The 131,722-nt window shown below is 58.0% G+C and overlaps 12 protein-coding genes across 32 annotated transcripts in view; 4 read left to right on the forward strand and 8 right to left on the reverse strand.

Annotated features, from left to right (window-relative positions):
* Positions 1-12,796: 12,796 nt before the first annotated feature.
* On the reverse strand, positions 12,797-15,921 carry MRPS24 (mitochondrial ribosomal protein S24). The gene is made up of 4 exons (XM_084896315.1): positions 15,769-15,921; positions 15,625-15,693; positions 15,310-15,421; positions 12,797-13,223 (listed from the first exon to the last, which is right to left on the reverse strand). Exons 1-4 carry the CDS (start codon positions 15,805-15,807, stop codon positions 12,940-12,942), a joined length of 504 nt encoding a protein of 167 aa, XP_084752441.1. The 5' UTR covers positions 15,808-15,921; the 3' UTR covers positions 12,797-12,939.
* A 3,449-nt stretch (positions 15,922-19,370) lies between these two features.
* Positions 19,371-38,268, reverse strand: URGCP (upregulator of cell proliferation). 6 transcript variants are annotated; one of them, XM_084896310.1, is made up of 6 exons: positions 38,226-38,268; positions 27,621-27,647; positions 27,274-27,344; positions 24,294-24,344; positions 24,053-24,091; positions 19,371-22,507 (listed from the first exon to the last, which is right to left on the reverse strand). In XM_084896310.1, exons 4-6 carry the CDS (start codon positions 24,325-24,327, stop codon positions 19,920-19,922), a joined length of 2,661 nt encoding a protein of 886 aa, XP_084752436.1. In that variant the 5' UTR covers positions 24,328-24,344; positions 27,274-27,344; positions 27,621-27,647; positions 38,226-38,268; the 3' UTR covers positions 19,371-19,919. The 6 variants fall into 6 exon arrangements, with proteins under 6 accessions (XP_084752436.1, XP_084752438.1, XP_084752434.1 ...); XM_084896312.1 differs by lacking the exon at positions 38,226-38,268 and adding an exon at positions 35,640-35,786 and having other exon boundaries at positions 27,274-27,340; XM_084896308.1 differs by lacking the exon at positions 38,226-38,268 and adding an exon at positions 35,640-35,783.
* A 131-nt stretch (positions 38,269-38,399) lies between these two features.
* On the forward strand, positions 38,400-47,404 carry UBE2D4 (ubiquitin conjugating enzyme E2 D4). 3 transcript variants are annotated; one of them, XM_084896316.1, is made up of 7 exons: positions 38,401-38,554; positions 40,521-40,584; positions 40,780-40,811; positions 40,900-40,977; positions 42,313-42,418; positions 43,164-43,257; positions 46,642-47,404. In XM_084896316.1, the coding sequence occupies exons 1-7, from the start codon at positions 38,531-38,533 to the stop codon at positions 46,685-46,687; spliced, it is 444 nt and encodes a 147-aa protein (XP_084752442.1). In that variant the 5' UTR covers positions 38,401-38,530; the 3' UTR covers positions 46,688-47,404. The 3 variants fall into 3 exon arrangements, with proteins under 3 accessions (XP_084752443.1, XP_084752444.1, XP_084752442.1); XM_084896317.1 differs by lacking the exon at positions 43,164-43,257 and having other exon boundaries at positions 38,400-38,554; XM_084896318.1 differs by lacking the exon at positions 40,900-40,977 and having other exon boundaries at positions 38,400-38,554.
* Positions 47,405-50,344: 2,940 nt separating this feature from the next.
* Positions 50,345-60,051, forward strand: DBNL (drebrin like). Of its 2 annotated transcripts, none has more exons than XM_084896457.1 (13): positions 50,345-50,495; positions 53,737-53,792; positions 55,042-55,154; positions 55,503-55,577; positions 56,393-56,539; positions 57,024-57,101; positions 57,422-57,570; positions 57,642-57,690; positions 57,882-57,966; positions 58,358-58,453; positions 58,549-58,661; positions 58,870-58,966; positions 59,288-60,051. In XM_084896457.1, the coding sequence occupies exons 1-13, from the start codon at positions 50,413-50,415 to the stop codon at positions 59,425-59,427; spliced, it is 1,281 nt and encodes a 426-aa protein (XP_084752583.1). In that variant the 5' UTR covers positions 50,345-50,412; the 3' UTR covers positions 59,428-60,051. The 2 variants fall into 2 exon arrangements, with proteins under 2 accessions (XP_084752583.1, XP_084752584.1); XM_084896458.1 differs by having other exon boundaries at positions 57,645-57,690.
* A 581-nt stretch (positions 60,052-60,632) lies between these two features.
* On the reverse strand, positions 60,633-63,078 carry PGAM2 (phosphoglycerate mutase 2). The gene is made up of 3 exons (XM_084897578.1): positions 62,500-63,078; positions 62,211-62,391; positions 60,633-60,832 (listed from the first exon to the last, which is right to left on the reverse strand). Exons 1-3 carry the CDS (start codon positions 62,911-62,913, stop codon positions 60,666-60,668), a joined length of 762 nt encoding a protein of 253 aa, XP_084753704.1. The 5' UTR covers positions 62,914-63,078; the 3' UTR covers positions 60,633-60,665.
* Positions 63,079-64,591: 1,513 nt separating this feature from the next.
* On the reverse strand, positions 64,592-70,132 carry POLM (DNA polymerase mu). 3 transcript variants are annotated; one of them, XM_084896618.1, is made up of 11 exons: positions 69,755-70,128; positions 69,362-69,542; positions 68,986-69,084; positions 68,658-68,828; positions 68,067-68,138; positions 66,761-66,881; positions 65,992-66,124; positions 65,765-65,867; positions 65,440-65,685; positions 65,258-65,341; positions 64,592-65,152 (listed from the first exon to the last, which is right to left on the reverse strand). In XM_084896618.1, exons 1-11 carry the CDS (start codon positions 69,925-69,927, stop codon positions 65,066-65,068), a joined length of 1,470 nt encoding a protein of 489 aa, XP_084752744.1. In that variant the 5' UTR covers positions 69,928-70,128; the 3' UTR covers positions 64,592-65,065. The 3 variants fall into 3 exon arrangements, with proteins under 3 accessions (XP_084752744.1, XP_084752746.1, XP_084752745.1); XM_084896620.1 differs by lacking the exon at positions 65,765-65,867 and having other exon boundaries at positions 65,992-66,116; positions 69,755-70,132; XM_084896619.1 differs by lacking the exon at positions 65,765-65,867 and having other exon boundaries at positions 69,755-70,129.
* Positions 70,133-80,885: 10,753 nt separating this feature from the next.
* AEBP1 (AE binding protein 1) lies at positions 80,886-90,058 on the forward strand. Of its 4 annotated transcripts, none has more exons than XM_084897205.1 (21): positions 80,886-81,407; positions 82,840-83,184; positions 83,582-83,641; positions 83,737-83,832; positions 83,973-84,113; positions 84,184-84,252; positions 84,965-85,042; positions 85,167-85,250; positions 85,352-85,399; positions 85,874-85,983; positions 86,066-86,205; positions 86,448-86,532; positions 86,610-86,754; positions 86,855-86,940; positions 87,205-87,328; positions 87,503-87,699; positions 87,894-88,073; positions 88,215-88,566; positions 88,643-88,782; positions 88,929-89,028; positions 89,203-90,058. In XM_084897205.1, the coding sequence occupies exons 1-21, from the start codon at positions 81,158-81,160 to the stop codon at positions 89,820-89,822; spliced, it is 3,450 nt and encodes a 1,149-aa protein (XP_084753331.1). In that variant the 5' UTR covers positions 80,886-81,157; the 3' UTR covers positions 89,823-90,058. The 4 variants fall into 4 exon arrangements, with proteins under 4 accessions (XP_084753331.1, XP_084753332.1, XP_084753333.1 ...); XM_084897207.1 differs by having other exon boundaries at positions 80,887-81,407; positions 83,582-83,640; positions 83,760-83,832; XM_084897208.1 differs by having other exon boundaries at positions 80,887-81,407; positions 83,582-83,625; positions 83,745-83,832.
* Positions 90,059-90,144: 86 nt separating this feature from the next.
* Positions 90,145-96,546, reverse strand: POLD2 (DNA polymerase delta 2, accessory subunit). Of its 4 annotated transcripts, none has more exons than XM_084897210.1 (11): positions 96,432-96,546; positions 95,229-95,433; positions 92,726-92,847; positions 92,482-92,605; positions 92,183-92,297; positions 91,851-92,049; positions 91,525-91,605; positions 91,229-91,386; positions 90,907-91,034; positions 90,647-90,748; positions 90,145-90,373 (listed from the first exon to the last, which is right to left on the reverse strand). In XM_084897210.1, the coding sequence occupies exons 1-11, from the start codon at positions 96,519-96,521 to the stop codon at positions 90,213-90,215; spliced, it is 1,485 nt and encodes a 494-aa protein (XP_084753336.1). In that variant the 5' UTR covers positions 96,522-96,546; the 3' UTR covers positions 90,145-90,212. The 4 variants fall into 4 exon arrangements, with proteins under 4 accessions (XP_084753336.1, XP_084753335.1, XP_084753337.1 ...); XM_084897209.1 differs by having other exon boundaries at positions 92,726-92,843; positions 95,204-95,433; XM_084897211.1 differs by having other exon boundaries at positions 95,204-95,433; positions 96,432-96,534.
* Positions 96,547-104,108: 7,562 nt separating this feature from the next.
* On the reverse strand, positions 104,109-106,246 carry MYL7 (myosin light chain 7). Its single transcript, XM_084897138.1, has 7 exons — positions 106,026-106,246; positions 105,721-105,834; positions 105,496-105,571; positions 105,208-105,312; positions 104,888-104,966; positions 104,694-104,742; positions 104,109-104,270 (listed from the first exon to the last, which is right to left on the reverse strand). The coding sequence occupies exons 1-7, from the start codon at positions 106,026-106,028 to the stop codon at positions 104,169-104,171; spliced, it is 528 nt and encodes a 175-aa protein (XP_084753264.1). The 5' UTR covers positions 106,029-106,246; the 3' UTR covers positions 104,109-104,168.
* A 1,240-nt stretch (positions 106,247-107,486) lies between these two features.
* Positions 107,487-119,817, reverse strand: GCK (glucokinase). 2 transcript variants are annotated; one of them, XM_084896626.1, is made up of 10 exons: positions 118,574-119,817; positions 112,897-113,059; positions 112,324-112,475; positions 112,010-112,129; positions 111,069-111,164; positions 110,850-110,949; positions 109,834-110,017; positions 109,045-109,200; positions 108,528-108,761; positions 107,487-108,275 (listed from the first exon to the last, which is right to left on the reverse strand). In XM_084896626.1, the coding sequence occupies exons 1-10, from the start codon at positions 118,616-118,618 to the stop codon at positions 108,131-108,133; spliced, it is 1,395 nt and encodes a 464-aa protein (XP_084752752.1). In that variant the 5' UTR covers positions 118,619-119,817; the 3' UTR covers positions 107,487-108,130. The 2 variants fall into 2 exon arrangements, with proteins under 2 accessions (XP_084752752.1, XP_084752751.1); XM_084896625.1 differs by having other exon boundaries at positions 112,324-112,478.
* Positions 119,818-119,931: 114 nt separating this feature from the next.
* On the forward strand, positions 119,932-129,025 carry YKT6 (YKT6 v-SNARE homolog). Its single transcript, XM_084896628.1, has 7 exons — positions 119,932-120,172; positions 122,958-123,040; positions 124,445-124,545; positions 125,632-125,736; positions 125,993-126,058; positions 126,877-126,978; positions 127,608-129,025. The coding sequence occupies exons 1-7, from the start codon at positions 120,069-120,071 to the stop codon at positions 127,641-127,643; spliced, it is 597 nt and encodes a 198-aa protein (XP_084752754.1). The 5' UTR covers positions 119,932-120,068; the 3' UTR covers positions 127,644-129,025.
* A 1,791-nt stretch (positions 129,026-130,816) lies between these two features.
* CAMK2B (calcium/calmodulin dependent protein kinase II beta) overlaps positions 130,817-131,722 on the reverse strand; it is a 38,955-nt gene continuing 38,049 nt past the window's right edge. For all 4 annotated transcript variants that reach the window (XM_084896624.1, XM_084896623.1, XM_084896622.1 and 1 more), the window contains one exon: positions 130,817-131,722. This exon is cut by the window's right edge and continues 616 nt beyond it. The gene's annotated coding sequence lies outside the window, so the exon portion shown is untranslated.

Here is a 131,722-nt window from a genome sequence, read left to right on the forward strand (position 1 = left end):
AAGACAGCCAAATCTATGAGTAAAGGTGCCTGTAAATAAAGGAAAATCGCAGTAGAGAAAACAAAAGGAATCAGCCAAAAGCAAGAAACAGGACAACCCAAAAGGCATGCACATCACCGCATACTTACAAATGACCTCGGCTACCTTAGTGAACAACAGGCCACAGAACTGGCATACACAAAATGAAACACATCAGGCAAAACAGCAGAAACTGTGGCCAAAGGACTCAACATTGTAAATGCCACAGCACAGTAAACCAGCCTCCCCAGGCTCCCGCGCTACTCACCTCAGGAGCCAAGAATGCAAGCGCGATGCTCAAACACTACGTAGGCTTCTGGGAAAGTAACAATCCCATCTTTTCAGGCGCTGCACCAAGAAGGCATGGCAGACACAGGCGGAGCACGACTCCTTGCTCCCCATAAATACACAGAAAGGGATGGAATCGTGCAGTTCGCATGCCTGTAATGAGGACAGGGACCTGCCCTGTAACTATCAGATGTGAACCTCAAGACTGGGCTGAGCAATTGCCTTCTATCGAGAGAGTTCACTGCATTCAAATTTTCTACAGCAAGTGGTGACTTCCCTCCATCACCAAAGTTCATTGAATTCAGAGACCTAAAACAAGGGGTCAATTCCCACTCTCAACAAACATCATTGAATTAAGATATCAGACAAGTGGTGACCTACCTCCTTCAGGAGCCCTGAGGACAGAAAAATGTGCAGAACAAAAGGCGCAGGTGGAATCTCCCTTTGTTACAGCAATCAAGCCAATCTCCTGCCATCAGGTGGGGCAATCACTCAGCACCCCTCCCAGCCAGAGAAAGGAATACCCATCAATCACCTGACCCTGCACCCAATGGCTTCCCTTCCCTACCGGAGACACTGTCCAACCCCTCGAATGCGGCATCCAATGAAAGGCAGGGAAGCCAGTGCCGCCCTTGCCCCTCGAACGGGAGGTATAAGAGAGGGGCGCGAAATCTCCACCCCCTTTCCGCGTGACGCGCTCCTCCTCGTGGGGATTAGCTCCTGATGTGGAAACACCGTCTTACAGAAACTCAGGAAAGTGTGCAAGGACCGTAAAGCACGCCTCCCTCACGTCCCTGCAGTTGAGGGAAAACTCCGAGGCAGCTCACCCAGGATTACCGTGTGGACTGGGACTCGGTGCCAGGATCCAGCATGGAGCCCATTGTGCTCAGCCGACTGCCCTCCACCCCTTGCGGCGAACCTGGGTGAGTTGCCTACTGGAGGAACTGCATTCCTTTTTTCTGTGGAGTGCCAGAATTCACTGTCGCTAGCTTCAGAATTAGATAATCGGGCAGAAACAAAGTAATGGGGAAAAGCAGCCAGACAAATGTGTGGAGGCATGTGCGTAGCTGTGGCTGATGAATGTGAATGAATGTATGAGCCAGGGTGCAGGAAAGCCAGGCACGCGAAATAAGAGCTGAACTAGGCCTGCTCCCAGAAGGAATTCCACATACTCCCTCCTGGGGGACTCCCGGGTGGCCTTAGGGGACCCGGAAAGTCTTGGAGAACAGTGAGGGCATCCCCGAGGCACAGCATGCTCCCCCATGGGGAAATTTGTCACACGGCATAAGTGACGGTCTCGTTCGGAGCGCCCATAAGGCCTCCTAGCAGGCCAGCTCTGCCAGACAAGGCGGCTGTTTCACACGGCTGGGCGAGAAAACACCGCATGTAACAGGGTTAAATCCCTCCCTCCCGGAGCTCGACCCTGAAGCAGCACACTGGGGAAAGCGTGCCACAAGATCCCTAAAAAGTACAGGCAGACTACAGTGACCCACCCCTAAGAAAAACAGTAACAATAATCTGAATACTGACAATGATGACATTATTAATATTGCTAATGAAATAGAGTTAAGATTGACTAAGCCATGATATTTGAATAACAGGATACATAGTGCACCCAAAGTACAGCAGGCAATGTGAAAATGAGGCAGGGCTTGCTTGAGGAACACAAACTCGCACCTTGTACACACCTGAAATGAGGAAGACAATCAAAGAAGTAAAGAAGCGGAACGCTAAGGTGCACGTGAAACAAATGGAGACGCGGGGAAGACAAAGAACTTCCACAGGAGCGCCAACGAAGGAGGACTCCAAAATCGGGTAAGCGAAAAAGGCTCCATTGCCACCCCTCCACCTTGTGCTCCACATCTGCACTCTGCACTGTCTGCATGAAATCCGTTCTGTATTCTCCTACCCCACCTAGTAACTGCATGCTCCCTCTGCTAACATCCCCGACCGGTGTGACGGGACATGGGGGGGGGAATGTGGAAAGTGTTAGTCGTGCCTTTTAGCGGGCGCAGTAAGGAAACAGCACTTCTCAGAAAGGGAATGCAGGACTGGCACATGTTCCGAGCTTGGAAACGCGAGTGCCGATGGCCGGCCAGCCAGCCATCACGGAGCTGTTAGCAGGTGTGACCAAAAAATACTTCACACCACATAGCCATTGATGATGATGCATTTCTTTCCAAAAGGTGGATATTCGAGGAGAAAAAAGCCTTCCCCAGAGTTGACAATGAATGCCTTCCCTGGAAATGCACCAGGAGAGGAGGATGAAGCAAAGCACGCCACTCACTCAGAAAACAAGACCTGCTACCTGCACTAACAGGTGAGTACCAAATTAGAGCACGTGCCTACCTCTCACTGCAGATGGGGGAGGGTACTCAACACTAAGGAGAGCTAAAGCATCCCCTCAGGGCAAGGGACATACAAAGACCTCTGAGATTGGGGGGAGGGCGGTGCTGCAAGTTTCTAGATGGAGTGATGTGATGGGATTGGGGTGCTAGGAGGAGAAAGGAGAGCTGGATGAGGATGCATTCCACCCACCAAGCAGAGAAAACACCTTTTCTCCCTGGGTTCAAACCAAAGAAGCATGCACAGGGGAAGGCAGGGGACAGGGGTCAGGAAAAGGTGAACCATACAGAGGAAACTTGAGTGGCATTAGTGAGGAGTACCTAGAAAGTTGTGATACTTACTCACATAAAGAATACAGTGGAGGAGGGGGAAGAATAAAACCTCCCTGGCAGTTTTCCTGGGAACAGTTAGGCACGTGAAAGACCCCAGTAAATTGGTGACTGTAGGGGGATTGGACTGAAGGACAAGAGGGCTTAAGGACTCAGCCAAAGAGATAGCTTTGGGAAACTATAGGTGGAGGTTGTGCAATGAAGATCTCCCAAACTTGCAACAGACACGTTTCAAAGTTTGAGCACTGTGAGGAACAAAGCAGGCACTTCATGGAAGGCAACCTCTGTAACGCAACACCTAACCAATACACAGAAAAAACAAGTGCAGGAGACTACGTGCTGCCGCTGCCGCTGCTGCTGTTGCTGGGGACTGATGGATAACTGGAGAAAGTTCCATTGAGATGCGTCTTGCTCGGACACCACAGCAATCACTGCTGAACACCCTAGCTGGTGGGTGCCATGGACAAGGAGGGAGGGGTAGTGCTGTACTGCTTTGTAATGCCCATTCCCCAGGAGCTCAGGAAATGAGCCATAGAGCAAAAAACCCAGACACCCTGCACAGCCCCTGAAAGGCTGACCTCACCCCAACCCCTTGTCCTGCATGTACCTCCCGTGACCCCCTCATACCTTGCGCCACAGTTGCCCTTCTGTCCCCCTGCCCCCGACCCCACCACCCTGTGACTGTCATGCTTTCTTCATAGATGAGCGACTCCGAACATGGCACATGGGAGGGTACTACCATGTATGGCAGGGTGGGCACTGGAAGGGAAAGGGGAAGCACCACATTGAATTTCAGACAATGGGGTCCAAGAGAGGTTGCACGGGTGGGTGGGTGGGATGGGTGCGTGCCTGGCTGGTTGGATGGGTGAGTGGGTGGATGGGGCCAAAATATAATGAGCTGGCATACATGCCAGACGGGAGCAGGTCTATATATAATGAGCTGGCACCATGGACAGACACAAACATCTCATCACTGAGGACTTAGCGACATCTGCTGACCAATGCGGGAAACATCTTCACAATATAACGCCTCTCTGCACCATGGACACAGACACGGTGCTTGCACAGAGGTTCCTGGGAGCAACTTGACAACAGGACAGTCTTCTGCTCCTACATTCTTCAATTCCAAAGAACAGAGCTTCAATACCAGAAGATATTGCCTTTGAAATTTCTTTAATAACATTCACGCACGGAGTGCAACAAAATAAAATTACCTTATCACTTCTCTTATAGCACTTCATATCAAACAATTACTGATTTTGGACTTTAAATGTCACACCATTCACAAAATTCACCAGTGATCGCGTTGAAAAATTTAACAGACGAAAAACGACACATCAAGCCCACTTTTCAAAATCAAAATTCAAATGAAAAGACTGGATCACATGAGCTGCAAACACCACAAGCACAACACCTAACTCACACTCAAGGTGCCTGAGAGGCAGGACTTGCAATGGCACATTTCTAACACTCAATAGCACCACCATCTCTCTGTTGCTCACTCATCACACCAACTTACAACTTGCACAGCTTAACACTCTCCACTTCAGAAACGTGGGGGGGGGGGGGGGGGGGGCTCATTCAGGATGCTGCTCAGTCATCTCACAGGGAACTGCCATACAACAACCTACAGATAACCCCTTGATGGCCATCAGAGAGAAGGGGTGCACAACCCACAACACAAATGATCACAAATTCAAATTCTCATCAAGGATTCTATAGCAGCAGCCATGCAGATTTTTCCCTCCTCTCTCTTCCTTTACCAAATAAGAAAACAACTTTCCAATACATATTTTAAAACAATACGTTTCAACAATAAAATGCTCACCACAATTTTTTTTAGCACGTTTGGATGAAAAAAGACATGTGTCTACCATGAACAACAATCACAAATAACACACTTCCCCTATATCGGCTGTCTCCAAGGTACATATGGCCTCATCAGGGACAGCATTGCCTTCCTGAGACAAAATAAATACATACAGAAAAAAGTGCCTCCACAATCACAGCCTCCAGCTCCATGGCTGCCTGCCTGATTTGCTCAAAAACTACAATGGACTGCCTGCCTCAACCACACCGCCCTTCAGGGAAATCCATACCTCCCTCAAAAATCAATGCCTCTCTGGGACCATCTCTGCAACAACATCTCGCAACACCCCTACCGCTCCATCCACTGTCTGCTCCACAATGGAAGCCTCCGGGAGCTCATGGCCTCACTGATGCCCGCCTTTGGAGGAACAGCTCACTTCCTCAACAAAACCAAAAACCATGCTGGTGCACCCATCCAAAAAGCGGCCTTTGCCGGGGCTGGGCCAAAAACAGCTCACAAATACACACCTGCAACTTCAGTCCATTCACCAGATGAATCATTGCACCCCTCCACAGCCCCCACGATTGTCTACCTTCCCCTTTTAGGCCTTTATTTCTACACACACCTTGGTGGTCTTCACGTTTCACCAACAGCCGTTGCACCTTTCCTCAGCCAACTGCATTCTCTTAGCGGTCCAAGCACAACAAAAACTCCCAAATACAAAAACACAAATTATCTGGCGCAATCACGGAAATGAACACATAGGGTGCTCCTCACCCTCACGGCCCTTCCTCACATTCACAAAGCCTGCCTACAACATCCACAGCCTAGAGGCTTCGCAAAAACACTTCTCCAACTCTCAATTCCACAAATTGTCAATTTCACACACCAGACTCTTTTGGCGGTGTCTCTGCTTCATACTCACACACATTTTCATCTCACTCAAACCAGACGGGAGGCATGAGCAAGCAACACACACATACAAACATCCATGGCAGGGACACGCACTCACGATTCCTTGCCTCCCATACCCGCAGGGGATCAAACCCAAAACGAAAAAACATAAGAGCAGTGCAATAAAGATGAAGGACATGTGTGTGGCAGCTCCAGACCTACCTCCATTTCTTTCTCTTCTCTTGGAACAAGTTTCTTTTCTTACTGCATCAAAACAATTTGGACTATGCGACCAAATAGTTTGAATCACAGAAGCTTGGAGCATCAATTAAATTTAATTCCTTCCCCTCTTACCCAAATGGCTCCACTTTTTTTTAGCTCTATTTTTAGCCTAAAATTGCATTGATTCCTAAGCTAGTCAGGGTGTTTCCTAGTCAACATTAGTCTCTTAAGACTCAGGGCACATGCTTGCTGGGACATTAAACAAGCCCACACTTCCAAAACACACTCTCTAGTATCTACTCACTGACCAATTTAAAACCTTCCACAATACAGCCACTGTGCTGCCGTGGCACACACTAGAGGAGGCCAGGGACCATCACATTAAAATGGCTAGGGATTTTCCAGCCAGAGCAAAAAAAAAAAAAAATCCTTGGGGAGAGCCTATTGTGGCAAGTCAGAAACCATACATAGATTCATTCTGCCTCTTTGCCACACTCTACTGTGCACAGCATTCTGGGAGCAAACAGGATGACAATGCTTGGGAAATACAACATTGACTCTTATTTCAGAACATCCACTCAGCAACAATGAATTCAGTCCTGTTCACAAAGCCATGCCACAAATACTGCTAACCTTCAATAATTGACCAACAACATTTTTCTACTAAACATTCGCAACAAGGGTCCTCTCTGGCCCAAGACATAATGGAATCGCCATAACTTATCTCCTTTGCACTTTGGAAATGGTAAATTAAATGTTTACTTAGGGATTTCATTCCTTTGTCAGGAACAAGTTCATAAAAGACCAGCAAACTCCTCATTCAACTGGATAGGCAGTATTTTTACAGACAGGGCTGCACATCTGGGCTTTCTTATATAATAGTTTGGCTTTCTTGCTTAACATCTCAGCTGAAACATTCCATATTCCCCAGCAGTGATGGGGGGGACCCCAAGTTGACAGTTATGCATAAAAATAACACTGATTCGAGCTTTTTTGACTCTTCTGACCCTCACTCCTATTGATTAGGCATCACACTACGCAGTAGATACACTAACAAATGGTGCAATTCCATAAAACCCACACTTTTCTTTTTTCTTTTTTTAAATATATTTTATTGATTTTGTACAGAGAGGAAGGGAGATAGTTAGAGAAATCGATGAGAGAGAGTCATCGATCAGCTGGCTCTGGCACACCCCCCACTGGGGATGTACCCACAACCAAGGTACATGCCCTTGACCGGAATCGAACCCGGGACCTTTCAGTCCACAGGCCAACACTCTATTCACTGAGCTAAACCGGTTTGGCACATGCCCTTCACCCAAATTGAACCTGGAACCCCTTACTCCAAAGGTCAATGCTATAGCCAAAGAACCAAACCAGTTGTAGACCAACATTTTATTTTAATGTTCTACAAACATTGTCTTCAATAACATCAGCAGCGCTCAAGGCTCCGCTCATCATGGTGCCTTTCTTGAGGGGGAGGCTGCTCTTTCAAACCCTACACACCTTTTCCTTCTTTCTACTTTTTTCTTCTGTACATTTTAGTTGATTATGTTTTTACCATGGATTTTTTTTTAGAGAGAGAGAGGGAGAGGAGACAGAGGGAACAAGCAGACAGAAATGTGCCAGAGATGCACAAATTTTTCGATGTCACAGGACACCACACCATGGCTGGCCATGAAACCTGCATCCAGAAGGTGTTCTACACAAGGAATCCCAACAGTGTGCATCCAAAACTCTAAAAAAACTACAACCAGTGAGCAACACCAGCCAGAACCCATTCCTTCCACTTTGTAGGGGGTGTTTTTCTTTTCCTCGTCCATCTCCATCATGAAAAAGGCAAGTCAGTTTCCTGAGTAGAGGAGCTGGGGATTAAAAAATTAAAGAGACCAGAGGCAGCAATAGATTCATAGAGCTGGTAGCTAGGTGGGCGCCATTCTCTCTGATGGAGAGGCAGCGAGCACTGAGACACGCAGCAGGGTTTTTTTTATACCTCAAAATACCAGGCAGTAACAAAACTTGGGATCAAAGGAGCTTATTTGCATTCTTACCTAGGCCCTAGTATTACTGGATTGACATATCTAGATTGGCCCCTACTGACACCCAGACAAAGGTAAGTCAGAAACTGAATAACACCGCAGCCGCCGCCCCGCAGAGGGCGGGCGGGGGGGGGGGGGGGGGGGGGGGGGGGGGGGTGTTAACCAGAGACACTGACTATGACAGTGCCTCAGGCTCAGCTGACAATTTAAAGAATGTCCATATGCCTTCCCAGGAGGTCATCTACACCACTTAGCACATGACTGCAAATATCCCTCTTTCTTCTAACATGGATCTTCCTCTCTCCCTACCTCTTACTTTAGGAAATGATAAGTATCCTATCAAATAAAACAGTAATATGAAAATTCACCATTACTCCAATGTGGGATCCCTTAACACGACCTGCATTATTCAGAGTCCACTCAGGGTCCGGTTTCTGGAGAAGGCCGCACACTAAAATCAAAAGACTGGAAAAGAGTTAATTTGGAAAATGGGGGCCAGGCGGGAAGTCCACCTCTAGTGGGAAGACTAACCCCTGCTCTGGCCTTTTACCATTCCTTTTATTGAGATTCTGAGACAAAGACATCTCTTAGGCGGGAAGTTCCAACAATAGAAAATCAACAAGAATTTACATTTACATATGATTAACAAATTAAAGTTGCCTCAACCACCACTATCTCAACTAGACAATGAGTTAATAGCTCTGAGCCATCAAGGTTGGCCAGCTCTTTTTACATTTTACTACCAAGGACAATGTTAGGTTTCAGTTCCCTGCACTCCAACACACAAGTTGGCCGCCCTCATGGGGTCAAACATGCCTGCCCCCATGTGGACACAACATGTCTGCCACAAGATGGCTAGCAGAGGAGAGAAGTTGTGGCAAGTTAGGGGTGACCCGGCCAGCAAAAGAGGGCAGTTAGGGGTGAACAGGACAGCAGAGGAGGGCAGTTGGGAGAGACCAAGACAACAAGGGAGGGCAGTTCGGCGGACCCAGGCCTGCAAGGCAGGGCACTTGGGTGGGGACCAGACCTGCAGGGAGAGTACTTGGGGGGGAACAGGCCTGCAGGGAAGGGCACTTATGGGCAATTAGGCCAGAAACTAGGACAGCACAGGAGGGCAGTTGCGGGGGACCAGTCCTACAGGGAATGGCAGTTCAGATTGGACCTAAACAGGTGGTCAGATGTCCCACATTGCAAAGGGTACAGGCTGAGCTAAGGGACACCCGCCCTGTGCACAAATTTTGACGTCTAGTATATATTTATTTTTAAAAAATATGTTTCCACACAAAAGGACGGTGAATCTTTTTTTCCTGGTATCAACCCATTCCCATGATAACCCTGCATCTGGACGTACTATCAACAAAGGCAGCCCACACGGTACTGGCGGCATCAGAAAGAACACCTGTCCACAAATGGCTGCCTTGTCAACAGCGGCCTCCCTGGGACACATGGCTTCAACAATGGCAGCCTCTACGGTACAGATTCACAGAGGGAACACACATCTTCACAATGAAAAGGCACCACCCAAGCCACCCTTTGCATAGCTGGCCTGGGAAAGGGTGTCAAATAAACACCAATGACTTCAGTCCACCCAGGGAAGAAATTATTCCCACCATGGATACACTCCATAATTTGGAGGGATTTTCTTTCTTTTGGCTTTTTGTTCATTTCTTTGTTTCTATTTCGGTACAATTATTCCTAATATAAGCTTCAATTTCAGCAACACGGACATAAACACAAGGTGCTATTCTTGGAATAGGCACAACAATAACATGGTAACTAGGAACCAGGAGCCTGGGAATGGAAACGAATGACCTCCTAGTTCATAGGTCCAAGCTCAACCATTGAACAACACCAGCCGAAAGGCATGCGGTGGCTTTAATGGTCTCCTCTGCACTCAAAGCTACAAACAACAAAGACAAAAATGTTTGCTTGAAAGTTGGAAGTGAACTTACCAGGCACTCAAGGCTCCGGGGCCTCCAGGAGGAACTCTGTGCTCGAACCCTCGCCCTCAGCCTGTGACCTTGCAGCCACGATCAGGGGGGCCCAGAACAGGGTCCTCCCAAGACACTAATTCCTCTGCCTCCTGAAGAGTCCCCTCACAGGCCTCCTAACGCTGCCCCTCACCTGACAGGCCATCCCCACCCGCAGCTCTGCAACCTGCCACAGCCACCACTGCATTTCCCTTAACAACAACAACAACAATTTGTTTTTTAAATTAATTTCAGGGCAGGAGAGGAATATAAAGAGAAACATCCAAGATGAGAATAACTAACCAGCTGCCTCCTGCACAACCACTCCGGAGATGGAATTTCAGTATAAGAATAGGACCTGGGACCTCCCGGTTCCTAGGTCAAAGCTCAACCACTGAGCTACACTGCCTGGGTGCACCCACGTGTAATTGTTGTGCACGAGAGAGAAAGACTCCTTGGCGGTGGGCTGTTAACTCTGTTAACTCAGGGTTAACACCACATTAACTTAGGGTTAACCTTGCATTTGCTCTGAGGGTGTCATGGATTCGATCCACCCCTATGGAGGGGTCACCCCAGCTCCCCATTTCTTGCAGTTCTGAGGTCCATGGCATCTTGCCTCCGTCCCCGGTTCTGGTTGCCTTCCGGGGGGCATCTCTAGAGCCTGGAGGGTCCCTGATTCCAGGAACTTGAATCCGCTCATTCAGCAAAGTGTTAAGAGTCTGTAACAGGTTCCAGGAGGAGGACCAGGAGAGGTGAAGATTCAATGCAAAGGGCACCTCTCACATGAAGGAGGTGTCAGCAGAGTCTCTGGCCTCCTGCCAAGGGCATTCCTGGGACAACGGACGACATTGCAATCCTGTCAGAGGACTGAATGGCAGAGATGCATCAGTGTGAACTTCCCCATGCTGATGGTGGTGCAGAAGGCACTGGTTTATGGAAAATTGCCCCTGGTATTTGGAAGGGAAAAAATTATATTTGCGGGATCACAGGGTATCACACGGGTAATTTCAGATTGCTCGTGAAGAGAGGTCTCTGTGCTATACTTGTCACTTACTGTGACAAGTATAGCACAGAGACGTGTCTTCATGAGCAATCTGAAATTGGGATGGCTTAAAAAAAATTTTTAAGCAAACAATGCAATTCCAGAGATGTCCACAAGGCGGCAACAGAAGAACACAAAAGTGGTGTTACCAGGTAAATCAATTAATAATGGGGATTTTTTTCCCCCCCATAGATTGAGTTATTAGTAATGAACTAAAACTTCCCACAAATGCTCTTCCTTTTGGCGTTAAATTCCACATTTTTAAGCATTAAAATATGATGCTAACGCCTTCAGAAAATATGACATGAAGTTTTGAAATTGTTTATTCAAAATAGCATATGTATCAAATCCAATATATATCCACATAGGTGCACTTGCCATTTTGCTTACCGGGCTTTAAGAAAGTTTGTGGTTTTTTTTTTAATATATTATGAATCTCAGAGGGGAAGGGAGAGTAAGAGAAAGAGAAACACCAATGATTAGAGAAAACCTTCCATTGGCTGCCTCCTGCACGCCCCACTTGGGGATGAAGCCCACAACCCAGGCATGTGCCTGACTGGGAATGGAACCACTCTACCTATTGGTTCCTAGATCGAAGCTCAACCACTGAGCCACATTGGTGAGGCGGAGCCAGGTGTAATCGCTGTATCCAGGAGAGAAAGACTCCTTGGCTGTGGGCTGTTAACTCTGTTGACTCAGGGTTAACACTGCATTAACAGGGTTCACATTGCATTTGCATGGGTTTGATCCACCCCTGCGGAGGGGGGTCACCCTAGCTCCCTATCTCTTGCAGTTCAGAGGTCTGGGGGGCCTTGGCTCTGTCCCAGTTCTGGTTGCATGGGGGGGGGGGGCGGGCTCTGGAACCTGCAGGGTCCCTGATTCCTGATATTTGTATCCGCTGGTTTGGCAAAATGTTAAAGCACTCGAGTCTGTAACAGGTTCCAGGAAGAGGACTGGGAGAGGTGAAGACTCAATGCAAAGGGCGCCTCTCACGGGAAGTGGGTGTCAGCGGGATCTCTGGCCACCTGCCAAGGGCATTTCTGGGACAACAAGCAACATTGGAATGTAATCCAGAAATTCCTCTTCTGGGCATTTATCCAAAAGAAGTGAAACGGTACCTCAAACACATACTACTATCTGCACTCTCATGTTCATTGCAGTATTCACAGTAGCCAAGACATGGGAACAACTTAAGTATCTATCTGTGGATAAATAGATGAAGACATGGAATATACATACAATGGAGTATATCCAGGCTCGATAAAGAACATCCTTCCATTTAGGATGTGGATGAACCTAGAAGACATTACAGTAAGTGAAATAAGCCAGACTCAGAATGACAAATACTGTATGATCCCATTTTTTTTTAATACATTTTATTGATTTTTTAGAGAGAAAGGCAAGAGATAGAAACATCGATCAGCTGCCTCCTGCACACCCCCTACTGGGGATGTGCCTGCAACCAAGGTACATGCCCTTGACCCGAATTGAACCTGGGATCCTTCAGTCCGTAGGCCGATACTTATTCACTGAGCCAAACCAGTTTCAGCTGATCCCACTTTTGTATGGAATCAAGAATAGTTGAAATAGGAGCAGAGTAGAATAGTGGTTACTAGGGGCTGGGGGAGGGGGAAATACAGTTAGTTTTAGTTATGCAAGATGGGTAAGTACTGGGGATTTAGAGTACCACCATGTGACTACAATTAACAATACTTTCTCACATGCTTGGAATTTGATGAGCAAACACTACGTGGCAGCCTCCTGGGACCAACGAGCACCTTACAGAACCCCCATCGAGTCATTTCACCTGAAGAGTAAAGACAGAGCAAGAGGCCAGACAACATCGACAGTCCATTTATTCAGCAGCAGCTTTGAAAGTGAGTCTGTGGACTCTGAAGGGATGAGTTTTGCCATTTCTACTTCACCCCTTTCCCACACGTTTCTGTCCTCTACAGGTTGAGCTTGACACCACAGGCATGTCCTAGATGTACTTGTACACCACCTTGGAGGGCACAGTCTGGAGGTGCACCCGCACAGGGCACTTGTAGAAGTGGGACAGCAGGGTCTCACTATAGCCCACAAGGAAGTAGAACTTGTGTGCTGGCAGCTGCCTCAGCACCAGAGCACAGATCTCCACCTGGTTAGCCCGGCGCTTCAGGACAAGCTGGTCAGCCAGGCAGCCGGGAAAGGTACCCTGCATAAACTTGCGAAGAAAAACATCCTCCACTGTTCGCTCTGCGGCGTGGTCCTCCCCATCCAGGTTACCTGAAGAGCAAAGGCACACAGAATCAGCAAAGTTCCAGAGGTAACATCCAAAAGCACAGGGTACCCAATTCTACCAACCCTGCCTCTTCTCTTTTCTTCTGTAAAAGGAATAAGAATAACACTTTAAAGTTCCAAGTATATTCTTTCACTAAACTCCCAAACTAGGTACCACCACTATCCTTATTTTACAAAAGGAAAGAATGAGGCCTTAGCCAAGATATAAAACTCAGATGAATAGGCCATCTACTCCCTTCCCCACTCTTTTTGCCTGCCTTAGAGCATGCATGGTCATCCGACAGGCCAGAGATGAGGCCACCAACTCCTGAGGTTTGGGACATGAGCTTTCTCACAAGCCAGGGCCATGGCCTACACCCAGTGGATTCTCAGTGTGGACCCTGCAACCCTTACGCCTCTCACAGCCACTGAATCTCCACACCCACCTGCAGACTTCAGAACCAGACCTGGAAAGGGTGGAGGATAAGAACCTTTAAATAACTCCTCTAAGTAGATGCATCATAAACATCCAAGCTGAAAACGCTCATACTGAACAAAATACAGTTCATTATCATTAATTTACAGTAGTTCTGTTCTATAAAGTTGCCATGATCTATGAATTACCAAAAACTCAACCATAGCTCCTGGGAAAATGCAGGGCTAGGCTCTGCAAGCGTTTGGCTCAATTATTTCTGTCAACAGAGCAATATAGTATTTTGGGTTATGTGTTTCTACTTAAAGGGACCTTGTTTATTAAGTGGGCTGATTAACAGTGAACTCTCCCAACAGCTCTGCAGCTCAGGCCTGAAGAAAGCTACTGATAGGCACTGCTCTCTGTCAAGTTATCACAGCTCCTTGAGCTCGGCATCAACGACTATTTTAAGGCAGCAGAGTCATCAACAAAAAGCACAAAATTGTGAAAACATGGCAGTAATAAATCTCGAAAAGGACCCATTTAATGTAGGAAAACTGAAACAAGAGGGCAGAGCCAGGAAGGAGACTTGACTTGAGGTGAACAGACAATACAATATACAGATATCTCATAGGATTGTACACCTAAAACTTATACAATTTTATTAACCAATGTCTCCCCAATAAATTCAATTAGATGTTTTAAAAAATAAATAAGTGTGGCCCTATCCGGTTTGGCTCAGTGGATAGAGCATCGGCCTGCGGACTCAAGGGTCCCAAGTTCGATTCCAGTCAAGGGCATGTACCTTGGTTGTGGGCACATCCCCAGTAGGAGGTGTGCAAGAGGCAGCTGCTCGATGTTTCTCTATATCCCTCTCCCTTTCTCTCTGTAAAAAAAATCAATAAAACATATTTAAATAAATAAAAAATGTGAATAATTACATTTTTTTAAAAAGAGAGCAGAGCCCAGCAAACATGGCTCAGTAGTTGAGTGCTGACCTATAAAACAGAAGGTCACAGTTCAATTTCCAGTCAGGGCACATGCCTGGGTTGTGGGCTCAATCACCGGTGCGGGTGTGCAGCAGGCAGCCGACTCATGATTCTCTCTCATCATTGATGTTTCTCTCTCTCTCTTCCTCTTCCTTCCTCTCTGAAATCAATAAAATGTATTTTTTTTAAAAGAGGGCAGAACCCTGTTCAACCTCAGCTGGAAGGTGCCCATGGCTGAGAGTGACCTATAAAGAGTCAAGAATAGGCAAATTCAAACACAAAATGAAGAAAAACCTGTGGGAAATTGCATTATTTACAGCACACTGTCCCACGAGTCCAGGCTGATGCTAAGGGGGTTCACTCCTTTCACTGACTCTGGGCCACTTGGCGTCTCTGTCCATCACAGGTGACTCCATCCCGCTCACACACACAATTCCTGAGGAGGTGCACTGCGGTCCTCGCACCCGCAGAGAGGAAATTCTGTACCCCTTTCAATGCATCTCAACATCCCCGATCCACTCTCGCTGTTTTACTTCTGCTTTGGGCGTGAACTGGTTTCTGACTCCGGCACTGAGCGCTGGTTGGAATAAACCTTGACACGAGCTCATCTCGTGTGTTTGAAGTCACGACTGAACTCCTTCGTGGGGCCCGGGGCCGCATCGCCAGCTTCCGGCGCGTGGTGTCCCCTCACCTGTGTGCAGCGACAGCCAGCCCTTGCGGTGGGCGATGTAGTGAGGCGCGTGCGCCTCCTCGTAGGTCACGGGTTTGTCCCCTTTGCCCACTCGGACCCGGGCCGCCCGATTCTAGGAGCAAAGAGCGGCCTAAGTCCGTGCGCAAGACCCAGGCTGAGAGCGGGCCCCGGCCCTCACCTCTCTCCGCCCCCAACCCCCCGGCCTTTCGTCCTCCCGGCCTCTCGTCCCCCCGGCCCCCGCCCCGGCCCCTCACCGCTCCCCACCCGCCCCAGCGGCCTCCCGGCCCCGCCCCGGCCCCCGCTCCGCCGGCTCACCTTGGCACAGGCCGCGGAGACGTGCAGGGCGCGCCAGGCACCGGGCAGCGCTCGGCTCCAGGACAGCACCTGTGTGCGCGGAGGAAGAGCGTGAGACCCGAACCAGCCACCCCTCCAACCCGGCCCACCTCGTCGCCCACTCACCCGCAGCCCGAGCCCCTTGCCGCACAGGGGCGCCGCCATCTTGGGCTGGCCGCAGGCTGTGACGTAACACCGCGTCGCGGAGCAAAGGTCAGAGCCGGGAGGCAACCGCGGACTGGACCAAGTTGAAGCCCGCGCGGTTGTGGAAGTCTCTCGGCGGGGGCGGGGCCTCTCAGCGGGGGCGGGGCCTCTCGGCCGGGGCGGGGCCTCTAGGCCGGGGGCGGGGCTGCAGGGCGATGTTGGTTTCGGTACCTCTCCCACCACCGCCACCACTGGAGTTTGTGTCCAGGTTCCCATCCGGATGCAGAGCGTAAGGTCCTCCCCACCCCCCACACCCCGCCCAGCGTGCCTGTGTCCTGAGGGAGGACCATAGCGTGGCCTCGCGCCGCCTGGCCCGGACCTCCCCTTGAAGCTCTACAAATTAGGCTACTTGACTTGTTTCCAAATACTTTCTCCCCCACAATCCACAAATGGATTATATTTATAACATTAAAATCCTCACGATACATAAAGATCACAAAAACTGTCTACAAGATGCCATTTGTGTTTTAAAAAAAAATCATAAACCTATGTACACAGTAAGGACATAGAAGCCTATTTCAAATATTAGCAGTACTTTATCTTTGGAAAGTATGATCATGTGTAATTTATTTTGGTCTATATGTATTTTCCATAATGAACATATATTTCTTTTATATTTCTGAAATTTTTTAATTTTTTAATTTTTCAAATAAAGTTTACTTTCAATAATATTTTCAAATAATATTTTTTGGGCTTCTAGAGTCTGCCTTGTGGGATGAGAACCTGGGGGCCTGGGATACTCAGACCAGAGCAGTACTGCTGATTGCTCTCTGGTGGTCAGAGAGAAAAGGAAGGGAAAATATGTGGAAGGGAAAGGGAGGCAAAGGTGGAGGGTAAGTTGCCTAAGATAACATTGGGGAAGAAGAAAAGGGACCAAGTCTGTACATTCTCCATGACCACGATTCTGCTGGCCACTTGAAGCTGGGTCTTCAAAAAAAAATTTTTTTTTTAATAAAAGGACAGTGACTTTCATGCCCAGTTCACTAGAAATGTTTTATTTCTAATTTTTTTAACTGTGGCCTCCAACTATTCTGCATGTTGGATAAGAGGGCAAAACAGGGATGAGATGGCCTCTAAGCACAATACTTCCTGATTGTAAGAACTTTTAATCCTTCCTGAAGGACCCTTTTACACTGATATTTTATTTTCAATAAAATTTGGCCATTTTATAACTTGACTAGTGGCCTGGTGCATGAATTCGTGCACATTTAAAGGAAATTAATTAGAAGAAATATTTTAATATTGCTATTCACCCTTTCTCTATAATTAAAGTATCAACCAAATTCACAATCGACAATGACAGATCAAAACACAAGCATGTGATTGGCACCAGCGAGAACTTTATATGTATCTTGCATGTGTGAGTTAACATAGCCTTTTATAGATATAAACTTGCTTAATTAGACCTGCTTTCTGATGTACCTAAACCTGTTCCAGTCAGTGAAGCACCCCAACTTCTCTTTCAGGTAATTGTCAGCAAAAGTCATTTTCAAGCTCCATTATTTCTTACTTCTTTTCAGTCGAGTCAAATTTCTAAACTTTTTAAAATCTCCATTTCCCAGCTAATGAAAAGAAAATAGGATCCCACCAAGTCTCCTATCTACTTATTCCAGGACTTCTGTGAGGATCAAATGTGATGAAGCATGGGAAAACGCTTCACAGACATTTGGTTCAAGTGTGAAATGTTTGCAACTGCCTATAAAGCTGTCATGTTCCTGGGCTGAAGAAACTGCAAGGAGGCTAGTGGCTAGGGAGAGGAAGCCGGGTGTTGCTACATGGCATCATTACCTGGACACTTAGCATATTAGCATTTTATATATATACTATAGTAGCCCTGTGCATGAATCCTTGTGCCAGTGGCTCTCTGCAGGGCCTGGCCACTCCTCACCTACTGCCCAGAGGCTCTCCGTGGCCCAGAGGCCAATCGCAGCCAGGTGCAGAAGGCTTGCCTCGTCGCCGTGCTTTTCCAGTACACCTCAGGTGACCCAGATTTGTAGCCTTGCTTAAGAACCAGAGCCCTGCTGAAACCAGTTTGGCTCAGTGGATAGAGCGTCAGCCTGCAGACTGAAAGGTCCCAGGTTCGATTCCGGTCAAGGACATGTACCTTGCTTGTGAGCACATCCCCAGTAGGGGATGTGCAAGAGGCAGCTGATAGATGATTCTCATCAATGTTTCTAACTCTCTATCCCTCTCTCTTCCTCTCTGTAAAAAATCAATAAAATATATTTATTAAAAAAAAAGAACCAGAGCCCGGAATGCAGGTTTATGCGGCAGACTCCCAGAACCTATGCAGGGGCACCAGATGCAGGGACGGCTGGTCTAGCTCTTACACCAGCTCACTCAGAGGGGATGGACTTAGTCCACACCTGCCCCTCTTGGACCACAAGGCAGAGGAGAAGCCTGCTGGAGGATCTGGACGTCTTTGAGATGGTCTGTCCAGTGGGTCCAGCACAGTCCAAGGGCTTGTCTGTTAGATAGGGTTCTGGCCAGTGGGTGACACTGTGTGGGGGGGGCTCTGGGCCCCTGGATTTGCAGTCCAGCCAGGAATGTTGTGAGTCATCTCAGGGAGAGATGCCCCAGCCGAGCCCTCTGCCTTCCTGTTGGCTGCAGGCTTAGCCCAGACAATGCCACTCACAACGGTCATCCTGGCAAGACTAACATCCTCAGAGCTGATCACACTTGACATGTGTAAACCTGTACCTCAACATTACTCCTGGTAGCCAGGGGTCAATGGGAGAGCCGAGGGGACATATGTAATCCTTCCAATGACAAGGAATAAAAAATAAACCAATGGCTCCTGGTGATTTGCTTTCTCCTGGTGGCCAGTCCATTCACCAGGAAGAATCCAAGGCTCCAAGCTCTCATCTGGGAACTAAGCCAAAGCACAGCGGAACCCGAGTGCTGGCACCGTCCTCCCCTTTCTTTATGGGGAGCTAAGGGGCTCTGACCATGGTCCTTCTCCAGCACCCTCTCCACTGCTGAGGCACAGAACGGGTTGGTGATACCGACCTCACCTTCATGGTGCTGAAGTAACCATTGTTTCCACGTGCCCTGTTCCTTTGCCCAGTACCCTGGAGCTGACAGCCACACTCCAGGCTTGCAGTGGTGGATGGGAAAATGGGCATCACATGCCATAAACTCAGACCTCACTAGATTTCCAGACCCCAGGACAGATCAGGACTCCAAAGTGGCTGACCATCTTCTGCAGGGAGCAGGGAGCAGGGAGCAGGGTGGGGGTGGGGCGGGGGGCAGAAAAGCAGACAAGAGGGAAGATCAGGACAGTAATAGGCGCACTCACAGGCCTGCTAATGAAAGGGTAGGGTGGAGGTGGGGCTGCACCCCCCTGCAGAAGGGGACAGTGATGGGATTGTGGCAGGAACATTTCCTTTTCCAAGTAACAGTCTAGAAGGGACCTCCTCTCGGGGTCCCCTGCCTACCCTCCCTCAGAAAGACACTGATCCTCTCGGAGGAAGCGAGAGCATTCGGCCCAGAGAGGAACCACCTGCTCCTCTCACTCGAGTGTCTGTTAGTTTCACAAACTTTTATTAATGCACCCGCAGTGTGCCAGGCCCTGGGTGACAAAGCTGGGTAACACAGCCCCTGCCCTCAAAGAGCTCACAGTCTGGGGGCGGGGCTGGCACGTGAGCCCACACGTGTTCCTGCCATGGGAAGTTGTATACCAGGTGCTGCAGGGCGTGGGAGCAGCAGGGTGGGGCTTCAAGTCAGGCAATAAATAGATTTGCCACATGGGCACTCTGTCCGGACAGCGTGGACCCACCAACATGGGGCTGGAGGGAAGCCTGTATGCTTCCTGGGGCCCCTTCCCCACCCCTCCTGGGACTTGCGTGCCGGCTGCGTGATGGAGAGGGAGTGCCTCTCCGCTCCAGGCCGCCCAAGGAGCTGAGACACAGTCCTGTATGCATCCCCCACCCAGAGCCGCTCCATCCCTACAGCCTCTGCGGCTCAATAGGGCAGGAAACTCCAGGCCCATCTTCTGCTTTTCTACCTTCTCCCATGGGCGGGGCACCGGCGCCTCAGGTGCCAGCCCCAATGGACACCCTGAGCAGCCACACTCACAGCAGTCCCACCAGCTCAATGAGCTGCTGGATATTCCTGTGGGGCTCCGACAGGCCGTTCCTGATGTTCTCCAGCAGGCATCTCTTCAGCTCAAACACGGCCTCACTGTACCCCGAGCTCACGGCGGCCATGGGAAGCGCCCCGTGCCACAGGCCGGGCACATGCCAGACGTGCTGTTTCTCGGGGTCACAGAAGGCCAGGTCCGCCAGTGTCCGGAGGCCGCCTCCCTGCTTGTCCATGTGAGTGCAGGCCCTGCTCGAGTCCGAGGGGGACTCCAACAGCGGCCTCCTCTCACGCGGCTTCGGGCCGGGGCCAGACGTGTCGTGAAGGTTCTGGTACACAAACTGGTAGTTGGGCATGTGCCCCATTTTCTCCAGCCTCAGGAAGGCATGCAAGATGGCCGGTGGGATGTCCCTCGTTTCCGCTAAACTGACCACAGTGACGTCGCTCAGCCCCACGATCAAAGTGGCCAGGGAGGCCTCCAGCTCAAAGCGCTCCCCCGCAGTGGCCGGGGTGCCCGCTATCAACCCCCCCGAATCTATGACCAGGATGTGGTCACAGCCCAGGTCCTGGCTGAAGCTCTCAGCCACTGAGACAAGCTGCATGAGGGCCCCTCGAGGACCCCGGCCCCTCCCTGTGGCAAACCGAAGCCCGAACATGGTGTTGAGAAGAGTGGACTTCCCAGTGCCCGGCACGCCCAGCGCTGACAGCACCACCAGCCGTGACCTTCTCTCCAGGCGCGTGTGCAGCTCCTGCAGGAGCCCCGTGACCCAGCGCAGGGGGGTGCTCCGCGTGCTCCCGTCCACCAGCTCCAGGGGCAGCCCCCGCACCAGCAGCTCCACGGCTAAGCCCGGGAAGTGGGTGAATCGCCTCTGCCCTGTGGGCAGCTTCCCCGCATCCACCAGGCAGCTCTCTGCCTCGTAAAACTGTCCCATCTCCCGCAGGAAGTGCTCCACCCCCAGGGGCTCCAGCCAGAGTGGCTCTCGGTCCCCAGCCCCACCCTGCTTTGGTCTCAGGGCTGGAGCAGTCTCTGGGAGCTGCCTTGGCCTTGGGTGGGCCGCCCAGGCCAGGCCCCACTCCATCCACCTCAGGAAATACTGCCTCTCGCCCAGAGAGGGGCAGCTGATGCCTGCGATGAACTCCTGCACGCCTCCCGCAGGGTCGTGGCCACTCTGCTGCGTGCGGAGTTCCAGCAGCCGCTGCCTGAGCTCGGCTAGGCGCTTGTCTGTGGGGTCCCCGGCCCACTGCGCCTGGCACAGCTCCCTCTCCACGCGGGCTGCCTTCCTCCACGGCTCCCCCTGCAGCCTCAGCTCTTCCCTGCGGTAGGCATCGGGGTCCCTGATGCTCCTAGTGATGTGCTCCATCCGCTCCTTCGCCCGCTGGCACTCCTCGCAGTCCTCGTCCACCTTCAGCCCCAACCTGCGGGCGGCCTGGGCCATGTCCTCCACAGACACCCTCCTGCAGGGGGACCGGGCCACACTCGCCACGATGGCGCGGACCCTGCGCGTGAAGCGGGCGCCGTCCGTGCTGCTGACCTTGACCAGCACGTGGGAGTGGTCCATCCTCAGCACGGGGGTCAGCCGGTTCAGGAACCGCAGGTTGGAGTTGCGCTTCCCACGGTAGGGGCTCAGGATGAAGTAGTACTTGGTGGCCGACCCTTTCATGGAGGACAGCAGCTTGTACTCCTTCTTGCTGATGTTGTCGGTCAGGATGAACACAGCCGAGGAGACCTCTGTCAAGAGCTTAAACTGCAGCCAGTGAGACCCAATGTCACCTCTGAGGTTCAGAAAGGCCACGGGTTCCGGGCAAAGGTCCAGGTCCTCCCTGCCGCTGGGAAGGAGCCAGGAGACCTCCACCAGCCCGTCTGAGATCTCCCGGGGGCTGGTGCCCAGGCTCAGGTCTCGGTGCCAGAAGCAGTCTCGCTGCCTGTGGCCCGGGCTGAGCACAGCGTTGAGCAGCTGGGACTTGGAGTTGCTGCTGACCTCCATGCGCACGAAGGCGAAGGCGGGTGTCCGGGCCAGGACCACACTGTCCTCCCTGAGGCTGCCCACGCCCCTCGGGGGCTGAGCCCACCACGTCCGCACGACGCCCCGCATGGCCCAGAGCAGGAAGGTGTGGGACTGGTGCTCCGAGTCAGGCAGAACGAGTGGGAGTGCAAACTGGCAGAGAGACATCCTCAGCACGATCTCCTGCTGCAGGAATCCATCGGAGGCGAGCAGCAAGGCACAGAGCAGGTCCAGGGGGTTCACGGGCGTGTCGGGCGTGGGCAGCTCTGAGAAGGAGTAGATGTCCGCAGAGATGTCATCGGCTGTGTCCCAGTAGATGACCTCCTCCTCCATCTGGCCCTCCTTCTCCGTGGGCCGGGCATCCACAGGCGAGGCCAGCACCGTGGTGCTCCGGGCCTCGGCGCTGCGGGCCTGCAGCCTCCTCAGGAAGGCCCAGGGCAGGTCTCTGGGAGCCTGAGGCGCCCAGTTCCTCACACTGTCACTGCTGATTTGCAGGGCGTCCTGCAGGCTCAGTTTCTGGGCCTGGTGTGCCTCCAGTCCCAATAGCGACAGCATTTCCTGCAGCCGGCTCCTCTCCACTGTGGAGGGAAAGGAAGATGTAAGTGCTCGGCCGAGAGGGTGGCGCCCAGAGCAGAGGCAGGAAGGGGAGCCAGCATGGCGGAGGTGGCTCTGCCAAGAGCAGGACACCCTGGGCCCCTGAGGCGCAGACACACATGCATCATACCACTCAGTCCCAGCACAGGCAGACACGTGGGACTGGAGGGGTGAGGACAGGCCTCCAAGGCCACATGCAGACGTCTACGTAGCTGCTTCTCGGGAACTACAGGCTCAGCAGCACCAAGACCAAAGCAGCCACCTGGGTGAGCGGCTGGATGCCCAGAAGGCAGCTCCCTGCACTCAGCAGCAGTGAAGCCCTCACACTGTTTTTTTGTTTTTGTTTTTTGTTTTTTTAATATATTTTATTGATTTTATACAGAGAGGAAGGGAGAGAGATAGAGAGTTAGAAACATCGATGAGAGAGTCATCGATCAGCTGCCTCTTGCACACCCCCTCCTGGGGTGTGTGCTGACCTTGTTTGGATCATATAATGGTGGGTGCCAGGGTTGGGGGCCAAGAGGGGGAGTTACGGTTTAATAGGTATAGAATTTCTTATTACAGGGTGAGCAAAGTTATGGGATGAATGGTGCTGATAGGCACAGTACAATGTGAACGCATATAATGCCATTGAACTGTACACTTAGAAATGGTTAACACATGTATTTAACAAAAAAGGGAAAACCATTTTATAGTGAATGATTCTGTGGCACTCATCACAGTCACCTCCACTTCTTGTCTACCATCTCCAAACATTCCCATCCCCTGAAAGGAAGGCTCGGTCCCCATGAAGCAGTTTTCCACATCTCCCGCCCAGCCCACAGCCAAGGTACATGCCCTTGACCGGAATCGAACCCGGGACCCTTCAGTCCCCAAGCCGACGCTCTATCCATTGAGCCAAACCGGTACCGGCCCTCACAGTTATTATTTCTTAAGTAGTGAAGTGTAGCAGGGAACAGCCAGCACAAACAAGCCTATTTATACGCCCACTCCTGCCCTGTGTGTGGCCCTCTGCCGTCTGTGACTGAAGCAACAGCCACACGAGTGGTGCACAGACTGGCTGGGCTTTAGAGTCCCTCGGAGAACTCGTTAAAAATAACATCTGAGCCCAAACAGGTTTGGCTCAGTGGATAGAACGTCGGCCTGCAGATTGAAAGGTCCCAGGTTCGATTCCGGTCAAGGGCATGTACCTTGGTTGCGGGCACATCCCCAGTAGGGAGTGTGCAAGAGGCAGCTGATCGATGATTCTCTCTCATCGATGTTTCTAACTCTCTATCCCTTTTTCTTCCTCTCTGTAAAAAGTCAATGAAATATATTTTTTTAAAAAACAAAAACATCCAAAGTGCCAGCTCACTACGTCCCTCTCTACAGGGACAGATCCCAGGGCTTGTTTCCCGCAGAAGCACACGTGAGTTGATATGAAGGGCTCCTGGGTGAGTTTGATGCAGCCAGCAGCAGTAATGCTATTTCCTTCCGCGGAAAAGGACGTGGAGCAGAGAGCAGAAACGCCCGATAAAGAAAGCACATACCTGTTGGAAAGTCACTGTCCTGAGCCTCATTCATACCATCTATAAAAGCCAAGGAAAAGGCGTGTCAATCAAACCAGGTGCCAGGACTCACACCAGTCAGTTTAAGCTGCACTCAGAGCCCTGTGTTTCTAAGACAGCAAGTACTCCCGACTGTTCAACACATAAAATCGCACTTAGGTTACCCTTTGCCCATTCCCTACCCCTGCCCCCAACACCCATCACCAAACCCCAGGGCTTCTACCTCCATACTGAAGCTCGCAGTCATCTCCTTCCATTTCTTTCCATTCCAGATCTGGAAGAAAAACACATACGCGTTGAGTCTAGGCAGCAAGTTAGAGCGGTCACATGTCCAAGCAGTCCCATGCCGGGGACACCTCCAGACACTGACACACTGTGCTCTGATATGGTTATTCACAAGAGCTAAGACATAGGAGCAGCCACATGTCCATCAATGACACACGGATAAACAACATGGGTCTGTATCTACAATGGCAGGTTCTGCAAAATGCTGCAGCATGGAGGAACCTGATGCTGAAGGAAGAAAGCCAGTCAAAACCAGACAAATACTGCTAAGAGTCCCTCACTGGAGGGACCTACAGTACAGACAGAAAGTACTTGGGTCGGCAAGTAAGTAATTGTGGGTTTCACACATATATGGCTTCAGTTGAATTTTTAGGTTTGCAGACGTAGTACAAATGTAAAACACATTTTGTTATTTGATAGTTGGCTATTCAGCTGTTAATCAGTAAAAAAAGTTTTTTGATCTGTTTTGTAGTTTTCGTTTGGCGTTCGTTAAAAAATGGAAAATCAAAAGGAACATTTTCGTCATATTTTGCTTTTTTATTTCCTCAAAGGGAAAAACGCATCGCAAGCTCATAAAAAGTTATATGCTGTTTATGGTGACGAAGCCTTAAAAGAACGGCAGTGTCAAAATTGGTTTGCCAAATTTCGTTCTGGTGATTTTTCACTCAAAGATGAAAAACGCTCTGGTCGTCCAGTTGAAGTTGATGACGCCCGAATCAAAGCAATAATCAATTTGGACTGTCACAGTACAACACGTGAGATTGCAGAGAAGCTTCATGTATCACATACATGCATTGAAAATCACTTAAAACAAGTTGGCTGTGTTTTAAAACTCGATACATGGGTTCCTCACGAAATTAAAGAATCACAGTTAACGCAACGCATTAGCAGCTGCAATTTGCTAAAGAAACGTAATGAAAATGATCCATTTTTAAAACGACTGATAACTGGCGATGAAAAATGGGTTGTTTACAACAATATCAAGTGGAAAAGATCGTGGAGCAGGCCAGGTGAACCAACTCAAACAACATCAAAAGCTGATATTCATCAAAAGAAGGTTTTGTTATCAGTTTGGTGGGATTACAAAGGAATTGTCTACTTTGAACTCTTACCACCCAACCGAACGATCAATTCTGATGTCTACATTGAACAACTAACAAAATTAAACAATGCAGTTGAAGAAAAGCGGCCCGAATTGACAAATCGAAAAGGTGTTGTATTCCATCATGACAATGCAAGGCCACACACATCTTTGGTCACTCGGCAAAAATTAATGGAGCTTGGTTGGGATGTTTTGCCACATCCACCATATAGTCCTGACCTTGCACCATCTGATTACTTTTTGTTTCGATCTTTACAAAACTCCTTGAATGGTAAAAATTTCAATAATGATGATGATGTCAAATCGTACCTGATTCAGTTTTTTGCTAATAAAAACCAGAAGTTTTTTGGACGTGGGATTATGATGCTGCCTGAAAGATGGCAAAAGGTCATTGATCAAAATGGGCAATACATTACAGAATAAAGTTATTTAGTTCCATGAAAAAATTGTCTTTGATTTTCTTTAAAAAATCCGCAATTACTTAGCTGCCGACCCAATATAATGGTGGGTGCCAGGGTTGGGGGCCAAGAGGGGGAGTTACGGTTTAATAGGTATAGAATTTCTTATTACAGGGTGAGCAAAGTTATGGGATGAATGGTGCTGATAGGCACAGTACAATGTGAACGCATATAATGCCATTGAACTGTACACTTAGAAATGGTTAACACATGTATTTAACAAAAAAGGGAAAACCATTTTATAGTGAATGATTCTGTGGCACTCATCACAGTCACCTCCACTTCTTGTCTACCATCTCCAAACATTCCCATCCCCTGAAAGGAAGGCTCGGTCCCCATGAAGCAGTTTTCCACATCTCCCGCCCAGCCCCTTGAGCCTGCTTGTATCCACAGCAGCCACCCCTTTACATTCCCACCACAGGGCACGAGGGTTCCAGTTGCTCCACATCTTGGCCAACAGTGGTTCTTTTCTGTTTGTTTTTTATAGTTGCCACTCAAGTGGGTGTCAGGTGGTATCTCACTGAATAAATATTGGTTTGAATTTATACAATAAAACAATGTGACTGATCCAAACTTGTGTGCATACTTTGTGGAGTCATTTTTGTGTAACACTATTAATATCCAATAAAAAACATTCATTTGGAGACACACTAAATCTATGAAAGATACATCCAAAATGAGTTACTAGGAGAAATGAACATGTCTGGAGTGTGGCCACTCCTTAAAGCTTAAGTCACGAGGGGCAGTTACAGCCCACCAGCCCAGGACAATTCCAAGATATACCTGTGGTCCCAAAAACATACACCTTTCCCCTCATGGACGCCAGCTTAGAGACTGGTCAGTCACTCCAGACGGGTCTCAGGCGGCAGTTATGATGTGGTCACACCGGACTGATGGACAGACACATCCTGCTGAACAGCGTGATATCACCTGTTTAAAACTAAATCCTGCCCTAACTGGTTTAGCTCAGCGGATAGAGCGTTCACCTGTGGACTGAAGAATTGCAGATTCGATTCTGGTCAAGTGCATGTACCTTGGTTGCGGGCACATCCCCAGTAGGGGTGTGCAGGAGACAGCTGATAAATGGTTCTCTCTCATGGATGTTTCTAACTCTCTATCCCTCCCCTTTACTCTCTGTAAAATAAATAAATAAATAAATAAAAATAAAACTGAATCCTAGCTTGAATATAAAAGAGAAGTTCAAAGGATTCCTCGATGAAATATTCAGTGAAAGAAAAAACAAAGCCTATGTTTATTTAATTTTTAGGTGCATGACCCCCGCCAGGGCGGCGCTGGGAGAGCATCCCAAAGGGACAGAGGAACGCGAGTGTCTGCTGCAGGGGGCCGGGCACCCTTACCTGCAATGGCCACGGCTGCTGGTCTCTCAGAGGCTTTTATTTCAGGGGCCACGTCTCCTGAATCTGACTGTCTGAAAGAATTTCAGAAGAGCATCAAAATTAAAGTAGTGAAATATCACATTGGCTGCATATAAAAATCTCTTGGGGAGCCTTTAAAAACAACAAATCTTGATCGCGCCCCAGATCCTCAAAACCAGATTCTCAGAGGCTCTGAGTCTGGGCCAGGCATCGCTGCTTCTGAAAGTGCCCTCGGTGGTTCTGGTGTGTAGCCACACCAAGGGACACGGGCCTGGAAAACCAGCCCTCTCAAAAACCAGGAGCCATACAAGACATGAAATCATACATACCCTCTGACCAGTAACTCCACTTCCACCCTAAGGAGATAATTAAGATTTAGTTACAAAGATGTTGATGCCAGCTTTACATATCACAGCAAACAACTGGACACATTTTAAAAGCAAAGTCCAATAACAGGGAGTTCTGTGTACCTCTTATTCTGCTACCATTACAAAGTATTCTATGGATCTCATTTTGTAGACAAAGCCATGTTGAATAAGATGTTATGGAGCCCAGTTGGTGTGGCTCAGTGGTTGAGTGTGGACCTATGAACCAGGAGGTCACAGTTTGATTCCCGGTCAGGGCACATGCCCGGGATGTGGGCTTGATCCCAAGCGTGGGCATGCAGGAGACAGTTGATCAATGATTCTCTCTCATCACTGATGTTTCTATCGCCCTCTCCCTCTCCCTTCCTCTCTGAAATCAATAAATAAAATATTTTTTTAAAAAAATGTTGTGGAATGGTGTTGGGGGTAACTCAGGCGAGAGTGTGCGCAGAGCGACAACAACTTATCTGCAGTAGACACAGGCGAGCAGAGGTTTGCCCGCAGTGGACAGGGTGGGCAGGGAGGGTGGTCCTAACTCCTGAGAAGGTGTGAGAAGCACAGTCCACTTCAGAATCCCTACTTCAGGTGTGTCATGGGGATGAGTAAACGTGCTGACTTGGTCAGGAGCCAGGGCCCTCAGCTGAAGACAGACACACAGACGAGGAGTGGAAGAAGTCAGACACAGGATTCACGGAGCCTCGATTGCAGGTCCACGAGTGACCTCGTGATCCCTGCCTACATGCTGTGTGCACTTATGTCTGTGTGTGCAAACACACGTGTGGATTTCCTAGCTCTATCCACTGACAGGGCCACACAACAATGAGCACACAAGCACACCTCAGTCGTTCTTCACTAACAGGCACCCACTCTCCGTGAAGAAATGGTTGGTGCCAGACCTGGGGCAGAGGAAGAACCGGATGAGCCTAAGTACCTAATTTCAGAAAACACAAAGTGCTCAAAATAAATAAATTAATTAATTAACTCTAGGGCATATCACAGGACACAGCAGCCAGCCTGAAGGGGTCCCACTGTGACATCTGGGAAAATCTGAGCACGAACAACATTAAATACGGTAATTAATTAAAAGCCACTGAAACACAGGAATCGGTGAGTGCACTCAGACAATGGGCAGAGGAGCCCACGGGGACGAGGACGCGTGTCATGGCAGGATGCCCCCGGGAGCTGTGGCGGCTGGAAGGGCAGCACGTGCAGATCACAAGCCGGGACACCGAGACACCCAGTTCGGGAGGAACGCGGCAGGGAAGAGGTGTCTGCCCAGCCTCGCACCATCTCCTAGATGGCCTGCCAGGTACCAGGGAGAGAACCCCGTCACCCAGAGAAAGGAGGGCTGTGGCGAAGGCTAAACCCCGATGGAATCATGAGGACAAAGCCGAAGTGAAACTTCATGCCAGGTGGGGAGGAAACTGCATTTTCCCAAAGTATGAGAGTCCTGACACGAACAGAAAGTACTGAGGGATGGGCCGGATCAGTGCTGTGGAGGCGGGAAAACAAAACGCACACCTCACCCTCCATTGGATCTTGAAACAGGAGGAGAAGCTTTAGGGTCTACCGGCCAAATTGAAATATGGGAGCTGTCCATGTTAAGTTTATGATGTTGACAACTGTGCTCTGGTTGTGTAAGAAGATCCCTATATTAGAAACACCAATCAGAAAGGATATATGCACCCCTATGTTCATAGCAGCACAATCTACAATAGCTAGGATTTGGAAACAGCCTGTAGGTGCCCGTCAGCAGATGATTGGATAAAAAAACTATGGTACATCTACACAATGGAATACTATGCTGCCATAAAAAAGAAGGAATTCTCATCATTTGCAGCAACCTGGATGGAATTGGAGAACATCATGCTGAGTGAAATAAGCCAGTCAATGAAAGAGAAACACCACATGACCTCACTCATTTATGGATAATAAAGAACATTATAAACTGATGAACCAAAAGATAGATATAGAGACAGTAAAGCAACAAGCAGGCTGTCAAATTACAGCAGGTAGGGTAGGGAGATCTGGGGGAGATAATAGATCAACCGAAGGACTTGTGTACATGCATATAAGTACAACCAATGGACACAAAACTCTGGGGAGGGAGGGTATGTATGGGAGGTGGGGGCAATGTTAAAATATGTACACAGATAATAATTTAATTTTAAAAATGTAAAAAAATAACAACAACAACAAAAAAGAACATCCCTATTCATAGTACATAGACACATAGTACATAGATTCAGGGATAAAGGCTGATGTATGCAAATTACCCTCTTATGCTTTTTAAAAATGGCACACATGTGTAACTTATATGCATACACATAGAGACAGCGAGAGAATGACAAATGACAATGGCAAATGAACTAAAATGTCAAGAATAGGCCACTCTTTTTAAAAATATATATTTTTATTGACTTCAGAGAGGAAGGGAGAAGAAGAGAAATAGAAACATCAATGAGAGAGAATCATTGATTGGTTGCTTCCTGCATGCCCCACAGTAGAGATCGAACCCTCGAGACTACAACCCAGGCATGTTCCTGACCGGGAATCAAACCCTGACCAGGAATCAAATCCTGACCTCCTATTCATAGGTCAATGCTCAACCACTGAGCCATACCAGCTGGGCTAGGACACTCTTGATAAGGGGAATTTTTATTTTTATAATTTCTTTATAAGCAGTAATTACTTCTAAATAAAATGTTTAAAATAGAGGTTAGGTATTTCTGGGTATAGTATGTGTATTCTGTCTTATTTGAAGTCTTTAAATAGAATCATGTACTTATTTAATAAAATTGAAAGGGCTATTAAAAACGATGCTGTGCCAAAACCGGTTTGGCTCAGTGGTAGAGCGTTGGTCTGCGGACTGAAAGGTCCCGGGTTCAATTCCGGTCAAGGGCATGTATGTTTCTGGCTCTCTATCTCTCTCCCTTCCTCTCTGTAAAAAATCAATAAAACATATTTTTTTTAAATTAAAATTAAAAATATTCGCAGTCAAGCTCTGCTTAATCCACCAGCAAAACGACTGCTGTGTGCACCAGTCCCCAATCTCCACCCCCCCCCCCCCCCGAAATTTCAGGACCCGCATTGGTTATGCCAGTACGTTCCGTGGGTCCCCACTGCCCTCTCTGAGGTGTCCCAGTCCCCATACTGGTCACTGTGCACTAAGAACCTGACTTCATCTGGACTACTGCTAGTACACAGGGGAGTCTGCCTTCTCACTCTTCTGCAAAGAACATACACTGCTTTTGTAATAAGGACAGAAAACAACCTTCACAAAGGAAACAGCAGGATGGGTTAAAGAGTTCCCCTGAGGGCAGGTATTTACAGCCAGGGGAGAACAGCAATAAAACCTCACTTTCATCCAGTGCTTTTTGTCAATCCTCACCTGAGGATATTTTCCAAGGATATTCCCCACCCCCACCCCACCCCTGATTATTAGGGAGAATGGAAAAGAGAGAGAAAGACAGAGAGACACATGGATGTGAGAGAAACACATCCATGGGTTGCCTCCTGCACGATCCCTGACCAGGGCCTGGGCTGGGGAGGAACCTGCAACAAAGGTATGTGCCCACCCTAACTGGTTTGCTCAGTGGTTAGAGCGTCGGCCTGCGAAATGAAAGGTCCCAGGTTCAATTCTGATCAAGGGCATGTACCTTGGTTGCAGGCATATCCCCAGTAGTAGATGTGCAGGAGGCGGCTGATTGATGTTTCTAACTCTCTATCCCTCTCTGTAAAAAAAAAAATCAATAAAATATATATATTTTTAAAAAGGTATGTGCTCTTGACTGGAATCAAACCTGGGCCCTTTGGGCTTCAGGCCAACACTCTACTGGGCCAAACCAGCTAGGGCCATCTAGTGCTTTTCACTGACAACTCTGCTTCCAGTGCCTGAGTTGTGTACTGCAAGTCCCCATGCTGGAGCCATAACCCACTGTGACTATCTGGAGAAAGCGGGCATCGCCCAGGATCAAAAGCGGTCATAGGGGCTGCCCTGTCAATGCGAGTGGAGTTCCCTTGGGCCGCTCTCTGCCTGCGGGCTCAGGACAGGCCACAGCAAGAAGGCGGGTGCCTACAAACCAAACCAGCCTGCAGCGTGATCTGCAAGAGATAAAGGTCTGCTGTTCGGCCCCCCAGGCCTGGTACTTGGTTGGTCACAGAAACCTTGAGCAGAGGGCGCTCCTCAGGCCGTTCACAGATGACCAGACCAAAAGCAAACAACAGCCCTTCCAACGGCCTCAGCGTGGGCGAGGGGGCTTTCAGCACAGCAGTGTTTGAAAACCACTAATACTCTCAATATCTGTGCCTGATTCCAAACACACGACTACAGAACACAGACGTACAAAGGCCTTTGCTCTTTGAAAAATACTCAACATATTAACCCATCTTCTTTCAATCTAGTCACGTTGCTGCAGGTCATTCCATGAACTGACAATACTCAGGACTAACTCTACGGCTTGTTTCATTGCTTAGAAAGAACAGGAAGGAAGGAGGACAAACTCTGCAGCGAGCGACATGAGACCCAGGCCCCGGCACTGGAGGTGCAGAGCTGGTCTGCGAGAGTCTGGCCAATGGAGGGTCTGGTCCCAGCACAGCATCTTCTACACACTCTCTCACAACAGCCTGGAGGAATAAAGGGAATCCCTAATGCTGCGTTCACCAAAGTCAATGCCAATGAGTCTAAGAGTCAAATTAGAAAATGAAACAAAAAATGCACTGAAATTAAAGAGTAAAGACTTAAAACCTCAGAGTGTGGTATGCTCAAAAGGCAAATGACAGATGGACAAAAGCATTTGTGACACAAATGACAAAAGGCTCCCATTCTCACTGAAACCGGTTTGGCTCAGTGGATAGAGCATCGGCCTGTGGAGCGAAGGGTCCCGGGTTCGATTCCAGTCAAGGGCATGTACCTTGGTTGTGGGCACATCCCCAGTAGGGGGTGTGCAAGAGGCAGCTGGTCAATGATTCTCTCTCATCGATGTTTCTAACTCTCTATCCCTCTCTCCTTCCTCTCTGTAAAAAATCAATAAAATAAAATAAAAATTTTTTTTAAAAAAGGCTCCCATTCTCGATGTACAAACATCTATAAATCCAGGAGAAGAGGCAGGAACACTCCATACTGCATTCTGGCTTAGACCAAGTCTCAGCAAGGAACAGGTGCAGGGGGCCCTGAATTTTCATCTAATTCCCTTTCATACCTTTTGAATAGTGTTCCAGGCACACGTATTACTTAATTTTAAAAATAAGGCAACTATGCCGAGACTGGTTTGGCTCAATGGATAGAGCATAGGCCTGCAGAGTGAAGGGTCCCAGGTTCGATTCCGGTCAAGGGCATGTACTTTGGTTGTGGGCACATCTCCCAATAGGGGGTGTGCAGGATGCAGCTGATTGATGATTCTCTCTCATCGATGTTTCTAACTATCTATCCCTCTCTCTTCCTCTCTGTTAAAAATCAATAAAATATATTTTTTTTAAATAAAATAAAAATAAGGCAACTAGCCCGGCCGGTGTAGCTCAGCGGCTGAGCATCGACCCAGGAACCAGGAGGCCGTCGGTTCGATTCCTGGTCAGGGCACATACCCAGGTTGCGGGCTCCATCCCCTGTGGGGGCGTGCAGGAGGCAGCCAATAGATGATGTTTCTCTCTCATCAGTGTTTCTCTTAATCCCTCTCCCTTTCTGTCTCAATAAAAACATATTTTAAAAAATAAAATTAGGCAACTAACAATTTTATGAAAAGCTACAATATAGCAATAAAAAGAAAAGCTACAATATAACCCTGTCCCTGGTCTGGGCTAGAGTATCAGCCTCTGCTGCGAAGGCTCTGGGTTCCATTCCCGGTCAAGGGCATGTACCCAGGTTGCAGGTGTCCGATTGTGACCAGTGGGATGTGTGGGGGCAGCAACCAATCTCTGTGTCTCCCTCAATCGATGTTTCTCTCTCTTTCTCCTCTCGCCCCCTTCTACTCTCTCTAAAAATCAATGGGGAAAGAACAAACCAAAAAAGGGCTACAATGTAGAGAATCTACAGAACCACCACATCTGAACCACAACAGGAAAGGCCGTCCTGGGCACGGGCACGGACACTCAAGGTGGGTCTCAGAAAGCTCAGCCTTGGTGGGAATCCTTCTTTAAAGGAAATAGCCACTTCTAAGTTATTGCCTTTCAGCCAACTTTTGTAAAGCCATAACCGATGGGACAAGCGCTTTTCTCATACAGCTTCTGACACCAACGAAGAGCGAGAACACATCCTCACTTCAGCTTCACCCAGAGCACTCTGGTCAAAACAAAATACAGAGTCCGACGTTTTTGTTGGTGCTTCATTAACCAAATATAAACCAACCTTCCTCAATGTGGTTGTTCTACACCAAGTTTTAACTTAAAATGCTTAGTTAGGCCTCAGGTTCCTAACCTGTATAATGGAGATAAAAACAGGATTAAGGATAGGGTTGTGGTGAAGATTCAGTGACTTACTACATGCAAAAGCACCGCGAAGGGCTTGACAGTTCCTCTATGAACAACCAGCAGAAACCACACTGCCCTTCCCATCCGTGCCCTGGGGCCCTGCACTGCTCCCATAGCACCGACTTCAGGAGACAGAGCAGCTGCTGGTCAGCTGGAGGCAACAGGGCAGAGGATCTGAGGAAGCCACGTCTCCCAGGCTGAACTCTGACTGTCAGCGAAGCCTGCAGAACAGACACCTGGAAGGGTGGACTGCCCCAGACCTGTATACAGCATGAGGGCACAGTTCTCTTTACAAAACAGCATAGCGTGCATTGAAGGTTTTGTGACGCAGGTTTGCAATGGGCACTTACAGATTTGTACCAACTTCAGACTGGCGGGCTCATTCACAAGTAGTTGTAATGCAAACATCAAGTCTGCACTAATGCCACTTTCTACACGGACACGGCGCAGGGCCCACGGCACAGGGCCCACGGCCCCACAGAAGGGCACGCCCGCCTGGCCCTTAGTCCCCTCCTGACCATGCCTGCAAGGAGAGGGCCTAGATGCCAGAGGCACCATCCCTTTCTACCAGGCTTCATGGCTTCCCCACCCAGGCTCAGACACCTGCCGCTGCCCTGCCTGAGGGCTGGCCCAGGGGACCTTGACCCTCCGGGGTGAATCAGCACGGCCTTCTGAGGGATGGGCCCTTGTTTATCCATTTATGAGCTCAAAGTACTGGCCCCTCTGACCACTGCTCCCCAGGCCGAGAGGCAGCCGGTACGGCGGGGAGTGCCGGGACAGCTGGTCAGAGCCTGTCACGGGAAGGGGGGGGGGGGCAGCTCCCCCACCGCTCATCCCCCAGGCCTGGCCCCCACCTCCACCCGCGGGGCAGGCTCGCACCCGCAGCCGCACCTGCACAGGCCAGAGGGGTGAGAGATGCACCACTTGTTCCAGGTCACACGCACCAGGTCTGAACCCCTGGGCAGGTGGGTGACGGTCAAAGGACGACTCTGCCCGCTCCAGCCATGACCTTGAGTCTAGTCTCCCCTCCCGGAGCCGGAGGGACGGTACTCCCGGCTCACCGACTGGATTCCCCAAATAAAGTGACCCTAACGCATGCATGAGGCTTCATTTGGCAAGGAGGGTTTCTTAAAATCGGCCAACTCTGTCACCATGGCTTCCAGAGGAAAGAACAGTTTGACGCGGAGTGGCAGAGGGAGGGGAGTCAGACGGGGGCGGCCGCCCACAGGCCTCGGCGCACCGGTTCCGCTCTGCGCGGGGCCAGGCGGGGCCAGGCGGGCCGGCGCGCGGGGTCCCCGCCTGGCCGCTGCCCTGGGGCGTCCGGGCCGCTTCCCCGCCGCCCGGAGCGAACCCACCGAGGCCACAGCGGGGCGCTCCCCTCCCCCTCGCCCGGCCCGCCGCCGCGGCCCCAAGGTCGCCGGGGTCCGCGGGGCCGCGCAGGAGGCCGGGGAGGGAGGCCGCCCCCGCCTCGCCCACCCGCCCGGCGCGGCCCCCGGCCTGGCCCGAGCGCGGACTCACCCCGGTGACGCCATGAGCGCGGCGAGGGCTCCGCCGCCGCCTCCGCTTCCTCCGCGGCGCGGGGAGGGGCCTCGCGGCCACCGGCTGGGCCGTCCGCCGGCGCTCCGGGCGGCGGAGCTGGGGGCGGGAGCCCGGAGCGCGCGGGCCCGGGGGCGGGCGGAGGGGCAGGGCCGGCGGGGGGGGGGGGTGTTGGGGGACGCGGGGGGCAAGGGGGGGAGGATGGGCGGGCGGGGCGGGGTAGGAAGGGTCTGGGGAGGGGCAACGGCTGGAGTGAGGGAGGTCGGGTAATTTTTAAGCTGTTGGCCTTAAGAGATTTCTTAAATAATTAGCACAAGTTAATGGAAATAAGTATGTTTCCCAGCGCGAGTTTCAGTGGGCGCGAGGCGTCTCAGCGCTGGGTGGGCAGGGCCTTCATCACAAACGGGGCGCACGGGGCACTCCCGCACTTCCATGGGGACCAGCTCCCGGAGCCGGCTTCCAGGGGTTGGATTTCTATGTCAGATGATATCAGGGTTTTCAGACTTTCCAGATACCATGTCTCTGTACATACAAACATGAGTACCAGTACACGTATACCTATGTGTAGACGCCACACACATATACATACTATTGTACATGCACACACATACATGCTGCTCCCAGCAGTCACCAACATGGATGACAGGGCGAGTTTCCCAAAACTCTATAAATTTCCCATGTTTGCTGTTTGCTTATCATTGCCAATTTCCTAGGTTAAAACCATCCTCCCCAGAATGGCAGACTGCAAGCTCCAAGCTCTCTTTCTCCACAGAAACATGAGAACTCACCAGGCACTGCCCGTGCTCGCTTGGCAGAGCTGTGGACTAGTGGGAGTTGTGCACAACCCAGCACAGCTCGGGCTAGGAAAAGCATCTTCATAGGACTGGCTCGGTGGCCTTTTCACTTGCTTTGCCCATCCTTCCCCAGGGTCCTGGTGGCCCTGGTCCAGAGACCCTGCTCTCTGCTATCACTAGTTCAAGGGGATTCGGGCTGAAAGGGGGATGGGGAACAGGAATGGGAGCTCCAAAGGGCAAGTTCTAAGCAAAGAGCCTGCCCATTGATGCGGCGAGGGGTCAGCACAGGGCTTCCTGGGCAGCAGACCTCCGCTCGGAAAGGGGGTGATGGCGGAGGTCTCAGTAAGCCCAGGTTCTTTGGTTCCCTGTAGCAGTGTTTCCCAAACTTTTGACATATGTGTACCCCTTCTATAATTTTCGTAACACTGAGTACCCCTCGTACTCATGAGAATGTAGAATTGGCCGCAGCTAAGCACGGTGCAGTGCATATCCCCACCAAACTCCGGTGCAATGCATACCCCCACCAAACTCTTCCCGTACCCCTGGGGGTACGCGTACCACACTTTGGGAAACACTGCCCTCTAGGAAAGCCGGGTCTGCGGGGAGGGAGGGAAGTCAGCGGGGAGGGAGGGACTTTGGTTCTGGTTGTAGGTGGAAGAACTTTTTCTTCTTAATTGATTGCAGAGAGGAAGGGAGAGGGAGAGAATCATCCATGATGAGAGAGAATCATGGATCGGCTGCCTCCTGCACGCCCGCACACTAGGGATCCAGCCGGCAACCCGGCATATGCACTGACCAGGAATCAAGCCATAACGTCCTGGTTCATAGGTTGACATTCAACCTCTGAGTCACATCAGCAGGGCTAGAAGGACATTTTTTTAAAAACAGCAAAATGGCAGTAATTCCTTCTCATCAGTAATTATTTCAATGTAAATGGATTAAACTAATCAAAAGGCAGTGATTGACAGAATGGATTTAAAAAAAATGATTCGAGCCCTAGCTGGTTTGGCTCAATGGGTAGAGCGGCGGCCTGTGGGCTGCAGAGTCCTGGGGTTCAATTCCAGTCCAGGGCACATGCCCAGGTTGTAGGCTTGGTCCCCAGTAGGGGACGTGCAGCAGACAACCGATCAATGATTCTCTCTCATCAATGATGTTTCTATCTCTCGCTCCGTCTCTCGTTCTCTCTGAAATCAATAAAAAATATATTTAAAAATAATTTGAACATATACAGTCTACACTCTAAAGAAACTCACTAAAGATCTAATGATAGAAAAAGGTAGGGAGTAAAAGAATGGAAAAAGAGATCCCATGCAAACATTAACCAAAAGGAAGCTATACGAATATGAAGAATAGAGCCACCCAGCAATTCCTCTTCCGGGGATCTAACCAGAAAACATTGTGAAAACATTTATAAAGATGCATCTCTACGTCCACTGCAGCGTTAGTCACAATGGCCAGGGCCTGGGCAGCACCTAAGTATCCTTCACCTGATGACTGGATGAAGACGTGGTGCCATGGACTACACCCCTTAGCATAAAAAAGATGGGATCCTGCCATTTGTGACAACAGGGCTAGATCGTGAGTATCAAGCTACGTAACTGAAATAAGTCAGACCGATAGGATGATTTCACTCATATGCGGGATATCAAAAACAAACAACCCTGACTGACTGGCTCAGCTGGAGCTCATCTCGGCGCCGCTGCCCCGCTGCCGTGCCAGTGTCCCGGGGAAAAGCGGTGAAGCCCTGACGCCCACACGGAGGTGGAATACTTACGGACACGTTCACAGCGGGGCTGAGAGCCGCTAGCGGCCGCCGGGGAGGCGCCCGGAAGCCGCGCGGGGCCGCCAGCCAGGCTGCGCGCTCGCTGCTGGCCTGGAGCGCCCCCTCCCGGCGACATCCGGGCCTCGGGACCGCGCCGCTCGCTCCCCGCGCCTCCGCACGCCGGCCCACAGTGCCCCGCGGCGCGCACGCGCAGGCGGCCGTTCCCCTAGCGGCGCTGCGCGGCGGCGGAGCCGGCAGCGGGCAGCCTCTGGCCGCCCTGGACCGGCAGCAGCCTGGTCCCCAGCAGCGGGGAGAGGATGGCTCTGAAGCGGATCAAGAAGGTAAGGAGCCCTTTGGTCCTCGGGCTCCTTGCGAGTCCCAAGCGCCCACTCGCCCGCGGGTCGTAGGCCCGAGTGGACGGGTCGGAAGGGCACCGAGCGCGGCGACACCTGCCCGGAGGGAGCGAACCGCCGCCTGGGCGGCGCGCGCAGGCCGGGCCGGTAGCGCCGTTGGTTTGAGGTCCCCGGGCGCCTCGATTGCGGTTGGAGCCGCTCAGGGCACGTACATACCAACCAGCAGCGCACAGACCAGCGGACAACAACCCCACGTTCCCTTCCCTCTCCTCTCTCCTTCTCCATCAATGAATTTTAAAAATAAGGGCGGGCATGGCGCGTGGGGCCGAACCGAACAAGGCCGGCCCGCACCTGTTAGGGAAGCGCGGGAACGTGAGGGCTTGTTTTTCTGAAATCACATTGTTCTTCCTTTAAATGCCAGTTAGCAGCTGACGCTCCTCGATGCTGTTGGACTTCATCAAGACTCGTGGTCTTGCCCTGGCTGGTGTGGCTCCGTGTCTAGAGCCTAGGCCTGCGGGCTAAAGGGTCCCGGGTTGCATACCAAAGGAACATGCTCGGGTTGTGGGCGCGATCCCCAGTAGGGGTCGTGCAGGAGGCAGCCAGTCAACGATTCTCTCATCATTGATGTTTCAATCTCTCCATCTCTCTTCGTCTCTGAAATCAATATATTATAATAAAAAAAAAAAAAAGACGCGGTCTTTAAAGAAGCATTAGGTCCCAGTAACCGTTACCCACACCACCAGAGAGGGTCTGCGTTCTGGGGGGACATGGCGAGGTGGGGGGATAGGAAGCTGGGCCTGCGTTCAGCCCTTCCCTGGTCTCTCCAGGGTTGTCCTGACAGCCAGCTTCTCTCTCCTTGGCGGTGGCGGTGTGGACGCTGAGTGTGCTGTAAGCTTGAGAGCCGGGAGGTGTTTACAACCAACCCTCTGGGATGAAGTGTGGCTGGATGGTGTAGTGCTTGCTGGTCACTGTGGTGTAAACACTCCTGTGTAGTTAGTATAGGAGGGGGCGGAGGAGTAGATACAGGTGGCAGGAGAGCCAGAGTGTGGAGTGGGGGGACTAGAATGGTCAGCATGCCCCAGACATCGGGAGTCAGGAGGGTCTTGGTGTTTGAGCTTATTTTCAGGCTTGTTCAGGTAGGAGTGTCACCAATCAGGTGCGAGCTTTGTGCATGTTCTCCAGACCTGGGGTGTCCCCCTGCAACCTGCTGGACCTGGGTCTCTGCCTTCTTCCTGGGCGTTAGAGCCTACTGGAAACTCCGCGGTTCGCCCAGATCTGGAACCTGGGAGGACGGAGAAGGTTAGGACACGTGCACGGACATGCAAGCTCAGTTTGAGAGTCACTGTCCAGAAGCTTGGGCTTTGATGCTCATGCTAGTCCAGGAAAACGGAATTGTGAATCTAGCTGCCGTGTAACTCCCAATTCTCTGCAGATACACGGGCGGCTGCGTCAGTCAGACTGACTCGTGGCCTTAGTCTCTCACCAGAGCCTTGAGCCTTGCCATACCCCATGGTGGGTCAGGTGGGAGGGGAGCCAGATGGAAGTGCAGGAGCCCAGTCCTTCACTGAGCATCTCCTCTGGGCTGAAGGCTTCTGTGCATTACCTCGGGAGCTCAGAGCTAAAACCCTGCCTTCACCTGCATGTGAGCGAGGGTAGGCTTGAGGGTGAGGCGCACACACAGAGCTCCTTGCGCTGCCCTCTCAGCTCGGTGATCTTGGTAGGCAGCTTAGCTTCTTCATATTTCAGTTTCCAACTTACAAAATGGAAAATGCTGACACACACTTGACCAGTTTCTTCACAACCACAAGCAGACCTTTCGGTCTCTTGTTCTCATTGCCAGGCCAATCGTTCCCGGGGCCTGGACGCCCTTCCCCGGGAGGAGGCACTGCTGGCCCAGGGGTGTGGGTGCAGACAGCCTCCCGCACACAGCTCTGAGCCGCTCCTTGTGTTCTAGGAATTGAGTGACCTGCAGAGGGATCCTCCTGCCCAGTGGTCCGCAAGACCTGTGGGAGATGATTGTGAGTATTCTTTTCCAGCTCTGGGTCACAGGAGCCTTGCCATGTGGGCAGTCCATTTATCAGTCGTGGTCACTGATAAGCTTCCCTGGTGATAACCACTAACTGTGAGCACAGAGCTCCTGGGAATCTGGGGGCCCCTGGGGTCGAGTAGACACTTTGGGGGGGTCTCTGACATCCACTTCTTTTTCTTGGCAGGGTTCTGCTGGCAGGCCACCATCACCGGCCCGGTAGGTAGTTGCTGCTGAGCGCCACCTCTATGCTTCCTCCCTTGCCGCTTGCTTCTGTGCGCACTAACTGCCTGTCTCATCCTTCCAGAATGACAGTCCTTACCAAGGAGGCATTTTCTTCCTGAACATCCACTTTCCCACAGATTATCCGTTCAAACCCCCAAAGGTGAGGCTGGGTCAGAGTGTAATGAAGGGGCCCTTCTGGTCAGTGGTGCAGCAAACTGCACAGTCACAGCCCAAACCTGAGACCCTGCACCATGGGGGCAGTGCTCTGTCTGATTGTAGCTACATCTGGCCCTTCTCTGCAGTCTCTCTCAATCTCAGCCTGGAGTCCTCAGCCCTGTCCCAGGGACGGTGGACACAGACCTGGGATGTTTGGGCTGTGAAAACAGGTCAGGCGGGGAAGGGGGTTGCTACTGGTTTCTGTAGGGGAGCCCAAGAATGCTGCTCATACTCTGTGGGCTCAGACCTGAGTGTCAGTGGGCCAGGCAGTCACCTCCCTGCACACACACCATCCCAGCCATGAGCCTCGGAGGGAGGACCACGCCACCAGCCAGAGGGAGAAGGCGGGAGGGTCCTCTCTACACCCTGGCCCAGCAGGGGAGCCCATTTCTCACCAGGTAGAGCCCAGGGCAGAGCCCAACCCAGAGGAGCCCTGCCTCTTACGGGAACAGTCCTGTCTCGTGGCCAGTGCCAAGAAGCTCGTCCTGAGCAGGTCAGGGGCCACAGGGTGGGGAGGCGGCCAGAAGGGCCCAAGGAGTTGTGCGCTGAGGTGGAGGCTAATGGGGTGAAGGCAACGGCAGTGGGCACATGAATCTGGGGAGAAGAGGTGCGTTTTGGGTGCTCATGGTAGAGCCACCAGGACAGGGGCGGTCACAGCAATGTGTGTGGGTCCACATTATAGATTGTTTATATTTCTGGCTGCACAGCTGGTAGATTGATTATTTTAAAATTAGAACCTTGGTGCCATAGCCGGTTTGGCTCAATGGATAGAGCATCAGTTCGAAGACTGAAGGGTGCCAGCCTTGATTCTGTTCAAGGGCACAAACCTCAGTTGCAGGCTCCATACCCAGTCCTGGTCAGGGTGTGTGCAGGAGGCAACCAGTCGATCTTTCTCACATCAATGCCTCTCTCTTTCTCTCTCTTCCTCCCCTTCCTTTCTAAAAATCAATAAAAGCATATCATCTTGTAAGGATTAAAAGAACTGGTGCCTAAGCCCCTTACCTAGGAAACTTCTAGTGTGGCTCCCATCCTTCTTGTCGCTCCTCAGAGCCCACTCACTGCTTTGGGGGAAGTGGGTCAGTCCCAAAATCAAAATGAATGAGTTAGGACTTCCCTCGGCTGTCCCACCTGAGTCCCGTCAGGGTTCAAGGTGGGGGCCCAGCTCACCCAGGACCGTGTAGCCAGCATCGGCCTCTTCTTCCTGCCTCGGTCCATTTCCAGACAGACGCTGTCTAGAGCATTCCTGTGGCCTGTCTCACTTGAGGTCTTGTCTCTGCAGGTTGCTTTCACGACCAAAATTTACCACCCCAACATCCACAGCAACGGCAGCATCTGTCTCGACGTCCTGCAGTCCCACTGGTCTCCATCACTGACAGTGTCGGAAGGTAACCTCACAGGTCCTGTCCCACGCTTGTGGCTCTCACAGCAGCCCTTCTGCCCCCACATCCCTGGGTTGAGACTGAGGCTCAGAGACAGCAGGCAGCTTCCCACAGCTCCTAGTGGAGGAATTGGGAGATGCAGTTCCCACCCCGACCAAGTCCACAGAGTTCGGTTGCCTACATGAGGTTATAGAGACCAGTCTACAGGGGGCTTCAGAAATGCAGATATTCCTTCGGAACCTGAATATAAATGATATGAGTGTCCTATCAGTGGAGTGGGTGGGATGGTAAAAAAAAAAAAAATCAGACAGAGAGAAGCAGGGTCCCAGAGCCCAAGAAATAAGCAGAGGGGTGTGTGAGGCAAAGAGGGCAGCAGAGCCTGACAGGCAGCTGAGGGGAGGGGAGGGGAGGCACGGGCAGCTGGAGGGCCAGGTTTTCAAGCTGAATGGCGAATACAGAAGGAAATCTGCCACCCCCTCCCATTCCAGAATGTTCCGAGTTCCCATATCCTGATTAGCAAGCAGGCCCCTGGGAATACACACCAAAAATCTGTGGCAACTGGGGCCTGCCTGGAGCAGCTGTGTCTGGGACAGCTCGGTTCAGCTGATAGATGAGCAGAGCAAATCCTTTCATGACTTTTGGGGTGCCAAGCAGAATAATTCAGATGGAAGAGAGCTTGAGTTGTGGGGGCTCACCAGATCCAGGCAACCAGGCAGCCTCAAGGCTGACCCAGCTCCTCTTCTCTTCCCAGTGCTCTTATCCATCTGCTCCCTGCTCTGCGAGCCCAACCCTGACGACCCTCTGGTGCCAGAGATAGCTCACACCTACAAGGCCAACCGAGAGAAGTACGCGTCCTCTTCAGGCTCCTTTGGGCCTCAGCAGTACCCACCATGACCTGGTGCCTCCTAGCAGACCAGGTTCCCTCAGACGTCTTTCTGCCCTGCCCAGGGCATGTGGGGGTGCAGGGGGTGTCCCTTTGCTCAGACTCCTGACTCTCTCATGAACATTACGTTTGGCTCTGAGAAAAGGGAGGAGATACAAGCAGGTCACCCTCTTTGGTAGCTCATCAGCTGCTGCCACAACACCCTAAACTTCTTTTTTTTTTTTTAAAGAGGTTTTAAAGCTAACACTTTAATTTTAATGGAGAAAGGGGAGGACATGCCCTTCCCACCCAGAACAGGTCCACCCTAAACTCTTGATGCCCAGCCTGCCCTTGAGGTCAGCCGAGACATGGTCAGCCAAGAATGGTCTCAGAAGAATCTGACAAGAAAATGCTGGATTGCATTCTAAACTTGATAGCATAGGACAGTGGCTTCTCAGATATGCCAGGGTAAGGCGGAGGCGTCTGATTGAGGCTCAGTAGTCAGCAGTGTGTCACCCTCATGGCCAGCCCTATTTCATTTTATTTTTTTTAGATTCCTCATATAACTGAGATTATATGGTATTTGTCTTTCTCTGACTTATTCACTTAGTGTAATACCCTCCAGGTCCATCCATGTTGTCACAAATGGCAAGATTTCATTATTTTTTATGGATGAGTAATATTTCCTTATACGTACCACACCTTCTTTATCCAGGCATCTATTGATGGATACTTAGGTTGCTTCCATATCTTGCTCTTATAACTAAATAGAGGCCCAGTGCACAAATTCGTGCATGGGTAGGGTCGGCTGGCCTGGTCCAGATCAGGGCAGATCGAGGCTGGGCCTGTTGGGAGGTTAGCTGGCCAGTCTGTCCCAATCCAGGCTTAATCAGGGGCTGCAGGAGATTGACCCCTGACCCCACACACTATCTGGCTGGGTTCACGGGCCGCAGTGGGTATCATAGTAATTGGTCATTACAGCATTCAGGTTGCTGGATTTTCTATATATATAGATGCTGCCATGAGCATAGGGATGCAAATCTCTTATTTATTTATTTATTTTAAATATATTTTATTGATTTTTTTTTTTTTTTTTTTTTTTTTTTTTTTTTTTTTTTTTTTTTGCAGAGAGGAAGAGGGAGGGAGAGTTAGAAACATTGATGAGAGAGAATCATTGATCAGCTGCCTCTTGCACACTCCCCACTGGGGATGTGCCCGCAACCAAGGTACATGCCCTTGACTGGAATTGAATCCAGGACCTTTCAGTCCACAGGCCGACGCTCTATCCACTGAGCCAAACCGGTTTAGGCCAAATCTCCTCTTGAGTTGGTATTTTCAATACTAATACACGGAAGTGGAATTGCTGGATCATATGGTAGCTCTATGTTTATATTTTTGAGGAACCTCATGCTCTTCCATAGTGGCTGCACCAATCTGTAGTCCTACCAACGATACATGAGGGTTCCCTTTCCCCACACCTTGCCAGCCCTTTTTATTGATTATTATTGGTAGCCATTCTGACAGGTGTGAGCCAAAATTTTATTGTGGTTTTAGTTTGTATTTCCCTGGTGATTAATGATGTTGAGCACCTTTTCATGTCTATTGGCCATCTGAATTCCTCTTTGGAGAATGTCTATTCAGGGCTTCTGCCCATTTTTAAATTAGATTGTTTGGTGTCTTGGTGTTAAGTTGTCCCAGTTCCTTATTTTAATGTAGCATTAGCAAATATCTTCTCCCATTCAGTAGGTTGCTTTTTTGTTTTGTTGATGGTTTCCTTCACTGATATACTCCCATTTGTTTTCTTCTTGGAGTTTTATAGTTTTAGTCTAACATTTAAGTCTTTAATCTATTTGGAGTTTATTTTTGTATATTGTATAAGAAAGTGGTCTAGTTTCGGGGGTTTTTTTTGCATGTATCTGTCCATTTTTGCCAAAACCACTTCTTGAAGAGACTGTTGTGGGGTAACCCCCAAGAGATGACCACCAGAGACAGATATCAAAATTTATGAGCCTTTATTAAGCTGGACAGCGACTCCAGTTGCAGCACTTCACCGCGGCAAAGGCTGAACTGCAGTGCAGACGACAGTTGTTAGAGCAAATTTATACTCAGAATCACAAGAGGGAGTTAGGACAGTTACAATGACAACCCAAATATTACAAAAACTAGTTTAGCGGTTTCCAAGAAACTGAGGGCACAGGTGCAATGCCTGGACATGCTTGGCCGGAGCGTGAACCACCACCTCCCTCCAACTCCAACCGACCCATTGTTTGGTGACCTACTCTACCTCCCTCTGTCCCAAGGCATCCTGCCTCCAGGCAACGGAGGAGCTGTGCAAGGTTTGCAGCCCAGAACATGACAGTCTTTACCCCACTGTATATCCTTGCCTTCTCAACTCTGTTTAAACACTGATGACCAGACCCAGAGTTGTAGAACTGCACCCATTAGACTAGCGTAATCACTTGCACTGTAGTCTGGGAGGTGTCTTTGAGGGGAAGCAGATAGAGGAAAGGACTGGGCCCTCACCTCCCCATGGGAAAACCTCTGGCATTGACAGTCTGCTGAGAAAGGGCCAGCCTGGTGAGGACCTGGCCTCAGGAGCCTGGCCTGTGAGCAGTGCACGGTGTGAAGGTAGGAGGGTGTGGTGGTAGGAGGGTGGGATGATTGCTGGCTCTTTTAAAAAATGTCTCCAGTGAGTCTTTATCAGTTCTGAAGAGATTAGAATGGAATGTGATTTTTTCAACTTACATTAATCTTGAAAGCTGTATGGATATCATTATTTCCCTCATTGAGTTTTCCAGAATTACAAAGACATTTTTAATTGACTAGATTACAAACTGCATTTACTTATTTTCACACTTATGAGATACTTTAGAAATACCAGAAGTGTTTTGTGTTTTTTTTTTCATTGCTCTCTAACTAAAAATCTGTCTTACAACCCCAAGGCACTAGATCTCATGATGATTATGAGAATAAGCGTACATGCCGCGTACTTACATAGCCTTCCATGGGCACCAGGCCTGCAGTATGGCAGGCACGACTCGCTCTCTGGTGGCCAGGCTCCAAGGCCTGCGTCCTGCACTCTGACCGGGCAGCCCCTTTCCTGACCCTCCTCGTTGTGTTGTGGGACAGGAGAGAGGAAGAGAGATGGCCGGTGCATTGCCACATCTTCCACAACAGGCGGTTATGGAGAGCATCAGGACTCCTCACGTGAGGAGGCTCTAAGCCATAGCCTCGTTCCAGGCAGCTTTGTCCGTAGTCCTCCATGTTTGCCAGCAGCAGCGTCCTGCATTAGTTCTGTTCTCTCCTCAACATTGAATGAAGTGACCATTTTGAATAAGCACATCATTCCTCTGCTTTTTTCTTCCAGATACAACAAACTGGCGAGAGAGTGGACACAAAAATATGCTATGTGAATGCCTTGGAGGTTGCACAGGGGACACTGCTCAAAAGAAGCTGAGCCCCTGGCTGAACCTCCCATAGGGTGCCATCTCTTCCCCGAGCGAATGAGGGTCCCACCCTCTGCAGGCGCAGCATGTTGGTGCCGCTCAGTCCGCGTGGCTTTGACACCATCCCATCCATCCTGATGCTAAAGCAGTCATCACCGTTAGATCTGCAGCCTCCTCGCTACCTGGAATCAGTCCCTCCACCTGACTCACTGCTGGACTCCTGGGGGACAGTGTGCTGTCACCTCCCTACCCTGCCCACTCATAGTGGCATCATGGGCCATGGCACCACACAGCCTGGCCCTGACCTTCCGGACTCAGTGCCAACCTGGGCATCCAGGCCAGAGTGGGCAGGCTTTCCTCACAACCTGTCTGCCATAGACCACATCCCAAGGAGTCTCAGCTCATCCCAGAGGCTCCAGGGAATTGGGAATTGTCCCTCACACCGAGAAGCAGCAAACAATGTCGGGGTAGGAAGCACAGAACACCCAGATGACTGTCTACAGCAGTAAGACCTAGAGAGACTGGGGTTTCGCCTTTCCATGGGAAGAGGTTTTTCACCACCTCCCTCCCTCCATGGAGCCTACACTAAGTCCAGTGTGTGCCACCCACAGACCAGAGCACAGGGGCAGGAAGAGACTTTTAAATGTAAATAAAATGTAATTCACGCATAACCCGAAATGGTAACTGACAGTTGAGCCTACCTTTTTTTCCAGGCAAAACATAAAATATGGAAACTTGTAGCAGGTTCTTTGGAACCTTGAATACAGCAGCCTGTTGAGTGGCTGGACACCTCATAGTTTCTGGGGTAACACATTTTAAGGATTCTGTTAGAGTTCAGAGCTTTGAGATTAGATAGAAGGGCAGGCGGAGTGTTCTAATTAAAACTGAGAAGAGAGGAAATTTGAAGGGTTTCAAATCTCTAAAATCAAATCTGACCTAGTGTTTTCTAAGTGGTCCCCTCCAGGACAGCCATAGAAGTAACTTGAGTGAGTAGAAGCAGGGATGAAGCATGAAATTCCGCCCCCAAATGGCCAGGCGGGGCCTGTGCAGGCTGGTGGGATGGAGGAAAGGTGATGAGCCTGCTCCAGGAGCTCTCCAGTTGTCACACAGCTTCATTGCTGAGGCTCCCTGGGCAGCAGTCTGGGCCCGTCTGCATTTCCTTTAGGGGCGTCACCATTCAGAAACACATCTGATACCATAAGCTACTTTGGGGGGACTAGGGCCCTGTAACCATGGTGAAGATTGCCTTTTTAATTTTTGTCTTTTTGCCACCCCTTTGGTCTTTGCTTAAAACAAAATGTTAAATCTACCGAAACCGGTTTGGCTCAGTGGATAGAGCGTCAGCCTGCAGACTGAAGGGTCCCGGGTTCGATTCCAGTCAAGGGCACGCACCTTGGTTGCGGACACATACCCAGTGGGGGGTGTGCAGGAGGCAGCTGATCAATGTTTCTAACTCTCCCTCTCCTTTCCTCTATGTAAAAAATAAAATATATTTTTAAAAATGTAAAATCTTCATAGACAGGAAAATGACATTAGCATGACCCGTGGGAAGGCTATCAGACAGTGGTCACTGCATCTTAGCCAAGTGTCATAAGCATAGGAAGTGGGGCAGGTGCATGTTTCAGAGAGAAGTCAGGATCAGAGGGGAAATCCCAGCCCGACCTGGTATTGAGACTGGGGGTCCATGCTGATCTGTAGGCTTCCTTGCCTCCCTTTGGGTACCACAGACCTCAGGCCAGGAGTTCTGCAGGCATGTAACAGTGTAATAGGACTCCCAGAAGGTGGTGAATTTCCTGAGTTCCTTCAAAATTCCCCTCACCTGCTGTTTCCGTTGGAGACATGGTGGAGAAAGTGAAATCAGCCCTTTAGGATCCCAAGTGCAAATTGCTGCTGTGGAGCTCCCATGTAACCCCTGTGTGCAGACATCCCGTTTCCAAGGTGTGACCCAGGTGGGCGATTGGACAGCAGATCCAGAAAGCCAACTGGGAGGTAATGTGGCTTTTTTTCCTCTGGGTTTATTTTTTCCTCTGGGTTTATTATTCCTCTATACAAACCAGAGACATCAGGGAGATACATGACCTTAAGCAATTGATCCACCGTGAACAAGTGACTATTAACTAGGGCCGGAAGCACCTGGGTTTGGGGAATAGCGCTTAGATTGTGATCCTCTGTCAGGCTCCAGGAACTTAAAAGAATATGGCAAAAGGTCACAACCTCCTGACCAGGGATAAAGTGTTGATGCAAACATCCCCGGCCTTACAGCTCAGAGCTGAAACTGTCCCACCACCTCACTGCAGATGCTTAAGGGGGCAAGTTTCTGTCTGTGAAATTCAAGAGACAGTTTCCTTAAGTAGGCCTCCTGGCTGGAGGTCTGCCTGTGGTACCCAAAGGGAGGCAAGGAAACCTCAAGATCAGCATGGACCCCCTGGTCTCTCCTGCCCCCAGACCCTCCTTCCCGTGCCTTTTATCACTGTAGCACACACTTCCTCCCCAGCAGTGCTGGACAAAGCTGGGCCTGGATTAGAGCTAGTCATGAATGTGGGTCCTCTGGAAGTGGAGGGAAGGCAGCCAGCGCCCATAACGGCAGGAGTGCTGGCCTTGCCGTCCCTACCACCCAGGTTTCTCCCTGTTGACAGGCTTACTAATAAAATCATAAAACTATAAAGAATCTGCAAAACCTATCAGACTATATAGCAGCTTCTTAAGTCTTCTTAAAATGTCCCCTTCCTTTCACCCCTTCTCCCAGACCTCCACTCCCCACCTTCTTCAGGGCAAGGGTTTGTGTGGTCATTTCCGCATCCGAGTCAGGTGCCCAGCAGTGAAGGCCTTCATTCTGAAGCAGGAAGGACTGATAGATTTGCTGACATTTTGGGGTTAAAATGGCAGCAAAGTTGTGATTCCCCCACTGCCTGTATGTCCTGTTCCTCCTTGCGGTTTCTGCTGGCTCCTGGGAGCCCACACTTGACAGCAGGAAGCTGGTCTGAGGCTTCAGGCAAGACCTGAGAAGCAAGAGACCCTCAAGGCAAGAGGGTAGGTGGCGGGAGGGCCTTCACCCTCCTGTGAGCCATCTTGTCCTGGATGGTGGCTGCACTCAGCCCTAAAAGAGGAGGCCCTGCAGCCACTGCCCCCAGAAGGCCTGAGTCCCAGACCAAGGCTAGGTCTGCAGTCTGCCCTCCTCCTGCCTCTGTTCAAACCTACAGGGACTCAGTGAGGTTTTCTTAATCTCTCAAGCTGTTAGGCATTTGTTCACTGGCCTCCACTTCCCATGCGGCATAAACTCGGTTTCTTTTTAGGGCAATGGTTCCTTTTCTCTATCTCTGTACTACTGAGGCCAGGTGGGGCCCGAAGATGCAATCCTGGTGGTTTCAGGAAAATGAGTTTCGTAGTCACTGTGTTTCTGTGGATGCATACTTTGAACACACAGCTACCCTTTCTGATTGGTTGCTTTGGTCTGAATGCCTGTACCCCGCCCCCCCCCACCCCCCGCCGCCCCGCAAGTGCCCACGTAGAAGTGTTAACACTCCCGCCCCCCCCCCCGCCCCCCACGCTGTTAGGAAGTGGGGCCGCGCCCCCAGAGTCGCGCGGCCCCGCCCACTTCCCCGCTGGGGCGGGGCTTTCCAGCGGGATGGGCGGGCTTCCGGCCGCGGGGGCGGGGCGGGCCCGGAAGCGGCTGCGCTGGGACGAGCCGGGCCATGGCTGCGAACCTGAGCCGGAACGGGCCGGCGCTGCAGGAGGCCTACGCGCGCGTGGTCGCCGAGAAGTCCCCGACCGACTGGTGGGCGCAGGGCCGGGCCCGGGCGGGAGCCGGGGCGGAGCCGCGCGGGTGGGTGGGCTCACCTGGGCACCCGCACCTGCGCCGCGCCCGGAGGTGGTCCGGCCCGAGCCCGCTGCGTGCGCCTGGTTCTCCCCACCCTCCCTCCCCTCCCCTCGGCCTAGCTCTCCGGCCGGACTCCGCGCTGGCTGCGCTCGGGCTGCGCCGGGTTCTGCTTTGCAGCCGGGACCTCCCAGCCCCTGAGAAAGCGGAAGCCACGCCCGGCTTCTTGCAAATGCTGAGTCCCCGACCGGCCTCCGAGAGCGGCTGGCGGCCCGGCGGGACCGGAGCCCTGCTCGAAGGCGTCAAACAGGGAGATCGGGGGTTGGGTCCCTGCTCTGTGCACGTAGGTGTCAGCACCTCCCTTTCTGCAAGGAGACCCTTCCTGTGCGAGCCCAGGGGAGAGGACTGCCTGTCGGTGCTGCTGCCATTCTGCTCACCCCCCATCCCCACCCCTCACCCCCCACCCTCCACCTCCGGTGACTTCCTCTGCGAGGCGGCAACTCCTGAGGCTGGGGCTTCATGGCCCCTGGAAGCCTGGTCCGAGGCTCTGGGTGACTGGGCAGCCCCCCCCCCCCCCCTCCCGGCTTACACTGTTTCCCGGACTGGTTCTGGGTAGATCCGGTTAGAATGCCAGCTGCGGATGCTAAGAGGCCCCTCTTCGGGGAGGCCCGCTGGGTGTAGCGTGCTGCTAGACCGGTCTCCACCTGTCACGTGCTGCTTCCTCCTCACTGCCCCACCTGGTGCCCAGCAAAGTGGCTTCACACAGCCTGACTGCAGCCCTCGCTGGTCTTCCCGGTTAGGGCTTTGCTCCTTTGCGCTCGGGTGCAGCCCTGTCTGATTTACCTAAAGGACTCTCGGGTGTCCTATGGGCCTTCCAGGTCTCTGTCCTCCGTCTTCTCAGCGCCTGCCCCTGCTTTGGAGATGATGCAGTTCAGGGATCCCTCTCCAGGCCTCCCATGTTTTAGCCTTTCCTTGAGCTTCTTCCTAGAGCTGCCTGCTACCCCCCTGCCCCACCCCTGAGAGTGCCAAGCTTCCTCTTCTAATCAGTCAGAGCCCATCCATCTCGCCAGCCTCCTCACCCCCAACACCCCACACCCCCACCCATTGGGCTCCAGTGGCTGCCCCTGGCCTCTGCCCTCATTGTCAACAGATACTGTGTGGCAAGTCCCCACTCGCTGAAGTTGCTTCCCTGCAGTGACTTCCGGTTGCTCATTAAATAAAGCCCAGTCTCCAGCCTGGCTGACAGACCCTGACTGCCCAGCTCCTGGCCTCCACTCCCAGGGCCCTTTCGTTGAACACACTATACACCTCTTTTTCTCTTCCTCAGACTTGCAGGCCAGTCCCTCCTCAGAGGCTGCCTCTTCTGCTGGGAGCACCCCCTTCCACATCATCCCAGGGCCCCCCCCCCCCAAAGTGGTTCTTAGCTCCCCAGTGGCCTTCTTGCAGGGCTTCCTCACTGCCTCGGCCCTGGCTTTGGTCCCATTTTCCCAAATTCTCCAGACCCATCCAGGCATCTCACTGGTTTTGTGTGGCCTTTCTCTCTTCCAGAAGCGGCAGGTGGGCCCTGACTGTCCTGGGTGCAGGGCTGTGGTGTGGTCAGTGCTCGGGAGGAGGGTGGAATGAGGGAGACAGGAAAGTAGTATCCGAGCAAGAAGAGGCGGTCTCCGGCGTGGTTCACAGACTGGGGGACCCTGGGCCAGGCCTGAGGCCTGTGGGGATGTCAGCTCTGCTCCTCGGCTCTCGGTTCTCCCTGTTCGTTCTCCCCAGATCACAGCCTGGATCACCTCCTCCTGGCAGTGCCCGTGCTGCTGTGTGCCCCTTTCTGAGGCTTTCTTGTGGCTCCGTTCCCATACCAGCAGCAGCAGGTCCTATGTGTGTTTGGAAGGAAGGGCTGGGTTATAAGGTGTCAGTGCCCCACGCTTCATGTGCCATGAGCAGGCCGGGAACCCTCTTCATGTTCATCAGAAAGAAGGGGGACCTGATGGAATGTGGGAATGAGCCTCTGAACTGGAACATCCGAGAATGGCTAAGGCTGGGGCCCAGGGTGGGAAGCAGTGAGGCCAGAGGACAGGGTGGACACGGAGCCTGGCTCCTGGGAACTGCTGTCCCTTCTTGGAAGAGCCCGCTGGGCGGCCATCGCTGTCCCTGCTGCTGGTCTGTCCCCCTGATTTCGGTGGCCTTAGGGGGAAGGGAGTTCTCCTCCGATGGAGAGGACGTGCTAGACCCTTTGACTTGCTGTTCCACAGCACAGCCTGGAGCTGTGCTCCTACAGAGTTGGTGCTGGTGGCTGCGTGGCCGGGAAGCCGCCTCTTCCAGAATGTTCTGGAGGTCTACCACCTCCCAGGTCTTCTTTGTCTCTGTTTCTCTCCTCCCATATTCTCTCTCCTCTCCTAGGAAGCTTTGTTCCTTCCTGGCAGCCTGTCCTCCCTGTCAACCAGATCCACTGGGCCTAGATCGAATTTCGTTTCCTCCACTTTCTTGGGTTGAGGCAGCTCTGCCCAGTGGCGTTCGCAAGGCTGTGGGGAGCCGAGCGGGAGCTGACTTGGTTCCTTCCCTCAGACTGTTTGCCCTGGCGCACAGTCCATCCAGCTGGCTCCGGAGCCTTCCATAAATATCCCTCATTGAGTAAAATTTACCCTCTATCCTATTATTATTACATGTTATTAAGCCCAAATCTTGAAGACTCTGGTTTGTCTAGATCTTGCCCCACAAGGAGCCTGTCCCCTGAGGACCGGTGCCATGCCGAGTCATGACCCCTCTGGTTTCTGGTGCTGCACGTTTTTGTGAGGGGAGTCCCAACCCAGACGGACCTGCTGCATCACCCTGCGGGCAGACATGCTAGTTCTTCCTTCCTGCTTCTCTATGCTTTGGGTTCAGGAATGTGCTGGTGTCTGTCTCTTCAAATTCACACACCTGGCAGCCAGGGGGTACTTCACGCGTGCAAGTGTCAGAGGCTGCCATGACACCGTAGCCTCGGCTTCCTCAGGGTGGGTGGATGCTCCCATCTTCGGTCTGTCACCACATGCCCTGTGGTCAGGCAGGCCAGCGTTGTTGCAGTTCGGAGCTGAGAAGGTGCACTCGGGCAGGCACAGTGGGTCACGGTGGGGCCCGTGCTGGCCCACAGAGACTGTCGTGCTGAGCTGTCGGGGATGAGGGCAGACAGTGCCCACGGCTGTCTACAGCGCCCCCTGCTCTGTTTCAGGGCTCTCTTTACCTACGAAGGCAACAGCAATGACATCCGCGTGGCTGGCACCGGGGGTAAGTATGGCCAGGGGGTCCCGGAGGGAGGGTGAGGCAGTGGAGGGAGAGTGGCTGTCAGGGCCCCAGCCCCGGTGGTATCTCAGCCCTCCCAGGAGGAGGAGGGCTCGGCAGGCAGTGCTGAGGAGTTCTCTGGCCCCTGATCAGGCAGGATGGGGATTTTGGGGGTTGCCAAGTGAAAGTAAGCCCTCTTCCATGTTCTCGGCCTGAGCTGCCGGCAGGGCTGCCCTGTGTTGTAGCTGAGAGAGCTCAGGGGCCCGGGCTCGGAGGGGCAGACGCACTTTTCCCTCCGCCCCATCTGATGGGTCGGGGTGACCGGAAAAGTGCTGCTGGCATGCGGTAGGTGGGCGGTCTGTAAGGAGGTCTCCCCTGGCTGGAGCCGGTGGGAGCGGAACGAGCTGCAGCCCCCGGAGGTGCCAGGCTTCGTGTGCTCAAGGCCAGCTCCCCGACCTGGGCCAGGCACAACTTTGTCCCCAGCGGCTGGTTCTGAGGGTTTGTTGGTAGAGAGTCCCGCGCTCTCTCCAGCACCTTCCCCACGGCCACGGGCTCTTTCTAGAAGGACTGCCACTGTGGTGGCCTCCTGCGCTGGGTGCCCATGGCGCTGGGGTGCCACAGGCGACAGCTGCAGTTTAGCGGTTGAGCCCCTCTTCACAGTCGGGAGGTGTGCAAGGCGGGTGAGAGCCAAATCCTGGCACATGGTGGGCCTCGGCCTCGAGGTCCAGAGAGAACATCCCGGGCAGCCCTTCTGCCCTGTCACTTCCTGTGAGCATCTCAGAGCGGAGCCTTGAGGGCGGTCTGTCTGCTCACAGCCCTCCAGGTGGCCCTTTGCAGCCACGTGGGCAGGGCCCTTTGTGAGGTCCAGGAAAGGAGGGAGGTACGGGGAGAAACAGAGAGAAACTCATCGGTGGGTTGCCTCCTGTACAAACCCAGACCAGGGCTGCAGATTGAACTGCTACACAGGTACATGCCCTTGACCAGGAGTCAGATATGTGACCATTCAGTGCACAGGCTGGCACTCCCAGCTGCTGAGCCACACCAGCCAGGGCTCGTTTCTACTTTACAAAGGGGTGTTTACGCTAGTGCGATAAAAGTCACTGGTGTCTCCTCAGCCCAGTCCTGCATCGGCCTGCTGGCCCTTCAGACCAGGATCTCGCTCTGATGCAGGAGGCAGCTTGGCCTTCCTTTCCTGGTGGGTGGGTGCTGGTGGGCGGGGTGCCTGCTGCCTGTGACCCCCCTGTGCCTGCTGCAGAGGGGGGCCTGGAGGAGGTGGTGGAGGAGCTCAGCAGTGGGAAGGTGATGTACGCGTTCTGCAGGGTGAAGGACCCCAACTCTGGACTGCCCAAGTTTGTCCTCATCAACTGGGTATGTGACCCCTGGGCTCGGGCTCGCCTGGGTGTGAGGAGGACGTGCTCTCCCTCCTGCTCCGAGTGCCTGGAGCAGAGGGCCAGCTCACTGTGGCCCAGAGGCCCTCACTCCCTCCAGCCCAGAATCGCTCCTGCAGAATGAAGTGCCAGCAGCCCCAGGCACCTGTTCTCTGCCCTGGGAGCTGAGGCTCGGAGAGGCTGGGAGGCTCTGGGAGGGCAGGGTGGGACTTGGGGGGATGCGGATGTTCAGTGCCCCGCAGTGGAAGCTGCCCCAAGAGCCCCCAAGTCCCTAGAGGGCGGTGGCTCTAGGGAACAGGTGGGTCATGCTGGGCGTGTTGTGTTGCAGACAGGCGAAGGCGTGAACGATGTGCGGAAGGGCGTGTGTGCCAACCACGTCAGCACCATGGCCAGCTTCCTGAAGGTGAGCCTGCCCCTGCAGGGCAGGGCCCCCGTTCCTCAGGCCCCAGGTGTGTGGAAGGCGCAATGGGACCCACAGCCAGAGTGGGGGGTGTGCCCACGTCCTGCTCTGTCTGAGTCTCAGGGTGTGACCGAGGCTGCTCAGCGAGGGCCTGGGGTGTCTTCAGGGGAGGCGGGGCCGAGGACGGCGAGGAGCACTGCGGGCGGGAGCACCGTGCGGGCGGGAGCTGGTCCTGGCAGGTCTTGCTCCTGCCGGCCTCCTGAGTGCTGTGAACGGGACCTGGGCGTGTTGCAGGGATCTGAGGAGGCGGGGATTGCAGTGCCCACACATGTCCCCCATGACTGTTTCCATCTGTGTCTGTGTGTCAGTCATAAATGGAACCTCTATGGTTTCAAACGCATTTGTTTCTGAGGGTCAGGTGACTGCGTTTCCTTGGTCACTGTCAAGGAGACTGGGACTTTGATTTCCAGTTCTGTCAACACTGCCTCAGCTGTGTCTCCATTTCTCCAGCTAGGAGCTGGAAGAGAGAGTCACTGGGTGTTTGGTGGCAGGCAGAGGCCATAGCCTGGCCCCTCCGTAGTCGGTGGCCGTGTAGGAGATATGTGCTGGTTTCTGCACGTCTATCAGGGCTGGTGTCCCATGGACACCAGCCCTGATAGACGTGCAGAAAGAACCCTCTGATGTCTGAGCCATCTGCTCAAGGCTGAGCCACAGGACACGCTCTGGCCACAAGGGCCTCCCGCACGAGCAAGACAGGTCCCAGCCTGCAGACAGGCGTGCATTCCGCCCTGGAGCTGCAGCAGCTGTCCTCACTGTAGGGCGCCCACGTGACCATCAATGCGAGGGCCGAGGAGGACGTGGAGCCTGAGTGCATCATGCAGAAGGTGGCCAGGGCCTCTGGCGCCAACTACACGTTCCACAAGGAGAGTAGCCGCTTCCAGGACACGGGCCCCCAGGCCCCAGTGGTGAGTTGGGCCAGGGCTGCAGGTGGGGGCATTCCCAGTGACCAGACGCTGCCTCGGCCTCGGCACCTGACCCCTCGGGCTGTCTCCTCCTGCCTGCCTGGTCTCAAGGCCACAGCACCAGTGTGCCCCATGTGGTGGCCACCATGGGGGAACAAGGGGCAGACAGGGCAGGCCCCTCCTAGTCGGGCAGATGCCTGTGGGCCTGTGGCCTTGGTGCTGGGTGGGGGTCCATGGGGATGTGGTGGGCCTGCCATGGTGGTCAGCTGTCTGCGCTGGGGAGCCATCCTCGCAGGAATGGCCCCTGGCCAGAGGTAAGCCCTCAACCTACCCTGGTTTCACCCAGAGGGCTGGTGCAGCCAGAGACCCGCCCTGCTGTGGGCTGCACCCCCTGCTTAGCAGTGTCCAGGCCTCCTTCAGGCACTGGCCGGGGACACTGTGTCTGCTGGGTGCCGCCTGACTGGCCTTGCCCTCGCCCTGCCCCCAGGGCTCCGTGTACCAGAAAACCAACGCCGTGTCAGAGATCAGGAGGTTCGGCAAAGACAGCTTCTGGGCCCAAGCGGAGGTGAGTCTGCCAGCGCGGCGATTGGGCGTCTGTGGAGCGTCCGGTGTGTGCCAGGCGTGGAGTGAGCACGGCGCGCTCTGCCGGTTTTCTCATAACCAGCTCCTAGAAGCACGTGGGCCAGGCGTGGTGTGGTGAAGGCCAGGGGGACTGGAGCGCGGGGGACAAAGAGGGCACGTCTGTAATACTTTCAACAATAAAGACAAATGAAACCAAAAACTGTGCGAAGTTCTTGTCGGTGCCAATGCACAGATGGCCCCAGGGCTAGTGGGTTCGGGAAGGAGGCTAGAGCTGTGCTGGTCGGGCTGACACACTCCCTGCAGGAGGAGGAGGAGCAGCGGCGGGCCCAGGAGAAGCGGCGGGCGGAGCAGGAGCGGCAGCAGCTGGAGCAGGAGCGCCGGGAGCGGGAGCTGCGGGAGGCCGCCCTCCGGGAGCAGCGCTACCAGCAGCAGGGCCAGGAGGCCAGGCAGAGGTGAGCCGCGGGGCGATGGGGTTGCCCGGGGTCAAAGGGCAGAGACTCAGCGCTGCCCTCTGCCCTCCCAACAGGAAATATGAGCAGCAGGAAGTGGTTGAGAGGAGCAGAGAGGAGCAGGTGAGGGGTGCTCACATTGGAGGGCCCGTCCCACACTGGGTGGAGGCCGTCCACTGTGAGCTGCTCTGCAGGTGGGATCCTGGGACGTGTGGGCACACCTCACCCCGTCCTGGGAGGCTGTGAGCCCCAGCGCTGTGGGAGGCGGGCAGGCTCACGGTTCCCGCTCACCCTGGGGCCATGCGTGTCCCCAGGAGCCTGGTCATCAGTCACCTCGGGAGATGTTCATGCAGAAGGAGAGAGCCGTGTCTACCGCACCCACCTCCAGCCCCCAGCCAGGTGAGACTTCTCTGTGCCTGGCCCTGCCCTGAGCAGGGCTAGGGGAGGGCGTGCAGGGACGAGTGGGCCAGGAGCGCCTGTGTGTGAGGACAGTGTCTGCCCTGACCTCCTGCTGAGCCAGGCCTGGAGGAGAGGATGGGAAGCCCTGGCCCCGAGAGCCCTGGCAGAGGTCACACTGGCTGTCAGCTGGGTCCCAGGGGCCCACACAGTCACCTCTCTGGCCCGGAAAGGACACAGGACTAGTCCTCCAGTCTGCTCTCCTCTCCCACACTGCACATGCCCCGGGGGCTACTGGGAGAGAGTCCCGTTCACTCCTGGTGGGTGGGCAGGGCTCGGAGAGGGCAGGGTTGTGCTCTCCTCCCGCTTGAGTCGGTTCACCGTCCATTTGCAGGCAAACTGCGGAGCCCCTTCCTACAGAGGCAGCTCCCCCAGCCAGAGAGCCCGCCCAGCGGGGAGAGGGCACACGCCGCCTCCAGGCCCAGCGCAGGCAAGGCTCTCGCCCACCCCGGGGGGGAGGAGGAGGTTTGGGGAGACGGGGTGTCCTCTCCCTCCCGGTCCGAGCCGGCTGCACCGCTCTTGCAGGTGTCAGTGAGCAGCCGGCGCCCAGTGCCCCTGCGTGCCCGGTGCAGGCAGAGGAGGAGGCCGTGTACGAGGAGCCACCAGAGCAGGAGACCCTTTACGAGGAGCCCCCCGTGGTGGGTGCCCTGCAGCTGGGTCAGGGCTGCGAGGGCCTGGGCCCTGAGACAGCCTCCCCAGCCACACCTGGGGGCTCACCACCTTGTTTAAATGTGGAGCCGCGTGTGCAATAAGTCGTGTGGCGTGTGGCGTGTGCCGGCACATGGGCGGTTCTGGGTGGGGAGCACGTGGGGGAGCCAGGACCCTGACTTCCTTCCGGTCCGTCAGGGGGAGCAGCAGGACCCTGGCTCTGTGCACCTGGACCACGCCCCCGGGCTGAGCGGGAAGGGGCTGTGTGCCCGGGCTCTGTACGACTACCAGGCAGGTACGTGCCAAACCTACCACCACAGGCTCCTCGGGCAGCCCCGGGGGGTGGGGATATAGGAGGGCGCAGAGCAGGCCTCTGGGTACTGGCAGCTCCTCACCACAGCGTGGCTCCCTGTCCAGCTTCGTGGTGGAGCTGAGGGGGTGGCTCTGGGGTGGCCTCGGGGAGCGGGCAGATGTGCTGGAGGAAGTGCTATCTCAGCCTTGGGCTGGTCCGGGCCCCAGGGAAGGTGTGTGGGGAGAGGCCCCTGGCACAGTGTCTGGACGGTGGCTGTGCCTGGGCCTGGGCTCCCAGTGCAGCTCCTGCCTCCCCTCCTTTCAGCCGATGAGACCGAGATCTCCTTCGACCCCGAGAACCTCATCACGGGCATCGAGGTGATCGACGAAGGCTGGTGGCGCGGCTACGGGCCTGACGGCCACTTCGGCATGTTCCCTGCCAACTACGTGGAGCTCATCGAGTGAGGCTGCCTGTGCCTCCTCCCGCCCATGTGGCCTCGCTGCTGGAGGTGGCGGCGTGACACTGAGCCCTCCCCCCTTTCCGGCGTGGCCGCAGATGCAGCAATAACCCGGTGGTTCCCACACGCTTCTAGCCGCCTCGCACAGGGGCCTCTGCCTTTCCTGTTCCCTGCAGCTCGGAGGGGTGGTGAGGGAGCCGTGGACTCAGCGGCTCATGTCCAGTTGGTTCCGGCAGCTCTGGTGGCAGAAGCTGGTCTGGGTCCTGCTCCTCTGTCCCCTGCCTGGCTCTGGGCATGGGGGTGGGACGACAAGGCCCCTGAGTCCCTGGGCGCAGCGGCAAACACATCTGTGCTCAGCTCTTGCCTGCTGGCCCTGTGGGGGCACCAGCCGTCTCCCCGTCCCAGACCCCCCCCCCATTCGTGAAGTCAGCATTGCCCACCCAGGCCCCAGCTCTGATGCCCTGACAGCCTGGCGGCCCCGGGTGAGACCCACCCTCCTGGTGTCTGGGAGTGCGTGTGCACCTCAGGCTGCTGGCTACAGCCACCTGAACGAGGCATAAAGATTAAGATGTGACCAATGTTTCTCTCTCTCTCTCTCTCTCTCTCTCTCTCTCTCTCTCTCTCTCTCTCTCTCTCTCTCTCATCAATAAAAAACAAAATAAGATTAAGGTGTGAGCCTCCTGCACTGTTCACTGGGCGGGTAGAGGCCTGCCTTGTCCCCTCTACAGGCCTGTGCCCAGGTGGGGCTGTGTGTGTGCATGTGCAAGTATGTGTGTGCAGTGAGGCGCCTGGCACCCGGTGACACGGGGAGGGCCTACTTCCCTGTGTGCTCTGGGAGGAGGCTGTGCTGAGGAGGCCAGGGTGGAGGCAGGTGGCCGTCCTGTGTGCCTTTTGGCAGGCCAGGTTGCATGCAGGCCTTGATTTCTCTCCCACAAAGATGACTGTGGAGGCCCCGAGTCAGGTCCCCAATTTTGAGGCCATCTGCTGGCATGTCCCCAGGCAGGGGGACTTGTGGACCGCAGAGGACAAGCGTCTGAAGGGAGCGGGCCAGGTCACTCAGCCGCCTGGAGCCAAGTGACAAGCGGGTTTTTTGCTTTGGGAGCCCCCACAGGGACTTGTTAGAGCCACCTCCCGGCCAGGGATGGGGTCAGGTTCCCACACAGCATGTGTGCATTTCGGCCCCGAGTGAGCGCGGGGCACGTGGACACGAGGTGGGGGAGGAGCCTTTATTGCCAGAGCGACGCTTCACTTGGCCTTGCCCTGGGCAGCCACAGCCTCCATGGCCTTGCGAACGGTTTCCTCATCACCCAGGAACTTCATGGGCTTGGTGGGCTTCAGGGCGTTGTCCAGCTCGTACACGATGGGGATCCCCGTGGGCAGGTTCAGATCCATGATCGCCTGGTCCGACATCCCTGGACGGGAGGAACCAACAGCCTCAACCCTCCCGGCCTGTCCACCAGCCGCTGACCTTTCTGAGCCAGGGCTGGTCGGCAGACACGGCCTCCCTGCCAACCGCAGGGCTGGAGAGTGTGCCTGAGAAGGTCAGAGAGGCTACAGAAATAGCCGGCAAAACCAAGGGCTGTGTCCTGGGCCAGCGCCTGGTCTCGGCCCAGTGTGGACTGACCAGACGGCCGATGCTTGGTTCAGTTGGGACATTAGCCATTTGTTTCCGGGGAGTGCTAAGCTGGGGCTTCCCGAGCAGGGGAGCAGTGGTGCTGCTACCCAACAGGGTGGGTGACAGGGTGGGTGAGGAACAGCAGGGGGTCACTGGGGCCACAGTGGGCAGAGGTTCTGCCAGGTGGAAGGCTGTTTTCTGAGGAAACTCGACCCAACTGCTCCCACCTAGAATAGCTCGCCCTTTGGTATTTCCACTCCCAGGAAGTGAGGAGCGGGTTCCCAGCATGGAGACCCCGGCATGCTCCCAGCCTGCTGGCACGAGGAGGCCCCGTCTGCCTGCCTGCTAGGCTCAGTGCCCACTGAGGGGTCTGCCCCCCTGGCATCCCAGGCAGAACAGGAGCTGGCTAGGCCTCCGGCCGGCCTGTCTGCTGGGGCAGCGGCCCACCACCCCACCTGCCTTCCTCTCTTCTTGAGCCCAAACTCGAAGGATCAGAGGCTGACAGACTGTCCCACTGCCTGAAATTCCGGAGGGCCGGGTCCTGTCAGGGACGCCCGGAGGAGCCGCCATGCGCTGCGTCGGGAGCCTGGCTGTGAGCCTGGGGTTTCCAGGCTGGGCACCCCTGCACCCTTCTGAATGGCCCACCTCTGCCTGAGTGGGCGGGGCTTTGCCCTGGGCCCTCATGAGCAGCCACAGTGCCAGGTGTTGCCCCAGAGGGTGGCTGAGGCCCAGCAAGTGACACGACTGGATCAGGGACACCCGGCAAAGCAGGGTTTGGAGCCAGAAGGCCCTGCTTTTCCTAGCGTGCGCCTGGGCAAGATGCCACCCCAGCACCCACCTGCCCAGGGCTCATGTCCAGGAAGCTGGGGGCCCGGGGTCTCAGCCCGCGCAGGGCCTGCCTGGTCAGAGTGGGAAGCCTTTCCACCTTCAGGCTTCAGAAGGAAATGACACCGTGTCCCAGGACATGCACAGAAATGAAACCAAAATACCACAAAGCTGTCTCCTACATGGTGTGTCCAACCCTCCCCGTCCAGCGCCGTTGGAAAACCCCTCCCTGGGCCCTGAGGCCTGAGAGCTCCCAGCCAGGCCGCGGGCACCTGCAGAAACACGAGCTGGGCAGGCTCAGGGCCCGGTGTCACTCTCCCTCCCCCACCCATGCCCACATGGGGCCTCACCTTCCAGGTGCTTGACGATGCCCCGCAGGCTGTTCCCGTGAGCGGCAATGAGCACCCTTTTGCTGGCCTTGATCTGGGGGACGATCTCCTCGTTCCAGAAGGGCAGGGCCCGGGCGATGGTGTCCTTGAGGCTCTCACAGGTGGGCAGCTCCCCAGGCTTCAGGCCTGCGTACCGGCGCTCCTGGGGTGTGCAGGGCGCAGCTCACATCCCGGCCGTCGGCCCCCCACCCGCCGCCCCTCCCCAAGGCCCCTGACCCCGGGCCTGCCCTCGGCGCCCCGAGCGGCTGACCTTGCTGATGACGTTGTAGTAGGGGTGCTTCTCGTCCATGGGGGGCGGCGGGATGTCGAAGGAGCGCCTCCAGATCTTCACCTGCTCCTCGCCGTGCTTGGCGGCCGTCTCCGCCTTGTTGAGGCCGGTCAGGCCGCCGTAGTGCCGCTCGTTGAGGCGCCAGGTGCGCACCACGGGCAGCCACATCTGGTCGGTGCCCTCCAGGATGAACCAGAGCGTGCGGATGGCCCGCTTCAGCACAGACGTGTAGCAGATATCGAACTCCATCTGGGCGTCCTTGACGGCCTGGGCGCCCCGCCGGGCCTCCTCGGCTCCCTTCTCACTCAGCTCCGCGTCGAACCAGCCGCAGAAGCGGTTCTCCTGGTTCCAGGTGCTCTCGCCGTGCCGGACCATCACCAGGCGGTGGGTGGACATGGCTGCGGAGCTGGGGACTGTGGCAGGCTCCCGAGGAGGATGGCTGCCTCTGCCCCGGCACCGGCTTTATAACAGTCACTCCCCACCCCCGCCCGGCCAACTGCCAGTCTGCATTCCAGGCCGACAGGCAGCCGCAGGTGGCCAGCAGCAAACTCTCCAGCTCTCAGGGGAGGGTGGGCCAAGATGGACTTAAAATAGTCCCACAGCCACTGGTCCCCGTATGTCTAGAGCCCGGGGAGGAGGGGCCCGCGGGGAAGGCTGCTGGGCAGGACTGGGAGTGGAGGACCGAAGCCCTAGCCTGGACCAGCCTGAGGGGTGGACGCAGCAGAAACAAGGCTCCCCAAGGAGAGCTCCCACATTGGCGCTCCAGCCCCGTCAACCCCTCCCGCCGAGGATACAGGCACAGTCTCTCCCCCCATCCTGTCCCTGAGCACAGCTGGGCGCCCACCAGGAAGCACCTGGAGCCAAGGGGGCTGAGCAGGTGTGTGGACGGTGCATACGTGCATGTGTGCTGCACACACATCTGTGCTGCTTGTGCCTGCATGTGCGCATGGGCCTCTGTGTGAATGTGCACATGTGTGGACTGTGTTGTTTAAGCCCGAACTTTCCGTATCGTCTGTCTGTTGTGGAGAGGGGGTTCTGAAGTCCTGCTGGTCCGCACCCGTCCTTTCTCCCTCAGGTCTGGTCACGTGTGCTCATCTGTGTCGGCACTCCCGTGTGTATGTTCTCCTGCTGGATTGGCCTGTTTATTACATAACAACCTCTCTGTCCCCTTAGAGACGTTGAATAAAGCCGGTTTTGTCTGATGTAGGTCTAGTCCTGCTTCCTCTTGGTTTCATTTGCATGCAGTATTGTTTCCCATCCCTTTACTTTTTCAGTGTCCTTAAAGCTGAAGTGAGTCTCTCACAGGGAGCACACAGGTGGGACTTGTTTTTATAATCCATTCAGCTACTCTACCATAGATATATACTTTTATTTATTTCAGGGAGGGAGGGAGAGGGAGATAGAAACATCAATGATGAGAATCATTGGTCGGCTGCCTCCTCATGCTCCACACTGGGGATCAAGCCTGCAGCCCTGGCATTTACCCTGAACCAGGAATCAAACCTTGACCTCCTGGATCATGGGTCAATGGTCAACCGCTGAGCCATGTTGGTCAAGAGACAGTAGGTGGGTCAGAGCAACTAATGTTGCTCATCTTTTGATTAGAGAATTTAGTCCATTTACACTTGAGGTAATTATTGACAGGTGTGAACTGTTGCTATTTTATTAATGTTTCAGCTGCGTTATGATCTATGGGCCACATGGTGCCTGCAGTCCACGGCTGACAGAACTGTCATGTGCGGCCACCCCGGTCCTAACAGTGACAGACTGAATGGGGACACGCCAGTCCTAACAGTGAAATCGGGACACACAGGGCCTAGCCTCGGCAGTTAGGCAGGAAAGGGAAGGAAAGGCACCCGTGTTGGAAAGGGAGAAGCAGAGAACTCTGTCCCAGTGGCATGGCCTTGGACACAGGAACCATAGGAATCCTCCAAAAGGTGACCTTTTTAGAGGATAAAAAGCTCAAGGTCCCACGATACAAAAATCAACCGCATGTCTACACACTAGTGAACAAAATTAATAAAATTCCACTTAAATGACATCAAAAGAATAAAATACTTAGAATAAATTTAATAATTTAATAATTTATTAAAGTTTATAAAATGTTAATACAAATTTATTCTGAAAACTTTACAGCATCACTAAAACTAAGGGAGATCGAAATAAAAGGAGAGGCACCTGTGTTTATGGATTGGAAGGCAGCACTGTTACCAAGGCAATACTCTCCAGATGCCCAGCTCACCCTTCAGGACCCCGGGGTCACACGGCCATAGGACCCCCCTCACCCACAGTGGGTGGTGAGGCGCCCCGGCCCCCTCCCCTCCTGCACAGCAGCACTTTCAGAAAACAGCCTGGTCTGCTCCGTGTTCTCACTTCACTGCTTCCTGGGCAGGGTGCATGGGGAGTGGGGTGCACAAGGGCTCCCCCAGGAGGGTGAGGAGTGCAGCGGCCTCTCTGGCCTGCAGATGGTCAGTGTCCAAGGCAACCACGGTCAGGCTGGCTGAGCAGCCCCCCATCCGCGGAGTGGCGAGGGCCACCGCGGAGCGGATCAGGCGTTTCTCTGCTCTGGGGGAAGGTACGCCAGGCCCAGGTGTTTGAAGACGTCCTCCTCCGCAGCCGCTTGGAAAAAGGTCTCCTGCAACAGAGTGTGGGCCTCAGTGCTGGGCCCTCCACCACGCAGCTGCCCCCGGGACTCTTCCTGTCGGGCCCGGCCCCCCTGCCTTCTGCCCCGGCCACACACCTGCTCCGGGTCAAACAGCCCCTGGCTGTTCAGCCACAGACCCCGCTCCTTCCGGCTGAATCGGCGAAGCTCCCGCTCAAAGTGCTGGGGAGGGGGGGGAGGTGTCAGCAGGGCCACAGCCCTGACCTCCCCCGTCCCCCCGTCCCAGCCCCCCCAATCCCCGTCCCACACACACTGCCTACCTTGGAGCCCGTCCAGCCCAGCAGAGCAAAGGGGAACTGGCTGATGGGGGTGACCACCAGGTCCACTCGCACAGCCTTCCAGGAGGGGTGGGGACTCGGGGTACCCTCATCGGCGGCCCCCGGGGGCCTCGGCAGACGGAAGATGCAGAAGCTCCTCTCAAAGGTGTCCATGGAGCGGCCCTTCGGGGCCGGGCGGACAGGGTCTCCACTGGGGCGGCGCTGATGCTGCTGATACAGGACGAGGCCCTGGGGGGAGGGGGGCAGGAGTGACCCGCTGTCCAGGTGGCAGGAGGAGGGCCCAGCCTGGGGGGCAGGACGCTCTCACCTGCTGCTCCAAGTAGCCCATCACCCTGGGCAGCAGCCCCGCCTCCTGGCCCTCCTCGGGGTGGGTGATGAGGAAGTCCACGTCGTGGCCCTGCAGCTTCCCCCTGAGGTCGGGTCTCATGTCCAGCGGCCCAGGGACAGGGCGGCCCAGCTCCCGCGAGACCCCTGGGCGTGGGAAGTCCCACCGCAGGCCGCCCGGAGGGCCCAGCCTCAGGCACACGGCCTTACCTCCGGAAGCCTCCAGCCAGCGTGACGGTGGCCCGAGGAAGGGCCCGCCCCACAGCCTCCGCCACCACCTGCCGCAGGGCCTCGGCGTCCGGCCGCTGGACGGGGGCGCTCAGGTCCTGGTAGTGCTGGAGGCCTGGGGGCACGGGCGCTGCTCTGACCCACCTACCGCCTCTCTACCCTCCTCCCCACCACCATCCTCCCCATCACCCTCCTCCCTGTCAAACAGAAAGCTTCCTTTGAAAGGTGACTGTAGCCAAAGCCGGTTTGGCTCAATGGATAGAGCGTCAGCCTGCGGACTGAAAGGTCCCAGGTTCGATTCCGGTCAAGGGCATGTACATTGGTTGCGGGCACATCCCCCGTGGGGGGGAGGGGGTGCAGGAGGCAGCTGGTCAATGTTTCTCTCATCGATGTTTCTGGCTCTCTATCCCTCTCCTTCCTCTCTGTAAAAAATCAATAAAATATATATTAAAAAAGAAAAAGAAAAAAAAGAAAGGTGACTGTATATTCAGGGCAGGTGAAAGAAACCTGAGTCCCCTAGCCCCTTCCGGCTCCCGACCCCAGATCCTACGCTGCAGTGTGCTCAGGTGCTGCGTCGAAGAGGTGGGCCGAGCTGATAAGAGGCACAAGGAAGACGCTCCATCTCTGAGGAGCAAGCACCATCTCACCTGTGCCCCCACGTCCCTCTGCTCTGACCCCACCACGGCCTCGGCACTTGGGGCGGGAAGCTTCAGGCCCAAGTGGGGAGCTGGGGGGGGCGCGGGGCGGTCACCTGCTTTCTGCTGCTGGGTCAGCCTCTGCACCTGTGTCCAGACGTCATCCAGCGTCCGCAGTCCTTCCCGGTACCACTGGTCAGCAGTCCGCACTCCGACCCCGAAGATCTGGGTGAAGAGCTGTTGGGAGGGTAAGGCAGCCCCATCAGGCCTGGGTCTCCTCCCAGCCCGGACCCCTCCGGGAGAGGTCTCGCCCAGAACCAGAACCAGCACCGGCCCTGGCACCAGCCCCCTGGTGGCGGCTGAAACCCATCACTGGGTTCTTCTCCTTCAACAGCCCAAACACAAGGCCGTGGGAGGCAGGGGTTGGGGGACGCAGACCTGGCCCAGCCAGCGGTCAGCACAGAATCCAGGCAGCAGGGACAACCCTACTGGAGCCGACCTCGCCCTGACCCCTGACCCCGGCCCAAGAAGTCACCTGTCTCTTACAGCTGCTGCCTGGGTAGGCACTGCCACTCAGAACCCCTCCCGGCATTTCTGGATCTAACCCAGGTCAGGCCCTCACTGGTGGAGCTGTACCGTGGGCGGGAGCACCGGCCCTTGAGGCTGTGCGGACCATCCTCTCTTGATCCCCTAACCAAGGGCTCACTTGCATACACTGGCTCACGGTCACAACAGGAACCTCACACAAAACGCTAAGAGTAACCTAATCACATTGTTTATAAAAATAACCAATGGTTAGCATGCTTCCCTGCAGGCTCAATGCACCCTGGGATGCCCACAGGGAGGCAGATGGCTGTCCTCTGTCCACGCGTCCCCACTCACTAGCTCCTACCTGAGCCCCTCCATCCTTCACACATGCCCCCCTCCTCAACGCCTCCCGGATCCTCATAGCATCTGGGCAAACCCAGGGCAGCGATGACCCCGCCTGTCGGGAAGCCCACTGCCCACAGTGGCCCATCTGACAACCTTGGCCACAAGAGAGGGCGTCCACGCAGCAGGAGGGACGTGGCAGCTCCACCACAGACCAGAGGTGAGAGGCAAGGGCAGGGCGCCGTGGACCAGGGGACACACCGGGAAACGCAAGTGCGAGCTCAGGACAGACAGCCCAGTGAGCCCGCGCTCCTTTGTCCCCCACGTTTCCCGAGGCTCACAGAGCCGGTCCCGTACCAGAGGCCGGTCCATCGACAGTCCAACAAGGACAGGCAGGGCTGAGGGACCTAGAACATCCCTGTGCTCAAAACAAGCTTCTCCCTCGGTCTGTTTGGCTGCCTCATGCGAGTCAGACATCAGCTGCCACTTCCTCAGAGGCTCCCTCTGACCTGGGCGGGTCCCTGGGGAGAGCAGGATGTGCCTCTGGTGTACCTTCATGCTCTGGTACCGCTCTGAGCGCTGGACTCGCTCCACCTCCTCACATACGCCGTGTTCCAGCAGCTCCTGCGGCCAAGACAAAGCAAAGCCCGGCCTGACCACCGGGCAGACCCCATGCTCAGCAGCGGGCCCTGCAGGTCGGGATCTGAGGGACTTGCAAACGGAGGCTGTGCCTTAGAGCTGCTCCCTCGGATAAGTCGCAGTGGATAGAGATAAATTACCTTTAACACAAAGTGATGAGTTCAATGCCACTTCATTTAAAAACTGAATTCAAAAGCATCTCTTGTCATGTCCTCTCATGGTGACGTGCACAAAGGCATAGCTTTCCTCAAACACTCTGCCTTTAGAGAGGGGTTCCCACTCTGGCTGCTCTGCCACGTCCTGGACAGCACAGGCCAATGCCAGCAGTGCCCAGACAGCCTGCAGCCGCCCTGCCATGTGCTGTGGCCCTCATTCCCGAGGTGTCTGGGTGGAGGGGGGCATTCCAGATGGAGCCTGCGGCTCCTCCCCAGCTGGGCTGCACACAGAGCCAGACACTGTCCCCAGGCTCCCCTACCTCCCTTGCTAAGTGCGCTGAGCACCTACCTGGATGACCCTGCAGGAATGCTCTCCGAGATGGGGCAGGCCCTGCAGCTGGCTCAGGGCTGTGACGGGGCAGGGCAGCGCCTTGAGCGTGGAGGCTGCTCTGCAGAAGGAGAGGAGGCGGCCCTCACTGCCGTCAAAGCCCGCTGCTTCTGCCAGCACCTCCAGCGCCTCCTGCAAGGAGGGGCCCTGCGTGAAGGCAGGGCTGGGGGAGAGCCTCACCCATCCCTCCAGCCTCAACGCCCCTGTCCCCGAGGCTGGGACAGAGTGGGGCGTGCTCACAGGAGCAGGTCTGGCCTCAGCTCAGGGAGGCTGGGAACCCCCGGCTTACCGAGAGGCGGGTGTTGTGGTGTGTGAGGGGTGTGGGACGCTGGCAGGCATAGAGTGGCATCCACATTGGGTTTGGCAGTACCTCCCTCGGCACAGCCACCTGGGGACAAGCAATGAACAGACCATGTGGAAGCATCTGGACTGGTAGCCACCCGGGGTTCTCGGGTACACAGGACAGAAGCCCCCTCTGAGGGGATGAGACTACTGGGGGCTCCAAACAAGTGGGCCCCAAAAGAAGCTGAGAGCAGAAGGTGGGATGGCCTGTCATGGCGATCTGGGCAGAGCCCTCGCTGCCCCCCTCATGTGAACACGCCTGCCCATCACCTGTCCAGCTGAGCTTCCACCTGCTGGGCCTGCTAATCCTCCACCCAGCTCACCTGCAGGCAGTGCCGGCGCTCCACCGGGACCGGCTGCCCAGCTGCCATGCTCTCTGTGAACCAGCTGATATCCAGCAGGGCTGGGCGGGTGCAACCTGGGGGAGGGGCCGGCCTGCTGTCCTGCCAGCGGATGGCCTCCTCGGCTGAGGTCTGCTCCATCACCACATGAGTTACCTCGGAGCTGGGCAGAGGGAAAGAAGCAGGCCTGCCACCTCCCTGCTTCACGCCAAGCCTGCAAGCCTTTGCTCAGCCAGGGGAGCACTAGTCTTTCTTCAAATGGCCCCTTCTGGTAGCCGCCCCCGCCCCCAGGCAACAGGCCCCGCCCCCAGCAGCTAGTCCCGCCCCCAGGCAGCCGGCCCCGCCCCAGGCGGGCGCCCCGCGGCAGACACGCACCTGTAGGCGTCCAGCACGCAGAAGCCCTTGGACAGAGCCAGGCGCGTGAGGAAGGCCCGGCGGCTGCGGCCCATGCGCGGTTCCGCCAAGTAGATGGCGACGCCGGGGAAGCGCACGGCGGAGGAGACAGCGCAGGGGGTTCCGACCCGCGCCTGCCGCCGTCTCGGGAGCATCGGGCCTGGGCCTCGGGGGTGCTGTGGAAGGCAGCGGGCAGCGGGCAGTGGGCAGGCGGCGGGGAGGAAAGAAGGCGGTCGGAACCCACTGGAAGGGGCAGCGGCGCGGGCCTCCACGGCGGAGCCGGCTCGGCCTATACAAATGAAGGCTCCGTGGGGCGCCAGAGGCCCCGCCTGGGTTCAAATAGCACCGGAGGCCCCGCCTGTATGCAAATACGACGTAGGCCACGCCTCTATGCAAATAGAACCAGGGCACACGCCTCTATGCAAATATGACGTAGGCCACGCCACGCCTCTATGCAAATAGCACCAGAGGACACGCCTGTGAGGGGAGGGGCAGGGCTCGTTACCGGGCACCTGGCGGCTGGCGCTGGTCTTGGGAGGCGGGAGGCGCAGCGGAGCCTGGGACGCGCTGGTGCAGCCGCCGGGAGGGGGGTTCATTGGAAGGGCGTCGGGACCACTAGCAGGCCATCTGGAGGAATGGAAGTCGGGCCCTCCCTCACTAACACCAGAATGAAATCCAGATGGAGTAAAGAAAGAACATTCTGGAAAGGGGATGAATGTTTTCATTGTCTAAGTGTCACAATAAACATGAAACACTGAAAGGAAAGAAGGATACAAATTTAAAATTTAAAAGTAACCCAGAGGAAAGTGTCTGACACATTTGAAGTTAAGTCTAACTCATGTAATTATGAAGTTGTCCACAGATAAATAAGGAACAATGATCTAATAGAAAAGTTGGCGAGAGCAGCAGTCGGCAGGTCACAGACGAAACGGTGCTCATAAACGGATGCCACGTCGCCTGAGCTGCCCATCACTGAGAAGAGCGCACACAGGTGAGACAGGTCCGCCTGCCGCATTGCTGCGCGTGTGTAAAGAGTTAGTCACACATGTTGACAATGTGAGAGAACTGGCAATTTGTAGGAAGGTCTTTTGGAAACCAATTCGGCAAACATTTCCAATTTTAAAAATCTCAGCCAGCAATTCTTCTTCCAAGACTGGGATTTCGCGGAATCTACGAATCGGGTTGGGAAAGCTGGCGTTGTGGAAACACTGAGCGTTCCTGTGTGCACTGCGTTCTGGAGTCTCTTGGTCAGAGCAGTGTAGCAGACTAGGTGGGACAGGCCAGGTGGGGCCGGTCTCAGCCTTCTCCTCCATCACCTCACATGCAGTGGGCATGGGGCTGAGGGAGGCAGGTGCCTCAGCCCAGGGCTCAGCCTCCCACACCGGCTCCCGGCCTGCCCTCCTGAGCCCCCGAACACACATCCAGGAGACTCTGTAAAGGGTGGGAGCCTTGGTCCCCACCGGTGGGTCCCACCTCTCCTCAGAGAGCAGCCCTCTATCCCTGAGACCATTTCCTTTTCTTCTGATGTCCACTGTCTCTGGCCAGGGCTCCTGGGTTCTGTCCTGGGGGCAGAGGCAGCTTTTAATGACCCATCACACGTGAGTATTTAAAACACTGAGCAACTTGCACAACTGAGGAACACAGGGCTCCCTCAGGTGCCGCGAGGTTTTGTGAGGGCGAGGAGAGCCTCAGTGCCCAGCGCGTGGAGGCCTGGCACCAGCGGGCAAGGTCACGGGTGGCATGCTCCTCTCCCTGGACCACCAGGTCACTGTCCAGCCAGATAGGAAGCAAAGACCCTATTTCCAAAAACCGGGCTTGGGATTCACAAAGACCTATGGCCCCAGCCTTCTGCTCCCCACACCAAGACCACCCCAAAAAAGTCAGAGAGGGTGCCCAGATGAGCTCCTGGCTGGCCCTTCCGGCTGCCCTGAGGGTTGCCACCCCCTCCCTGTCCCATGCTGTGCTGTCTCATCCTGTGCTTTTGGTTAATTTTACCCAGATGTGTGAGTTCGTATTTTCCAAGATGAATTGGATCCAGCTATTTCCTGTTCCCACGTCCAGCTCCTCGTGGTCCCTCGTGACCGGTCCTCATGATCTCAGGGCGCACCGTCTTGAAGGTTCACATCAGTGCTGCTGGCACGGCCCTTGGCCCGTGGGGCCTGGACTCTGCCCGGGATCTCTGGCCACCCCTCCAGGTTCCTTTCTTCTGTGGCCTGCCCGCCAGCAGAGTTCCAGGGACATGTGGTCAGACTGCTGCTGCTGCTGGATAGAGCTGCTGAGGGCCGCTGGCCTCGCGTGCTGGCCTCTGTGCTGGCCCCTGTGCTGGCCCGTGCCTTCCTGAGCTGTCCCCACTCCCTGAGGGTTGGATTACCGGGTATGTCAGTCAGCTCAGCTGACATAATAAAACACCATGAACCAGTGGCTTAAACAACAAACTCGTGTCTGGTCGTTTTGGAAACTGGAAGTCTGCGATCAGGTGCTGGTGAGGCAGTTCCCCTCGGAAGCCTCCTCTCTTGGCTGGTAGGTGGCCACCTGCTCTCGCACGGCCTCTATGCAGCGTGGAGATCGACAGAGAAATCCTCCTCTTCTAAGGCCACCAGTCCTATCCACCCTATGGCCTCCTGTAACCTATCAGCCCCTAGAGCCCCACCTCCAGACGGAGTCACATTGAGGTCAAGGTCCAACAGAGGAATTTGGGGGCACCCAGTTCAGTCCACGGTACCTGGTGTATCTGGGTCCCATGGTGCTATCCTAATTAGCACAAACAAGCCGCTTAAAACAACCGACATTGATTCTCTCCCAGGTCTGGCAGCCAGAGTCTAAGGTTGAAAGGAGTTAGGGGTACCTTCCTGCTCCTTCTAGCTTCCAGTGGCTCCTGCTGTTCCTGGGCTGTGGCCGTGCCCTCAATCTCTGCCCCACTTCTAATGGCTGCCTTCACTCTGCCTTCTCCGTTTCTTCTTTAAAAAAATGTCCCCTTTATTGATTTTTAGATAGAGAGGAAGGAAGAGGGATAGAGAGAAAAGAAACATTCATAAGAGAGAATCTGCCTCCTGCACAACTCCACTGGGGATGGAGCCTGCAACCCGGCATATGCCCTGACCAGAAATCGAACCATGAGCTCCTGATTCATAGGTCAATGCCCAACCCCTAGTCACACTGGCTGGGCCCTTCTCATTTCTTATGAAGGTACAGTCATTTGATTTAGGTCCTACCCTAATTCAGGATGACCTCATCTTGAAATTCTTAATTATGTGTGCAAAGATCTTTATTCCAAATAAGGTCAAATTTGAGGGTCCACATGAACATGAACCCTGGAGGCCACCATTCACCCTGCTCTCCTGACCCCGGTGCACCTCTGGCCTCTGTGACAGACTCCCAATGTGTGTAAGCAAGCGCAGGTGCACATAACAAGGTCAGTGCTCTGCCAGGCACTGTGCTAGGCCCTCCCCCGGCTCCAGGGAGCTCACCGGTGCCCAGCCCGTCGCTGTCAATGGCTGACGTCCATGTTCCATTGTGCAGAGAGGATACAGACACAGGGGCCAAGCTGCTGGCCTGCGTTTCGCACAGCTGGTGCACAGCAGTGTGGGGTCTTGTCCTGAGCAGCACGGCTGTGCTCTCCACTCGACACAGCACTCCCGAGGCCATGTGCAGGCTTTGCACATGAGCACCTCCGTGACACCAGCCGAGTGATGATGGGGGGAGCCAGTGGGGCTTCAGAGAGGATATAATTAAGATGAACTCTGTGACAGAAAATGTTGTGATTATGAATATCTGGAGTAAAATTAGTATAGTGCCTTCTAATTTCTTTTGTGTCTGGGGTTCTTTGTCCAGGTGGAATTGACTAGCAATAATTACAAGTGGCAACAATCAAGTGGATAGTAGAGTAGTGGAGAGGATAGAGTCGGGAAAGAATATTGTCATTAGGTCATACAGTTCAACTCAGTCGCCACACGCGTACACACACACACACACACACACACACACACACACTTAGATGCCAACCTTGTGTCCAGGTTGGCACCTGTGCTTCTAACCAACCAGCTATAAATTGGTCAGAAGCACAGATGAATTGGATAATTTGTTAGAATGGGCTCACAGGTAAACACTTTACCTGCTAGATTACCAGCTTATTACCAAGGACACAAGAAAACCGTCAGATGAAGAGGTGACAGGGTGAGACCTGGCTGGGTCCTGAGCCCAGAGGCGGCTGTGCCTCCCTCACACGGATGAGTGACAACTCAAAGCTCCCTGAACCCTGCCCTCAGGGACCGCCAGCAGCTCGTCACACAGGTAGGACCATCGCCCACAGCCTCCCTCCCTGGGGGGGGGCAGGGCTGAAGGTTCCAGCTTCTCCTCCTGGCCTGGTCTTCGGGGCGAACAGCCCCATCCAGGGACCCACCCAGATGCCTCTCATCAGGACAAAGCTCACTCCTTTCACCCAGGGAAGTCCCAGGGGTTTCAGGAGCTCCGTGCCAGGAACCGGGGCAGAGACAGGTGTGCATGTTTATTATTATCTCACAGATATGACCCGGTGCTCCTGGCTCCGCCACAGACCTCCCGAAACACCTGGCCGGGCCTCTGACAAACTGTTACCCGTTCTCTCTGGGAAATGGGGTGGTCTGAAATGCGGTATAACTTATCACAAGCATTTATTATAATAGAACTTATCAGCAATTTATTACTTTGCCTTTCTCTGTTTTCTGATGTTTCTACAATGAGCACACATCAATTGTATTACAAAGAACTTTGACATAAGAAGGTGTCCAGAAGCTTTAGCCAGGAGGGGTGCCAGCCAGGGTGGGGGTGGGAGCAGAGCGGGCACTGGGACTTCGCGGTCTCCAGCCCTGTCTCTGATGACAGAATCCCAGTCCCAGAAGCAAGGTGCTGGACCACCCCGTGTCCAGTCCGGCAGACAGAAGCCATGCACAGGTATGACCATGTGGCCTTGCAAGTCCCGCTGCACCAGCTCATGTGGAAAGTGGCATCTGAAATGACAACGAACGCCCAGCAGGGGGTGCTCTCGGCCCTAGTGGCTCTCAGCTTTCAGAGAACTGTCCATCAGTTTCCTCTCCATGCCTAGCCATCGGGCCCCATGTTCTCTGTTGTTCCTGAATAAACCGGTTTTGCTGGAGAAGTATTTAGGTCAACAGTGGCATCAGGCACCACCTCACATCTGGTCTGTCACCAAACCTGGTGGGCAGGCTCACTGCCCACTCCCCACACACTCAATCCTAGAGCCCATCAGTCACTCCTGTGTCCGTGCTGCCCATGCGTGCCCAGCTGTCCGAGGAGCAGGCCCCACCCTAGCCTCCCCCTCCCTCCCCTGTCCCTGTTCTTCCCAGGCCCTCAGCACCCACCTTTCAGCTCCCAACCAGTGAGTGGCTTTGCTGGCTCCTCCCTCCACATCTATGGGCCCCCAGGGCCCTGCCCAGCCTCGTCCCTAAACCAGCACCCTGCACCACAGCCCCTGGCCTCCCTGTCTGCACTCAGCTGCAGGAAGCCCCATGGCCAGGATAGAACCCAACTAAGTGCAGGGTTTTCAGAGAAAGAGAAACTAAAGGGTGTAGAGAGACATTTATCATGAAGGACTGGCCACATGATTACGGAGCCAACCCAGGAAACCTGGTGGTCCGAACCCAGAAACCTGAGAACCAGGGACTGTTCCCCCACCCCCCTTTCCTCATCCCCCGGCCACACACACACACACTCACACACACACACAGACACACTCACACACACACACACACACACACACACACACACACACACATACACACACTCACACACACACTGGCATCGTTTTCTCAGCTCACAGATTCAGAGGGACTGTCCTCACAGCCACACCCACAGCTGCCCGCGGGCCCTGGCTGCCCAGTGAACACACGTGAGCCACCACAGTGGGTTTCTCTTCTTTGCAGCCAGAAGGCCTGGATGGGAGCTGTTCCCAGCTGCCCACCCCGGGACCTCTGCTCGTCCTTGAGGATTCAATCTAGGAAGAGTAGTGCTCTGCGTGTCTTAATCTGCATTTTCATAACTTCAGGAAGGTCAACATGTTTGCATGTTTACTGTTCACATATGTTTCTTCTTTTGCGAATGGCCTGAATAGGCCTCATAGCTCACTTTTTTTTTTAATATATATTTTTATTGATTTTTTACAGAGAGGAAGAGAGAGGGAGAGTTAGAAACATCGATGAGAGAGAATCATCACTCGCTGCCTCTTGCACACCCCCTACTGGAGGTGTGCCCATAACCAAGGTACATGCCCTTGACAGGAATTGAACCCGGGACCCTTCAGTCTGCAGGCCGACGCTCTATCCACTGAGCCAAACCGGTTTTGGCTCATAGCTCACTTTTTAAAAATGGGAACAAAATCAAATTGGCTTGAGGGTGTAAAGAAATTTATTTAACATTTTTCCTTTACCTAAGACTTACTGTTTTTCAGGCATAACTTCTCAGCGTGCAGAACCCCAGTCCCGGAAGAGGAGGTGTTGTTGTTACCCACTATTCCGAGGAGAAACTGAGGCTCAGGTCTTGGCCAGCTCTGACCCGGGCATTGCAATCCCTTTCCTGGGCTTTTGTTTGCCTTTTAATTTCATTTTCAGTATATTTTGGTCAGTAAGCTAAAAGTTGTATGCAACCAAAACGCTCGATCCTTCTTTCCTCCTACAGCCTCTGCTTAGAATGTGGACGCAGCTTAGTTTTCTCTTAACCCACGGTGTTCTCTCTAACCCTGGACTGGCTGTGGGAGTGCAGAGGTGACGGTGCTCTTTGGCTCAGGGGACCCGTCTGGAGCTGAAGACCCTCCTTCCTCCCCCCGGGCTCACACGGGTCTCCTCACATTTCCTCCCACAGCCCTGTCTTCCGGCTGCGGATTACTCATGGCCCTGGAAGCCAGCTCCCGCCCCCTCAGCCAGGCGACCCCCCTCCCCACGGCTGCGGTGACCCCCCACTCTCCCAGGGGCTGGGTCCTGTGGTGAGTGGAAGGAATTTGGGTGAACTCTGCTCGCTCAGCAGTCTGGGCCTGGGGAGCCGGGCGGGGGCACTGACAGTGGAAAATCCCAAGTGCTTTTCAAGTTGTCAGAAACCAAGGAAATGTTCTGCGGGTTGTGCACATGGCAAGACCCTGTGCGGAGACCCAGGTCCCCGGCTCAGGAACCACCTCCTGTGGCCCCAGTAGCCAGACTGCAGACAGGGCTGCTTCCAGCCCTCCCGCCAGAGGGGCGGGCAGGCCTGGTCCTTCTCCCCGAGTCCTGGAGGCAGACCCAGGACTTTAGGAGGCTGGGAGGGGGCTGGGGCTTGACCCTGGAGCCTGCTGCCCAGAGGCCCGGGGCCTGGGTCTCCACCCCCGGTGGTCATGCCGGCGAGCTGGGCCAGGGAGGACACCTTGCGAGGCCCACTCAGCCATCTCAGCATCGGGGCTTCCGCCCGTTGGGGCCTGGCCTCCATTGACTGAGCTGTTGCCTCCCTCTGAGGCCTGAGCACCCAGGACAGTCTCCTCCAGGCCTCCCAGACCTTGCCCCTCGCAGCCCCTCATCCTGCGGCTGCCCAGCGAGAACTCGGCACCCTGGCCCCGCTAGCTGGTGGGGTCCCACCTCTGCCCAGGCTGAGGCACCAGCAGGAGGGGCCAGTGTCCGTGGCTCCATGACCCTAGTCTGGGGAGCCTCAGAGGCCTCGCCTAACCCCTTCCTGTCACTGAGATGCTGTGACCTGGACGCTCACTTCTGCGCCTCAGTTTCCTCATGGAGCCACAGGGAGGATGGCACCCGCACTCAGCGAGCTTCAATCACTGCCCATGTGCTACCGTGTGCCGGGGCCTGTACTGGGGACTACTGTGGGGATCAGCCTGGGCAGAGCCACCCAGGGCCAGACTCCACTCCTGGTCAGTGGCCCCTGTGCCCTGTCCCAGGGCCCCTCGCTGATTCCTGTGGGGATCTGTGTCCTCCGCCTGACCCTCCAGGGGGAGGCTGCCCCTCTGGGCACCTTGCTGACTGCTCCATAGAGACCCGCCCCTCAGGGAGCCGCAGGGACACATGCTCCCATGTGCAAACGGCCTGGGACCCAGGTGAGGAGGCTGGTGCCACTGGAGAGGGTGAGGGCAGGGTAGGGGGTGGATGGTGCTGATTTCTCTCGCTTTCCAGCCACAATGGCATGAGATAGATGGCAGCTCCTAGCAGGACAGCCTGGAGCTCAGGAAGCTGAGGTATGGGACCGGTTGCAGAGATTTCTGGGAAACCTCTCAATGGGGGCAGGGATGAATTCCCTGCAGGGGTCTGTAGAGGATCTTCATGGAGAGGCCCCTGAGTCAGGACCTGTCCCCCAGCCCCTGCCTCCTGGGTGTCGGTAGATGGAGGCCCCGCGAGCAGGCCCAGCCCCTCCCAGGTTCCTGCAGCTCACAGCTGAGATGGGACTGACCTTAGGTCTCCCAGGCCCAGCACTGCCTCCAGGTCCCAGCTGGGCCTGCTCGATGGGAACGTGCAGACAGGAGACGCTGCTCTTAGGGGCAGAGGGTCCACCCGGAGTCCCTGACCCCTCACAGCTGAGGGAGGAGCTGAGATGGGGAGGAAGAAGGAAGCCCGTGGAGGGGGAGGGGGAAGCTGTCCCATCTGGCAGGGTGAACAAGTCCGGCTCTTTAAGCAGCTCCCCACCGTCTGCGGGCCTGGCCCCACGCAGCGGGAAGAGGGTGGGCTCCATTCCTGCTCACTCTGGGTGTGGGAACTGCTGGCTCCGCTGGGCAGGGGGAGGGGCAGGAGGTAAAGCAGCCCTGGGCCTGTGTGCCAGCTGTGCCTACATGCAGACCAGAGTCCTTAGACAAGGGCACAGATGCCCCGCCCAGGGGTGGGCCCTGGGCCCTGGAAGGATGAACAGCAGCCACAGGGGGCGGGACCTCCCACCCCACCTGCCTCTCCCCGGGGAGTAGGTTTCCATGCTGCCTCCTCGGCACATGGCACACGGGGTCTCCCAACAGGCCTTGGCTGCCTCCCTGCACCCAGATACAGCCTGGGCCTGAAGGGCTCCTGGGGGTGGTCTTAAAGCTAAGGGGGGTCTCAGCCCCACCCACCTCTGAAGCATGGAGAGCAGTCACCCCTCCTCTCACCTGCCCATACCTTCGGGGTGAAGGGCCCCCCACTCCCTGGCCCTCACCAGGGTCCAGGCCCCCAGAGGCCTCTGCTCGCGTTCCTGCTGGTGAGTCACTGTGGCTGAGAAAAGGCTTTCTGTTCCTCTCAATGCTTCCATGGCTTCTATTTTCCCTGGCAGAGCTTGTGGGCCCAAATCTGATCCATGTGGGGGCCAGCTGAGCCGGCCTGGAGGAGTGACGCTCCCAGCCTCGGCCTCCCTGCCTCCAGCTCTGCGGGGGCCAGAGAGCAGATTCCATGAGAGCCCGAGCTTGAGCAGTGTAATTCAAGGCTTGCAAAGGACATTTATGGTAAGAGCTTGCTTCGTCGGCCTGCTGCCAGGCCAGCCTGGGGACACATGGCAGAGCGGGCACAGCCAGGAGCAAGGCCTGATGGGAGCTGCAAGCCCAGCGCACTGGTCTCCCAGGGGAGGTGGTCCTGAGGTTTTACTAGGCACAGCTAAGCAGCACCAGTCCAACCTGCAACTGGAAGACACAGGTGAGGAGCGGATGTGACACGGCCACCAGAGGGCCCAGCTCTGACACGGTCCCACTGCCTTGTTAAGTCAGTACAAGGCTGCCTGGCCAGCGTGGCTCAGTGGTTGAGCATCAGTCTATGAACCAGGAGGTGACGGTTTGATTCCCCATCAGGGCACATGCCCAGTTTTGGACTCGATCCCCAATAGGGGCGTGCAGAAGACAACTGATCCATGATTCTCTCTCTTCGTTGATGTTTCTCTCTCTCCCTCTCTGAAATCATTACAAATATTTTTTTAAAGACTGTAAGTACCTGGCCGAGCCCGTGGGAAGTGAAGGAAGGGCCTGGCAAGGAGGTGAGAAGACAAAGCCCTCCGGTCCTGCTCCAAGTCCCAGGCTGGCCCAGCAGCCCCCTCACAGCTGCTGCTGCTCCCGCTGCCCGGCCCTGCAGGGCCAGGTGCGTCCTGGCCTGTGTTCTGGGTTCCAGTAAGCGGAGAGGAAGGAGAGAATGACTGTCAGACACCCCACCGTAGAGGTGAGGCTGTGTCCACTGGGAAATAGTGAAAGAATGGGGTGGGGAGCCTGTGTCCATTTGGGTGGCACATAACGGGCAATCCCATGCGGCCTCTGAGGTAAAGGCACTCTTCCCAGCTGACCGCCTCCTCTGGGCACAGTCCGCCTCTGCCCTGACGCCCCATCTTCCACGCGGAGCTGGGCTCACAGGTGTGGCCCCTAATACCCGCCCTTGATCTGACCTGGGGTCACCCGAGGCTGTGCCACCCAATCAAGAGAGGCCACAGCCTGCCACCTCCTGGCCAGGTTCTTCCCTGGGGTCCAGGCACCCCACCCCCTAGGTTGTGGGAGTGCAGGAGTGGGTACCTGTGCACCTTATGGAGATCGCTGTGTGAGCGTCAAGTTTCTCAACACACACACACACACACACACACACACACACGGACAGCCTATTCCTGTGATTTACAGACAACCTCATAAAAGGCTCTTCCCCAACCTGCTCTGTCTCCGGCTGGGCCAGGGCCTGAGATGGAAGGGGACCCTCACCTGGGCTCCCAGCCGCAGAGCAGCTGGCCGGCTGTCAGGGACCTGGGCGGCCAGCTGATGTCTGAACCACAGAGCGGCCAGCCCAGGCTCCCGCGCTGGGAGCACGGGCTGGCGGCGACCACAGGACCCTCCGCAGCTGAGGCAGGAGGATCCAGCGGCCAGAGTCCGCGCTGGGCGCCGCTCCCCTCCAGCGGGCGCGGTGGTACCTGGCGCCCGGGTCCCGCGGGAGGAGCCGCACAGGGACTTCAGCTCCCTGGTCCCGCACCCGCCCGACCTCCCATCCACTCCCACCGCCTTCCCGCCCGCCCTGCCTCCAAGGTGCAGGCCTCCAGCCGGGACGCCGCCCCCATCCCGCTCCGGGAAGCGCCAAGCCGCTGCGCCCGGACCGCTAGCCCCACCAACCCCCCAATCCCGCCTCCGCCCCCCCGCAGCCCCTCCGTCCAGGCCCGGCTCCGCCTCCTCCCCCAGGGGTTGGGAGCCGGTTCCGGAAGCCTCGACGCCCCCGCCCAGGCCGCCGCGGAGCTTAGAGAGGGCGGTCCGCTCCAGAGCGCGCCACGCGGGCCGAGCTCTCCGCCGACCAGCGCCGCGGAGCCCCCGCCTCGCCCGCGTCCCGCGTCCCGATCCCGGGGCCTCCGCATCGCACCCCGATTCCTCCTGCGCCCCACCCCGGATTCCTCTCCGCTCCACCCGGAGATCCCGCACCCCCTCCCCACCCACCCCGGCCCCCGGCGTGCGCCATGGCGGTGGGGCGCGGGGCGCCCCTGCTGGCGCTGCTGGCGCTGCTGGCGCTGCTGCCCGCGGTGCGCCCGCAGACCGTGCTCACGGACGACGAGATCGAGGAGTTCCTCGAGGGCTTCCTGTCGGAGCCGGAGCCCGGGCGGCAGGACGAGGGCGGCCTGGAGCCGCCTCCGCCGCCGGAGCCCACGCTGCGCCCGCGCAAAGCCCAGGCCGCGGACAAGGGGGCGCGCCTGGGCGCGGATGGAGAGGGTGAGTGCCCGCACGGTGCCTCTGGCCTGGGTGCCTCTGGCGGGATGGGGCCCCGGCACCCGCGCCTCAGGTGGGGCTGGCGCCTCCCCAGGGCTGGCTGCTGTCCCGCCGCCTGGCGCGAGGAGCGGCTCTGTCAGGCACGGGACTGCCCACATGTCTGGGGACTCCGTGCCAGGCCGCCCAGCGCTGGCCCGCAGCCCTGTGGGCACCAGACGCATGCGGCAGGTCTGCTGCCCCGCAGCGCTGACCGCCCAGCGCCTCGTCCAGCTCCCAGCCACCCAGGGGCCAGGCCCTGGCCACAGGGGACCTGGCTGCCCCCACAGTCTGCTCTGAGGGCTCACCTGCTGTCCCGCAGGGGCCCCCGGCCGCTGTAAGGCACTCACTGCGCCTGGCACCGCCAGCGCCCCCGACTCAGCAGGCACTGGAGGTGCCCCCACCCTCCTGCCTGCCCCCACCCCAGAGCTCAGAGGCGGGAGGACGCTCCCCCAGGGCTCGCTGGGAGGCTCAGTCAGATGATGCATCCCCAAGGCATTCCGAGGGCCTCTTGCGCAATCAGTGGTCGATAAATCCTAGCTGCTTGTGTGCTCTGGGAGGGTGGCAAGGTCTGCTGGTCTCTCTTCCAGGAGGCCAACCCCTCTCCTTCAGCAGCCTCCGCCCCCACTCTAGCTCTTTCCTGGCTCCTACCCTTGTGGGGGGGCAGTCCTGGGATCCTCTGTGCCTCCCCCACCTCCAGCTCACATTCCAGCCCTGTTTCTCCCCAAAGTCTGCATTCTGTGCATTTTCCTGTGTCTCCCCTCAGCCCCCAACCCCCTCTGAATTCTCAACAGCATTCAGGCCCCCACCCCACCCCCACGCAGCTGTTGGCTGTCCTCTGTGTGGCCCAGACCCCTGCTGGTTATGGTTCCAACCACACCTGGGTCCGGCCCGTACTTCTCATAGGTCATTGCCACAGGTGCCCCGAACTTTTCTTGCCCCTGAGAGCACATCTGAGGCCCAGCAGTGCCACCGTGCCCTTCGTTTTGGTGGCACTTGGCAGGAAGGAGACTGCCCCCCCTTGAGACTGGGGTGCCCCCCTCCCGCCCAGACCAGGAGGGCCTAGTCACCTGGCGCTGTCTCTGTCCAGCACAGAACAGCACTCCCTGGCGGCCGAGGGGGCGGGCTGGGACGGTGCGTTGTGACCGGCGGGAGGACAGGGGCCTGCTCGTGGGAGCAGAGCCAGCGCGGTGAGGGTGGGTGTGCCCTGAGCCAGGATGCTGACAGCAGTCCTGCAGACAGAACCTGGGTTCCAGCGCCAGCTCTGTCCCGGGGAGGTGACATCATCTCCCATCTGACCTGGGAGCCGGGCAAACGGGAGCGTTCGGGTTGGGGGCCCGGGGCCCAGAGCCCAGAGCAGCTTCTCCGCTGATGAGCCCTACATCTGCATCTTGGTCAGCACCTCCGGAAAAGACCAAAGACAAAGGGAAGAAAGGGAAGAAGGACAAAGGCCCCAAGGCGGCCAGGAAGCTGCTAGAGGGCTCCCCCAGGCCACCCAAGGCCACAAAGAAACCCAAGGAGAAGCCACCCAAGGCCACCAAGAGGCCCAAGGAGAAGCCACCCAAAACCACTAAGAAGCCCAAGGAAAAGTCCCCCAAAACCACCAAGAAGCCCAAGGAGAAGCCCCCCAAAACCACCAAGCGGCCCCTGGTCGGGAAGAGGCCCCCGACCCCGACCCCCTCAGAAGCCCCGTGGTGGCCACGGCCCCCACCCCTCAGCCCCAAGGAGCCGCCGCAGGAGGAAGGTGGGTGTCAGTCCTTCCAGGTGGTGGCTCTGCCCCGCTAGGCTTCGGGGAGCGAGGGGTGAGGGGTCCCTGGTGGGTCCTGGGCCCCTGCTTCCTGCAGACCCTCAGGCCCCACAGTTGGGATGGAGCTCCTCAGGTGGCTGGGTGGGTGGGGGCTTGATGGCCTCTTGCGGGGGTTGCTCTCCACTGTCCCCTGGATCCCACTCAGAGCCACCCCTTGTGTGTTGCTGGGCTCCCCATGTTCCCACCCAGCAATCACCCTGGGAATGCCAGCAGGGTGCTGAGGGCAGAGCTCCCAGGCCTCCTGGGAGTGAGGGAGGCCTCAGGGTGTCAGCAGGGCCCAGGAGCGCCCCCTGGTCCACAAGCCTCCGTCTACTGGGCTGGGTTTGTGTTGCAGGCGAGGCCCTCCCAGGCCCCTGGCCCGGTGCCGGAGAGACCCCCGTGGAGCACCACCCTGGTGAGTGAAAACCGACCACCCGGCTTGTTGGCTCCCAGGGGCCGGTGGGGGCGTCAGCGAGTGTTTCAATGGGCAGCGCTCCTGTCTCCCCCCAGAGCCGGAGGAGGAGCTGGAGGAGGAGCCGGAGGAGGAGCCGGAGCAGCCCACCCTGGACTACAATGACCAGATAGAGAGGGAGGACTATGAGGACTGTGAGTAGCACCCAGCTGTCCAGCCACCGCTGGCCCCCACCTCCCCCTAAGATCCAGACCCCTGCCCTGGGCGTCCCCAATGATCCCCCCGGTACCCCATCCCTGCTGCCTCCGCCCGCTCAGCCCACCCTCTCCCCCAGTCGAGTACATCCGGCGCCAGAAGCAGCCCAGACCGCCCCCCAGCAGGAGGAGGCCCGAGAAGCCCTGGCTCGAGCACCCCGAGGAGAAGGCCGAGCCCCCGGGACTGGGGGTCGAGACCCCAGAGGAGAAGGAGAGGATCGGTAGGATGGGGCAGGGGGGCGGGGAAAGTCCTCCCAGGAGCTCGGTGCCCACTGCCTCCCCATTCCACAGAGCCGCCTGTGAAGCCCCTTCTGCCCCCCGACTACGGGGACGGCTACGTGATACCCAACTATGACGACTGTGAGTGCCCGAGGCCAGCTTGGCGGCAGTGACCTGCTCTTTCTGCCCCACCTCTCCTGCCCTCTGCACGCCTCCCTCCACTCCCTAACCCTAACCCTAACCCTAACCCAGCCCACCTTTCCCCAGGCCGAGCCCTGCTGGGGGGGTGGGGGGAGGCTGCTGACTTCCTGGGGTCTTTCAGCCCCAACTGAGCCCAGGTGGCCGCTCGGGCCAAGAGGATCTCCCCCTCCTCTGGGCCTGGCCCACTGACCCTACTTCTTCATTGTGGCTGGTGCCCAGGGCCGGTCCTGCCTACTCTCACTGTGGGCCCTGGGAGTAGCTGGGGGTCCTGGGAGTAGCTGGGGGGCCCAGGGAGTAGCTGGGGGGCCCAGGGAGTAGCTGGGGGGGTCCTGGGAGTATCTGGGGGGCCTGGGAGTAGCTGGGGGTCCGTGGGAGTAGTTGGGGGCCTTGGGAGTAGTTGGGGGGCCCTGGGAGTAGCTGAGAGCCCTGGGAGTAGCTGGGGGGGGCCTGAGAGTAGTTGGGGAGCCCTGTGAGTAGCTGGGGGCCTTGGGAATAGTTGGGGGGCCCTGGGAGTAGTTGGGGGGCCCTGGGAGTAGATGGGGGGCTCTGGGAGTAGCTGGGGGACTCTGGGAGTAGCTGGGGGACTCTGGGAGTAGCTGGGGAGTCCTGGGAGCAGCAGATGGCCATCTCAGCAGGGCTCTCCCTTCCCCAGTGGACTATTACTTCCGACCTCCCAGTCCCTGGAAGCCTGACTCTGAGCTGGAGACTGACGAAGAGAAGGAGGAGCTGAGTGAGTAGAATCAGGCTGCCCCCCATCACCCACCTCCACCTCCCTCCCAGCTCAGCCTGCCACCCCAACAAGCCTGGTGAAGCCTGGGGCTGAGCACCAGGTCCCCCCACCTTCCACTTTCCAGAGAAACCCAAAAAGGAGGGCAGCAGCCCCAAGCAGGAGGAGACCGATGACAAGTGGACGCTGGAGAAAGGCAAGGACCACAAAGGTGTGTGGGGCCGGGGTGGGGCCACACGGTCGGTCCTGGGGGCAGAACTCGGGCTCCTGACGCCCCAGGATGCTCGGCACCAAGTTCTCTCTTGTGCTCAGGGCCCTGGAAGGGTGAGGAGGAAGAGTGGGCTCCAGCGGAGAAAATCAGTGAGTAGGGCCTAGGAGTGTGGGCGCAGGGTGTGCATGGGGGGCCTGGGGCACGCAACCCCCCCAAGGGCGCATGTGGGTCCTCAACCTGGACTTCCTGCCAGCGGTCCAGGCCTCCAGAGCCCTTTCCTGCTCCTAAGTTCTCGGGGCATGGAGGGAAGGGGCCTGGAGGGGCTCTGCCTGGGCCCAACGCCAGGGCACAGGCAGGTGTGCAGACGCCCGAGTGGGTGAGGCCTGGGTGGCTGGACCCTGGGTGGCTGTCCTGTGATGTCCTGTGCGCCATGGCCTCTGGAGCGGAGCGTTGTCAGCCTGTTCTCTGGGGAAGGCCGAGGCCGGGGAAGGGAGCACAGCCTGGGTGGAGCTGCCCTGACACCCCCCCCTGCATGTGAGGGGAGAGGGCTCTGGGGTCCTCAGTTCTGAGCTGGGTGGAGGGAGGAAAGGAGCCACAGGCCACCCCCTGGGGTGTGTCTTCAGAGTGCCCCCCCATCGGGATGGAGTCGCACCGCATCGAGGACAACCAGATCCGAGCCTCCTCCATGCTGCGCCACGGCCTGGGCGCCCAGCGGGGCCGGCTCAACATGCAGGTGGGTGCGGGGAGGGCCCTCGTCCAGCCGGCCGGCTCCTGCACCCGCTCAGCCTCCCGCTCAGCCTCCCGCCGCCCGGCAGGCCGGCGCCGTGGAGGACGACTACTACGACGGGGCGTGGTGTGCCGAGGACGACGCCCAGAACCAGTGGATCGAGGTGGACACCAGGAGGACCACCCGGTTCACGGGCGTCATCACCCAGGGCCGCGACTCCAGCGTCCAGTACGTCGTCACGGGCGCTCGGGGGTGGGGAGCCCCAGGCCCACCTCCAGACACTCCTGAGGCCCCGGGCCTCAGCCCCCTGCGTGGCCATGGTGGGCAGCGGGCACGGAGCCACTCCTGACACCCGGCGGCACTACCCCTGCCGGCTCTTAAGCGCTTGGGCTGGGAGAGGGGCCTCAGCCACTGGCGGCCGGGGACCGGCCGGAGACCCGCCTGGCCGCTGACCGCTGTCGCTCCCCCAGTGATGACTTCGTGACCTCCTTCTTCGTGGGCTTCAGCAACGACAGCCAGACGTGGAAGATGTACACCAACGGCTACGAGGAAATGGTGGGTACCTGCGCCCTCTGCTCGCGCCCAGATGGCCGGCCCAGCATGGGACTACTCTGAGGCCTGCCTCTCCCCAGACCTTCCACGGGAATGTGGACAAGGACACGCCTGTTCTGAGCGAGCTTCCGGAGCCAGTGGTAGCCCGTTTCATCCGTGTGTACCCCCTCACCTGGAACGGCAGCCTGTGCATGCGCCTGGAGGTGCTGGGCTGCCCCGTGTCCCGTGAGTGCAGGCAGGGCGGGGGCGGGGGCTTGGAGGGGCGCTGGAGGACGGGGCTGGGCTGGCAGCTGACCAGCTCAGGGCCCTGCTGTCCACCTGGCAGCTGCCCACAGCTACTATGCACAGAACGAGGTGGTCACCACCGACGACCTGGACTTCCGGCACCACAGCTACAAGGACATGCGCCAGGTGGGTGCTCGTCCGCGGGCACGGGGTGCTGGGCAGAGCTCAGGCTCCTGGCTCGCAGGCTCCCCTCCCTGACACGGCCCCCGCAGGGAGGTGGGCTGGCCCTGGCCTCGGGAAGGAGAAACCCTCCACCCCACACCAGCACCTGCGGCCGGGCTTCCTACAGGGGCCATGCCTACCACGGAGGCCTTCTCGGAGCAGAGGGCGATGCGGGGGCATGGTCCCTGGGGAGGTGGGTGCTGGGCTGACAGGTCCTCTCCGTGCCAGCTGATGAAGGTGGTGAACGAGGAGTGCCCCACGATCACCCGCACATACAGCCTGGGGAAGAGCTCGCGCGGGCTCAAGATCTATGCCATGGAGATCTCCGACAACCCCGGGGACCACGAGCTGGGTGAGGCCCCCTCAGCCTGGCCTCCCACGACAGCTCCCCTCTGCCTGCCCTCGGAAGCCCTCTTGCTGGGCCCCAGCCTCAGCCGCCCAGCCCTCGCAGTGAGGCCAGCCTGTTCCTCCTCGGCCGCCTCGCCCCTCGGTGGGCTGAGTGGCTGCTGAGGCCCCGCCCTTGCAGGGGAGCCGGAGTTCCGCTACACGGCTGGCATCCACGGCAACGAGGTGCTGGGCCGCGAGCTGCTGCTGCTGCTCATGCAGTACCTGTGCCGCGAGTACCGCGACGGGAACCCCCGCGTGCGCAGCCTGGTCCACGACACACGCATCCACCTGGTGCCCTCGCTGAACCCCGACGGCTACGAGGTGGCAGCGCAGACGGTGGGTGCCGGGGAGAGGGTCCGGGCGGTGGCCTGTGCAGGGGCGGGCAGGGGCTGGGGGCAGGTAGGAGGTAGGTGCTGGGGAGAGGGTCTGGGCAGTGGCCTGTGCAGGGGGTGGGGGCTGGAGCAGGCTGGTGGGCGGGGACGGCCTGGACCACCTCGTTGCTAACACCCTACCCCCCCCCCCCCCACCAGGGCTCGGAGTTCGGGAACTGGGCCCTGGGGCTGTGGACCGAGGAGGGCTTCGACATCTACCAGGACTTCCCGGACCTCAACTCTGTGCTCTGGGGCGCGGAGGAGAGGAAGTGGGTCCCTTACCGGGTCCCCAACAACAACCTGCCCATCCCCGAGCGCTACCTCTCCCCGGACGCCACGGTGAGGCCGCCGCCTGGCCAGTGGGGTCGGGGAGCAGCCGGGGCCCTGGAGCTCCGGGGGGACAGGGGCGGGAGGGCCGGCACAGGTCTCCATGGAGAGCGGGGAAGCTGTGGCTCGGGCCTCACGCGGAGTCGCCCCCAGGTGTCCACGGAGGTCCGTGCCATCATCGCCTGGATGGAGAAGAACCCGTTCGTGCTGGGGGCGAACCTGAACGGCGGCGAGCGGCTCGTGTCCTACCCCTACGACATGGCCCGCACACCCAGCCAGGAGCAGCTGATGGCCGCAGCCCTGGCGGCCGCCCGCGGAGAGGACCAGGACGAGGGGTCCGAGGCCCAGGAGACCCCGGACCACGCCATCTTCCGCTGGCTGGCCATCTCCTTCGCCTCCACCCACCTCACCATGACCGAGCCCTACCGGGGAGGGTGCCAAGCGCAGGACCACACCGGGGGCATGGGCATCGTCAACGGGGCCAAGTGGAACCCCAGATCCGGGAGTGAGTCGACTGGGGGGGGCGCGGCGGGGCGTGTGGGCGGGGTGAGGGTGACGGTGGCTCTGTCTGCTCCCACCAGCCATCAATGACTTCAGCTACCTGCACACCAACTGCCTGGAGCTGTCCATCTACTTGGGCTGCGACAAGTTCCCCCACGAGAGCGAGCTGCCCCGCGAGTGGGAGAACAACAAGGAAGCCCTGCTCACCTTCATGGAGCAGGTGGGCTGGGGTGGGCAGCCCCGGGGAGGCGGTGGGGGTGGGTGGGCTGGGACAGGGGCCTGGGGCTCCCACCCAGAGGGCCTGGACAGGGCCGGGGCGCAGACTGCAGGGTCACCCGTGGACACCGCCCCCACCCCTTCTGGCAGGTTCACCGTGGCATCAAGGGGGTTGTGACGGATGAGCAGGGGATCCCCATTGCCAACGCCACCATCTCTGTGAGCGGCATTAACCACGGCGTGAAGACAGGTACCTGCTTGTCCACCTCTTCCCCTGCCCAGGGTGGGCCTGGTCAGTGTTGGTCCCAACAGGTGCCCAGGCCCCACTCCTCCGGGGCCTCCAGACCCCAGGGTCTGCCCAGCAGAGGGGCCTGGGGCCTGGGTGGGGTGCCCTCCAGCAGCTGAACCCACCTTCCCCCTGCAGCTTCTGGCGGCGACTACTGGCGCATCCTGAACCCCGGGGAGTACCGTGTGACCGTCCAGGCGGAGGGCTACACGCCCAGCGCCAAGACCTGCAACGTGGACTACGACATCGGGGCCACCCAGTGCAACTTCGTCCTGGCGCGCTCCAACTGGAAGCGCATCCGGGAGATCCTGGCCATGAACGGGAACCGGCCCATCCCGCACATCGACCCTTCGCGCCCTATGACCCCTCAGCAGCGGCAGAAGCAGCAGCGCCGCTTGCAGTACCGGCTGCGCATGCGTCATCAGATGCGTCTTCGCCGCCTCAACGCCACTGCGGGCCCAGCCACCACCTCCACGCTGTCCCCCGTGCTGCTCCCCACCCCCTCCCTTGGCCCCTCCTCCGTCCCCACCTCCACCCTGGAGCCCGGGGCCTTTCCGCCTGAGCCCACGGCGGACTGGGGGGCGTCCGAGACGGAGACCTACACGGAGGTGGTGACGGAGCTGGGGACTGAAGAGTTTGGGACTGAGCTGGGGCCCGTGGAGGAGGAGGAGGAGTGGGAGGAGGGGGAGGGGGCCGCAGGCCCGGAGCTCCCCTTCACCACGGTGGAGACCTACACAGTGAACTTCGGGGACTTCTGAGGACGGGTCAGAGACGCTGGAGTCCATGCCAGGGTCACACCGCTGGGCCGGCCCGGCAGCCATCAGCACACCAAGGCCCCCTGGTGTGGCACACACACGCCCACCACTTCCGAGCCAGGTCTGCCAGGCTCCTGGACTGCCTCGGCCTCAGAGAGGTCGGACCTGCAGGCGGAGCTGGAGGCGAGCCCAGGGCAGCCTGCCCAGGCCACACTAATAAACAAGCTCATGGCACAGGTGTCCCTGACCGCGGGCCTGACCGGCTGGGAAAGGGCAGGAGGCTCCCCACAGGAGGGCGCGGGCGCAGCACAGGTCCACCCAGAGCACCGGGAGCGTCAGGTTTATTTACAGACGAGCTGCTCCTGCTGACAGCAGGCAGGGCCGCCGCCACGCTCAGGGGCCCAGGCCCAGGCCTCCCAGCACGTCGTCCTCGGCCCCGAAGCCCGAGAAGCTGATGGGCTGGCAGGCCAGGCTACGCAGGTTCACCAGGCAGGCTGTCTGCGTGGCACTGAAGTCCGGCACGGCCACCAGCAGCACCGTCTGGTCCTCAGGGCCTGCAAACAGGAACGTGGGGACCCACTTAGGTTGTGGGAGCCCGCCTCCAGGGGAAGTCACAGCAGACACGGGCGTCTCCAATGGCACGTGGGAAAGCCGACCACAAGCTGCTCTGGGCCGAGGACACCCTAAAGGTCAGGCCAGCGTGACGCCGACCAGAGGGGCCCTGGCACGGCATGGGGGGCCTGGGGGGCAGGCTTCTCCATGAGCCTGGTCCCCAGACAATGCGAGTCCTGTGACGGCCCAGGCGGGGCCCCAGAGAGGAAGCTTACCTCGGATGATTTTGGAGCCAAAGCTGGGGGTGTTGCCACAAAAGTAGACGTGCGGGCACTCCAGAAAGATGAATGGGTCGCTTTTGTAGAAAGGGTAGCAACCTAGAGAAGGGGGCCGACAGCTGAGTGCGGGCGACGCCAGGGCAGGTCCCAACGGCGTCCGGGGAGGCCGGCACAGGCCAACCACGCGGAACCAGCCGGGCAACCAGGCCACAGCCTTCCCCGCCTGTCCCACCCACACAGCTGGGCCCGGGCGTTACCCAGGGTGTCGGGGGCTGTGGGGCTGATGTGACGGACGCGCAGGGTCCACTCCAGGATCTCCAGGTGGTCTTCCATGCTGCTGTACCGGAAGATGTCACTCACGTTCTGTCCCGCTGTGCCCAGGAACCTGCGGGGCAAGGCGGTCAGACACCTGCACTCCTCCCACGGGAGCCTGAGCTCACCAGGCGCACGTGGGGGTGTCCCAGCCACCCTTAGGAGAGGGGCCCATCGAGGTGGGCTCACTGTGTCCTGGACCCCCCCTCCTGGTGCCACTGAGGCCACAGGCCATGGGTCAGGCTGCAGTTGGGCTGTGCTGACTACCTCACTCCATCGATGGTGGCCTGGTAGGGGTTGGTGACCAGCTGCAGCGTGGAGTAGGCGGTGGCCAGTGGGAACATGCAGGGGTGCAGGGGCTGCTGGGGGAGTGTGTAGTTCGTTGGGTCAAACTCGCCTGGCATCACGTCCACGGGTACTGAGGCCTGGAGGGCACAGGGCGGGGAGCTTCAGGGTCGGCACCCACCATGCAGCCTGGAGCCCACCCGACGCCCTTTGCACCTGCCTTGGTGCCCGCCATGGCCTCAGTGGCCAATCCCGTCCCTCCAGCCCTGGGTGCTCACACTCAGCTGCAGGAGGATCTCGTCCAGCATCTTGACGGCCTCCACGCTGGCGGCCTGGGTTTTCTTGGTCAGGTACTTGGCCTGGGAGCAGAGCCACAGGCTGAGAGGCCCTGGGGAGTCTCAGGTCAGAGGTCACCTCGCTCCGCCTGGGGCCCTGGGCTGGGAGCAGAGCAAATTCCTCCGGCAGGGGACAGAGGCAGGGGCTGAGCCAGGATGGTCCCTGAGCAAAGGTGGTCCTGGCATCGCCATTGGCACTGCCCTCGAGAACTGCCAGACCCTGTGCCCGATGGGGGAAGGAGGGGCTGCTGCGGGCGGGCGTACGCTACCTTGTTGATGGAGTCTCTGCTCTGGGTGCTGTGGCTGAGGAGGTTCCCGGCAAGGATGACGCGGGACACGTGGGCAGCACTGCACTGCTCCCCCTCGTCCCCCAGCTGCCCTGTCACCACGTCCACCAGCAGCTGGGTGCCCAGCAGGCTCTCACCCCCGCCGCCGCCCAGGCCCAGACCGGACACCAGCAGCACGAACCTGCAGCAGAAGACGGGGAGCTCTGGCTGCCATGGAAACATGCCCCCGGCCCATCACCTTCCCAGGGGAGCGAGAAGACGGATCCCAGGGCCGTGATTTCCCTGGGCCACTGCCCGGCCCCAGCACCGCTCACCTGTCCATGTCGAGGGGCGGTGCCGGCGCCTGAGGGGCCAGCCCCGCGAAGCAGTGGTCCTCCACCAGGAATTTGCCGTCGTCTCGCACCGAGCCCAGCACGGCCAGCACTGTCCCTGGGAGCAGAGTGTCAGGCCCAGGAGGGGAGCCGAGGGACCCCTCCCCCATCACAAACACACACACACACACACACACACACATGGCAAAGCCTGCCACTTTGCTGCCACTCAGGACCTGCTTCCTGGGACACTGCCTTTGGGCAGAGGCAGAACTGACCCCTCCCTGGGCCCCACACCCCACCTGTGACCAGCCTGGACACATCGATGGTGCCCTCCAGTCTGATTCGCTGCAGCTCGTCCTCCAGGACCAGCTCATCGTCTGGGTGGATGTACTTGTTCCGGGGGGGCTGGGGGAGCAGGTTGTGCTGGAAGGCAGAGGGGAAGGGGTCGGGGCCAGAGTCCACCCGGGCTCCCGTGCTTGCTCACCGAGATGGCGCCCTCCCTGCCCAGCCCCAACCCCGGGGTCCCCAGGGAAGTGTGCTCACCTCCTCGCTGACCTCCCGCAGGATGGAGGGCTGAAGCGGCATGGCCTTGAAGAGAGTCCCCACCACACAGCACTTCTCCCCGGGCTGCAGCTCACACAGCTTCTTCACTCGGACCCCACTGCCTGGGCACGAGACCTGAGCTCAGAGACCAGGCGGCCCGCGTGCACCCCCACCCCTCACCCCCCACCACCCCACCGGGCACGAAAACAGGCCTCCCAGAGCCCTGCCGCCCAGGGACCTGCCTCTGCTGGGAGGGCGAGACCACTGAGGGCAAAGACCCCAGACCTAGAGGATCGTTTGGCCCCAGGGGACAGGGAACTCGGGGTGTGGATGGGCCCTGGCGGGTCCATCTGAGAAGCAGACATGCGGAGAGGGTGCCGTCTGCGGTGACGGGGCCGCAGCCTGGAGCCCAGCAGCCACAGAGCTGTTGGAGGCGGGAAGGACCCTCCCTGGAGCCCCTGAGGGAGGGAAGCCCTGTGACACCTGCACCCCAGACTCCGGCCTTCAGGCTGGAGAACAGATATCCTCTAAGCTGCCCAGTGTTTGCTCTGTCATTACAGCAGCCACGGGCCCTAAGGCAGGCACTGCCTTGTTTATACCGACATTAGAGCACTGGCCCTTAGACAGACAGATGTACTCTGTCCGCTCACACAGCCCTGTCTGAAACTTGTAACACGTTCCTTTAATAGTCTGGACTCTTCCGAGAGCTCCACAAATGCTCATCCTCTGAAAACAGAGACCGCAAATCAAACCACATCCCCACCCACCGCGTCAGCTCCCCATGGGGTCAGGCGCCTGGGGTCCTGGGAACCATCAGGGTCAGAGGGAGGAAGAGCCCGGGTTCCCGAAGGCCCCGGACCGTCAGGCCCAGGCCCGGGAGAACACCATCAGGAGGTGACGGGACATGTGGCTGCGGGACCAGCCCCTCCTCGGCTCAGCCGACTGCAGCTCAAGCCCCTCCTGCCTGGAATAACCAAGAGCATACCACAGACCCACCCCCGGGAGTGGAGTCGTCCAGAACAAGATGAGGAGGGCGCCAACACCGGACACACATGCCAGACGCCAACGGGAACCACAGACCCCAACGCCCCAACATCGGAGCCACATTCACCCCCAGGCGGCTACGCCGAGCACTGTGCATGGAGCTCCCCGGGCCTCAGCTCCATCGTGCGGCTGAGGAAACCGAGGCACAGAGGCTAAGCAACATGTCCGAGCACCAGGCAGAGCTCACAGCCACGGAGACAAGTGCCACCCGCAGCGAAGACAGCAATGGAGGCCCTGATGGCTGAGGTGGCCCTGGCAGCACTGGACATTCGCTCAGAGGTCCCCAGGGAAGGTGGAGCGAAGCCAGCGGGAGAGGGAGAGCCACAGGCAGGAAAGGCGCTGGTTCAGGAAGCAGGGGAGAAGCGCATCCTGGCACAGGCTGGTCTGGACGGAGAGGACTCCGGTCACACAATGAAGGTGTTCAGGGTGCAGCCAGTGTGAGAGCCAGGCCGTGGGGAGCAATGCTGCCCAGCGAGGCCGTGCACTGTGGGCACTGTCGGGGTTCCTGACCCTTCTGAGAGCAGGATGAGAGCTGTTCTGCCTCGGGGAGTTGTTAGCAGCTGTTAGCAGTAGGGACTGGGAGAGAAATCTGGTACCAGAGAGGGCGCGCTGTAAGGAATCCATCAGGTGTCAGCGACATAGGGCCTGAGGGTGAGCCCGGTTCCCAGGAAGTGAGAAGGCCCCTGAGAGCCAGGGGAAGGAGACCCCTATGTGGCCGAAGGTAAAAAGCACTGCCTGCAGCAGAGAGAACAGAGTGCCTTCAGTGAAGGTGACCGTCCAGCTAGAAGCCGCCGACAAAACCCGTCATCCAGCTGGCCTGCGGGGCGGCCTGGGCCCCGTGCTTTCCAAAGCTTCCCTGAGGGCCAGTGTGCGGCCAGGCTGAGCCCGCGCCCGGTGCTGGGGCAGTGAAAGCGAGAAGACAGGGTATCACTACACAAAGCCAGCTTAGAACAGGAACAGGCTAACTGAAAACTGCAGACAGCCACTCTCACAGCGACGATGGAGCATGCAGCACCCCCCAAATGGGAAAGGGGTCCCGGTTCACCCCCAAGAACAACGGAACTGCAGGAGAGGCCACCAAGGAAGAAACGGGCATTGCCCAGGCCACGTACCTAGGAAAGAGAGAGCAGGCACGGAGGCCGGGCAGAGGTCAAGAGGTCAGTGACAACAGGCCCTCCAGGGTGGTGGGCGCCTCCATGGGAGTGGGTGCCCCCTGACTGAAGACAAGGAAGACAATCCCCACGCCAGTGCAATACCACTGTCCCCATCAAACTAGGCCCTGCAGCCTCCGACCAACCTAGTGATGTTCACCTGCCTCTAACCTTCAGCTCCTGGCAGAGGGGATACACGAAGGTCCCGTCCTGCCAGGTCTTGGTGTTGGTAAAGCCCAGACTCCTCCCGGCGGTGGAGGCGGCACCCACACTGGTCACTTACCCCACTGCTGCTGGGCCCGGCTTACCAGGAAGGGCCTCATCTGGAGGAGGCGGGTGGCATAGATGTGGGCATACTGACGGCTGAAGCTGCGCTCCCCCAGCCGGAAGGGCTGGGAGGAGTTGGTGTACGTCCCCACGGGCACGCGGGCAAAGGTGGCGTTGCTGGCTGACGGCGGGGACAGCAGAGTGTGGGCCCTCTGGGCAGCCTGCTCGGCAAACATGGTGTGTTCCCTGCGAGCACACAGACACTCCTGCAACCCTGCCCCCACAGGGCCGCTCTCCTGGTGTGTCTGCACCCAGCTGACCATCGGAGCTGACCACCAGGCACCCGCGGGCCTTGGGGACGGAGGGGAAGGCTGCGAGCCCACCAGAGGGTCGAGCTGCTGGGAAAGGGCTGTGCTGGATGCGTCTCAGCCTGCACTCACCGGAGGGAAGGCTGGGCTCTCTCCCCTGGGAGCTCTCCAAACCACCCTGTCCCGACCTGCCCCCCACCTCCACCTGAGCAACCGCCAAGCCTCCCGTCCACAGGCCCCAGAGGAACCTCTGCCCTCCAGCGGCCCAGCACCTGCTCCGTCTCGGACATGAGGCCAGACAAGCCTGCCCCGTAGCCCATTACTGTAGAATACAAGCAGGTGTGGGGCCCGTGCTCAGAACCCGCCAAAGCTCTTCCACGGCGCTGAATGAACCCCAGTCCCTGCGGTGGCCTGTAAGATTTGCCCCTGCCCGGGTCCCCCAACAACCCACCCGCGGGGCCCCGCACTCTCCTCGTCCGGTTCACAGGCCTCCTCCTGCCCAGCCCGCCCTGCACTTCCGCTTCTTCGGGGTGTTTCCTCCCGGATTCACCTCCTAACCCGGGGCGTCTGCAGGTTCCGCTCGAGGGCTGCAGGGGGGCAGCGCCGGACCCTCCCAGCCACAGCCGCAGGGCCGCCCCGTGCGCGCGAGTGGCCCCGCCGCGCAGACCCTGCCGAGGCCCTCCGACCCTTCGCCCTCCCGGTACCGCCGAGGGGTGACTGTGCCGATTTCCACCGAGCAGATCTGGGGGGTCTGGTTCACTTTCAGCCCAAATGTGCAGACGGCAGGGGGGGAGGGGGGGGCCTGCACCCGGCCGCAGTCCCGGATGGAGCCCCGCCGGCCCAGCCCCGCACCCGCTTGAGGGAACAGCGGAGACCGGCTCAGAGCCCGCGAGATGCCCCCCAGCCTCCGGCCCAGGGGCCCCACGCCGCCGGAACCCCTCCGACGTCTCTCACCTCGCCGCGCGCGCCCGGGCCCTCCCACCGCCGCGCGCCGCACCCGCCAATCCGAGCGCCCTGCCCGCCCATCGCCGCACCCCGCCAATCGCCGAGCGCCCCGCTCTGTCCATCACCGCAGGGCCCGCCCGCCGCCGTGCTCCGCACCCGCCAATCTGAGCCCCCTGCCCGCCCATCGCCGCAGCCCGCCAATCGCCGAGCGCCCCGCTCTGTCCATCACCCCGGGGCCCGCCCATCGCCGTGCTCCGTTACCCGCCAACCGCGCGCCCCGCCCGCCACCATCGCAACCCTCCAATCCGCGCACGCCCCACCCACCCGATGCCGGGCGTCAGGTCTCTGGTTGCTGCGCGTGCGCAGTCACGCCCCCGTTCCCCGGGCAACACGGGGCGGGGCTTTCGCCTACGCGCGCGGGCGTCACGTCTTTCGGACCGGACCCTCCAGGAGGCATGTCTCCCCGGTCCTCGTGCCTTCGGGGTATTCGGCGCCCCTCGCGCTACCCCAGGACCTGCCAGCCGCCAGGCTGTGTGGCGGCCGCCCGTGCTGACCACTGGGTGGGCGCTCTGAGCCTGCAGGCCGCACACCCGGGGAGCGGGCACCCGCGGGGGCCGGGGAGCGGGCGGTGGGAGGCACTCCGCGGCCCTCCAGCCTCCAGGCAGCGCGGCTCAGTCCCGTCCACCCGCCTCCCAGCCGCCCATCGCGGGTGCCCTCCCGCATCTCCCGCTACCGGGAAGCCTCACGCCGCTCACCACGCCCCCTGCCCATTCCTGGTCCTTCCCACTGACAGTGGGCCGTGCTAATGGATGGCTCACAGAGCCCCGCTGGGACCTGCCCCAGTCCTCCGTCCTGGGCACGTCACTCCGTCTAATCCCCGAATAAGCCTTAGACTTTGAGGAAGCTGAGGCACAGCTATAAACAGCGGGGCCCACCCCGAGGCAGCCTGACTGGCATGGGGGTGCTGGGCCTCCCGGAGAGCCGGTGTCCCCCAAAGTCAGCTGATCACGGCTCCGTTTGCCTAGCTCCCCTGCAGACTGAGTGAGCTGGCCTTAGGGGGCACGTGGGAGAGTCCCAGGAGAGCTTGTATTTATGAATGAATGAATGAATGAATGAATGAAGAGTATTTTTAGGGGAGCAGGCAGTGTGCTAAGTGTCTTAGGAGCATTATGTCATGGGATCTCACCGCAGGCCAGTGAGGCAGGTACTATTTTACAGAATGATTCACGGTGGCACGTGGCACAGCCAGGGAGCTGGCCCAGTGCTGACACAGAGTGAGCAACCCCTCCCAGAAACTGCCACGTGGCCTGTGCGGGCACACAGCCATTTGGGATGCTGGTGGCTGGGGGAGGGCAGAGACCGATGAGGGGTGCCCCCACTGCGGGGGGCTAACACCCGTCCCTCAGCCCCTCTCCTTGCTGTGGGCAGGGATGGAAAGTCCGAGCGCTGCCTTTCCCAGTCTCCTGGCCGCCATGTGCGGTGTGAGATCAGAACTGGCAGAGATGTAGGAACATCTGGCAGGGCCAGGGGTCTGGGCTTCTGAGAAGCAGGCTTGTGTGATCAAAGGGAGGGTGCTGGCTGCCCTCCCACCATCTCTCCCGTGTCCTGGAACAGGGGATGCAGCCGGACCGCTCAGCCACCAGACCAAGCCCAGCAACTGCTGACTTCTTATTTCATAGCAAAAACGTGAACCTCTGCCGAGAACGGTTTGGCTCAGTGGATAGAGCATCGGCCTGTGGACTGAAAGGTCCAGGGTTCGATATAGGTCAAGGGCATGTACCTTGGTTGCGGGCACATCCCCAGTGGGGGGTGTGCAGGAGGTAGCTGGTTGATGATTCTCTCTCATCAATGTTTCTAGCTCTCTGTCCCTCTCTCTTCCTCTCTGTAAAAAATCAATAAAATATTTTTTTTTAAAAACACAAGAGAGGATCCAAGATGGCTGCGCCCAGGTAAACACCTAGCCGCAGCCGCACACAACAATTTCAATAAAATACAACTAAAATATAAAATGGACATTACCCAGAACTACAGGAAAGTGGACTGACTGGAAATTCTACAACGATAAGCAAGGAGAAAACCAGAAGGAAGCGTGGAGGAGCTGTAAAAGCCCAAGGTACAGAGACACGCAGCACGCGGAGAGGACGGAGCCGGAGAGGAGGGAGGCCGAGTGCCTGGCTGGCGTTCCCTAGCGGGAAGGAGATAAAACTCCGACTGTGTTGGGCCCCAGTTCTGACTGCTCTGAACCCCAGTTCTAGGCCAGACCCCGGGGACCCAGGCTCATCCATAGGGAGCTGGGCTGTAAGGCGGAACCCCGGGGAAGCGGAGAAAGGAGGTCCCGGCGGCGGCGCGCACATTGTGCGCAGAGAAGGGACGGTTGGCTGTGCCGCGGGATTGCCCTGGCCGGAAGAAGACTGGGGCTCCAGACTGCTCTGAACGCCACCTCCAACTCCACTTCCAACTGAACTGAACCCCAATACCGGGCTCATTGGGGGAGAGCATAGACTGTTTGGCAGCAGGCGAAAATCGAGGGCACCTTTCTCTCAGAGGTGCTTTGCAGCGAGTACTGAAGGACCCTGAGACGCAGGAGCTGCATAGGGCGGGGCTGACGGAAGCCAAGGCTGTAGGCTCCACCCTGAAATCCCGTCCCATCTGTAACTGTGAAATGCGACAACAAAATAGATCACAAACGAAAGAAATGGAGGACAAAAAGTGACTGGATATAGAGTTCAAATCTACACTTATAAGGTTTTTCAAGAATTTCCTAGAAAAGATGGATAAGACCTATGAGGATATGAAAAGAGATCAACTATTGATAGAATTAATAAGGAGTCAACAAGAAATGATAAGGGATCAACAAGAAATGATAAGGGATCAACAAGAAATAAAGAATACATTGTCTGAAATAAAAAATATTATACAGAGTCCTAAAAACAGAATGGAAGATCGCAAGAATCAAGTCAAAGATTTGGAATATAAAGAACCAGAAGACACTCCTCCACAGAAGCTAGAAGGCAAGAGAATCCAGAAAATTGAAGATAATGTAAGAAACCTCTGGGACAACTTCAAGCGAACCAACATCAGAATTATGGGGGTCCCAGAAGATGAGAGAGAGCAAGATATCGAAAACATACTGAAAGAAATAGTGACAGAAAACTTCCCCCACCTGGTGAAAGAATTAGACTTACAAGTCCAGGAAGTGCACAGAACTCCAAACAAAAGAAATCCAAAGAGGACCACACCAAGACACATCATAATTAAAATTCCAAGAGCAAAAGACAAAGAGAGAATATTAAAAGCAGCGAGAGCAAAGAAGGTAGTTACCTATAAAGGAGCACCTATATGATTGTCAGCTGACTTCTCAACAGAAACCATGCATGCCAGAAGGGAATGGCAAGAAATATTCAAGGTGATGAATAGTAAGAACCTACAGCCAAAGATAATTTATCCAGCAAAGCTATCACTCAGAATCGAAGGTCAGATAAAGAGCTTCACTAATAAAAAAAAAGCTAAAGGAGTTCATCAACACCAAACCAGAATTATATGAATTGCTGAAGGGGGTTCTTTCAGAAGAGAAAGTAAATAAAGATAAAAATTATGAACAACAAATACGTAACTATCAACAAGTGAATCTAAAAACCAAGGAAATTAAAAAAATCTGATGAACAATATTAACTGTTGAATATAATAAAATCAGAGGTATGGAAGGGGAATGAACTGACGATTCTTGGGGAAAAGGGGAAGAGACTGAACATAAACTGTGCACCTATGGATGAGGACAATGGGGAGTGGGGAAAGGGCAGAGGGTGGGGTGGGAACCTGGTGGAGGAGAGCAATGGTGGGGGGGGGGGGAAGGAACATTTGTAATAATATGAACAATAAAAACTTATAAAAAAATAAATTAAAAAAATTAAAAAATAAAAATCAATAGGAAAAATAAATAAATAAATAAATAAATAATTTTTTAAAAAACACAAAAACGTGAACCCTGTTTGCTTTCTCCAGGAGACTTCGATGTTCTTAGTGAAATGTGTGGGTGTGTCCGTGGGCGAGGCTCCCGGGAGGATTCAGAGCAGTGCGCCCCCCAAAATGAGTGCGAGGGCAGTGGGTCTTCCGTGGTGCCCCTCGTGTGCTTATTGGGGTGAAGTGTATGTAGGGTAAGAGCTACCACTTTACAGGATACAGCCCCGAAGGAGCACGGCCAGAGAACTGGCCCTTCCCCTCTGTCCCTGGTCTTGGGCCAGTGCCTCTGTCCCCACAGACCTGCCACCTCTGCTGTGTCCCTCTGGGAGCAGTGACCACCCAGTGCAGTCAGTCACCTGTGGCCCCAGGCAGGGGCCCCACCTCTCAAGGCTGCCACGTCTTACCCTGTAGGTGTTTTTTTTTGGGGGGGGGATCCGGGCAGGGGGTTGGCTGTGGCAGCTGAGAAGTTGGGGGCAGGGTGCTCGATAGTCCAGTGGGTGTTGCTGACGCCAGGGGGGCGGGCAGGGCTGATAAGGTTCTATTTTGGAGCCAAGTGGCTCTCACGTCCTCAGCTTGTCCCTGCAGGAGGGCCGGGGGATGTCAGAGCTGTTTCAGCTCGAGTGGGGGGCGGAAGATCTCGCAGAGGCATTGAAGGACAAAGATGGTGGAGAGGGAAGGGACAGATGGGCGGGCAGCCGGCAGAGGGAGTCCCGTCCCCAAGGCTGTGGCCACCCGCTCCTGCCCTTTCCTCTGTGCTGACTCCTGGGGGGCAGGGCTGAGGGCAGGCTCCAGAGTCCAGATTCCTGACACCCTCATCGCTCACCAGGCGGCTCTGCACTAGGGGACACAGCGCCTCCTGCGCCGAGGTTTCCCCTCCCCCCTTCCCACCCTGTGGTGTGCCCACGGGCGGCGCTCCAGAGGCTTTGCCACCTCAGGGCGGGCGGGAGTCTTCCAGCTGCACCCCATCTATCTGAACATCCCTCGGCACGTTCAGTCAGAAAAACAGAGCCAAGTCGGGGGCAGTCTGCCTGTGGCTGTGCCTGGTCCTGAGCTAAGTCAGAGTCTAGGGGATCTGGGCAGGTGGGGAGTACCTGTCCGGTGGGCGACTCAGCACCATCCCTGGAGGACCAGGGAGACATCCAGCTCAGCTTCTCTGCAGAGGAGGCAGCGAGAGGAAGAGAGGGAGCCGGCACCCTCCCACCCACTGATGCACAGAGAGCGGTCTGGCCCCAGGCAGCTCCGCGTCTCTGAGGGCCCCCAGCTCACACTCGTCTGCATTGCACACCCCATCCTCTGACCAGAGCGACCGGGAGTGTCTGCACGCTCCCAGCAAAGGCAGGAGAGGGGTTTGACCTGTTACTAGTCTCTCCTGCATTGCTGCTGAGCGTAACCCAGCCAAGTGCCCGCACTGCCATCTCTGCGGCCCTCCACCCAAGCAGGGGACTTGGCCGTAGCCGTGTGGGAGCCATCTGCACTCAGGGTGAGCTGTGTGGGGCGGGGTGGGGTGAGGTGAGGTGTGGGAACAGGACAGCTGCCAGGAGGAGGATCCAGATCTCAGACTCCTGCCAGGACGCAGCTTAAGAGCCCATTTCACTTGGTCAGCGGAGTTAACACTTCTAAAAAAAAGATACATCCTGCCAGATTGGGGCGGGGGCAGGACAGGGACTGGGGCCCTGGCTGGGGGCTGAGGGGTTTCAGGATAAAATCTGAAAATGCCACAAATGGGGCCGAACACCCACTGACTGTGAGGCCACGGTTGAGGCTCCGGTGGGAGGGAGCTCTAGGCCTTGGGGGGAAGCTAATCACACAGACAGCCTTTCCCCACCAGGACGGGAAGGAGACTGACTTGTGGTTAACAAGCATTCAGCTGCCCGGTGCTCCTCACCACCGACACGGAGGGATGGGGCACACACGCCGGCCACGCTCAGGAGACGCCCCAGACCGGCCTGCCCCACCCTCCCCCGGGCAGCTCATCTCCCGTCCTCACACGCGGGCTGGGGCCTGAGTCAGGCTCCACCTCCCGAGGACCTGGGAGCTGGGCCCGACCTTCCGAGGAGGGCCAGCCCCGGCGCTGTCCTGGCTGTAAAACCTGCAAGAGGCACGCTGAGCTTTCAGTTTCCCACACGAAGAGGGAGGTGGGAAGTCCTGGGATTACCGTTTCCCACAGGCACTGCCGGGGAAAGGAGCGTTGCCTCCTCTCTCCGGGCACCTCTGGGCGCCGGCCTGCCCGCTCCAGTGCGCCCCAGGCCTGTTTCGGGGCCCCGAGCTTCTGCGTGTCCAGCAGCCCCGAGGGAGGCCGTGCTGCCCCTGGGACCCCGGGGTCTGCAGGGGGTGGGGGGTCGCAGCAGGGTTTGGGTTGGAGCCTGGGACGGACGTGGACCCCGGCAAACCCTTGGGCTGAATGTGAGCCCCTGCAGAGGAGCAGGCAGGAGCCAGGAGCCCCCAGGAGCTGGGCACGGGCATCCCGGACCCAGTCCCAGGGCGGGCCCCAGGCAGGGACACCTCTCAGGGGCTTGGGGGGGGGGTGTCTCTGGACCAAGACTTTTGTGACCACTGATGAGCAAGAGCCTGATAACTTCCAGACTCCAGTGTCAGTGAGTAGCTGAAATGGCCCAGCCCAGGTAAACTGAGCCCTGGGGGCAGCCACTGCTCGGTTTCCTCTCTGGGACTCAGGAGGCCGGAGTCAGGCTCCACCGCTCCTCCGACTCCCTCTCCACCGGACCCCCAGTCGGAGAGCCCCAACGTTTGAACTGCTGTGGACGGGCGGTGGGTGGGGGCCGAGGGAGGAACCCTGCTCCATCCAGCCTGATGGGAAGGGTGTTGGCCTTCCCCCCGGTTGTGGCTGTTCTCACTATTTCTCAGTAAACCGGACGAGAGGGGAAACGGCACAGAAACAGCACCTCTCCCTCCAGGATGGGGGAGTCTGTCCTGCTGGGTGAGGGGTGTTGGGGGGCAGGAGGCCGGCTCAGCTGTCCTTGTCCAGACCAGGACTCTGCCCACTCTGGCAGTACCCCTCCCCCTTCCTCCTCCCCCCATGGGCACTGCATGGGGGAGTCCTTGCTCTCCAGCACCCAGATGGGACAGGTGAGGTGGGTGATGGGACACTGAGGCCTCTGCAGCCAACCGATCCTTAACCCTGAGCCTGCAGCCAGGCCCCAGCATTTCCCCTGCAGGGCCCGACCCCTCGGGGGCCATGGCACCTCCCCTGCATGTCCAAATGAAGTCTGGTTGTTTTCAGATGGGTTCCTCAGGGCCTTTCACACGGCCCAGCACACCACACACGTGTGCAGAGACGGGGCCGTGTGCTCCGTGGCCCAGGAGGGCAGAGCCAGCGCCGGTGGGCCAGGCCCAGGGCAGGGGTGGGGAACCCATTCCCTGCCACGGGCCAGTGGATATTTATACCATCATTCGAGGGCCTTTCAGGATTACCCACTTCAAACTTAGGCGGCTCCTTCGGGCCAAACATGTAACAACTCCCCCTGATGCCTCGGCAGAGCCGGCGGACCTGAGGATTCCGTGGGCCTCAGGCAAGCTAAACGTCCCTCGCCCTCTCAGGCCTGTGTCCCCATCCGTCAACTGGGTAGTGTGGGGGAAATGAGGGGCTGGTGGTCCCTGCATCTGAAACTCAGCTTCCCCCCCGCCCCCTGAGAGAGGCACGCACACACACACACACACACACCCCTGTCACAGAGAGGCCACCACACAGGGCTCCTTGGAAATGGTGTTTATTGGGTGACGGAGCGTGGCTCTGAGTCTTGAGCAGCCTCGTCACTCCTCCTTCTCGTCCCCGTGGGTGATGATGTAGCACAGGGACTTGTAGTCGATGTCCCCTGCCACGTCCAGGGGCGTCAGGGCGAACATCTGCTCCACCTGGAGGGAGGGAGAGCCCAGCGGCGAGGGAAGAGGGCAGGCCTCAGTCTTCCACCTTGTTGGGCCCAAACCCACACTCAGAGCTGCATTTCCTGTTGTCTGACTCTGGGCAGCCTGGGAGAGGCAGGCCCCTAAGGGGTCATGGGTCAAATAGACCCCTCTGGCCCCAGACACCCCTCTCTGTGCCACCTCCACCCCCAGGGAGCCCTCCTCCAGACACCGCGGGTGCCCCCCGCAGCCCCGCACCCTGGGCTCCCCTGGCCTGGCACACCCCCTCCCTGTGGACTACACAATCTTCACCCTCGGGGCCTCAACAGGGTGACACCTCCTCCGGAGAGCGGAGAGTGGGGCTCCAGGAGGCAGCGCCCCGGAGGCACCCCGGGGCCCCTGGGGTGATGATCCCCACAAAGCAGGCGTCCTCACCTCGGCCTGAGAGAACTTGTCTGCCTGGGTCAGGAGCAGCTGCTTGAACCTGGGGGGTGGGGGAGGAGCCGTGGGAGCCTGGGGTGGCCGCACAGGCCCGGCGTGAAGGCCCCCGTGGCCCAGAGAGCAGAGAGGGCCTCCGATGAGGCGGTCCCCCCAGGGGCCTCCCCACAGCCCGGCCAGCTCCCACTTACTCGTCCTTGTTCACCACGCCCTTGCCGCTGGGGTCGAACATTCGGAAGGCGCTCAGGATGGCTTCCTCGGGGTCGGTTCCTGGGAGGCAGAGGGGCCGGGTGAGCATGGCCCAGCCTCCCGGCTCCCCCAGAGGAGGCGGGTGTCCCTGAGGCTCAGAGAGGCCACGGTGGAAGTGGCAGGTGGACGGGTCTGGAGGGAGATGGGGGTCTGGGCGCGGAGACTGAAGACACGTTGGGTCTGGATGGGGTTTGGGTGGGGTCAGGTGGGGTGGTGGGGGTTTAAGCTCACTGCCTACTGGGACCCTGACCGGCTGGCTCACCATTGAGCTTCTCCCCGAAGAGTGAGAGGAAGACGGTGAAGTTGATGGGGCCCTTCCCCTCCTGCAGCATGGCGTCCAGCTCCTCCTCGGGGACGCTCACCTTCCCTGGTGGGGGGGCGGGGGACACAGGGACCGGGTATCTCCAGCAGGGCCCAGGCTGCCCTCCCTCCTTCCCAGCCGGGGCGGTGGGGGAGGTGGGAGTGAGGGGAGGAGGAGACCTGTCCCCCTCAGCGGGCTCCCAAGTGAGCAGGGGGGAGGGGGGCTCAGGCTGGGGGTGGGGGTGCGCACCCAGCTGGGAATAGGTCTCCCGGAGGTCCGACTTGCAGATGATGCCGTCACGGTTCTGGTCGATACAGCTGAAGGCCTAGGGTGGAGGCCGAAGTCTTCAGGTGGGGCAGCCCCTACCCCAGGTGTGTGTGTGGGGGGGGCAGTGCGGGTGTGCTGGGTGTGGGAAGAGCAGGGCCAGGGGCCAGGGCCACCTCCAGGGGAGGGGTGTGGGGGCGGGCCGCTCACCTCCTTGAACTCCTGGATCTGGGCCTGCTCGAACATGGAGAAGACGTTGGAAGAGCCTCGCTGGGCCTGCTTGGTGGCCGCGGCCTTGCCCCGGGTCCCCGCCTTCCTGCTGGCCTGCAAGAGTGTGGGTGGGGAGGGGTCCTCTCCAGGGCCCCCCAAGGTTCCCCGTGCACACCCCAGAGCATTCCCAGGAGAGCCGGGGTCAGGGTGCTCTCCCCACCCCTGGAGGCACAGGAGTCGCTGCCCTGCTCTCCCACCCCAAGGACAGCCCCAGGGTGCCCTGCCCTGGCCCCCCCTGCCCTCACCATCCTCTCTCGGTGGCAGCCTGGTGGCTGAGGGGCCGCAGCCTCCCTTATGTCTCGGCCTTATCACCTGCAGCACCAAATAAGGAGAGGAGAGTGGACAGACCCAAACTTGGCAGCCCCTGCCTGGGCCGGGGGAGGACAGGGCCCCAGATTCCAGCCACATTCCAGTGACCCTCAGGCCCTGACATGTAACACCGGGTGTCCACACCCGCCATCCGGAGGCGCGGGCTCAGGCCTCTGAGAGCAGAGAGCAGAGAGCAGGGAGCTCTCGGCTGTCACCACTCACGTAGCTCGTGGGCCCCTGTCCCCTCCCTCTGACTGTCCCTCCTGCAGTCTGGCCCAGACCTGCCCGGTCCAAGAGGACAGTGGGGGGAGGGGAGGGCTGCCTGGGGGCCGGGAGGGCAGTGGTGGTCTCTGGCCAGGACCCCCAGGGACTCCCGAGGCCTTGGTGCTGAAGCTTGGCCCTGGCCTCTGGCTGTGACCCCAAACAGCACCTCATGGGAGGCTCTCGGAGCAGGAGCACAGCCTGGACTCCAGTCACCTCCCTCCTCCCCCCATGAAAGTGGGTCATGAGCCCCAGATGCTCAACCGCTGAGTGAGGGGCGGGGCCAAGAAGGCATGGGAAGCCAGAGACCTGGAGCAGGAGTGGCCCTGCTGCCCCCTGCTGGATGGGGCAAGACATGCAGGCGGCTCGGCTGTGTAGCAGGTCTCTCCCTGCTTTTGTGGAAAAGGGAATATTTTCGGACACCTTCTTCCCACCCCTAAAGCGAAGTTCACACAGAAAAACCAGTACCGTGCCCTGAACTGTGGCCTCAGGACAACTAGCAAGTGATTTCCATTGAAGGGGACCCGATGCGTGCGGGGCTCTGGGCCTGGGACGCGAGTGCGTCAGCACCGGAGTGACGTCACAGGGAGTGACGTCACAGCTCCAAGACGCTGGTGCGTCATTCAGATGCCAGAGAACCAGCGGCCCGGAGCTGTGCGCCTGAGACCAGGAACACGGAGGACGGCTCTGGGTGGGCCTGCTCACACACCGTTCATTAAGTTCGGAATGAAGCAGGTCACAGGATTTGCTCGGGGCTTCCTCGCTGGAAATCTCACAGGCGTGTTTCCGTGTAAGTGGGTTTGGGTGTGGGACGGAGGGACCCCCGCTGAGGCAGGCCTGGGGCAGAATCAGCCCCAGAGACCAGCCTGCCCCCTCCTGGAGATCTGATCAGGGCATCCACACCCAAATCCCACGGGCAGGCGGGCGGGCATGACTAGGACCTCTGACACCACCCGACGGCGCCCAGTCCAGCTCCCACAGCTGGTCTGTTGCTCCGAGTTCTGTCCCGTCCCCTCCTCCCCATTGCTGGCCGCAGGAAATAACAATCAGTGTCTGCACAGGTGACATGTCTGTACACTGTCCCACAGCCCTTATGCACAGGAGTCAAAGAACGCGGACAAGACCGTGCTCTAAACGTTCAGAACTTTTAATTAAAAAACCACCCAGTCCCACGTGGGGCCCGAAGAGGCTGTGCTGGGTGCTGCCGTGTGGCAGCCCAGGGGGGTCCTCTTCCTGGGACCTTGGCAGGGGCTGTGGGGGTGCTCTTGTGCCTCCTGTGGAGAGGCGGAGTGGGCGGGAGAGGCCGAGTCCCCGGCCGCCTGGTGCCTCGGTCTCCACGCTGAGCTGGTCCCTGCCCCTCTCTCCTGGCTCCAGGCAGAGAAGCCCACCAGGCCTGGTGGTCAGCAGCCCTGCCCACTGTGGAGCCCGGTGGACGCCAGACCCCTGGCTGCCTCCCCATGTGGGCTGAGTCCCAGGGAGCCAGGCCACACAGCAAGTCCACTGGGCCCCCCTCCCCAGAGTGGCCGACAGCTCCCGCTACATCCCTCGGGGGGTGATTCCAGCAGAAAGACAGGAGACTGGGAATCCCCACTTCTGCTCCTGGAGCCCCCAACCCAGGCAGGGCCCGGGGCCGTCCCTCCACTGGCTCAGGAAGACGGGCCTGTCAGACAGGCCTCCTTGGAGTCTCCCCCGTCTCCAGGCGGCAGGGTGGGGAGGCAGGCCAGGCCGGGGGCGCCTGGGGGGTCTGTCCCCTGGAGCCTCCTCCGGGCCTGGGGCGCTGTCACTGGCCCAGCATGTACGCCTTCTTGCAGGCCGCCGCAGAGACCAGCGCGGCGCCGCGGCCGCTGCCGTCCTCCGACTGGATGAAGGTGATCTCGCAGCTGGGGGTCAGCCTGCGCACGCTGGCATGGAACCGCTCCTTGAAGCTGAGTGGGAGGAGGCCTGGCTGAGGGCCACCTGCTGTGCCCCCACTCCCTGCCCTGTCCCGGGGCCTGCCCTGCCCCCGGGGCCTGCGGGAAGATGAGGGGAAGATGAGGGAAGAACCCCTGGACCATGAGCAGCAGGAGAGCTGGGCCCGTTTTCTGGGTGGAGCTGGGGATGGGGCCCCGGCAGAGGACGCTCGCCAGGCGGGGCCGGGCCGGGCCGGGTTTGGGCCGGACTGGGCTGGGCGCGCTCACCTCGGGTGCAGCTTGTACACGGAGCCGTCCACGCCCACGGTGATGCGCATCACGTCCTCGCTGCGGCTCTCGCGCATGCGGTTGATGACGGCGGCCAGCCCCGCGGAGCACATGTGCGCGGCGCGCGTGGACACGCTCTCGCAGGCGCGGCGCACCAGGTCGCAGTCGGCGGCGGAGGGCCGCAGCCCCAGCGTGCGCAGGATGTTGTAGATCTGCTTGCGGTCGCCCGAGTCGCTGTGGCGGGAGGGGGCGAAGGGCAGCCTGTCACCCACCGGCGCCCGGTCCCTCCCCTCCCTCCCCCCTCTCCCCTCCCTGTCCGGGCAGAGCGCTTGGGGCTCGGGGCCGGGGCTTGGAAAGACTCAGTTCCGCCAGCGACGGGCACTGACCGGGTCATTGCTCCCCTTAAGCCCAGGGCCTCCCGCTGTGGCGTGGAGGGAGTGAGACCGGAGCCGCGGAAGGGACACAGGGGAGGGTCCGCTGCCCGGAGGCCCTGGGCCGAGACCCCCGCCCCGCGCACCTCTCCACCTGCGACACGAAGCGCGTCTCGAAGGCGCCGCGCGTGCGCAGCTGCTCCGAGGCCTCCCCGCGGAAGAGCAGGTCCTCGTCCACCAGCCGCAGCAGCACCAGCCGCACCAGCTCGCCCATGTACTTGCCGCCGATGAGCTTCTCGTACCTGCGGGGGGCGGGCGTGGGCGGGCGTGGGCGGGCACGGCGCCCCCTCGCGGCCACGCGCCGCCGCGCCGCCTGCAAACCCGGCTCCCGCTCCCAATCCGCTAACCAGGACCTGGGCCCTGGGTCCAGCCTTGCGAGCGGCCTGAACGGACCTGGAGTCCACGCCCCGCCACCCTCCCCCCCCCCCCCCCCCCGCTCCAGGAGGCGGGTGCTGTTCTCCCCGCCCAGGCCCAGAGGGGAGCGGAGGCTCAGGGCCCCGCGCTGCGCCGGCACCTGCGTCCCCACCGTGAGCCTCCGTGTTTCCTCCTGGGACCGGCACAGACACAGCGGGTCTGCGAGCCAGAGCCCGGGCTCTCTGGGAGCCAGCGGGCCTGGCACAGGAGGGGTCCCGGGTGCCCTGCGCATCGTGCTGTGCAGTGGGCAGACCTGGCTCTGGGGACCCTGGTTAAACTGCCCGCGTGGCAGGGGCATCTCAGACCCAGGAGAGGGCCCCGGCTCGTCCATCCAAAGCCCCCGTTCCCAGCACCGGACTCTCCGGGGCCGGTTCACTGAGCGGCCCGGCTCGCGCGCAGCCGGATTCGCTGCCCTCCCAGACCCATTAGAAACAATCCCTCTCCCCGCCGGGCGCTCTCACAGCTGCTGGCCCGGGTTCAGCGAGCTCTCGTCCACCGCGCGGTCGTACTCCAGCAGGAACTCGTCCAGCTCGCCCGCGTCCCCGAAGGCGCCCCACTCCGTGTTGACGCACATGCGGCCCTCCTCGCCCTCCACCAGCTCCACGTTGTGCATCTCCTCCATGTAGCAGGCGTTGCAGCCCGTGCCTGCGGGGCGGCAGCGTCCGACCCACGGGACCCACAGGGGCTGGGCTTCCCCAGCCGCCGCCCCTACCCGTCCCACCCCAGCCCCCTTCCTGGGCGCCCCGCCCCACCGCCTCTCCTGGGTGCCCTGCTCCCCTTGCCCCGCCCGCAGGAAGCCCAGGGCAGGCTTCTCTGCCCCCACAGGCCCTGGTCGCTGTGTGATCTCAGAAGGGGAACCCACCCCTCAAGGCCGGTCCTCCCCGCAGGGGATGGTAACCCTCCTCCCCTTATCCGGGTGTGGGGAGGATTGAGAGAAATGTGTCAAATGTGCAAAACAGAGACGGGAGTTGGATGCTATGGTTTTGTCTATGCTCCACCTCGCTTTCTGGCTTTTTCCATTCATGCATTTAAGCCTCTCTGTCTTGGGTTCTGTTTTATTTATTTTTTTTTTTTGGGGGGGGGGGGCCTGAGGTAAGGCACGGTGTGGGAACGGCTCTGGGATTTGCAGGGAGCCCCGGGGCCAGCTCAGCCTCCGCTCCGGCTGGCCCGGGGTACACTTCCAGGAAGAGGTGACGGCACGTTTGCTTATTCCCTTCCACATGGACAAACCTGTCTAGTTTGGTCAATTAACCAGATAAAGTGCTTTAATGAACCTGATGGGCAGGGGCAGGTGCAGCCCGCGTGCCACCCGACGCAGTGACTGCAGTGTGGACGCCTCTATCAGGACAGAGCCTGCATCTGGGGCGCCCCCGCCCCTCCCCAAGCCCGCCCCGGGGGCACAGGCCCGCGCTGACTGTGGCCCTCACTCCTCAGGCCCGAGGCCCAGGCTCCGGGACAGGGCGGGCGTGGTCCTTACCCACAATCATGCCAACCTCACACTGGCGGTCTTCGTAGTAGCAGGAGATCATGGTGGCCACCGTGTCGTTCACCATCGCCACCACGTCCATCTCAAAGTCCTGCCAAGAGCGCAGGGGGTGGGGCTGGGCTGGGGTCCTAGCTGGCCCACCAAGGAGGGGCCCCAGAGGCCCTCCCCCCATCCCGGCCTGAGGGGGGAGGGGCCAAGGGGCCTCCTCACCCCTCTCCGCTTGATGGCGTCTCGCAGCAGCCCCACGATGTTGTTCCCTTCCGCCCCGGAGGCCTTGAAGCCCTTGGTCCAGTTGAGCAGGATGCCCTGCGGGAGGAGCGGGACAGAGGTGATCGCTGAGGTGCTGGGGAGGGTGTGAGGGAGAGCCACTCGGACCCCAGACCCCACTTGCGGGGGAGCAGACTGAGAGGTTTGACGGCCACACAGCTGTTCCCGTTCCTGCAGACGGGCCGGCAATTTGAGCTGTTTGTGTAGTAACGCCCAGAGGTGTCTCCCAGAGTGGGGTGGGGGTCTGGGTGAGCAGGTCCTCCTGGTGCCCCCTGCAGGCGAGGGAGCCCTGTGCTCAGTGCGGTGGGGTCGGGGCTGTAAAACCTGTGCAGGAAGGCGCTCCTGCTATTGTTGTGCACAGGGTTTCATGTCACAGACCTGTGTGTGCTTGATGCGTGCAAAAACACGTAAAGGTGCACACAACAGATGTGCTGTGTGTGCATGTGTGGTTGGCATGTGTGTAACTGCTGGGCTCGAAGGCAGGGTTCAGCCTCCGCTCACACAGCCCAGCACAGGGTCCCCAGTGATGACCCGGCTGCGGGGAGCCCACGCTGCCACTTCCCACCAGGCGGGCACTGACCTCGGCTCCCATATCGGCAGTGGGTGTGAACGGGTGATGTTACGGGAAGATGGAGGCAAACAGGGACCTCAGCCAGCACTGTGCCCACATGTCATGAGTGTGGTAACAGGCACATCTTCCAACAGAGGAGCTGTGTTTGAAGGTGCACGGGAGGCCTCCCTCCCGGTGCATGTGCATCCCTCCATCTGTCCGTCCCTCTGTCCGTCTGCCCGTCCCTCCGTCTGTCCGTCCCTCTGTCTGTCTGTCCGTCCATCCCTCCATCTGTCTGCCCGCCTGCTGTCCCTTTGCCCAGCCCTGGGCCCACCTTGTCGATGTCTTCATGCCTCACGGGGAAGGAGAAGGTGAAGCCCAGGGGCAGCTTCTTGTGCTTCATCTGGTGCTTGTCCAGGAAGTCGGAAATGCACTCGGAAATGTAGTCGAAGAGCTGGAAGTGCGTGGCCACAGCGGTGGGCGGGGCAGCCCGTCCCCTCCACCAGAGCCCGTGCTCACCCCAGCCCTCAGGGAATCCCCTAGGGAAACCCCAGCCCCCGGGGAGTCCCCAGCCCTTCCCAGGAGAACAGATGGGCTCATCCAGGGGGAGGGCCCACCCTCCAGCACCAGAGCCCGAGGCCCGCTCACCATCTCTGCGGTGCCCGTCATGGCGTCCTCGGGGATGCAGTACATCTGGTGCTTGGTCTTCACGCTCCAGTGGCCGGCCTCCCCCTCCCCCACCTTCACCAGCATCACCCGGAAGTTGGTGCCACCCAGGTCCAGTGAGAGGAAGTCCCCGACTTCTGCAGCCACAGGGAGAGGAAGAGGGAAGGCAGGAGGCCAGAGGCACGGACAAGGGGCCACTGCTGGACATCTGAGGACACCACTTTCAATGGGGAAGGGTCAAAGGTGAACTGGGAAGTCCATGGGAACCCCCTGCCTTGAACTGAAGTTACCCCCAGTCCAGAGCGCAACTGAAAAACTAGTGAAATGGCCCAGACTCAGGACTGGGGGCGGGGAGGGGGCGAGCGACCTCAGGGAGTACTCTCCCAATGAGACGGGAACAGCCCATTCTTGAGGCCACGGTGAGCCTGCCGCCAGGTGAGATCGGCCTGTCTGGGGCCCAGCCTCCGGGGCCTGATTCCAGGCTGCTGGGGCAGAGCCCTGGGAGGGCCTGGGGACAGCTGCCCCACAGGGCGGCCACCCCGGCCCTGGCAGTACCTGAGCCTTCGGGGGTGGAGCGCACGTAGGTGGGCAGCATCTTCACGCTGGCCTCCTGGTGAGTCTCCAGCCTCAGGCCGCGGTCCATCTCCTTCTGCATCCGCCTCATCACCTTCTTCAAGTCCTCCTCCTGCAGCCGGAACTCCGCCAGGATCTGCTCGGCCTGCAGGGGGAGCGGGAGGCTGGGCGAGCGCTCCCCACCCACACGAGGGTCCCCTTTGCTCTCTGGCCCTGGTCTGGGTGACGACTCAAATCACCAGCTGAGCAGTTAGAACAAGAGTTCCAAGACCAGCCTCACAGATGGGCTGGGATCCAGGGTGAGGGCAGAGGGCAGACGTGGGAGGTGACGTGGGAGGAGGCGCTGAGCGGGAGGGTGGGTGAGGCCAAGACAGCCTGCTGGGAGGGCGCGGGGCAGAGGGCGCAGTGCTCCCGCTGCAGCTCAGGCTAAGGACATGGGCGCTCCACGTGCACCCGGCCAGAGGGACCGTTAGGTCAGCTGAGAGCGCTGCTGTCCAAGGTGGAAGGCTCTGCGGCCACGGGGACCCCGTGCACGGACAGGAGCGAGGCCTGTGCAGCCGGCGCCACCTTCCCTGTGAGTGCGATGGCCTGGAGGGGTCTCCTTCTGAACGTCCCGGGGCGTGGCCGGCCCTTCCGGAACCAGCTGCTGTGCCCGTGTGCCCCGTGACCGGACCTCACGCTGCTGTGCGAGGAGGAGGCCATCCCTGCGGAGGAGGCGGCTCAGATGCACTGGCCGTCTGGACCCAAAGGGAAGGAAAGATCCTGGATAAAAGCTGGGCATCGGGAATCCAGCCAGGGCAGGGAGTGGCACTGAAGGAAGGCCGTCCCTCGCCAGGCAGGGACCGGCCGGTGACTGGGCTAAGCCCGTGGCCGATGGCGGGCGAAGGAAGCCGGGTTAGCAGGGGGCCTCTGGGAAGGTACATGCCCCGAGGCTGTGAACACAGCTGGGAGGTGTGCAGCCACTGGCAGCAGCTGTCCCACAACCGTGAGGAGCCCAGCGGAAGGGAAAGGTGCCCGCAAACCACAGATGGGAGGAGAGGCGGCCCTGGTGACATCACTGAGGTCACCCCAGACACCGACCCCAGGCGCCGGCGAGGGGAGCGCACACCGACACCAGATCCGGGGTTTCCTGCAGCCTGGAGCACTCCTGACGGTGCAGGTCCTAATGCAGGAACCATGCGGCTTATCCAGACGGAAGCTGTGGACCCGGGGACGGCCACAGAGGGACGGCCACAGAAGGACGGCCACAGAAGGACGGCTGACTGCGTCTACGAGCAAACATGCAGCTCCGAGCACCGGTGTTGGCTGGGCGGGCGCAGCCTGCAGCCCCTGGTTCGCAGGAAGGCAGGTGCCTCGGCCCACGCCCACCACTCTGCTCCTCTGTCTGTCTGTCTGTTGTGGTTGCTGATCCTCACCCGAGGATATTTTTTCCATTGATTTTTAGAGAGAATGGAAGGGAGGGAGAGAGGGAAACAAGGGCAGAGGGACAGGGGGCAGAGGGCCTGAGCGGGACGCAGGCACAGGGCTGTGGTCAGCAGGGTCTGGGCTGAGGAGGGCATCGGGCTGGAGGGCAGACCCTTCACAGACGAGGAACAATGACGGCACCAAATACACGACGTGTGGCTCCCACCGGAGCAGGGCTCCCAGGAGCAGGCACCCCTCGGAGGGCGCAGCCAAATAACAGCAGAGCAGGCTCCCAAGAGGCCAAACCCCAACAGCCAGGGATACAGGGCACCCCGGGGAATGGGGTGGAAGAGTCAGGGATGATAAACTCGGAAACGAATCACACAGAAGGCACACGTGAAACAAGTGACCTCGTGAACAAACCCCACACCCGTTCTTTCACAAGAGCAAACGTGTGGGCGGGCCGAGGACGAGAAAGCAGCAGGCGAAGGCACAGGTACAGACGAAGGTGACCGTTTCCTTTCCTCTGCCCGCCCCCCCTTGGCCCTGCAGCCTACACCCCTGAGAGCTAGCGAGGACACCAGGCAGGGACACCAGGCGGCACCCTGACAGCCCTCAGGGGTGGCTTGCATGTAGGTGGGCAGCATCTTCATGGCCAAGAGGCCAGCGGAGGGAGCGAAGGGCACTGCCCTGGGTGGCCGAGCGTGGCAGCAGGTGTGGAGCTTCCTGGGCCTCCAGCCATAGGATGGAGGCCGTTTGCAAAGTTGGCTATTGGCACTCGGACCCCGGACCCTGCTGTGCCCAGGAGCTTGGAGACAGGGTGGGTCTGGAGGGTGGGAAGTCCTGAGCGGTGGGGGCTGGGGCCTCGAGGGACCCAGGTATAGGACTCCCTGCCAATAGCTTTCATCCTGCGGCTCTACTGGGGGCTCAGGAGTGCTCATCCTTCTGCCATGGGCCTGGCCTGGCCTTGGCAGGGGGCGGGGTGGGGGTGGGGTGGTTCCAGGCACAGAGGGGGCTGGGCACAGGAGGGGCGGGGGTGCCAGGCACCTGCTGAGCGTACCATGGGCCTCCTTCCCTGTGGGCAGGGGCACGGGCTTGGTTACCGGACAACCAGAGCTCTGCCCTATATTCCTTCTCTCCGTTCCAGTTTCTAAGTAACTAACAGGTGATACATTGGCCAGAAGCTGAGTGGAGACTGTGTGTGTGTTTAGGGAAACACCCATCTCTTCTTCGTAACCAACTGAAATCTCCGCCTGCCCACCACTGGGTCTCTGGGGGCTGTCCTTTTATCCTCACCCAAGGATGTGGTCAATGAGAGAGAGAGAGAGAGAGAGAGAGAGAGAGAGAGAGAGAGAGAGGGAGAGAGAGATCCACAGGTGCCTCCTGTGCGTGCCCGTGGGGAGGGAACCCAGGCCCAGGTGTGTGCCCGGACCGGAATGGATCCCCAAGCCTCTTGCCGCACCAGGAGGAGGTATCACGGAGCCACGGCCAGGCTGGGATGTCCTGACAGCCACGGCCACGGCTCTCATTGCCGCTTTCTTACCACGTTGTGCATTCACGCTTCTCCTAGCTCCTTCAGGGACACCATGCCTGCTGGCGAACCTGGGGGTGCAGGGACGGGGAGAAGGGGTGCTCCCCAGGCATGCCTGCCTGCCTGTTTGCCCGGAAAGGGGCCTGGGGTCCTTCTGCTGGGAGGGTGCTGCCCCAGGTTCTGCTCTGCCCAAGTCCAGGAGACAATGGGTAGAATGCAGGGCACACCTGCTGCCTGTGATGTGGCTCCCCGGAGCCTGTCTGTGGTGAACGTCAGGGCAGGGAGGGCCAGTGGGGCAGGAGGTGGGGGGTGTTTTGTGTGTTCTGGAAAGGGGTGTGTCATGGTGGCGTGAAATCCATTCCCTTCCTTTGCCCAGGGCTTCCCAGCACTTCCTTTCCAGGGCAGCCTTCTGTGGCAGGAGCCTCGGCTTGCTGCCAGCATGCTGAGGGGTCTCACCCACACAGCAGCCGGGGCCTTTCCAGAGGGGGCACTGAGGTCTGGAGGGACTTTCTTTCCGAAGGTTACTGTGCTGGGAACGGGGAGGGCCGCCCAGCGTGGTGCAGGTGCTGGACGTGGAGACGGAACCTTCTCTCCCCTGGGCCGGGTCAGTTCTGCTTTTTGGGATGCTCACAAGGGGCTTCTGTATCTCCTTCCACCCCTTTCCTCCCAGGGGCAGGGGTGGGTCAGCTGGGCCCACCCAGGCCTGCACCACCCCCCGGTGGGTGGTCAGAGGCTGTGACCTCCAGGGGCCTGCTCAGCGGGGAGGGTGGGCAGGTACCATGGGCCTGTGCACACTGGCTGACCTGCTCCTGCCCACGGGGAGCCTGAGCCCATACTCAGGGCCTTCTCCCACTCTCCCCGAGCCGGCCCCGTCCCAGCACACCTGCTGGCCTTTCCTGCAGAAGTGAGAAGCAGGGCAGCATGTCCCCACCCCGTTGCTGAGCCTCCTTCCTCCTGGGGGCAAAGTGCCGGCAGCCTGAGGCCAGAACGGAGGGCCGTCAGCTCCTCCCAGGCTGTCCCCTGGCCCATGCTCAGACCAAATTGTGTGCCCAAATCCAGGTCGAAGCCTTAACCCCAATGTGAAGGGATTTGCAGGTGAGACTTTGGAAAGGGATTGGGGTTAGAAGAGGTCATGAGGGTGGGGCCCCTAGAAGAGATTAGTGTCCTTCTGAGAAGACAAAGAGCTGGCACCCCTCATTCCCCTCACTGCACCCCCAGGAGGACACAGTCGGAGATGCCCGGAAAAGGCCACACCAGGACCGGTCACTCTGGCCCTGGTCTCGGTCAGACTCCCACTCCAGAGCTATTGTGTTCGCTGCCGGAGCCAACTCACACACGGCCAGCTGGACATGCTTTGAAGCCCCTGTCTCCCAGGCTCCAGGTATCGTGGGCAGGGCTGGGCCAGAGAAGGGTCCAGTGAGGGTTGGGGAGTATGGAACAGGATCACAAGGGGTTCCCAGGGCCCAGTTTTAGGACAGCATCAGTGGACGCAGACCTGCCCCCGAGTTAGTTCTAGAAACTGCTCGGAGCTGACATCTACTGGGAAAGCCTGTGTCCACGCAGCTCTGCAGGTTACAGAAGGGTGACCACAGATAAGGCCTGGAGGTCAGTGCCGGCGAGGAACCACAGACGTGGACGAGAAACTGGCAGCACGTAGGTTCCCTTCGAAGCACAATTTCTTGCATTAAAATGGCATTTATCTCGATGATGGATGCTTTGGTTGCCTCGCTGAAGCATGTGCCTCACTCTGCTCAGCCCGGACCAGGGTGTCGTGGCCCTTGGCCGCTGCAGGCAGCCCGGCTCCCGGCTGGGACCTGCATCCCTCCCTCGGGAGCAGAGACGGTCTGCCCGTGGAGTCCCGCGGCCCCTGGACACACAGGAAGGGACAGGGGCCAGCCCAAAGCTGGGAATGGGTTCCCCACGGCAGCCACGGCCCCTCACACGCTGCCCCGCCATCTCTGCTCGTCACAGACACCCACCCCCATTCCTCCCCGCGGCCGCTGGGCTGTCTCCGAACCCTGCCCGCCTGGCGGCCTGGCCGGGCGCCTGCCTGGGCTGGCGGTTTTCTCCTGACATCATCAGCTCTGCCAGCAGCAGAAGCAGCGCTGTTTGTGCTGACCTTGTTGTTTCGTAGGAGGAGGAGGCGTGTGAAGTGAGAATCATGTCACAGGGAAGGCCCAGGCCTCTCCCGGGCCCCACTGCACCCCAGCTGGCCCCTCGCCCTGGGGCCTGCCCTTGTCCTTGCTCACTACGTGGTCCGGATCTCTCTGTTTTGGAAAAAGTAACTGATCTCCGCTCCTCCAGGGGCGGGAACGGCCCTCAGGCTTCCCAGGAAGCGATTCCTTGGAGGACGAGGAGTGTGGGCACCGGACACCTGTCATGGTGTCTGCTGAGCATTGTCCCAGGTCTGAGACCTCAGGCTCTAAACTCCCCAGACCTCCAGCCAACATCAGTCGCTTCCCGATCTCCTAGCCGCCCACCTTCCAGGCCACGGGCTGGGATCTGAGGCAGGGAGGGGCCTGGTCTGCTGGGAGGAAGGTCTTTCTGCCAGCACAGCGGGCACCCAGGACCCCTCCCAGCAGGAGACTCCCTCCCAGCAGGGCTTCCCTACGGAGCCTGAGCACCAGTCAGACTCTGAGTGGCAGGCGTGTGTCCGAGCTAAACCCACCCCTGGGTGCGGGGACCCTGGACAGAAGCTTCCAGAGCCAGAGGCGGCAGAGCTACCTTTTCCTTCTTGGCGGTCTCCATCCCAGCACCGTTATCCGGCATCGGCGCCGCAGCCCGCTCCTGGGGGCTGGGACCCCTCCACCACTCCCAACAGGTTTCCGGAAATGGACTGTCCGAAGCTTCTCCCACCAGGGGCTGGCTGGCCCTGGGCTCCTGGGCAGCTACGGTCCCCCTTCGCTGGGTTCCGGCTGGAGCTCCAGTCACAGTTTCCTCCTTTTCATTGTTCCCAGAAAGCCCACGAGCCTGGTGTTCAGGGCCACACCTGGGACCCTTCCCCACAGAGGCCTGGTCAGGCCGGGTGTGGCCGCGGCAGGGCCATCGCCGGGTTTGGCTGCTCGGCTCTCTCAGGCTGCGCCGAGCTGTCAGCCTCCAGGCCGACTCAGCAGAAAAGCTCCTGTCCCCTCTGTGCTGGGGACAGCATTTGAGTAATTAGGCTGAAGGTGACTGTTTCTCTCACACCCTAACCTGCTTCCCGGAGCTCAGCTGCCACCCAACACTTCCTGCTGCGGCCAGGTGTGCAGTGACCAGGTGTGTGCAGTGGCCAGGTGTGTGCGGTGACCAGGTGTGTGCGGTGACCAGTGTGCGGTGGGGAATTCTCCTGGGGGAGGGGGGGCCTCCTGCTCCGGAAAAGGCCTGTGCTGCCATGGCAACCAGGAGCAGGGCCTCCGCAGGGCTGTCTGCGGTCATTAGAGCGGCCATGCAGAAAACTGGGGCTGAAGGCAAAAGGCCTCCATCCCCATCACCATAGCAACAGCCCAAGGGCCTTGTCACCAGACTTGGCCACCTGTTCAGTTGCCCAGGCAGGGCCGCACCCTCATGGGCAGAGGCCCTCCGAGGAGAGGGAGTGGGCAGCCTGTGCCCCGGTGCCCTGAGCTCTGAGCTGCCTTCGTGGCCAGTGTCCTGCAGCCTGAGGCTTGCCCAGGGGGGGGACCTGAGAAGCCGGGCCCGCGTCACGTCATGTCACACCCGGGCAGCTGCTCCGCTCGGGGCAGAGGAGCCGGACTCCCGGGCTCAGCACGCAGACGTGGACGTCGCTTCCCCGCAGCCTGCATCCCGGACCCGCGGGCTCGGAGACCAGGTGTGAAAGCTGCGCGGAATCCCTGGGTCCCCTCATCGCAGGGGGTGAGCGTGTGTCATCACCCAGGGCGCGCGGCACTGCCGCCTCCGCCTCCGCCTCCGCGGGCGGAGCAGCGCCTCAGCCACCGGGGAAGGATCGCCCGGACTGGACAGCCCTGGGGCGCGGGCGGCTGGGGGGACTCCGGGGACAGCCCCGCGGGGTGGGGCGGGGCCGGGCTCACCCGCGTGCGCACACGCCCCGCCCCTTGCCTGCGTGTTTCCGCCGGCGGCGGCCCTGACCGGAACCGGAAGTGGCCCCGAGCCGGGAGGAGGAAGCCGCGTCGGCCCGTCAGCAGCCGGCGGTCTCGGGGGGCGGCGGCCGCGCTGCTCGCTGCTCGCCGGTCGGGGGGGCGGGCGGCGGGCGCCCGGCGGCGCCATGAAGCTGTTCAGCCTGAGCGTCCTGTACAAAGGCGACCCCAAGGCCGTGCTGCTCAGCGCCGCCTACGACGTGTCGTCCTTCAGCTTCTTCCAGAGGACCAGGTGGGCGGGCCGGCGGCGGGGGCGGGATGGGGGGCGGGGGTCCGGGCGAGGCGGGCGTGGCTCCTCCCTGCTCCGCAGACCGTTCCGAGTCCTTAGCCTCTCGCTGGACGGAGGCCGTTCTAGAAAACACTCCGGAACTCAGTGTTTTCCAGATTTCCGCCCAGTACAATTATAAAAGGCAGCTCCCCGGGTGCACGTCTGCGTGTCTGACTAGAAGGCCCGGGAATCTCGGTGGTTCTGGTCCAGGCCCCTGGCCGCCAGGCCCCACCCGCCACGTCTTGGGAACCCGTGAACCCCAGCCACTGGGGGGAGGTGCGGGCGGGCTCCTCCCACGGATAAAGTCCCTGAGGCCCCACGAAACCGGCCCGCCGGGACTCGGACCCCAATTGTGGGCCCCTGGTACGAAAGGGTTCTCACTGAGGGCCTGGAAGGAAGCAGGGGACTTGTGGGCTTTGGAGGGTTCTGGGGCGCTTGTTGCCAAAAGGTGGTATTGGAAGTGTGACAGACTTCCAGCCCATCCGGGCACGGGAGGAGGGGGACCCCAGAGTCTGCCTGTGGTGTGCGGCCTGGTGCCTCTGCCAGCTGGAGTCTGTGTCTGCTGCGTCCGCGGAGCTGTTGGTTCTTGAGAGTGGCTTGCTGGCAGGATGCCAGGATCTAAAACAATTTCTGTCATTTTACTGACACTTGTTTTTCTTTGGGTCAGTCTGTGGTCTCGTCTCTGTGCGGCCGCTTCTCTGTGTCTGTACCAGCCTGGCACACACCATGCTTCTTCCCTGCGGTGAACACTGAAGGGTCCCGGGTTCCTGGGTAGGACTGACCCTCAGGGGCTTGGGGTGCCCACACCCATTCAGGTGGTAAGCAGAACTGCAGGGGTATTTCCAGGGACAGCACACGTGCCAGCTGGACTCTGTCTCTCCTGAGGCCCCTCTCTTCGTCCTTCCCGTCTCACAATGGCCAGACCCCAAGCCTGAAACCTTCTAATAGTTTCCCAGCCTTTTTTTTTTTTTTTTAATCCTCACCTGAGGATACTATTCCATTGATTTCTAGAGACAGTAGAAGGGGTAGAGGGAGAGAAACATGGATTGGTTGCCTCCCAAATGAGCCCCCGATAGGGTGGGGGAACCTGCAGCCAAGGTACGTGCCCTTGACGGAAATCAAACCTGAGACCCTTTGGTCTGCAGGCCGACGCTCTAACCCACATGTGTTAAACACAAGGCCCGCGGGCCAAATCCAGCCCGCCAGGCCTTGCAATGTGGCCCGCACCGCGCTGTCATCACTGCACTCCGCTGTCAGTTTATGACATTGTCAGTTTATGACTGTTCAGTAAACCATTCGGCCCGCGATTTAGGCTGGATTTTAGATTTTGGCCCCTTCTCTGATTGAGTTCGACACCCCTACTCTAACCCCTGAGCAAATCCGGCCAGGGCCATTTCCCAGTTTGTCTGGCCCTTGTATGCAGGCTTTCACAATGGAAACAGTTTTGCCTCGTTTAAGTACAGTCCTGCTCTAAGTGCTGTCTGTGGTCTCACCGTGAAGATTCTTATTTGGAGACTTCATCTGAGGGATTGCAGTCATGTGTCACCTAACAACAGAGATACATTGAGAAGCGTGTCATTACGTGATGTTGTGCGAACATACGGGGTGCGCTTACACCTGGATGGTGCAGCCCACTGCTCACCTGGGCTGCATGGCACAGCCTGTTACTGTGCTGGGTACTGAGGCCATTGGAACAGTGATGCACCTGACGAGAGAGGTATGAAAAGGTGCAGTGAAAACAGTCTCAGAGGGAAAGCACCCTGCGCATGCTCTCACCAGGAGTGGAGCTGCAGGACTGGACGTTGCTCTGGGTGTGGTGGGGTGAGTAGTGAGTGAAGGTGAGGGCCAAGGACATGACTGGACACGGCTGTGGACTTTATACCCTGGACACCAAGGCTACACCAGCTTGCATTATTTTTTTTCTTCAGTGACACATTAACCTTAGTTTACTATAACATTTTCACTTTATAAACTTAAACTTTTTTAAATCTCAGCTGAGGATAGTTTCCCATTGATTTTCATAGAGAGTGGAGGGGGAGAGACAGAGAGAACATCAGTGATGAGAGAGAATAATTGATCGGCTACCTCCTGCACACTCCCTACTGGGGATCAAGCCTGCAACCCACGCATGTGCCCTGACCGGGAATTGAACCATCACCTCCTAGTCAAAACAGCCACGCCAGCCAGGCTGTTTCCCAACTTTTTAAGGAGCTTGTTGAGCCCTGCAAGTGCTTCCGCTAAGCCCTTCACTGTGAACTTTCCTGGAGGTTCTTGGACCACTGTTGGATCTGCAGTCTGTCGTCGTCATTGGCCAAAATCTCGTTGTGTGGCCCCCGACAAGCTCCCCCTCCTCCTAAGCCTTTGGTCCAGCCGTTTGCCACGGCCATGTTGGCTGTGAACCTGCCAAGCAGTTCTGGCCACTTGTGTTTTCCCAGAACAGGCCCTGTTTGCCCTCTTCCTGGAAGTGAGTGGGCCTGGAGAACAGGCACTGGCTTCTGCTTAGCTCCCGTGTCCCAGGTCATGCTCTGACCAGGTGTGAAATTGACCACAGCCCACCATTCTGGAGGGGCTGTGGAGGTGAGCTGGGAAGCGAGCAGAGATGGTGTGAATGGCTGTGACGATTTGTACACTCTGGATCTGTTTGTTTGCAGAGTTTATTATTTATGTGAGGTTGGGGGGGAGAAGGAAACCAAGGAGCAATGTCTCCTAGGACAAGGTGACGGGAGTAGTAATGTGTGTTGTTTCTTAGTGTTCAGGAATTCATGACCTTCACCAGCCAGCTGATTGTGGAGCGCTCGGCCAAAGGCAACAGAGCGTCCGTCAAGGAGCAAGGTAAGAGGACCCTCCCGTGCGTGTGTGCTGGCCTGGCCGTCGTGCTGCAGGCAGCCTGAGCTGAGCATGCATGTCACCTCAAGGAGGTGAGGCTGCCAGGACCCACTCGCCAACCTGACCTCTCTCCCCTCCTCCTCCTCCTCTTCCTCCTGCACATGGTTCTGTGCCCTGTGTGGGCGACTAGCTGCCTGGGTAAAGTTAGCCCCAGAGCTGGGACGTGCTTCCGATTAGGGCCTGTCTCTCGAAGCAGTAGCAACGCCTCTTCCAGAACATGGAAGGGGTTTCCTGCCTGCCCTGTCCAGGGCTGCTGCCTCCTGTGTACTTAGATGTGGACAGGTGGTGAGTGTCTGCAGGCACGTCCGGAGGGGTGTGCGAACTTCTGGCAGAAGTAAGGGCTGTTGCATGATGCGGGGACTGTGGGTCCCAGGTATGGAGTGCTCTGTCCAGAGTGACAGTGCAGGCGGTGTCCGGGGCTGTGTTCTATGGGACCCTGTGTGCTCACCTCGGGCGGTGCAGTTGGATCCTGGGCATTTGAATATTCTCAACCCCCTCGGGGGAACTTGGCCTTCTCAGCTTGGTTCTCAGGGACACTTCCTCAGACCCTGGCCCCACTTCTCTGTGGTGTGTGCTTGTCCCCATATTTGAGTCTTTTTCTTGGGGCTGGCTGGCTAGAGCGTGTGGGAGTGAGCTCCTGTCCCTCATCCCTGCGGTGGCTCATCTCTGCCTGTTTCTGATTTTGGGGCTATTGGCTCCCCTCGCCTCTTTAATTTGTTCTCCTTGTTTAGTTCTAGTCTCTTGGCTGAGAGTCTTAGAGACAAGAAGGTTCTTCCTTGTCAGCTGCAGTCCTTCCGAGTGACAGGCGTTAATTCTGTGGGTTGTGAATGTCCGGTTGAGCCCTCTCCAGGCTGGCCTATTGCTACTTGGACACTCACAGTTCCCTGAAAACCCCAGCCTGCGTGGCCCCTCTCCTCGCTCCCTCCCTCCCCAGAATGGAGCTGGCCGGACAGGAGCAGAGAGCTCATTTCCTGACTGGGGCCACTCTTACAGGCTTTTTAAACCATGTGAGGCTTTGTTGCTTGCCCAGGGTTCCCTCAGTTCGGAGCAGAGCCTTAGGGGCTGCCGCTCTCCGAGACACTGCCAGGCTGGGCCTGGAGCTCAAGTTGTGCCTGGAACGGTGGCCTCAGACCCTGGTTTAGCACACTGGGCCTCGGGGCCGTGCTGATGGCTATGCTCCTGTGAGTTGTGTATGCGTGTGTCCTGTCCCGTGTGCATCTAGTCCTGTGTGCGAACCATTAGCCTGGTCTGCAGAGCGGCTTCGCTGATCCAAAGGCAGGAGCCCAGCAGGAGACGTTGACGGCTTGGGGTGGAGTCTAAGGCCCTCCTGTCCTGTGTGTGTCTCCGTAGAATACCTGTGCCACGTCTACGTGCGGAACGACAGCCTTGCGGGAGTGGTCATTGCTGACAGCGAGTACCCGTCCCGGGTGGCTTTCACCTTGCTGGAGAAGGTGAGTGTGTGCTTGGCTGGACTGGATTTGGGTGACCACAGTGCCCGAGGCCTCAGGGTGGAGCGGTGTGTCCACAGTCAGCCGTGGTCAGCGTTCCCCTCGCCTCCCCAGGCTCCTCCATGGCACCGATTTTTGCCCTGTGCCAGGCTCGTGCCCCAGGCTGCCCACAGTCTCCGCCTCTCTTCTCTGGGACGGAGCCCTTGGGTCAGCTGTGGCTGTGCTCTCGCCTGTGTCACCAGCTCCATCCCTGCCTCCCCTCCACCGAGCCACCCCTGCGCCCCTTCCCCGGCGTGGACTCAGCACCACGTGTTCTTCGGTTTCCTCACACGGGCTGATTACGGACTCCTGGAGGGCACTGCCGTGTCTTGTCCCCAGAGGACTGATACACTTAGGAGCACATGAAATTTGGTAGTGGCTTAAATCTTTCCTTTTTGAAGAATTGGTTGGAAAATTAGAAGACTAATTTTCCCTGATTCCCGGAAATTCATAACCTGGCAAAAATGGAATCTGCAGTTTAAAATTCTAATACTTTTTTATTGTTTAAAGTATTACAAACAGTGGTACGTATGTCTCCTTTTTCCTCCCATTGAAATCGGACCTTTCCGTGAAAAGGTGCAGAGCTCGTCCAAGTCCGCATATCTGTGCTGCTTGAGACCCAGTGTTTATGGTTTGCAGCTGGTCCCTGCGTGTAGTGGTTGTAGGGCCCGGGAGGTATCCAGTTCTTCCTGACTAAAGGTGAGACTAGGCTTCCGCTCACAGCCACTCTCCCCTTCAAGATGGCGCGGTCCCTGAAGCAGATCCGGCTGCTCCAGGAGAGATTTCAGCAGCAGTGGAGGCTGCCAGTCTGGGGAGCCTGGTCTGGCAGTCCCCAACAGTCCCTTGGAGTATACCTGTCCCTCACCCACAAATAGAGACTTGGATTTGAATGCCCAGAGGACTTGAGGAGGAGGAACTTGCGCCTGGACTTACCCTTGCCGTTGGCTGTTTGCCTCTGCCCTCCCGGGGGCCAGAGAGCCTCTTGGGCCCAGTCCTGTTGCTGTGGGCACGGTGAGCACAGGAGTGTCGCTGAGCAACTTTGTCTTGCAGGTGCTGGACGATTTCTCCAAGCAGGTGGAGAGGATCCACTGGCCAGTCGGATCTTCTGCTAACATCCACTACACAGCCCTGGATGGCTACCTTAGTACCTACCAGGTAGGTCCCGGAGCCCCAGGAACCTCCCAGCCTGACAGCTGGGCGCGGTGACTTCCCGACAGCCTTGATGTCGGTCCCTGGGTGTCTCGGGGGCTACGCAAGGGCCTGGAACCTGGGGGCCCAGCAGGCTGTTGCTGCCACTGCTGCCGCGGCTCAAGTAGCCTGTGAACGAGTGTCCAGCTGGATGGGTTTTGAGCTTTGATTCTAGGTGGTCACTCCAGTCCTGACGTCGTTTTTATTCTCGGCTCTTCCTTAGAATCCTCGAGAAGCTGACCCCATGAGCAAAGTGCAGGCTGAACTCGATGAGACCAAGATCATTCTGGTAAGGAAGTCAGAGATGAGGCTGTGGGGACCTGGGTAAAGGGCCACACTGCCTTACTTCCATCTGGACCTTAATCCAGTTAACTTTTTTAAAAAAATATTTTATTATTTGGGAGAGGAAAGGAGAGGGGAAGAGAGACAAACATCAATGATGAGAGAGAAAAATTGATTGGTTGCCCCATGCACGCCCCACCCTGGGGATCGAGCCCACAACTTGGACATGTGCTCTGACCAGGACTTGAACCGTGACCTCCTGGTTCATAGACCGTCACTCAACCATGGAGCCATGCCAGTTGGGCGATTCAGTTAGCTTGGGTGATGGGAATCCGAGTGACGAGGCCCATGTGGAGGTGGGAACTTTCCGCTCCTTTCTCACTCTGTGCCTTTTCACACGTGTGAAACCGGGCCCAGTGGGCCTGGCGGCTGCTCTGGCAATGGCCGTGGGACTGGGGAAGACTGAGGGGGGCGTATGTGAGTGGGCAGCGGGGCTGTGGCCCTTTCTCCCTTTGGAGAGAGTCTGTGAACTTCTAGCCCCCTCGAGGGAATCCGGACGTGCCCTGTCCAATGGGAGTCCATGTAGATGCACTAGCGACCTCTGCCTGTATGGCTGTCCACGCCTGTGCCGTGCAGAACTGGGACATGCTCTCTGCACTGGTAGACCACAGGAAGGTCACGGGTCCTGGTGCATGCCCATGTCGGATATGTGCTGGGTGCTCCTGTGGGGGAGGGCTTAGGGGACGTGCTTGCCCTGAGGGGCTGGATGAGGGCTGTGGCCGCTCGTGGTGAACCGTCAGAGCCTCCCTTCTGTTCCTCCTGCAGCACAACACCATGGAGTCCCTGTTAGAGCGAGGCGAGAAGATCGACGACCTGGTGTCCAAATCCGAAGTGCTGGGAATTCACTCGAAAGCCTTCTACAAAACCGTGAGCACTGGCGGCCTGGGCCCTCGCCACGAGCAGGAGCAGCACACCCTTGTCGCTTGGGTGCTGCGGCAGTGAGCCAGCTGGGCCTGTCCCGTCTTCGGGCTGCCTTGCAGGAGGCGAAGGCGGGTGTAGGCTCTGAGCCTGGGCTCACCCTTGCCTGCTGTCGGCTGAGCTGTGGGGTGCAGCGCCCCCAGGTTCTGACGCTGCCTGTTTGCAGGCTCCTTGCACAGAATCTCTCTGAGTAGTGTGGCGAGTTCGCTTGTTCTCCACACACCATTGCTTTTGTGTGCCTTTGGGGTATCTGAATAGGAAGCAAGAGGAGCTCTCAGGGGCCCAGGACCTAAGGGGGAGCCACTCTGTTGTCTAGAGAAACATCAGAGGTGCCAGCCTTGTTGGGTTGAGGGTGGGCAAAGGGATCTTCAGCCAGCCAGTGCCCATGCCCATTTTTGTGTCGGGCGCCTTCCTGGTGGCAGGACAGGCGAGGAGGACGTGGTTGTGACCTGTTTCCAGCTGGCGGGAGGCAGCAAGGAGGGTACTTCCAGTCCTTTCCCCTCAGTGCTCAGGGCTCCCTCCCTGTGTGTGCCCAGGCCGCCTCTCAGCCCACTTCTCCTCTGTCTCTTTCTTTCTAGGCCCGGAAGCAAAACTCGTGCTGTGCAGTCATGTGACCGTCGCCCACAGGGCCCCCTTGCTGCAGTCCCCGTCATTCCATCAGAACCGTGGCTTCCGGAGACGCCTCGGCCACGGCCAGACCAGAGCTCGGTCACCGTTCACTGGAGCTCCTGGAAGCGCCGAGGCAGCGGAAGGGACCTGGAATGGGGAATGTTCAAATTCGTGTTTCTGGTAATTTTGAAAAGATAATTGGAGGTTCTCAGAGGTATTTTTGGGCCAAATGAAACTATAAACACTCCATGACTCCTGCAGATGCCCAAGGGCTCTAATCTAACCTGTCTGTTTTGGTCCTCAGCAGCCTTTGGGTTTTACTTGCACATCAGCTGTGTTAACGCTTCAGTGTGGGGTTCTCAATCCACAGGGCTAGGAGTGGCAGAACGCACACTGGGTTCTCCTGGGAAAGGCGCCCAGGTCACGGGGGTGGGGGCAAGCAGGGCCATGAGGAGACAGCCCCTGGGATTCACAGGTTCTGAGCCACGGTTTTCATTTCTGCTGAGACTTGACTGCTGCTGACGCTATGGAGGTGGTGGAGGGGGCGGGGCACCTGTCTGACCTGCAGTTTGGCCTTGAACCTGGATCCCAGGCACAGGCCTCTGGCAGCAAAACTTTTGGCAGCCACCTGGGCCTGCGTGTCTTAGCAAGCAGCCTTCCTGTGGCCACTGTCACTGGGTATCAAGAACAGATGCCAGCCAACCAAGGACCCAGTACCCCACTTGTCTGAGTGCGCAGCCCCCATCCCTCCTGACCCCCCGCCTCCCCGTCCTTCCTGACCCTCAGCAGCAGGAAACCAGGCCACACAGCAGCCCAGGCGATGGCCCAGAAGGGCCGGCCCTCGGCCTGTCTGGTCCAGGGTCGTGCTGCCTGTCCACACTGCCCCCTTGCTCTGCGTGCCACCTGCGGGCGAGGTGCCTGTGCTGGGGTGGTGTCAGCCAGTGTGGTCTCACCCGGGGTCCGTCCTTGGGCCCTGGTTCTTGGCCAGCCCGAAGGGTCTACTCACCCCCAAATCTCACTTGGGCCAGAGAATGGGATCTGTGTGGCTTCTGAGCACCTGCCCCAACAGGTTCACCTGCCGGCTGCCTTTTCCCAGGTACTGCTGGCCTGTGTGACCCCTGCTGGACCCTCCTTGGGGTGCAGGCCCATCCTATTCATGGCCCCGGAGGTGGCTGTGACTCCACTTAGGACAGTTGGGTCGTGGATGATGGTGAGGACCTGGGCGTGGGTGGATTTGGGAAGAGGGAGGGTGGCTGGCAGAGGCCCTGTGCCCTGTGCTCCCTGTTCACGTCATCGGCTAAGAGTGTATTTTAATCGCTGCCTAACTTTTCTTGTGTTGTTTGAGAGATTCCTATCTGGATAAAGTTGTCTTTTGAAATTCCCAAAATGGTCCTGTGCTGTTTGAACCTGGGGGGCGCGGAGGGTGGTATGAGGCCCTTCCTCACTGTGTCCTCTGTGTGGTGTACCCTCTGTTCTCTGCTGTGAAGGGGGAGGGCAGGGCCAGGCCTGCAAGCAGGGGTGGGGGCAGGGAGGTGGCATCTGCTTTAGCCCCAGGCTCAGGTGTATCTTTCTCAGACCTGGCAGGAGCCAGGAAGGGGAGCGCGCAGAGCAGACCCTGCAGGTGTCCGGACGTCCTTGTGGGCTGGGGGCCAGCCTGGCCCTAGTGTGGGGCGTGGTCTCGGCAGCTGGTCTGCCCGGCCCAGGCCCCTGTGCTCAGCTCACCCTGTGTGACCATCCAAACCCAGAGCAGCCCAGCCCCTTCCTGCTGCGGCCCGGGGGGCTCTGCCCGAAGCAGGCGAGACAATAAGGGCCTCCTGACCTCCCTCCGCTGTGTGCCCGCCCTGCCCCAGGCCTGCCGGCGGGCTGGGATGCCATGTGCACCTCAGGCAGGAACTGGGGGGCTGGGCGGAAGGCTCCTCTGATTACAGCCGATAGGCCTGGGTCTAGGAGACACCGCCCGGCACCGCTCTGGCTCTGGCCTACATTCTCTACCCGCTCAGGTCCCGGAGTGCTGCCGGGGGAGCCCACGGCACTGACACTGATGCCAAGGGCCGCCTGGTCTGGGCCTGGCGAGGCGTCTCCTGGGGGGAAGCTGGAGGAGGGGGCTGAAGTGGTCCCTGGGTCCCTGTGTTCTCAGCCACCGGCTCATGTGGGCACTGAGGTCGAGGGTGGTTTTGAAGCCCCATTTCTGTCCCAGGAAAGCATGCGGCATAGGTAGAGACAGGCAGCAGCAAGGCCTGGGGGCGGGGGTGAGGGGGGCCACTGCCTCCACGTGAGCACGTCTGCGAGGGAGGAGGGAAAGGCCTGCAGCTGGGCTGAGGGCGGCCGTGTGCTCAGATGGCCTTAGGAACCCGTGGTCGGTCAGGTCAGCAGCCATACGGTCAGTGCTAACGCCTCACAGGCCAGGGTGGTCGTTCCCGAGGGAGGCACGGCAGGCTTTGTATCCTCCCAGGATGCACTGGGTGACACTTTCCCCTGAGGGCCGGGACCAGGCGCAGAGGGTGGGCAGAGAGGCCTGGGGGTGTCCCAGGGTATCATGCTGGGGCCACTGCAGAGGGAGCCTACTGGGAGCTCCCAGCCCTGCCACTCCAGTCCTTCCTCTCTCCCTCCGTCTGGGCACCTTAGGCTCAGCACCTGGCAGCCTGTCCCAGATCCTGCTGGGGGCTCTGGCTATTTGGACCTTGAGAAGCCTGTCTGGTCCCTGCTGTCCTCGCCTGCTGTTTTCATCTTTGCCTCCCAGCAGTCACCGTGTGCATGGGCGATGTGGGTGTTTGAACCAAGCAGGCCTGAGTGCTGTCTGCACAACCCAGGGTCCCGAAGCAGGCAGCGTGGCCATGGACACCACATGCCACACATAGCCTGTGGCCGGCGGTCAGCAAACCACACCGGTGAGGTGGCTGATGGAGGGAACGACTCAGTAGGTCAGTGTAACCCGTCGGCTCCTCCCTCCCCAGACGCCACTGGGGTGACTAGAGAGGTTGGGGAGGGTGTGTGTGGGGGGTCAGGTATTGGAGCTGTGACCTATGGCTACACAGGGGGACCCCAGGTGGGCTGTCCACCTGGCCAGGCTCAGGAAGGTCTGGACTCGGCCTCTTCAGCCAGGCCCAGTGGGGCCCCACGGAAGGGGCTGGGTGAGGAGTGGTGGGGTCCCAGCACAAAGCACCAAGCTGCACATGAAGCAGTTTGTCCTGTTTTCCTTTTATTTGCAGTTTCCCGAGACAGAACAAAATAGTTTTTTGTACACTTACAAGGCTCAGAAAGAAAGACAACGAAACTCAGCAAAAAGGGAGAGAGGAAAGCCGACCCCTGCAGGGCGGGCCAGCGCGGCCACACCATGGACATCGAGCTGGAAGGGCGGGTGTGGCTCGCTTGTGGGGTCATGCAAAAGAACTATCCCCCAGAAAAAGTCCCAAATTAACCTGCACAGGCAGCGCCACGAAGAGGCGGGAGGAGGCCCCAGGAGGCGAGTGGCCGGGCACACGCTGCCGCTGTCAGGCGAGCCCTGCCACCCCCCGCCATGCCCACGGCAGGGACAGCTGTCCTGAGCAGAGCTGTGGGCGGGCAGGTGAGTGTCCACTCTGAGTGGCATGGACAGTCTCCGTGGAGATCAGGTCCTATGTCCTGTTCCCCATCCTATGCGCCTCCCTGGGGTTGGTGTTGGGAGGAAGATAAAGAAAATCTTTGTTGAAAACAATGTGAATTGAAGAGTGCCTGGTGCTGGGCAGGAGGAGCCCAGTCTCTGTGACCAGGCCTGATTGGACCTGCCCCCACCCCTGGCTGCTCTCTGCCACCTCCATCTGACCACAAGGCCATCCCTGAGCCTCCCGGAAGTGAGCCCAGCCCCCTCCTCCCACTCAGGGTCCCCGTCAGTGTCCCCTGAAGCCTGGCGAGTGGCTGGCCTGCCCTGTGCTCCCCCAAAGCAGCTGCCCCCAGCCTGGACCCTGCAGCAGCCTGAAGCCCAGGGAGCCCCGCCTCCTCTGACCCCTCCTTCCTGCATCAGGGCCAACGTTCCTCCGTGTCCGAGGCACACCCCACGAACAGGAGGGAGGCCAGCCCAAGGGTCCCCTCCCCACAGGGCTGCTGC

The sequence above is a fragment of the Pipistrellus hanaki genome, assembly GCF_964339955.1.
Source record: "Pipistrellus hanaki genome assembly, chromosome: 10".
Lineage (NCBI taxonomy): Eukaryota > Metazoa > Chordata > Mammalia > Chiroptera > Vespertilionidae > Pipistrellus > Pipistrellus hanaki.

What these genes read in the sequence shown, in the direction of transcription:
- MRPS24 (XM_084896315.1), bottom strand. Translation starts at nt 15,807, where the DNA reads ATGGCGGCGCCCCTGTGCGGCAAGGGGCTCGGGCTGCGG. An exon ending in GCAAGGGGCTCGGGCTGCGG is followed by an intron (nt 15,694 to 15,768) that starts GTGAGTGGGCGA and finishes CCGCGCACACAG; the next exon opens with GTGCTGTCCTGGAGCCGAGC. An exon ending in CTGGCTGTCGCTGCACACAG is followed by an intron (nt 13,224 to 15,309) that starts GTGAGGGGACAC and finishes TTTGCTCTTCAG; the next exon opens with GTAACCTGGATGGGGAGGAC.
- URGCP (XM_084896307.1), bottom strand. Translation starts at nt 34,235, where the DNA reads ATGGGAGCAGTGCAGGGCCCCAGGGCACGGATGGGAAGGGCAGTGTGG. An exon ending in TCGCGGTGCTTTTGCATGTA is followed by an intron (nt 27,648 to 34,130) that starts GTAAGTCACTGA and finishes TTATCTCCTTAG; the next exon opens with GGTGGAAGTGGAGTTACTGG. An exon ending in CTGCGAGCTTCAGTATGGAG is followed by an intron (nt 24,092 to 24,293) that starts GTAGAAGCCCTG and finishes TGGCTTTTATAG; the next exon opens with ATGGTATGAATGAGGCTCAG.
- UBE2D4 (XM_084896316.1), top strand. Translation starts at nt 38,531, where the DNA reads ATGGCTCTGAAGCGGATCAAGAAG. An exon ending in ATCCGTTCAAACCCCCAAAG is followed by an intron (nt 40,978 to 42,312) that starts GTGAGGCTGGGT and finishes TTGTCTCTGCAG; the next exon opens with GTTGCTTTCACGACCAAAAT. An exon ending in ATCACTGACAGTGTCGGAAG is followed by an intron (nt 42,419 to 43,163) that starts GTAACCTCACAG and finishes TTCTCTTCCCAG; the next exon opens with TGCTCTTATCCATCTGCTCC.
- DBNL (XM_084896457.1), top strand. Translation starts at nt 50,413, where the DNA reads ATGGCTGCGAACCTGAGCCGGAACGGGCCGGCGCTGCAGGAGGCCTAC. An exon ending in AGTTTGTCCTCATCAACTGG is followed by an intron (nt 55,155 to 55,502) that starts GTATGTGACCCC and finishes GTTGTGTTGCAG; the next exon opens with ACAGGCGAAGGCGTGAACGA. An exon ending in TCTGTACGACTACCAGGCAG is followed by an intron (nt 58,967 to 59,287) that starts GTACGTGCCAAA and finishes CCCTCCTTTCAG; the next exon opens with CCGATGAGACCGAGATCTCC.
- PGAM2 (XM_084897578.1), bottom strand. Translation starts at nt 62,913, where the DNA reads ATGTCCACCCACCGCCTGGTGATGGTCCGGCACGGCGAGAGCACCTGG. An exon ending in ACTACAACGTCATCAGCAAG is followed by an intron (nt 62,392 to 62,499) that starts GTCAGCCGCTCG and finishes TGCACACCCCAG; the next exon opens with GAGCGCCGGTACGCAGGCCT. An exon ending in CATCGTCAAGCACCTGGAAG is followed by an intron (nt 60,833 to 62,210) that starts GTGAGGCCCCAT and finishes CCTCCCGTCCAG; the next exon opens with GGATGTCGGACCAGGCGATC.
- POLM (XM_084896618.1), bottom strand. Translation starts at nt 69,927, where the DNA reads ATGCTCCCGAGACGGCGGCAGGCGCGGGTCGGAACCCCCTGCGCTGTC. An exon ending in AGCGGTACCAGAGCATGAAG is followed by an intron (nt 66,882 to 68,066) that starts GTACACCAGAGG and finishes CCCTCCCAACAG; the next exon opens with CTCTTCACCCAGATCTTCGG. An exon ending in GACCCAGCAGCAGAAAGCAG is followed by an intron (nt 66,125 to 66,760) that starts GTGACCGCCCCG and finishes CCGTGCCCCCAG; the next exon opens with GCCTCCAGCACTACCAGGAC.
- AEBP1 (XM_084897205.1), top strand. Translation starts at nt 81,158, where the DNA reads ATGGCGGTGGGGCGCGGGGCGCCCCTGCTGGCGCTGCTGGCGCTGCTG. An exon ending in GCTGGGCTGCCCCGTGTCCC is followed by an intron (nt 86,755 to 86,854) that starts GTGAGTGCAGGC and finishes TCCACCTGGCAG; the next exon opens with CTGCCCACAGCTACTATGCA. An exon ending in GTGGAACCCCAGATCCGGGA is followed by an intron (nt 88,567 to 88,642) that starts GTGAGTCGACTG and finishes TGCTCCCACCAG; the next exon opens with CCATCAATGACTTCAGCTAC.
- POLD2 (XM_084897209.1), bottom strand. Translation starts at nt 96,521, where the DNA reads ATGGGCGGGCAGGGCGCTCGGATTGGCGGGTGCGGCGCGCGGCGGTGG. An exon ending in CCGCCCCTCGACATGGACAG is followed by an intron (nt 92,050 to 92,182) that starts GTGAGCGGTGCT and finishes CTTCTGCTGCAG; the next exon opens with GTTCGTGCTGCTGGTGTCCG. An exon ending in GCAGAGACTCCATCAACAAG is followed by an intron (nt 91,606 to 91,850) that starts GTAGCGTACGCC and finishes CTCTGCTCCCAG; the next exon opens with GCCAAGTACCTGACCAAGAA.
- MYL7 (XM_084897138.1), bottom strand. An exon ending in GGAGACCTATTCCCAGCTGG is followed by an intron (nt 105,313 to 105,495) that starts GTGCGCACCCCC and finishes CCCCCCCACCAG; the next exon opens with GGAAGGTGAGCGTCCCCGAG. An exon ending in GGCGTGGTGAACAAGGACGA is followed by an intron (nt 104,743 to 104,887) that starts GTAAGTGGGAGC and finishes CCCACCCCCCAG; the next exon opens with GTTCAAGCAGCTGCTCCTGA.
- GCK (XM_084896625.1), bottom strand. Translation starts at nt 118,618, where the DNA reads ATGCCGGATAACGGTGCTGGGATGGAGACCGCCAAGAAGGAAAAG. An exon ending in TGAGGTTGGCATGATTGTGG is followed by an intron (nt 110,018 to 110,849) that starts GTAAGGACCACG and finishes GCCGCCCCGCAG; the next exon opens with GCACGGGCTGCAACGCCTGC. An exon ending in CTGAACCCGGGCCAGCAGCT is followed by an intron (nt 109,201 to 109,833) that starts GTGAGAGCGCCC and finishes CGCCCCCCGCAG; the next exon opens with GTACGAGAAGCTCATCGGCG.
- YKT6 (XM_084896628.1), top strand. Translation starts at nt 120,069, where the DNA reads ATGAAGCTGTTCAGCCTGAGCGTCCTGTACAAAGGCGACCCCAAGGCC. An exon ending in AGCGTCCGTCAAGGAGCAAG is followed by an intron (nt 123,041 to 124,444) that starts GTAAGAGGACCC and finishes GTGTCTCCGTAG; the next exon opens with AATACCTGTGCCACGTCTAC. An exon ending in ATGAGACCAAGATCATTCTG is followed by an intron (nt 126,059 to 126,876) that starts GTAAGGAAGTCA and finishes TTCCTCCTGCAG; the next exon opens with CACAACACCATGGAGTCCCT.